This window comes from Bubalus bubalis, chromosome 1 (assembly GCF_019923935.1).
Source record: "Bubalus bubalis isolate 160015118507 breed Murrah chromosome 1, NDDB_SH_1, whole genome shotgun sequence".
NCBI lineage: Eukaryota > Metazoa > Chordata > Mammalia > Artiodactyla > Bovidae > Bubalus > Bubalus bubalis.
The window spans coordinates 21,472,125-21,616,303 of record NC_059157.1 but is presented as its reverse complement, the minus strand read 5'-3'; the positions used below and the strand labels follow the sequence as shown (position 1 = coordinate 21,616,303).

The window sequence follows — 144,179 nt, the reverse complement described above, 5'->3', positions numbered from 1 at the left end:
GTCCATGGAATTCAGGCAAGAATACTGAAGTGGGTTACCATTTCCTTCTCCAGGGGATCTTCCTTACCCAGGGATCAAACCCAGGTCTCCCACACTGCAGGCAGACTCTTTACCATCTGAGCCACCAGCGGTTCCTGGTGTTTTCCATGTATGTATGTGTGTATATATATTCTTTTTTAGGTTCTTTTCCATTATAGGTTATTATAAGATATTGAATGAAGTTTCCTGTACTTTATAATATGTATCAGTGCATGCGTGCTCAGTCATGCAGTTATGTCTGAATCTTTGCAACACCATGCACTGCAGCCCGCCAGGCTCTGCTGTCCATGGGATTTTCCAGGCAAGGAAAATGGGTTGCCATTTCCCACTCCAGGGTATCTTTCTGACTTAAGGATCAAACCCACGTCTCCTGTGTTGGCAGATTCTTTACCACTGTGCCACCTGGGAAGCCCATTATGTCGTAGTGTGTATCTGTTAATCCCAAACTCATAATTTATCCCTCCTCTGTCACTTTTCCCTTTGGTTACCATAAGTTTTGTTTTTGTTTTTTTTTCCAAAATCTTTGAGTTGGCTTCTATTTTGTAAATAAACTCATTTGTATCTTTTTTTTTTAGATTCTAAATGTAAATCATGTGATATTTGTCTCTATCTCCCTGGCTTCACTTCAGGGGATAATCTCTAGGTCCATCCATGTTGCTGCCAATGGCATTATTTTATTCCTTTGTATGGCTGAATATCATTCAGGTGTATGTATGCACCACTTCTTTATCCCTTCGTCTGTCCATGGACATTTAGGTTACTTCCATGTCTTGGCTGTTGTGAATAGTGCTGCTTTGAACATTGGGGTGCATGTAACTTTTCTAGTTAATTTTCATCTTTTCCAGATATATGCCTAGTAGCAGAATTGCTGGATCATATGGTAACTATATTTTTAGTTTCTAATATTGATTTTAAGCAAGACCGTGTTTTTTCTTCCTTTCATATTTGTGTGTTTATTTGGCTGTGTCGGGTCCTAGTTGCGGCACACAAGGGCTTAATTGTCCAACAGCATGTGGTTTCGCATCTACCCAACCAGGGACCGAATCCTCGTCGCCAGTTTGGAAGGCAGACTCCCAACCACTGAACCACCAGAGAAATCCCAAGAGTGTGTTTTTGATCAGATCTTTGAGTGCAGGCTCTCCCAGGCTTACCACTGACCACTGGTTCAGCCAGGGGTGATGGAGCCAGTGGTTTCTTGGGATTCTCAAGGACTATAAGGAGACACTCAAAGTGAGGGATTGAGCAGACTCAATGGGACAGGAAGCAGGCTCCACTTCAAGAAGCTAAGAGGCAAAACAGATGTTTGCAGAACCCAAAGAGCTGGAGGTATGGATTGAAGGTGGATATAAAGCTAAGAATCTGGGATGAAGTGGGATAAAGTGGCCAACTAGGATGTACCCCCATCTCCCTAGGTTCCCTTTTCAGGGTGTGAATTTGCTATAAAGTATAGGGTTTTCAGAAGAATGGATGAAGGAAAAGCAGCTCTTCCGGAACTTTGCTTGTTTTCTTTGATTTCCTGCTGGCTTCCCTGACTTTAGGCCACCACCCACACCGTCATGGCTTCCGCCTACCCCCTTCCTAATCCAGTCAATCGGCAGGCAAAGCTGATGACTCATGTTATTACTTAGAGTTCTATCTGGTGGAATAGAACAAGGTTCTGCAGCTGTGAAAACCTACTGGCTCCCTTGTGATACCGACTTGCCTTAACCTTATTAAAACGTGCTGTTTCCCTGCCGTGTTCCCCAGGGCCCCTGTGAAAGCTCTCGGTGATTCATGGGATTTGGAAATGTGAAAAATGTCCCTGCAATAGACATGTGGGACTAACTTGTTAGTGTTTCTACAGCAGTTTGTTTTGGGGAAATAAAATGTAGCCAAGACACATGTCAGAGGTCAGAAAGGAAACGGGAGAGAAGTGATGAAGTTGTGATGATTCAAGCAAAAGGATGTTGAAAGTGAGAAATATTAGATGAAGCCTTTCATGTATCTGATTCTTACCATGCTGGTGATGAGGTCCTGGAGGGCTGCTGAAGTCACTTCAGTTTAGTTGCTCAGTTGTGTCCAACTCTTTGTGACTCATGGACTGCAGCACACCAGGCCTCCCTGTCCATCACCAACTTCCGGAGCTTGCTCATGCTCATGTCCATCGAGTTGGTGATGCCATCCAACCATCTCATCCTCTGTCATCCCCTTTTCCTCCTGCCTTCAATCTTTCTCAGCATCAGGGTCTTTTCCAGTGAGTCAGCTCTTCACATCAGGTGGCCAAAGTATTGGAGCTTCAGCTTTAGCATCAGTCCTTCCAATGAATATTCAGGACTGATTTCCTTTAGGATTGACTGGTTTGATCTCCTTGAAGCCCAAGGAATTCTCAAGAGTCTTCTCCAGCACCATAATTCAAAAGCAGCAATTCTCCACTGCTCAGCTTTCTTTATGATCCAAGTCTCACATCCATACATGACTACTAGAAAAACCATAGCTTTGACTATAAGGACCTTGGTTGGCAAAGTAATGTCTCTGCTTTTTAATATGCTGTCTAGGTTGGTCATAGCTTTTCTTCCAAGGAGTAAGCGTCTTTTAATTTCATGGCTGCAGTCACCATCTGCAGTGATTTTGGAGCCCCAAGAAATAAAGTCTGTCACTGTTCCCATTGTTTCCCCATCTACTTGCCATGAAGTGATGGGACCGGATGCCTTGATCTTCATTTTTTGAATGTTGAGTTTTAAGTCAGTTTTTTCACTCTCCTCTTTCACTTTGATCAAGAGGCTCTTTAGTTCCTCTTTACTTTCTGCCATAAGGGTGGTGTCATCTGCATATCTGAGGTTATTGATATTTCTCCCAGCAATCTTGATTCCAGCTTGTGCTTCATCCAATTTGTCATTTTGCATGATGTACTCTGCATATAAGTTAAATAAGCAGGGTGACAACATATAGCCTTGATGTACCCCTTTCCCAATTTGGAACCAGTCTGTTGTTCCATGTCCAGTTTTAACTGTTGCTTCTTGACCCACATACAGGTTTCTCAGGAGGCAAGTAAGGTGTTCTGGTATTCTCATCTCTTTAAGAATTTTCCACAGTTTTTTTGTGATCCACACAGTCAAAGGCTTTAGCATAGTCAATGAAGTAGATGTTTTTCTGGAATTCTCTTGCTTTTTCTATGATCCAACAGATGTTGGCAATTTGATCTCTGGTTCCTCTACCTTTTTGAAATCCACCTTGAACATCTGAAAGTTCTCAGTTCACATACTGTTGAAGCCTGGATTGGAGAATTTTGAGCATTATTTTGCTAGCATGTAAGATGAGTGCAATTGTGTGGTAGTTTGAGCATTCTTTGGCATTGCCTTTCCTTGGCATTGGGATGAAACTGACCTTTTCTAGTCCTGTGGCCACTACTGAGTTTTCCAGATTTGCTGGCCTATTGAGTGCAGCACTTTCACAGCATCATCTTTCAGGATTTGAAATAGCTCAACTGGAATTCCATCACCTCCACTAGCTTTGTTTGTGGTGATGCTTCCTAAGGCCCACTTGACTTCACATTCCAGGATGTCTGGCTCTGGGTGAATGATCACACCATTGTGGTTATCTGGGTCATGAAGATCTTTTTTGTATAGTTCTTCTGTGTATTCTTGCCACCTTTTCTTAATATCTTCTGCTTCTGTTAGGTCCCTATCGTTTCTGTCCTTTATTGTGCCCATCTTTGCATAAAATGCTTCCCTTGTGGCTCAGCTGGTAAAGAATCTGCCTGCAATGCAGGAGACCTGGGTTTGATCCCTGGGTTGGGAAGATTCCCTGGAGAAGGGAAAGGCTACCCACTCCAGTATTCTGGCCTGGAGAATTCCGTGGACTGTATAGTCCATGGGGTTGCAAAGAGTCAGACATGACTGAGTGACTTTCACTTTCACTTTCTGTTAGGTCCATACCATTTCTGTCCTTTATTGTGCCCATCTTTGCATGAAATGTTCCCTTGGTATCTCTAGTTTTCCTGAAGAGATCTCTAGTCTTTCTCATTCTCTTGTTTTCCTCTATTTCTTTGTATTGATTACTTAGGAAGGCTTTCTTATCTCTCCTTGTTATTGTTCTGAACTCTGCATTCAGATGGATATATCTTTGTTTTTCTCCTTTGCCTTTCACTTCTCTTCTTTTCTCAGCTATTTGTAAGGCCTCCTCAGACGACCATTGCCTTTTTGCAGTTCTTCTTTTTGGGGATGATTTTGATTACCGCCTCCTGTACAGTGTTACAAACCTCCATCCATAGTTCTTCAGGCACTCTGTGTACCAAATCTAATCCCTTGAATCTATTTGTCACTTCCACTGTATAATCTTAAGGGATGTGATTTAGGTCATACCTGAATGGTTTAGTGGTTTTCCATACTTTGTTCAATTTGAGTCCGAATAAGTCTGAATTACAAACTCATTTTGCAATAAGGAGTTCATGATCTGAGCCACAGTCAGCTCCCTGTCTTGTTTTTGCTGACTATCAAGTTGGTGTATAAATAGACTTTAAACATTTTAGAGCCAGCCCAGAAGGGGACTGTATGATAAGTGACACCATTGGGGAAGGGGTGGTTACGGCAGAAGTCCTCTTTGGGGAACAGAGCTAAGACAAAGACCGCCCTCCTATTTATCACCACCCCTCCCCCACCAGCCACCTCTGGGAACAGCAGGCAGAACCCTGGGTGGCTGAGTAGGGCACATTTTCTGACATCCTTTCCATAAAAGCATCAGCAATCTGCAAAGACTGGGACTACAGGGAAAGGTCCCTGCTCTACAGAATTTTATGATTTCGTAAGGAGAGAGAGCTCAGCTGGTAAAGAATCTGCCTGCAAGGCAGGAGACCCCGGTTAGATTCCTGGGTCAGAAGATTCCCTGGAGAAGGGATAGGCTACCCACTCCAGTATTTTTGGGTTTCCCTGGTGGCTCAGATGGTAAAGAATCCACCTGCAATGTGGGACACCTGCGTCTCATTCCTGAGTTGGGTAGATCCTCTGGAGGAGGGCATGGCAACCCACTCCAGTATTCTTGCCTGGAGAATCCTATGGACAGAGGAGTCTGGTGGGCTACGGTTCAGGTCAGGTCACAAAGAGTCAGATACGACTGAGTGACTTTCACAAGTAGAGGGAGTTGTTCATGATTTAATGGGTGGAGGGGGTTGCGTGGATGCCCTCGAACAAGCGTTTCTAGCTCAGGGAGGTTTTGCGCGTTTCAAGTCCCATAGACACCATCTGTGTCCAGTGCCGCATCCCGCGAAGAGACCCTAGGCCTCGCCAGCGTATGCCTTCTGAAAGACAGGAAGTGGCTACAGAGGAATGACCAGGGAAAGAGAAAGTACACCTTTGTTGGGGTTACAGTAACTCATGGGAAAAGTGGGAGACTTGTGAAACACGACAATGGCTCGTGGAGGAAGGAGCACTCAGTCAGAGGAGGTGGATCGTAGGGGAAGGAGGTGCAAAAAGCTGAGCCACAGGCAAGAAGGGATGCCTCCCAGGACTAAGCAGAAGGGTTCAGTGAAAGAAAACCCCAGAAACTTCCTGAGAGACGCAGCCCGCCTTCAGAGGACACGTTCCTTCAGCATGAACCACAGTGTCGTCCTGTTGGGATAAAGCGCAGGGGAGAGCCAGCCAAGAAGTAATTCTGGAGAAGCATTCTCAAGGGTGTGACGTGATTTCCTCCATGCAGTGGAACCTCCAAGCCATTCTTGCCAGTTACGTGTGATTTCTTTTTTTATTTTTGTTTATTCCTGTCTTAGTTTAGGTGCGTACTGGTTTGGTTGGAAAATGTTAGTGAACTCTTGAAGTGGCTCTGTAATAACTTGGGAGCAGAAGTGACAGGTTGCGGATGTCACTGTGAGCTGGGTCTGGCAGCCAGGGTATTGGAAGCATCATATTACAAATAATGCCGGTCCCCTCCTTGTCCCCTCCTCCCACCAGCCTCCAGGCAGGCCAGGTGGCGCCTGGTCCTTCAGCAGCCCCATCAGCAGTTGGTGGAGCAGCAGAAAGAGTGGCTTCTTGTCTAAGTCCCAGCCACCCTTCTTAGGTCACTTCTCCCCAGTACCTTGCTTTCCCCCTGGAGGACTGAGAGCTGCCCAGTCCTTACCACCTCCCAGCTGGTAAATACCTTTCAAATACCAAGCACCCCTCCTCTTCCCAGTTTTCCAGGAGGTATTCCAGTGCTGCCCCAGCCAGTCTTCTGGGAATGTCCTCTATTCCCATTTCTACCCGGGAATTACCATGAATCAGACTGGGTGCAAAAACGTAACACCTCTCCTTTGAGCATCTCTTACCACCTCACCTGTCTCTCTCCCTTACATCAATTTCTCTCTCTCTCTCTTTTTTTTTTTTCCTCATGAGTCTTGGAGACTATCTTGTATGGTATTTGCAAGTTTATTGTCTTGTCTTCTCCCTTTAAAGTACAAGGATGATGAGATCAAGGACTTTGCTAATCTTCTTGATGACTGCGTTTTTAGTGCTGAGAACAGTGTTTGGCATGTAATAAGTATGGAATCATTTTTGTTGTTGTTTTTGAAGAAAGAGGATGTTGTTGTTGAGTCGTTCAGTCATGTCCAACTCTATTTGACCCCATGGACTGCAGCATACCAGGCTCCCCTGTTCTTTACCATCTCCCAGAGTTTGCTCAAGCTCGTGTCCATTGAGTTAGTGATGCCATCCAACCATCTCGTCCTCTGTCATCCCCTTCTCCTCCTGCCCTCAATCTTTCCCAGCCTCAGGGTCTTTTCCAGTGAGTCAGCTCTTCGCATCAGGTGGCCAAAGTATTGAAGCTTCAGCTTCAACATCAGTCCTTTCAATGAATATTCAGGATTGATTTCCTTTAGGATTGACTGGTTTGACCTCTTTGCAGTCCAAGAGACTCTCAAGAATCTTCTCCAACACCACAGTTCAAAAGCATCAGTTCTTCGGCACTCAGCTTTCTTTATGGTCCAGCTCTCACATCCATACGTGATTACTGGAGAAACCATAGCTTTGACTAGACAGACCTTTCTTGGGAAAGTAATGTCTCTGCTTTTTAATATGCTGTCTAGGTTGGTCATAGCTTTTCTTCCAAGGAGCAAGTGTCTTTTAATTTCATGGCTGCAGTCACCATCTGCAGTGATTTTGGAGCCCCCCAAAATAAAGTCTCTCACTCTTTCCATTGTTCCCCATCTATTTGCCATTAAGTGATGGGACCGGATGCCATGATCTTCATTTTTTGAATGTTGAGTTTCAAGTCAGCTTTTTTCACTCTCCTCTTTCACTTTCATCAAGAGGCTCTATAGTTCCTCTTCACTTTCTGACTTAAGGGTGGTGTCATCTGCATTTCTGAGGTTGTTGATACTTCTCCAGGCAATATTGAATCCAGCTTGTGCTTCATCCAGTCCGGCATTTCGCATGATGTACTCTGCATATAAGTAAGCAAGGTGACAATATACAGAGAGGATATAGTCAGCCCTAAACCAGAGAACTTGGGGAAATAGGACATTTCGCTGAGTGCAGCCAGAGGGGGACTTAGAGCAGCCAGAGGTCACTGGTGGGGGGAGGAGGGGGATGGAGAGCCAAGGAAAGAGGAGTGTCAGGGTGAGGGGAGGGAGCTAGAGCAGAGGTTATCACAGTGTGGTCCACAGAGCCCAGAGGGCATTGATCTCTGAGACACTTTCAGGGAATCTGTAAGGTCAAAACTATTTTCAAAACAGTGTTGCGATGTTGACTCTTTCACTGTGGTGACATTTCCACTGATGTTGCTGAAGCGGGAGAAGGTCCAGCATGAATCAGGGCAGAGGCACCAAACTAGGACCATATGCAGCAAAACAGGTTCCAGCTTCACTGAAGAATGTCCTCAATCTATCAGTGAAAGCTGTTCAGTTTATGAAATCTCAACCTGGAGTACGTGTCTGTTTCATGTCTGCCTGATCAAATGGGAAATACACATAACATTTCTGAAAAGTGAAATATGTTGGTTTTCTTGGGGAAATTTTTTTTAAATTTATTTTATTAATAAGTTAAAATTTATTTTAATTTTTAAAAGTTAAAATTAAAAAATTTACTTGGCAGTTGAATTCTGAGCTAAATAAATTGGCTCTTCTTTGTTAAGGAGCATCATTTTTGCTTTAGAGAATGAAAGACAAACAATAGTTGTTTAGACTGGGGCATTTCACAGGGATTCTGCTGAAAATGAATAAAGTGAGCTTGTCAAGTGAAACGATGAATGACATTGTCATTTGCCAGGGATAAAATTTTAATTTTGAAGAGAAAATTAGAATTATGGAAAACTTGAGTCCATCATAGGCAGCTCAACAGCTTCCTTATAGAGACTTTTCTGATGAGATTGTGAGAAGAAAGTCGCTCAGTCATGTCGGACTGTTTGCGACCCTTTGTGACCTATTCAGTCCATGGAATTCTCCAGGCCAGAATACTGGAGTGGATAGCCTATCCCTTCTCCAGCAGCTCTTCCCAACCCAGGAATCGAACCGGAGTCTCCTGCATTGCAGGCTTATTCTTTACCAACTGAGCTGTCACGGAAGCCTTCTGATGAGATTGGTGGTGATATATTAATAATGGGATTTTTGATGTTGTGTAATAAAATAGATCAGCATTTGGAGTGATCTGTATAGCTCAGTGAGTCAGTATTTTCCAAATGTTAACAAAAATCACACGTGAGAACACATGAGAAAACCAACTGTTCAAAGAGCGAAACAGATCAATGACTTTCATAGAAGAGAGCTTTAGAAGTTCATCAACAAGGTTGCAGATTCCACACTGAATATTAACTGGAAAGAAATGAGCACTTTAGTGTTTTTAGTTGTATCAAAGAATATATACAATTATTTTTCTTTAAAAAGCATATTAAACTCCTCTTGCACTTGGGGACTGATTTTTCTTCATAAACTTCAACTAGGATATTACAGCAGGCTAAATGTAGAAGCAGAGAAGCTATGAGAACCCAGCTGTTTTCTATTAAGCAAGACATTAAAGAGATTTGTAAATGACATCACCCTTCTCACTAAACGTTTTTTTGTTTGGGAAAACCATCATAATTTATGTTAGCGTGTAATGCATGATTATCTTTTTGATAAATAAATATTTTTTAAATGTCTCAGTATTAATGTCTAACATGGTAAATACTGATAACCCGTGTTTTTTTTTTTTTTTTTAAAAAAAAAGCTCCTCAGAATCCTCTTTTGTGAGTGTAAGTGGTTAAAAAAAAAAAAAAAAAAGTGTTAAGGGGATTCTGAGACCAAAATGTTTGGAGAACCCCTGGCCTAGATTAGGCTTAAAAGAACTCAACAGTGGCTGCAAAGAAAATGAAGCATTTTCTTCTCACTTTTTTCTTTATACCTGCTATGTACCTCCTATCTATTAGTCGCTCAGCTGTGTCCAACTCTTTGTGAGCCCACTGACTGCGGCTCACCAGGCTCCTGTGTCCCTGGGATTCTCCAGGCAAGAATACTGGAGTGCGTTGCCATTCCCTTCTCCAGGAGATCTTTCCAACCCAGGGGTCGAACCCAGGGATTGAACCCGGGTCTCCCACATTGTGGGCAGATTCTTTACCATCTAAGCCACCAAGGAAGTCTCTTTTCTTTTTAGTTGAGGCCAACGCCACACCAATGGTGTGGATTAGAAAACAGCACTCAAGGAAGGAGGCTCGTGTTTACGGATGCTCCTTTGTGTTGTGTGATGGCTGTTCTCACTTCTTTTCAGACCTATCCTGTGAGGTCATAGTTATTCAGTCCCATTTTAATAGAAGAAAGAGGCTCAGAGGAGTTAAGTGTCTTTCCCAATATCACACAGCCCTAAAGTGGGCGGCAGAATCACAGGTCTGCCCAGCATTTCCCACCAAACCACAGTACATCTGATAATTATCAGAAGTGTTTAGGTCCAAAATAACTGTCAGGAAATGGCAACCCACTCAGCATTCTCGCTGGAAAAATCCCACGGGCAGAGGAGCCTGAGGGGCTATAGTCCATGGAGTCACAAAAAGTAGGACATGAACGTGCAGCTGAGCACACACGCACACACTGTCACTTGAAATATAAGTGTGATTGAGGTAAAATATGGTTCTGATGTATTTGAATGATCCCAGTGACTGCCTGGTCATACCATCACCCTGGGCTGGTAAAGGCAGTAGTATCACAGAATACCAAATTTGCTGTGAAAGTATAAACTAGCTGGATCTTTAAACTTCTTGGAATGATTCTTCTTCATAAGGAAAAAGGGTTTGTGTGTGTGCGTGGTTTTTCTTTCCCTTCTGTTTCTGCTCCGGCATTCTTTTGTGAGCATGTAACTGATTATTAAATAGGGTCAAACAACTCCAGTTGGGTTTCCTGTGTGAACGCACAGCACGGATTTCAGCCTTTCATGTCATACATTGTCTGCAGCAGCTGTGCCCGCGGTTGAAGATTCAGATCACTTCCTTCAATTTCCCGTATTGTTGGAACAGTGGATGTGTGTGCATACTGCCCATGGAGACAGAAGGAAGGGTGTCTCTGCATGGCTTTCCTTGGATTTTGTGAAACATTTTCATTCAGACATGCGGAGTGCCACATGTTTTCCTGGAAAGAGCACTGGTGTAGCACAAATACAGGTCCAGTGCTTGTCTGCTATGGATTATCTGTGTAGTTTGGGGGAAATTTTTTCGTTCCCAGGACCAATTCTGCTTCCTTATAAGGTTCCTTCCCTGTCTGAAATTTTGCAACTCTGAGTCCTTGTAGAAACCTCATTTTCCAGCTCACCACACTCTGTTGTTCTGAAACATTCATTTTTCTTCTTTCTGATTTTACTCTCCACCTACTGTTCATCCTCTTTCCTTTGCCTTTATTAGCCCAACATTAAGCGCAAGAGTATTTCATTTCTTCCAGAATGGCTGTCTTTCACTGGCTCTATCATTCAGCTCTCATTGTCTCTAGAATGATATTATGGACGGTCTCCTTCTCTGAGAAAGAAAACCCCGCAGTGTGTTCACTTAGGGTTCAGCTGGCGGTGGATCTGGAGCTTGGATTGTGTCGGGATCCTCCCGCCCCGCCGCAGTAGAGCCCAGAGGTGCTGGGCCGGCAGCCACTTCTCCAGCTTTGCTCTATTTTTGTTCAGTGTAATTAGATGTAAGCACGAAGGATGATCATGGCAAATCGAACTCATTCTGCTTTCGCGGCCCAGTATGAACATTTGAACTAGAACCAGGATACGATAGGTCTCTGTACTCCTCAACCTGGGCTGTCTGTCCCTTCCTGGCTTCCCCAGATGCGTCGGGAGTGGGTGGAGCGCCATCTAGTGATGGGCTGGGCTGATGCTTTGCTGCCCGATTCCTGCTACGCCTGCCCAAGAAAACCCGTGGGCTGTGAAACACAGGCAAACAGGACCTTAAAATACTGGGGACATTTTGCAGCAGGTCACTTAGTATACAGGAGGTTCCAGTGTGTTATTAACCATGCAAATGTGTGTAAGTACGGAATCCCTGGGGCTGTGACAAGTGAAGATTTATGGGTATCTTCACTTTCCTGGTGGCTCAGACCGTAAAGGATCTGCCTGCCATGCAGGAGACCCGGGTTCAATCCCTGGTTCGGGAAGATCCCCTGGAGAAGGGCATGGCAACCCGCTCCAGTATTCTTGCCTGGAGAATCCCATGGACAGAGGAGCCTGGCGGGGCTGTGGTCCATGGGGTAGCAAAAGAGTCAGACACGGCAGAGCGACTAATGCATTCACTTGAGACGAGTCTTGTTCAGTTTTAAACTTTTCGGTGAGGTTTTGTGTTTTTAGTTTGAAGTCCAAGTGTTGGGGTTTGGGAATTTACACTCCTGTGAAAAACATGGGTAACTGGCTTGATTTTTCTCAGCCTCAGTGTCCCTGTTTCTCACCTGTAAGTAAAAGATCATTTCTAAAATCCTTCCAGCCCTTTAAGAAATGTCATCTAACCACAGGTACTGCAATTTTTGTGATTTGCTCTGGTGATTGTACACGCTTCGGATCCATTGTTCTTTCCATCTTCCAAGAAGAAGTGTAGAAAGAATACTAATGGTTATCATTGATTGGGTTCCGCTGCATCTCTGATACTGTTTGAACTTCACACACATTTGCCTTTTTAATATTTAAAAAGTTCTCACTGACAGATTCTGTAACATGAACATTATTATGCTCGTTCCACAGTCAAGGAATCTAAGGCTCCCGCTGCCTGTTCTCTGTGCTAACAAACGGGTAAAGAAGATAAAGAGAAACAAGTGAGAAAACATGTTGTTGTCATTATAATTCATCATAACACCACTCACAGGGTTCCTGCAACACCAAGTGTATTCAGGCCTCATCGGAAGAGGAGATATTTATCTTTCACATACTCATAAAGCTCTGTCACAAAGTGATTGTTGGAGAAATAGTAAAAAAAAAAAAAAAAAAATTTTTTTCCAAGGATTCAGGGGGAAGGTCGCCTTTTTAAGTGCTAACATGGTACTCAGACATCTTCCCTGGGAGCTGAGCAGTAGGAGAGACGGAGGGCCAGGCCCCAGGGGTAGCTGCTGTGTCCTGGCTGCTGGCGCGGTGATGGCACGTGGCAGAGGTCCGTCAGCACCATCGCAGAGACAGCTCTGGGTGCCCCGGGCATGGCCCCGTAGCAGCCTCCTGTGTGTTTCTGTTGATTGGTTTGCTTGGGTCTTCTTTTTTGAAAGCTGAGCAGCCTTCCCCAAAGAGTGCTTTCTAGGGTGTTAATACATTTTATGAGGCAGACAAAGCTTTCAGATCAAACAGCATGAGAACTGCTGGGCTGAATAAAGTTAATGGGTTTCTTGGCTCTGGTGTAAGACTGCTTGAAATGTTTTGCAGTCAGCGTGTGTTGTTCAGTCACTAAGTCGCGTCTGACTCTTTGCAACCTCGTGGACTGCAGCATGCCCAGACTTCCCTGTCCCTCACCAACTCCCGGAGTTTGCCAAAGTTCATGTCCATTGCATCAGTGATGCCATCCACCCATCTCATCCTCTGTCACCCTCTTCTCCTTCTGCCTTCTATCTTTCCCAGCATCAAGGTCTTTTCCAATGAATTGGCTATTCGCGTCAGGTGGCCAAAGTATTGGAGCTTCAGCATGGGTCCTTCCAGTGAGTATTCAGAGTTGATTTCCTTTAGAGTTGACTGGTTTGATCTCCTTGCTTTCCAAGGGACTGTCAAGAATCTTCTCCAATACCACAGTTCCAAAGCATCAGTTCTTCAGCACTCAGCCTTCTTTATGGTCTAGCTCTCACATCCGTACATGACTACTGGAAGAACCATAGCTTTGACTATATGGACCTTTGTCAGCAAAGTGATGTCTTTGGTATTTAACACGCTGTCATAGCTCTTCTTCCAGGGAGCAATAGTCTTCTAATTTCTTGGCTGCAGTCACTATCCACAGTGATTTTAGTGCCCAAGAAGAGGATATCTGTCACTGCTTCCACTTTTTCCCCTTGTATTTGTGATGAAGTGATGGGAAGTCAGTGTGTAGTTTAAAAAAAATTGTTTTAATTACCTGTATGTTTGTTGTGGTGTGTGGGCTTCTCAGTGTGGTGGCTTCTCAGTGTGGTGGCTTCTCTGGTGCGGCGCAGGGTCTAGGGTGGTCCGGCTTCAGGAGTTGCAGCTTGTGGCCTTAGTAGTTGTGGGTTTTGGGCTTAGTTGCTCTGAGGCATGTGGGATCTTCCCGGACCTGGGATCAAACCCATGTCCTCTGCATTGGCAGGTGGATTCTTATCCACTGCACCACCCGGGAAGTCCTACATTAACTGTATTTTAATATATAAATCAAGTAACCCTCAACAACTGGGGACAAGCGGGAAAGTGTAACTGTTCTCCCTGTGCTAGGAACCCTGGTAGCTAAACACTGGTTAGTTCATGTGCGTGGAGGTTTCCAAAAATGTCCTCGTGGCATCACTTTGCTTTGTGGATAGCACATCCACTCTGATGAAAGATGGAAATGTTCCCTAGCAGTCACCTGGCAACCCGGTGGACACTCCTGCAGAGCGGTGAGCCCAGTAGCTGCTGTCCCCTGGAGGTGGGGTTGCAGGCTTCATGCTCCTCGCAGCATCCTGTTGCTGGGATGCTTAAGTTGCTCTCCTGGTCCATGTTGGCATTGCCTTGTGTGTACATGCTCAGTTGTGTTTGACTCTTTGTGACCCCGTGCACTGTCGCCTGCCAGGTTCCTCTGTCCGTGGGATTCTTCAAGCAAGAGTAGTGGAGTGGGTTGTCACTTTCTGTTCTAGGGGATCTTCCCCACCCAGGGATCAAACTCATGTCTCCTATGTCTCCTGCATTGGCAGGGGATTCCTTACCACTGTGCCACCTGGGAAGCTCTATTGACATTGGTATTTGTTATCAATGATTTTGATTAATGATAAGTCCCACACTGACCTCATGTCCAGATGGACTGTCCTATATTATGCAATAGAAATTAGTCATCAATTAGTTTATTTTAGGGCACAAACTGTATGCTTAAGAGGTCTCTTAAGAATGGCTACTAAACATTTTGGGGTAAATCCTAGATCCTGATTCGTGGAATCTTAGTAATTTTAGTAATAACATCTTGCCCATATGCTGGGCACTTGACACATTTTAATTTGACTAACCCTTCTACCAGCAACCCTATAAAGGTAGGTGCATGTAGCATCTATGATTTATAGAAGAGGAATTGGATCAGAGATTGGTTAGGTAATTAACTTCCCCGTTAGACCACAACTTCCAGAATCTCTCAGCACCTCCTGCTGTTTTGCCTTAGCGGCCTTTTATAACTTCCAGGACTTCTCTTCCTCGGAACCTCAGCTGATCCTAACACAGCCTTCTTGAGCACTGACTGATCCGGGATGCCTCTCCTCCTCCCCCCACCCCCAACTCTCACCTCCCACTTCCACCCTCAGCTGACTGCCCTAAGTATGACACATCTTGAACCGCTTCTGTATAAAACTCTGTATGAAGTTTCAGGATTAAGACATAGAGTGAAAGAAACAAAAAGCAAACTTTTATGTACATTCTTGACTCCAGATATGGGAAAACTGCATAGAAAAAGAGGCTGGTAGGAAAGATGGTGATGAGATTGGGTTAGAGTTGCAGGGTAATGGATTTTTTTTTTTTTCTGAAATGTAGTTATATGAGGGAGAGATTTATATGTGGTTATAAAATGGGAGAGATTTATTTTTTATGAATCTATAAATTTCTTTCCAAAAACTGAAAGACATCTATCAACTCAGATGGTTCCACTACACTATCATGAATTATGAAGTAATCTTTACAATAGTTATTTTTATCAATTGATTAATAATTGCTACTTGCCTTACACATCCAATTTTGAAATCTCCATAAAATTTAATCAAAGAACCTCTTACGGTATTCTTTTTGGAGCTGAGTAAATAAACCAAGGAAGAAAGCAAGCCAGTGTTGTTATTTTTTTTTTCAAGACCACAATTGCCAGCTCCACGTGACTTCAAAGTGCCCTCTGCTGATAAACGTGTGTCGGCGATGCCTGAATGTCTGTGGGCTCTTTTCACACAAATCCTCTTGGTCAGTCATCATCATTCAGTCATCATTCATTTGGTAGAAACAGTTATTATATGAGACCCCCAGTTTCATGGTGCCCAGAAATTTTGCTGCTGCTTCCCGGGTGGCTCACTGGTAAAGAATCTGCCTGCCAATGCAGGAAACATGGGTTCGATCACGAAGATCACCTGGAAAAGAAAAGAAAATAGCAACCCACTGCAGTATTCTTGCTTGGGAAATGCCATGGACAGGGGACCCTGGTGGACTACAGTTCATAGGGTCACAAAGAGTTGGATACAACTGAGTGACTAAACAACAGAAGAAAATCATATGAAAAGTGGCAGAAACATCACAAGATGCTGTCACAGGGGCCTCAGACAGTGCCCCTGAGCTCAGATTCTAAGTTAACTCATCAGGCTGTGTGCTGGCCTGTCTCCAGGATGGCCCCCGTGGAGCCCTGCCTCCTGCATTCATGCTCTCGTGTAGCTGCTTCCGTATCATTTCAGGGTTGTTCCACGTGACCAGGGGACCTGGCAAAAATGATGCTTTGTCAGCTCTGAGACTAGGTCATAGAAGACTTCGTGGCTTCCCTCTTGCTTGCTTGCTCCTGGATCACTGACTCTGGGCAGAGCTAGCTGTCATGTCATGAGGACATCTAAGCACGCACAGATCCACATGGTGAGAAACTGAGGCCTCCAGCCACCAGCCATGTCAGAGAGGGATCTCAGAAGCACGTCCTCCGGCCTCATCACATCTCCAGGTGATAGCCCCAGGTGATACCTTGATCGAAGCCTCCTGAGAGACCTGGGGTCAGACCCGCCAGCAAAACCTCCGAATTCCTGAGCTGCAGAAACTGAGCGGATAAAGGGGCATTGCCCCGGGAGTGGGGTGAGAGCGACCATACTGATCAATAACTGCTGTCTTCTGTGATTGGTGTGTTGCCTGTCGACTATCTAATAAGCCACCAGACAAACTTGTTGATTCAAGAAAGAGTGTTCTCATTAGTTATGGGCTCATAGTTGCTGTGATCATGCATGGGCCGAAGGGAAGCCTCCTAAATCTTTCTCTTGCTCTTCTTAACAGAGTTGCTACGTTCACCAACTAGTCTTAAACATTAAGGTGCATTCTTTAATAAGAGACATCTTTCAGAGACAGTATGCACTGTTCTCATCAAAAAAATGTTAGTGACTTGTCTTCTCTTGTCTCCTGGATAATTAATTATGAGGGAGAAAAGCCCAGATTAGGAAGTGGGTGTTACTTCCAGGACCTAGAGTAGAATCAATGGGCATTAACGAGTATCTACTGAAAATATTCAGAAAATTACTTCAGACTCTCTCCAGTCATAGTAATAAGAGTGACGTTAAGATTGACTATATAAACTTAGATGATTTCCTCTTATTTCACTTCTTATTTGCTATTTTTTCATTAAAAAAGCATTTTTGAGTTTTTTGTTTGTTTGTAAAGCTAAGTTTATTAGTTCTGTCGCCATGAGGGAGACCGTAACCTAGATTGTCTTTGTAGTGTCTCAGAAAAGGAGACTAGGGCAGGGTATTTGTATAGTTTCGGGGCCTCAGCTGGGTGAATTTCGGGTGCATCTTGCACTGTGGGGTCGGGTTTGGGCCGAGTTCCGCCTTCCCAGCTTTCTCTGGACCGGTGGGCGTGGTGAGGTGGGGGCCTGGGGCCTCTCTCCACGCACCAGCTGTGAGTCTTGGTGAGTCAGCGGTCTGGTTGGGTCAGGGTTTTCTTCTAGGAACACGTGTTTCCTGAAGCGAATAGCTTGGTTATTTTGTTTGGTCCTAGCATCGTTTAACAAAGGTACAGGGAAGTATGTTGGCTTCACTGCTTGGGTGTTACAGATGTGGAATCATGAAGCAGGAGGGTTAGTTGCTTGGAGAAGGGGGTGAGGACGGAAGAGGATGAGGTGAGAGGAGCTTCCCAGAAGAGTTACTCAGGTGAGAGAGAGAAGTGTGATGTGAATTCTGCAGAGATGCGAGCTGGGAAAGAATTTAGATTGTCTCTCAAACTTGAATGTTGCTACAGATCAGCAGGAAATGGCAACCCACACCAGTATTCTTGCCTGGAAAATCCCATGGACAGAGGAGCCTGGCAGGCTACAGTCCATGGGGTTGCAAGAGTCGGACACAACTTAGCGACTAAACTACCACCACCACCGATCAGCAGGGGATATCTCCACAATGCAGATTCTTTATCCTGCAGTTCTCGGTTCCCAGGTGACACTGATGCTGGCCTGGGGACCACACTTTTGCCTCGTGAGGTCCTCGACCCCATAGCTGCTGCTGCTAAGTCACTTCAGTCGTATCCGACTCTGTGTGACCCCACAGACGGCAGCCCACCAGGCCCCGCCATCCCTGGGATTCTCCAGGCAAGAACACTGGAGTGGGTTGCCATTTCCTTCTCCAATGCATGAAAGTGAAAAGTGAAAGAGAAGTCGCTCAGTCATCTCCGACTCTTAGCAACCCCATGGACTGCAGCCTACCAGGCTCCTCCGTCCATGGGATTTTCCAGGCAAGAGTACTGGAGTGGGGTGCCATTGCCTTCTCCATAGAGGGGCATGCAAAACCTCCCCGGCATAAAGTGGTCGGGTGTATTCGGGGAGCATCCCCTAGGCGTTTGTGTGAACGGCGGTGAGCGAGGCGGTGAGAGAGAGAGGCCCTGGCTTAGGAGGGCTTGTGGCCAGGAGAGGCTCTGGGACTCCAGGGGCCAGCTGCCCAACCGTGACTGCACATCCAAGGTGAATTAGAAGCACGAGGTCTGAATTGGTGGCTTCAGAGTGGATGGTGTTCACTGGGATGCTTTTCACCGTGGCTGGGCTGCCAACCACTTCTGTAAGTGAAGGGGGCTGGGGGAGGTTTAGGCGACTTTGATGGTGGCGGCGAGCCGAAGTGGATGGGGCCACACAGGAGGAGGCCTGAGTTCCCCTGGAGCTTTGGGAATTTCCTTTATCTGTTGAGTTAACATGGGTTAGAAAACTAGGCCCAAGGGAACGCGAGTGCCCAGCTGGAGAAGGGACAGCCAGGTTCAGGAAATTTCCTACTCTGGGCTTGGGATGTTCTCCAGGGATGGATGCCCTGCAGGACACCTCGCGTCCCCGGGCTCCTGGCCGTGGAATGGGACCACCAAGGCCAGCCGGGGACATGGAGGGACCAGAGCGGGCACAGAGCGAGGCGGGGACAGTGAAAATCAATGGGTATGCGGCCTGGCTTTCCTAAGCCTGGCCCTGATGCCTGACACCATTGGACTGTTCCTAGTTGGATATGTTCCTGGGAAAAATGCCTTTGTATAAATCAGAAATTCAGAAGTTGATCTGTTTATGTTTCAAATGCTTGCTTCCTCTATTTCTTTCAGTTTCATTTGTATCCTTCTAACCAATACTGAGGAGAAGGCAATGGCACCCCACTCCAGTACTCTTGCCTGGAAAATCCCATGGACGGAGGAGCCTGGTGGGCTGCAGTCCGTGGGGTCGCTAAGTCGGACAAGACTGAGTGACTTCACTTTCACTTTTCACTTTCATACATTAGAGAAGGAAATGGCAACCCACTCCAGTGTTCTTGCCTGGAGAATCCCAGGGATGGTGGAGCCTGATGGGCTGCCGTCTATGGGGTCGCACATGACTGAAGCAACTTAGCAGCAGCAGCAGCAACCAATACTGAACTCTTAATGTTTTTTCTTTTACAAGTAGAATGGGACAAGTGTCTCAGCTTCGTTACTTACTGTTGTTCTTGTCCTGTTTGTCCTTTTAAACGATGTCTGGGCCACCTGTTTGGAGAGGATGTTCGGTTTGACCCTGTGCCGGGGGCCCTCCTCGACAGCCCTTGCTTTTCCTGATGCTCTGAGACTCAAACACAGGTTGTGTCTTACTCAGTTTGCCTGGAACTGGTAGCATGAACCTCAGTTTACCGGTGAGGAAATTGTACAGATGAGAAAGCTGAGGCTCAGGATGGGTCAAGCCGATTGGTTAAGGCCAATTTCTGTGGACAGAAAATACAACCACAAAATCGAATGCAGGTCCTCTTAGAGCCCTGCATCCTGGGGGGTGGAGAGGAGATAACGTACACAGAGAAAATGTAGTATGTAGAGATGGTGAGGGCTGTGGGCCAACACGAAGCTTGGAGGGGAACATGTGTGTTTGTGGGGTGTCTGTGGGGGGTGTGTTGTAAGAGTGTGTGTGTGTGATATGTGTAAGGAGTGTGTGGTGTGTGTGTGTGGAGTGTATGTGGTGTGTGTGTGTGTGTGTGCTGTGTGTATGTGGTATGTATCTAGTGTGTGTGTGTATGTGTGGTGTGTGTGTATGTGGCGTGTGTGTGGTGTGTAAGTGTGTGGGGTGTGTGTGTGCGGGGTATGTGTGTGTGTGGTATGTATGTGTGGTGTGTGTGTGTGTGTGGTGTGTGAGGGCATCTGTGGTATGTATGTGTGTGCTGTGTTTGTGTGGTGTGTGTGTGGTGTGTGAGTGTGTGTGGTGTGTGAGTGTATGTGTGGTATGTAGGTGTGTGGTATGTGTGTGTGTTGTGTGGTGTGGTGTGAGTGTGTGTGGTATGTGTGTGTGGTGTGGTGTGTGTGTGTGTAGTGTGTGACCGTGTGTGAGTGCATGTGTGTGTGTGTGGTGTGGTGTGAGGGCATCTGTGGTATGTATGTGTGTGCTGTGTTTGGTGTGTGTGTGCTGGGTGAGTGTGTGTGGTATGTGAGTGTATGTGCGGTATGTAGGTGTGTGGTATGTGTGTGTGTTGTGTGGTGTGGTGTGAGTGTGTGTGGTGTGTGTGTGTGTGGTGTGTGAGTGTGTGTGAGTGCACTGTGGTATGTATGTGTGGTGTGTGTGTGGTGTGTGATGTGCGGTATGTGTGTGTGATGTGTGTGTGTGGTGTGTGAGTGTGTGTGGTATGTATGTGTGATGTGTGTGTGTGGTGTGTGAGTGTGTGTGGTATGTATGTGTGATGTGTGTGTGTGGTGTGTGAGTGTGGTGTGAGTGCGTGTGTGGTGTGTATGTGTGTGCTGTGTTTGTGTGGTGTATGTGTGGTGTGTGTATGTGTGGTGTGTGTATGTGTACAATTGAGTGATCAAGGAGACGACTTTGAGGATGTGATGTCTGAGCCAAGGTTGGGAGAAAGTGAGGGGGATATTGCTTATACTTCAGGGAAAAGCATTCCCAGTAGAGGGAACAGCAAGTGCGGAGCCCCTGCGTCCTGAAATGTGTGAGGAATAGCCAGGAGGCAGTAAGGCCAGAGCTGGGGGCACAGGGAGCCGAGTGAGAGGTGAGACTGGAGGGCGCTGGGGTCGTGCAGTGGGTGCTGGAAGGCTGCTGACAGTTCTCTTCTCATGACTCTCTGCTCGAGCAGCCCTTTCTCTTTGTACAGGACATGTGTGCATCACAGGCTGGGTGTGGAAATCAGGGAGTTGGTGCGGGGGTAAAAGCCTAGCAGGGTGCTGGGGGGTGTCTCGTGCGGAAGCCCCAGAGGCCTCTCACGGAGTCACTTCACACCCATGCAGCCCAGTTTCCTTCTGCTGTTTTCTTTGCCAGGTTGCATGTGCAGTATTCTTAAGTTGGTCAGACCGTCCACATTTCAACGCTCAATAGCCTGAAGTATTCCAGTGTTGCCTTAGCAGTTAAAGATCACCATTTCAGCCCTTTATCACATTTAACATTCCCCAAAAGACCTCCCTTGATTTTTCTCTCACAGATTATATTCTCTTCTGCCTTCTGTCGAGTGTGATTCTTTGTTATCACTAAACACATCTGAGTATGAGGCAGTATGCTTTAGAAGATGCAGCAGCTGGCCTGGACAGCCTCTTGTTTGCACAGATCTGTTTGAATTACTACTGAGTTACCAGTTTGTTAGTTATGGAGCCTGGTAGGCTGCAGTCCATGGGGTCGCTAAGAGTCGGACACGACTGAGCGACTTCACTTTCACTTTTCACTTTCATGCGTTGGAGAAGGAAATGGCAACCCACTCCAGTGTTCTTGCCTGGAGAATCCCAGGGACGGGGGAGCCTGGTGGGCTGCCGTCTATGGGGTCACACTGAGTTGGACACGACTGAAGCCACCTAGCAGCAGCAGCAGGTGTTTGAAAGTTAGTGTTGACTCAGCATCAGCTAGTTCTGGAAAGACCTTTAGGTGGTGCTGGCGTGTGCTGACGGCGTGGTTCACAGCAGGCTTTTACGTCCAGAAGAGGGCGCCCTAGTTCCACCGTCGCTGCAGGGTCCTCTAGTCTCAGCTCCCCCGCTGGGCTGTGTTAGCCTCCCTGGCAGCCAGGTTGGATGTAGGAGCTATTTCCTCCTTTTCTTCTCTCTGATTCTCTGATCAGATTCTAGCTCGTTCTCTCTGAACTCTGCACTGTCTTATTTTCATTTCCATCTGCTCCATCGTCAGAATCGGAACACGTGTTTGCTCAGTCCTGTCCGACTCTTGGGACCCCATGGACAGTAGCCCGCCAGGCTTCTCTGTCCATGGGATTCTCCAGGCAAGAAAACTGGAGTGGGTTGCCATTTCCTCCTCCAGGGGATTGAACCTGTGTCTCCTGCATCTCCTGCATTGGCAGGCGGATGCTTTACCACTGGTGCCACCTGGGAAGTTCAGTCCCTCCCACCACACCTTCGGTCTTCCAGAGGAATCTTCCCAAGCAGCTAGTCAAAACCCCTCCCATGCTTCCTGACATTATAGGTTGAAGTCTGAATTTCCAGGGAGGCATTCGAGGCCCATGAGAATACTCTGTGACGTGTGCAACAGTATTACATCTAAAAAATTGTACAGAACTTAAATACCTTATTTAAAATACCTTCTTTCTGAAAAATTGCTAACCATCCTCTGAGCCTTCAGTGATTCATAATCTTTTTGCAATAGTAACATCAAAGATAACTGATCACAGATATCATAGAAGACACAGGAATAATGAAGAAGTTTGAAATATTGCAAGAAGTACCAAAATGTGACACAGACACAAAGTGAGCAGATGCAGCTGACAGAATGGCTTGGAGAGACTTGCTCCACACAGGGTTGCCACTGACTTTCTGTTTGTGAAAAAAGGCAGCATCTGTGACATGCAGGCACATGAGGTCTGCCGGTACCAACGTATCTCGGTAGTGACAGTAATGCAGGTTCTCCATGGACACCCCCTTCTGAGGGCGGAGGCCTCACTAGATGGAACGGGTGTGGTTCTTCCAACTGCTGTGCTGAGCCTCCCCCTGGACCGAGGAGCTCTGCCTGTAGGAGGTGCACAGGTCACTTCAGCCCACACACTGAGGCCCCCCAATTGATAAAACAGAGGGGTGTGGGATTGGATGATGACAGTCTAACGATCAACGTCCATGCAGTCATCTTGTGTCATGGAACTTTGGGGGTTCAACTGCATTTCTTTTGATGAGAAAACTTTGGATGCCTTTGATGTGGGCTCACGCAAGCAGATCACTGCCTTGTCTGGGCAGGGACGGTGGTCTCTTGTTACAGCCCAGGAACAGGACCCGTGGAAATGGCTCCACCAAGTCACTGGGAAGTGGCAGCTCCACCCACTCTATGCCAAGCCCAAAGCGTGGGCCCAGGAATCTTTGCCAAGTTTCCCAGACGTGGGGCCAGCGCTCAGGCTCGTGGTACATGTGGGGCTACCCCCAGGCAGGTTCCTTGCCTCCATGGGGCAGTGTTGGGGGCCCAAACTGGCTTCTTGCTAGTGGGACTGCTCTGGCCTGCATATCATGTGGCATCTCCATCAACCAACTCCTGAGTCCTGGCTGCTCAAAGGCATGGATCGGGTTAAGTTCATGGTCAAAAAGAGTTCTGTACACTGAGGCCTGGCTGCCCGGATTTTTCAGGAGTGACTTGTGAGAAGGAAGGGATTTACTTTTGTATCAGTATCTCCAACTCTCATGCTCTTCACTGTTTGCGGGGATGCTAAGTTGCTTCAGTCGTGTCCAACTCTTTGCAACCCCATGGACTGTAGCCCACCAGGCTCCTCTGTCCTTGGGGTTCTTCAGGCATGAGTACTGGAGTGGGTTTCCATGCCCTCTTCCAGGGGATCTTCCTGACCCAGGGATCGAACTCACTGTCTTCTGCATTAGCAGGCGGGTTCTTTACCGCTAGCACCACCTGGGAAGCCCCCTTCATTGTATGCACTTAGCCAAATACGGTGGCCTTTTTCAAGAGAAAGGAAAAGCTAGTAATTGATGGTTTAAATATTGGTGACTGTCATTTTAACCCTTGATCAGTGAACTCCAAGGACCAAGCCCACATTATCAGTTGTCATCAGGCCTCAAAGAAAAATCTCACAAATAAGTGAACACTTAACTCTTCCCACCTGGGGAGTCTTAGAGGACTTAGAACCATGGGACCTACTAGAAGTTATCTTGGGAGGAGACTCAAAATTCAGGGAGTCAGTGAAGTTGAGACATGGCCTCCCCGGCCAGCTGAGCCCACAGTGAGCAGAATTCCAGTGGCCAGAGCCAGACTCTACCTTCCCCAAGTTGAGAAGCCAGCCTGGGAGTCGCCAGTGGGTGGGGTAGTTCCTTTATGTCCCTTTACGGCTGTTTTTTAAAATGGCAAATGAGAGTCGGTTTCTGGAGCTCAGTTTCTGGAGCTCACAGCACAGAGGGGAAAGGCCCTAGGCAGAAAAGTGAGTGGAGTTGGGAAGGTGTTGGTCAACTCGCTTTTTTTTTTTTTACTGGAGAGACAGGAGAAGACCAAATTGTAGCTGGTTCAGGAAGGTTGCAGGAAGATTCATGGCTGAAAGTGAATGCAGCAAATACTGCTGTCAGTTACTGCAGGATGGTGAGGAAGAAATCAACGTGGAGCAGCAGGTTGGGGTGATTTCCCTGGAGATGGGACTTGGGCTGGGGGCTGCCGTGTGACAAAGTCCTGGATAGATGCAGAGGCCTGGAACTCCGCGAAGGAGTACGGGGTGTGTGGTGGGAAGCGCATGTGTGGTTCTTGGCTTGGATGAGTCCCTCCTGCTCAGGCTCAGTGCCAGCCAGGGGCTCTGGCAGCTCCAGCATCTGACGGTCCCCCACCCTGCGGCTGTTCACAGGTGCAGCGTCATCCTGGGAACTGTCTTCTGTGTCCTCCCTCGGGGACTGGGCCGGGGGTGATGAGCACAGTAAAAAGGTACTGCAACTAGCTATTTCCTTCTGATTCCGACCATCAAGAAAATGCTAGAAACTGCTAACAAACCCATGATGCATACGGCTTTTAAAGCTGAATTTACGCTTTGATATTTCAAAAATTCCAAGATGAGCACAAAGATGAAAGAAGTGATGGTTTCTAGAGACAAGAACTAGTGATGATTTTTAAGTTGAGAGATTTCCATCAAAGAGTATACTCAGCTTCATTGATTCTTGCCAAAAGGTGGGCGCAGAGTGTATTTCATTTGTTGTACTTTTCATTTTTGTCTCCCAAGCAGCCGGGCTGGGGCTCGAAACTGATGGCTAGATAATTGGCTTTCTTTTTAACCCTTGACCGATGACCTCCAGGGACCAAGCCCACATCATCAGTTACCACCAGCGCACGGATGCTCGGAGATTTGCCATAGCTTCCTCCATCACAGGAAAGGGATGGGAGGTGCTCAGCGCTGCCCAAGCCAGGGTGCCATCTGCTGCTAGAATGTGGCCCCGCAGAGCTGCATTGGAGCCACAGCAGGGCTGGCCTCAGGCCCCTCTTACTTCATTCACCCCATGCCCACCACCTACCCCCACCCCAGCTCTGCCAATGAGCTGACTGGCTGCAGATGGAGCAGGTCAGGAAAAAGAATAAAAGTGCTTGCATTCCTAGAATGTAAAACATGATGCTCTTTCAATATTAATACTGTTTTTTCACAGATGCCCACTTTCAGATATGCCGGGAGCCGGTGAGGCATTCCACTCATGACAAAGGTCATGAGGAAGGAGGCTCGGCATACGCAAAGGTGGGATTGAGCCTCAGGAGTCCCTCTGGATATTCTCGAGCATCTACCCCCCAAAAAACAGAGTCTGCCTACTTTATTGCTTTGTGCTCTCACCTCTGACTTTACTGGGGGCTGTCCCCCACCACCATCTTGCTCTTTCTGTCAAAGAGTTAACTTACAGCTCCAATTAATAAAGTTCCTGGGCAATTAGGAGTGTTTAAATCCAAACCCCTCAGATAGCTCTCTAACTTGCCTGACAAGTTTACCCGGACTCCTATAGCTATGCATACGATTGTTTACAGTCTCCCAGCCTCGAGAGGCATGGGAAGCTTAAGATATTCAAATAGCTTAGAGCCTCTCAAAGAGTTAGAAACTGTCAGAATAAACTAGTAAAAGATTTCATTGATGAGCCAATGCTTGCTGCCAAGTTTCCACATCCCCTGTATTGTATCCTTGAATGTGTATTAACTAATATAGCTGGTATGTAGAAAAAATAAGTAGTGGCCTTGGTGTTAGCAACTTTAGACCCTTAAGGTAATGAATTCTTTCCTTTGTTGTAAACCCATTGCACCTCTGCCCTATAGGAATACAATTTTATCTAACACCTTCGGAAGATGGCGCCAAACCTTAAAATAATTACTCTTAGAGAAAATAAGCCTTACAGTTGACAAACCTTTATCAAGAGTCATAAAATGTTAATAGGCCTTCTGGCCAGAAGATGATGTAAATCACCTAAACCATTTGTATATGATAAATTTGCAGGAAAGAAACCCTGGTTTTTGATAAGGATCAAAGACTGCTGACTTTGCATCCCCTATTATCCTTTATGTGTAACTTAGGGTATAAAAGCCCCTGTTGAAAATAAAGCTACGGGCCTTGCTCACCAAAGCTTGGTCTCCCCATGTCATTTTTCTCCTTAACTTCCAGCTGAGTCTCCATCTGGAGCACGGAAATCCTCTGCAACCATTTATTTGCCTGGGCTTCTAAGACCCACTCGAGAAGGTGTCTAAGGTGGGGCACCTTCCGCTATCCGAGAGGGCACCTGCGGCCTCCGTGGTCAGAGCTAACCTGGTGTCACAGGTTATATTGATTTCCGCGTAAACCAAGCTACTCAGCCTCTTTTCTCCACTGAATTTTCCTACTGAGCTATCCTCATTCTATTACTCCTTATATCTTTGATAAATATGTAAATAGTTGCCGACGCCATCTCCCCTTTGAATACCCTGGATCAGCCGGGGCTGGACCTCGGCACAGATAGTCTAATAGTTTTATTCCATCTTAAAGATGTCTTTTGTTTTAGTCAATAACAGCCTTTTATTAACCCATTAATGATACTCTGTTATTCAATTCCTAGCTTGGTTTCTTCTAGACAAAGATAACAGAATCCAAATACGAATTTGCCCACTTCTGTATGTCCAAGGAGAGGCGGCTGTCTGAACAGAGAGAGGGTGGCACCTGCCGTGTCACACTCAGAGTGGAAATGAAGGGTGATTTTGTTCATCTTAGTAACATTTTTTTAAAGCACATTTAGACATAACTGAAACTATCATACATTTCATAAGCATATGAATCACATTATTTTTAATAATACTTATTGCAAAAGATCCTAAACATTTGTTGGTTAATGCAAATAAAATATGTTCAGGTTTGTATAACAGTCACGATATTTTACATCAGCTTGTGCTTTTAAAGGTTTCCCAGGTGGCTCAGTAGTAAAGAATCTGTCTGCCAATGCAGGAGCTATAGGAGACACAGGTTCGATCCCTGGGTTGGGAAGATCCTTTGGAGAAAGAAACGGCAACCCACCCCAGTATTCTTGCCTGGGAAATCCCATGGACAGAGGAGCCTGGTAGGCTACAGGCCATGGGGTTGCAAAGAGTCAGATATGGCTGAGCATGCACACAGGTGCTTTTAAAATTGTTGCTAGTTTCTTCTAGGAAAAGCTAAAGTAACTGACTGTATAATGTACAAGAATAGGATTTTTGCACTTTTGATACAAATACACATCAACATCAGAGGAGGCACAATAATAAAAGACAATTCTCTTCATAGTTCCCCAAACAAAAAAATCTATTCAATGAAATACGTTTCTATTGTAATTGCTAATTTAATATTTCACATATACATAAAAAGGTCACTAGTGATAGCAAATGCTAGACATCTAGGAATATATATATATATATATATATGCACACACACATATATATTTACATAATACATGTTTAAGAGAACATCTAAAGAAAATGGGACAGCTTTTACATACAAATCTAAAGCATCTCAGAAATTTCACTGGGGTGCACATTAGTGTGCCGTAAGTATTGCTAGTTTCTGTGTAAATGAGCAGGAAAGCAAACCTTTACTAATGGTGTCCATCTACATGCATTAATAGAAACTCTCAAGGAAAGTGGTATGATTAGCTCATTAAAGAAATGCTCGTTATTTAGCCAAATCCTGTGGTGGGTGTAAAAATAGGTGATAATTTCTTCATGCATTTCAATATTCAGTGACTCCGGCTGCAGACTCACGACAGTGACCCTGTGTCTTTTCTGTGCAGGGGTACTATCTAAAGAAAAATAAATGTTTTGTGTGGAGGAAATGCAGTTACATGTATGTTAATTAATAACCAATTGGGTTGGAGTGAATTATATTTTTCCCAGCTCTAGTTGATGAAGAGACAAAATAAGTACTGATTTGCCCCATGAGAGATCCAGTTCGACAGTTAGCTCTCACGAACGGTCCATCGGATTGGCCATACAGATTGCATTACAGCTCTGCTCCCACCCAAATTGGAGAGGGAAATGGCAGCCCACTCCAGTATTCTTGCCTGGAGAATTTCATGGATGGAGGAGCCTGGCAAGCCACATGGGACCACAAAGAGTCGGACACGACTGAGTCACTAACATACACCCACCCAGATAGAATGATGACAAGTGCATAATCAACTGGGAAAGACCTGCATCTGGAGGGAGACAGAATGTGGGTTATAACTGAAATGATTCACATTCCTACTGTGGGACCCGTGGTGAATAAAAAATAGGGCAGTTCACAGTGAGTGTTTTCTCTTTGATTGACTCTCAGGCTTCTGTGTTGATGTTCCCCCTGCCATGCCAAATGCTTTCTATTTGCAGTATCATTTCAATCCTTGGTTGATGAGAGTCCTTTTTAAATATCCCCACTCCAATTTTGTAGACAATTGTGGCTGCAAATATGGAGTCTATAATATCAAATCAATAATCATGCATTTGAGTTAAGACTGTGATGAGAGGAGTTGAGCATCCTGGTTTGGGGTCTGCTGATGCTTCTGTAATTTCACTCCCGTGGTGTGTCCATCTGCTGGATGGATGTGTGATAACACGTATCTCAGATGCCCTTTGAATCAACAGAATGAAGCCAGTTCCATGCATTTTTCTTTGGAGAAGGATTACTATTGGCATTTGAAATCCAAGTTTTTATCCAGGGGAAGTGATAATTACTTGTCATTATGTAAACCCTAATGAAAGTATTGTTTAAAACAGCAGATTGCAGAACAGAAAAAAATTTTTTTTGCAATAGCAGGAGATGAGACTGAAAAATACTTAAGAGAATTTATGCAGGGGGACATGTACAGGTCATCCTGAGAAGTTTTAATTTTACTCTATTGAATGAGTTGCTTCTTTTAAATTATAGTACAGTTGATTTACAGTGTTGTGCCAATCTCTGCTGTACAGCAGAGTGACTCAGTCTCAGTTATACCCATAGATACATACTTTTTAAATATTCGTTTTCGTGATGGTTTGTCCCAGGATATTGAGGTAGCTCTCTATGCTTTACAGTGGGACCTTGCTGTTTATCCATTCTATATGTGATGGTTTGCATCTACCATCCTCTGACTCCCAGTGCTTCTTTTCCCCTCCCCCCTCGCAACCACAAGTCTGTTCTCTGCATCTGTGAGTTCTGTTTCGGATGAGTTATTTCATGAAATGTGTTCCACAGAATGCTTGTGCTGGAGTATGTTAACATGTCAAAGGCAAGCTCAGGTAAATCCCAGCTTACTTTAGGGGAAGCCTTAAATACGCTCATATGCATTGTGATTCTCTAAGAGGGGTTTTTGTAGATTGCTTTTCTCAAACAAAACAATATGATGCGGTAGTAGGTGCACAATGAATATGAAAACTGCTCCAGTCTGGCACTTTCAGTTTAGTTAATTCTGATATTCTCTGTATACTTGTGTGCATGCGTGCTAAGTCACCTCAGTCATGTCCAATTCTTTGTGACCCTATGGACTGTAGCCCGCCAGGCCCCTTCTGTCCATGGGATTCTCAAGGCAAGAATACTGGAATGGGTTGCCATGCCTACCTCTGGGGAATCTTCCCAACCCAGGGATCGAACCCATATCTCTTATGTCTCCTGCATTGGCAGGCGGGTTCTTGACCACTAGCACCACCTGGGAAGCCCCTGATATTCATTTCCTTGTATCCTATGTGTCTGGCACATAGCAGGGTTCAGTCAACAGAAGAAATGAAATATCTGCATAGCCCTCTATTTTCTCACCTATAAAATGAGAAAATAGTAACAACAATTTTTAGAGGATCAAAGAGTTGGATAAAAGTGGTCACAGAGCATTTTGTGACTATTTTTTAAAAAACTTGAATGAGATTTACAAATGAACAAAGTTAATGTAAAAGATACAGGGAAATATGTAAGGGATTCCTGTCCAATTACTGTCTAACTATGGAATCTTGGTTTAGCCTTACCAAAGCTTACTTGTAAAGGGGATAATCACACTTCGCTCGAAAGGCTCTCATAGTCTGCCTGGTGCCGTGACTGGTGCTGAACGGTGCTGCAGGTAAGTGCAGAGGCTGGGAGGCAGATGGCCTGGGTTTGAATCTCGGCCCTGCCCCTTACTAGCTGTGTGATTCTTACTATGCATGTGGCATTGGACAATTTAACTGAACTCTTTCTGACTCAGTTTTCCTAATCTGCAGAATGGGAACAATAAGTATACTTAGTGATGGTCAGGATTACAGATAAAATAATACATGTTAGAGATTTAAGAAGCTAGCTTCTCTTTATTATTTCCTACTTCCTTCACAACAGGAGAGAAGTGCTCAGGCTTGCCCTCATTTATTCTTCCTAGACTGTAGCTGCCTGGCCAATGGTTATACCCCACTTACCCCTCTGTCCCCTGAACTGATGCTCACAGCTCTTTTTTTTTTTATTTTAATTTAAGGTGGTTTATTAAATGTTGAAGTATAGATTAGGTGTACTCTTTATTTTCTCATTATGCTTATTTGTGTGTTTGTTTTCTAAGTAGCTAGTCATCCCCTTTCCCCCAAAGAAAAGCCCTTTGTATCTTTTTATTCTGAAAAGTGTTGAAGATTGGACATTTAAAAAATTATTTTTATTTTTAAATTTATTTTAATTGGAGGCTAATTACTCTACAATATTGTGCTGGTTTTTGCCATACGTTGACATGAATCTGCCATGGGTATACATGTGTTCCCCATCCTGAACCCCCCTCCCACCTCCCTCCCCATCCCACCCCTCAGGGTCATCCCAGTGCACCAGCCCTGAGCACCCCGTCTCATGCATTGAACCTGGACTGGCGTTCTGTTTCACATATGGTAATATACATGTTTCAATGCTGTTCTCTCAAATCATCCCATCCTCGCCTTCTCCCACAGAATCCAAAAGTCTGTTCTTTACATCTGTGTCTCCTTTGCTGTCTTGCATGTAGGGTCATCATTACCATCTTTCTAAATTCCATATATATGCATTAATATACTGTATTGGTGTTTTTCTTTCTGACTTACTTCGCTCTGTATAATAGGCTCCAGTTTCATCCACCTCATTAGAACTGATTCAAATGTATTCTTTTTAATAGCTGAGTAATATTCCATTGTACATATGCACCACAGCTTTCTTATCCATTCATCTGCCAATGGACATCTAGGTTGCTTCCATGTCCTAGCTATTGTAAAAAGTGCTGCAATGAACATTGGGGTACATGTGTCTCTTTTAATTCTGGTTTCCTTGGTGTGTGTGCTCAGCAGTGGGATTGCTGGGTCATATGGCAGTTCTATTTCCAGTTTTTTAAGGAATCTCCACACTGTTCTCCATAGTGACTGTACTAGTTTTCATTCCCACTAACAGTGTAAGAGGGTTCCCTTTTTTCCACACCCTCTTCAGCATTTTTTGTTTGTAGTCTTTTTGATAGCAGCCATTCTGACTGGCGTGAGATGGTACCTCATTGTGGTTTTGATTTGCATTTCTCTGATAATGAGTGTTGTTGAGCATCTTTTCATGTGTTTGTTAGCCATCTGTATGTCTTCTTTGGAGAAATGTCTGTTTAGTTCTTTGTCCCATTTTTTGATTGAGTCACTTATTTTTATGTATTTGATCTGCAGGAGTTGCTTGTATAGTTTTGAGATTAATTCTTTGTCAGTTGCTTCATTTGCTATTATCTTCTCCCATTCTGACTCCATGGTGGCTCAGATGGTAAAGCGTCTGTCTAGAATGTGGTAGACCTGGGTTCGATCCCTGGGTTGGAAATATCTCCTGGAGAAGGAAATAGCAATCCACTCCAGTACTATTGCCTAGAAAATCCCATGGACATAAGAGCCTGGTAGGCTACAGTCCATGGGGTCGCAAAGAGTTGGACACGACTGAGCGACTTCACTTTCACTTTCACTTCTCCCATTCTGAAGGCTGTCTTTTCACCTTGCTTATAGTTTCCTTCATTGTGCAAAAGCTTGTAAGTTTAATTAGGTCCCATTTGTTTATTTTTGCTTTTATTTCCAGTATTCTGGGAGGTGGGTCATAGAGGATCCTGCTGTGGTTTATGTTGGAGAGTGTTTTGCCTGTGTTTTCTTCTAGGAGTTTAATAGTTTCTGGTCTTATGTTTAGATCTTTAATCCATTTTGAGTTTATTTTTGTGTATGGTGTTAGAAAGTGTTCTAGTTTCATTCTTTTTCAAGTGGTTGACCAGTTTTCCCAGCACCACTTGTTAAAGAGATTGTCTTTTCTTCATTGTATATTCTTGCCTCCTTTGTCAAAGATAAGGTGTCCATATGTGCGTGGATTTATCTCTGGGCTTTCTATTTTGTTCCACTGATCTATATTTCTGTCTTTGTGCCAGTACCATACTGTCTTGATGATTGTTGCTTTGTGGCATAGCCTGAAATCAGGCAGGTTGATTCCTCCAGTTCCATTCTTCTTTCTCAAGATTACTTTGGCTGTTCAAGGTTTTTTGTATTTCCATACAAATTGTGAAATTATTTGTTCTAGTTCTCTGAAAAATACTGTTGGTAGCTTGATAGGGATTGCATTGAATCTATAGATTGCTCTGGGTAGTATACTCATTTTCACTATATTGATTCTTCTGATCTATGAATATGGTATATTTCTCCATCTATTTGTGTCATCTTTGATTTCTTTCATCAGTGTTTTATAGTTTTCTATAAACTATCAGATCAGATCAGTCGCTCAGTTGTGTCCGACTCTTTGCGACCCCATGAATCGCAGCACGCCAGGCCTCCCTGTCCATCACCAACTCCCGGAGTTCACTGAGACTCACGTCCATCGAGTCAGTGATGCCATCCAGCCATCTCATCCTCTGTTGTCCCCTTCTCATCCTGCCCCCAATCCCTCCCAGCATCAGAGTCTTTTCCAATGAGTCAACTCTTCGCATGAGGTGGCCAAAGTACTGGAGTTTCAGCTTTAGCATCATTCCTTCCAAAGAACACCCAGGACTGATCTCCTTCAGAATGGACTGGTTGGATCTCCTCACAGTCCAAGGGACTCTAAAGAATCTTCTCCAACACCACAGTTTAAAAGCATCAATTCTTCGGCGCTCAGCCTTCTTCACAGTCCAACTCTCACATCCATACATGACCACAGGAAAAACCATAGCCTTGACTAGACGAACCTTTGTTGGCAAAGTAATGTCTCTGCTTTTGAATATGCTATCTAGGTTGGTCATAACTTTCCTTCCAAGGAGTAAGTGTCTTTTCATTTCATGGCTGCAGTCACCATCTGTAGTGATTTTGGAGCCCAGAAAAATAAAATCTGACACTGTTTCCACTATTTCCCCATCTGTTTCCCATGAAGTGATGGGACCAGATGCCATGATCTTCGTTTTCTGAATGTTGAGCTTTAAGCCAACTTTTTCACTCTCCACTTTCACTTTCATCAAGAGGCTTTTGAGTTCCTCTTCACTTTCTGCCATAAGGGTGGTGTCATCTGCATATCTGAGGTGATTGATATTTCTCCTGGCAATCTTGATTCCAGCTTGTGTTTCTTCCAGTCCAGCGTTTCTCACGATGTACTCTGCATATAAGTTAAATAAACAGGGTGACAGTATACAGCCTTGACGAACTCCTTTTCCTATTTGGAACCAGTCTGTTGTTCCATGTCCAGTTCTAACTGTTGCTTCCTGACTTGCATACAAATTTCTCAAGAGGCAGATCAGGTGGTCTGGTATTCCCATCTCTTGAAGAATTTTTCCACAGTTTATTGTGATCCACACAGTCAAAGGCATTGGCATAGTCAATAAAGCAGAAATAGATGTTTTTCTGGAACTCTCTTGCTTTTTCTACAGTCCAGCAGATGTTGGCAATTTGATCTCTGGTTCCTCTGCCTTTTTTAAAACCAGCTTGAACATCAGGAAGTTCACAGTTCACATATTGCTGAAGCCTGGCTTGGAGAATTTTGAGCATTACTTTACTAGCGTGTGAGATGAGTGCAATTGTGCGGTAGTTTGAGCATTCTTTGGCATTGACTTTCTTTGGGATTGAAATGAAAACTGACCTTTTCCAGTCCTGTGGCCACTGCTGAGTTTTCCAAATTTGCTGGCCTATTGAGTGCAGCACTTTCACAGCATCATCTTTCAGGATTTGGAATAGCTCAACTGGAATTCCATCATTATAGAAACATATTAAATACATATAGAAACATGTAAAAGTTCTATAAACTTTTCTATAGGTCTTTATTTCTTTAGGTAGATTTATTCATAAGTATTTTATTCTTTTCATTGCAATGGTGAATGGAATTGTTTCCTTAATTTCTCTGTTTTCTCATTGTTAGTGTATAGGAATGCAAGGGATTTCTGTGTGTTAATTTTATATCCTGCAGCTTTACTATATTCATTGATTAGCTCTAGTAATTTTCTGTTGGAGTCCTTAGGGTTTTCTATGTAGAGGATCATGTCATCTGCAAACAGTGAGAGTTTTACTTCTTCTTTTGCAATCTGGATTCCTTTTATTTCTTTTTCTTCTCTGATTGCTGTGGCTAAAACTTCCAAAACTATGTTGAATAGTAGTGGTGAGAGTGGGCATCCTTATCTTGTTCCTGATTTTAGGAGAAATGCTTTCAATTTTTCACCACTGAGGATAATGTTTGCTCTGGGTTTGTCATATATGGCTTTTATTATGTTGAGGTATGTTCCTTCTATGCCTGCTTTCTGGAGGGTTTTTTTTTTTTATCATAAATGGATGTTGAATTTTGTCAAATGCTTTCTCTGCGTTGTTGAGATAATTACATGGTTTTTATCTTTCAATTTGTTAATGTGGTATATCACATTGATTGATTTGCAAATATTGAAGATTCCTTGCATGCCTGGGATAAAGCCCACTTGATCATGATGTATGATCTTTTTAATATGTAGTTGAATTCTGTTTGCTAGAATTTTGTTAAGGATTTTTGCATCTATGTTCATCAGTGATATTGGCCTGTTTAGTTCAGTTCAGTTGCTCAGTCGTGTCCGACTCTTTGCAACCCCATGAATCGCAGCACGCCAGGCCTCCCTGTCCATCACCAACTCCCGGAGTTCACCCAAACTCATGTCCATCGAGTTGGTGATGCTATGCAGCCATCTCATCCTCTGTCATCCCCTTCTCCTCCTGCCCCCAATCCCTCCCAGCATCAGAGTCTTTTCCAATGAGTCAGCTCTTTGCATGAGGTGGCCAAAGTACTGGAGTTTCAGCTTTAGCATCATTCCTTCCAAAGAACACCCAGGACTGATCTCCTTCAGAATGGACTGGTTGGATCTCCTCACAGTCCAAGGGACTCTCAAGAGTCTTCTCCAACATCACAGTTCAAAAGCATCAATTCTTTGGTGCTCAGCTTTCTTCACAGTCCAACTCTCACATCCATGCATGACTACTGGAAAAGCCATAGCCTTGACTAGACGGACCTTTGTTGGCAAAGTAATGTCTCTGCTTTTGAATATGCTATCTAGGTTGGTTATAACTTTCCTTCCAAGGAGTAAGCGTCTTTTAATTTCATGGCTGCAATCACCATCTGCAGTGATTTTGCAGCGCCACCCCCCCCAAAAAAAGTCTGACACTGTTTCCACTGTTTCCCCGTCTGTTTCCCATGAAGTGATGGGACCAGATGCCATGATCTTTGTTTTCTGAATGTTGAGCTTTAAGCCAACTTTTTCACTCTCCTCTTTCACTTTCCTCAAGAGGCTTTTGAGTTCCTCTTCCCTTTCTGCCATAAGGGTGGTGTCATCTGCATATCTGAGGTTATTGATATTTCTCCCGGAAATCTTGATTCCACCTTGTGCTTCTTCCAGCCCAACGTTTCTCATGATGTACTCTGCATAGAAGTTAAATAAGCAGGGTGACAATATACAGCCTTGACGTACTCCTTTTCCTATTTGGAACCAGTCTGTTGTTCCATGTCCAGTTCTAACTGTTGCTTCCTGAACTGCATACAGGTTTCTCAAGAGGCAGGTCCGGTCGTCTGGTAGTCCCATCTCTTTCAGACAAAGATGGAGAAGCTCTATACAGTCAGCAAAAACAAGACTGGGAGCTGACTGTGGCTCAGATCATGAACTTCTTATTGCCAAATTCAGACTTAAATTGAAGAAAGTAGAGAAAACCACTAGACCATTCAGGTATGACCTAAATCAAATCCCTTATGATTATACAGTGAAAGTGAGAAATAGGTTTAAGGGACTAGATCTGATAGATAGAGTGCCTGATGAACTATGGACGGAGGTTCATGACATTGTACAGGAGACAGGGATCGAGACCATCCCCATGGAAAAGAAATGCAAAAAAGCAAAATGGCTGTCTGGAGAGGCCTTACAAATAGCTGTTTAAAGAAGAGAAGCAAAAAGCAAAGGAGAAAAGGAAAGATATAAGCATCTGAATGCAGAGTTCCAAAGAATAGCAAGGAGAGATAAGAAAGCCTTCCTCAGTGATCAATGCAAAGAAATAGAGGAAAACGAAAGAATGGGAAAGACTAGAGATATTGGCCTGTAGTTTTCTTTTTTTGTGGCATCTTTGATTTTGGTATTAGGGTGATGGTGGCCTCATAGAATGAGTTTGGAAGTTTACCTTCCTCTGCAATTTTCTGGAAGAGTTTGAGTAGGATAGGTGTTAGCTCTTCTCTAAATTTTTGGTAGAATTCAGCTCACAGCTCATTTTTAAGGAGTACCCTCGCATCGCTTATATGTGGAATCTAGAAAAAGGATACAGATGCAGTGGCACCCCACTCCAGTACTCTTGCCTGGAAAATCCCATGGATGGAGGAGCCTGGTAGGCTGCAGTCCATGGGGTCGCTGGGGGTCGGACATGACTGAGCGACTTTGCTTTCACTTTTCACTTTCATGCATTGGAGAAGGAGATGGCAACCCACTCCAGTGTTCTTGCCTGGAGAATCCCAGGGACGGGGGAGCCTGGTGGGCTGCCGTCTATGGGGTCCCACAGAGTCGGACACGACTGAAGTGACTTAGCAGCAGCAGCATTTATTTGCAAAGCAGAAATAGAGACTCAGGATGGTACTGGGGGGATGAATTGAGAGATTGGTATTGACATATATTTGACCATATGTAAAACAGATAATTAATGAGGACCTACTATATAGCACAGGGAACTCTCCTCAATGCTCTGTGATGACCTAGATGGTAAGGAAATCCAAAAGAGGGGATGTATGTATATGTATAGCTGATTCACTTTGCTGTGCAGCAGAAACTAACATAATATTATAAAGCAACTATCAGTTCATTTCAGATCAGTCGCTCATTCGTGTCCAACTCTTTGCGACCCCATGAATCGCAGCACGCCAGGCCTCCCTGTCCATCACCAACTCCCGGAGTTCACTCAACTCACGTCCATCGAGTCAGTGATGCCATCCGGCCATCTCATCCTCTGTCGTCCCCTTCTCCTCCTGCTCCCAATCCCTCCCAGCATCAGAGTCTTTTCCAATGAGTCAACTCTTCGCATGAAGTGGCCAAAGTACTGGAGTTTCAGCTTTAGCATCATTCCTTCCAAAGAAATCCCAGGGCTGATCTCCTTCAGAATGGACTGGCTGGATCTCCTTGCAGTCCAAGGGACTCTCAAGAGCCTTCTCCAACACCAGAGTTGAAAAGCATCAATTCTTCGGTGCTCAGCTTTCTTCACAGTCCAACTCTCACATCCATACATGACCACAGGAAAAACCATAGCCTTGACTAGACGGACCTTTGTTGGCAAAGTAATGTCTCTGCTTTTCGATATGCATTGTATAGTGTAATACACATTAATCTTAAACAAGTAAGTGAAGAAAAAGAAAAAGAGCCACATAGTCTATGATACCTTTTAAGTGAAAGGTCCAGAATTGGCAAATCTATAGAAACAGAAAGCATATTAGTGGTTACCTTAAGCTGGGGGGACTGGGTGGGTCATAGCAGGGTTTCCTCCATCTGCAGATGATGAAAATGTTCTAAATTTTATTACAATGATAGTTGCACAACTCTATGAATGTACTATAAACCTCTGAATTATATACTTTAAGTGGGTGAATGGTGTGGTATATGAATTACATCTCAATAAAACTGCTACCAAAAAAGAGTACCCTCCCCCACCAAGATCAACAACTATTAGAGGGTAGATCCTCTGTCCTCCTCCAAAACTATTTATTAAAAAAAAAAAATCTGACAGGGCTTATTCTTTTGTGGCCATGAATATACAAGCACATTAACATTCCTGGCTGATTTACATTGGGATTATTTTTTCTCTGGTTTACTGCCAGTTTTTGCCCGTCCAACTGATGGTCAGTTAAAACCCAGAGGAAGTCCGGACATCTAGAATTTGGAAGGACACAGAAAAGCAAACAAAAACGGGAATCACACACCATCCTGTGTATAGGAATGTGTGGTGAAAGGGAGGACTGAACCAAATTGATACTCCAGGACATGTTAGATGGGTTGTTAGTGACATGCTGGTGTCATTTGGTCATGTTGCTGCTGCTGCTGCTAAGTCGCTTCAGTCATGTCCGACTCTGTGCGATCCCATAGATGGTGGCCCACCAGGCTCCCCTGTCCCTGGGATTCTCCAGGCAAGAACACTGGAGTGGGTTGCCATTTCCTTCTCCAATGCATGAAAGGGAAAAGTGAAAGTGAAGTCGCTCAGTCGTGTCCAACTCTTTGCGACCCCATGGTCTGCAGCCTACCAGGCTCCTCCATCCATGGGATTTTCCAGGCAAGAGTACTGGAGTGGGGTGCCATTGCCTTCTCCATTGGTCATGTTAGGGACAGTTTTAAAAGTAAAAATTTAAATGGGCCACCTGCTCATTTCTTACTCTAATGTTATTTTGCATCCTTTGTCTGTGATAATGCACTTTCCCCCAGATCATTTCGTTATATGGAATTCCTTAAGTAGGCCAGCAAGGAATTGATAAGCCCATGGAGGTTTCTAAGGACCTTCCGACATGCCTCCTTCCACGTCAGATAGTGGCATCTGCAATGATGCCAGCAAGTAAAGGAGAAGCAGGAAAGACACTCCAGTGTTACTAATCGAATCTAAGTTTTCAAAGTACATACTTTGAATTGAAAAGTAAAATCTATAATAGAGGAAGTTAAGGCCAACTAAACACTCACAAATGCTGTGTGTGTGTTTAAACTCACTTAGATTTGTATTTCCTTTTGGGTATAGTCCTAAGATGAACAAAATTTTAAATCATCAAGATATTTACATGTATGTATCATGTATATATGAAGTATAAGGATATATTATATCCATATGTGTGAAAGCGAAATTGTTAGTCGCTCAGTTGTATCCGACTCTTTGTGACCCCATGGACTACAGCCAGCCAGGCTTCTCTGTCCATGGAATGCTCCAGGCAAGAATACTGAGGTGGGTTGCTGTGCCCTTCTCCAGGGGATCTTCCCAACCCAGGGATCAAACCCACATCTCTTATGTATCCTGCGTTGGCAGTGGAGTTCATCACTAGCACCACCTGGGAAGCCCCAAGAATACTAGTTCAGCTCAGTTCCGTTGCTCAGTCGTGTCCGACTCTGTGACCCTATGAACTGCAGCACGCCAGGCCTCCCTGTCCATCACAAACTCCCGGAGTCCACCCAAACCCATGTCCATTGAGTCGGTGATGCCATCCAACCATCTTATCCTCTGTCGTCCCCTTCTCCTCCTGTCCTCAATCTTTCCCAGCATCAGTCTTTTCAAATGAGTCAGCTTTTCGCATCAGGTGGCCAAAGTATTGGAGTTTCAGCTTCAACATCAGTCCTTCCAATGAACACCCAGGACTGATCTCCTTTAGGATGGACTGGTTGGATCTCCTTGCAGTCCAAGGGACTCTCAAGAGTCTTCTCCAACACCACAGTTCAAAAGCATCAATTCTTGGGCACTCAGCTTTCTTTATAGTCCAACTCTTTATAGTTGGACTATAAAGAATAGTAGAGTGGGTTGCTATTCCCTTCTCCAGGGAATCTTCCCAACCCCAGATATCAAACCCAGGTCTCCTGCATTGTAGGTGGATTCTTTACTGTCTGAGCCACCAGCGAAGCCCACATATATACAAAGTAAAGAATCTGCCTGCAATATAGGAGCCACAGGAGCTATGGGTTAGATCCCTGGGTCGAGAAGATCCACTGGAGGAGGACATGGCAACCCACTCCATTGTTCTTGCCTGGAGAATCCCATGGACAGAGGAGCCTAGCTGACTATAGTCCACTGAATGACAAAGAAGACTGAAGTGACTTAGCACACACGTATGCGAGTGTGTGTGTGTGTGTGTGTGTGTGTGTGTGTATATACACATATATATATATATATACCTCTCCAAAGAGAGAAGTAAGATTTAAGAGTATTTTTCACATGAATATACCAAAGAGAGATTATCAACTGGAACGTCAGTTGTTTGCATACAAAATAATCTGAGTGAATAGAATCCTTGTGCTCAGCAGTTGAAGACTGAAAGATTGGTAGTATTAGTGTTTTTTAATTTATAGCCTTGTCAAATCAAAATTATGTGAAAATATTCTTCTCTCAAAAACCATTCTAGAGAGTTAGCTTATATAAAGTGGTGTGTGTGTGTGTGTGTGTGTGTGTGTGTGTGTGTGTGTGTAGGAGGTTGCACATAAAGGTTTGCTCAAAGCTTTTCTGGCGCCATCTAATGAACTGAGTTCCACGTAAGTGGTGGAACTTACATGGTGGCTTCCCTCCCAGAAAGCCATGACTTTAAAAACAGATTTCAAGCAACAAGGCTGGTAATGAAGATGTATGTGACAACGGATTTCAAGGAGAGGAAAAATCCATTCATAATAGAAGGGTCATCAAGCCTTAATTATAAGAATGTCTCTGACTCTGAGAACATTTCTTTCCAACAAAAACCCCACTTATACTCATGGCTTAATATCCTCATTTAAGAAATGGAAGACATTAAATTAAATTTTAATTTATATTCCACTTTTATGTCTGTTTTTATCATCCCTCTAATGCAGACTGTGTGCAGAACAATACAAATCATAGATCTCATTTCCACCCAACAGCCTCATCAACCGAAAAGGTGATGACACCATCTTATTTTGAGGCCAAGAGAGTAATAAACTTCAGTACTTTCAGATGCACATTAAAAATAATCCTTTAAACTTCTTTGAAAGTATCATCAGCATTTTTAGTTAGAGCACAATCACTGAAGAGAAAAAGTTATACAATTTTAGTAATTTCAGTGGAAAGCAAAACAAGAATTGGGTATCTTCCAGGTTTACAGTACCCATACAGTAAAAAGGCTTTTGTCAAGTGTTGATTCTCTCCTCATTAAGGAACTGTCTGAGACTGTATTCCTGGGTCAACTCATGCCTGCTTTTCCTAATCATAGCTATGTCTCAGTGTCCATGACATGGATATAAACAGATCCATGGTTAAAAGTAAACAGATGTGGTGATCAGGCAATGCCCACCTATCCATTTGTCTATAAAGTGGCAGAAATTGAACCTTTAGTTAGTAAGATTTGATTGTCTAAATTCTTACTACAACCATTAAAATGTAGTCCCTTTCAAGAGGATAAATGCCCAGATATTATTGTTTAAAATCCAATAGTTAGCCCTCCACCAAGTCCAAATATCTTGCACTTTAATGATCTACTTGTATCGAGAACCAAAATAAAATGCTGCTTCAACCAGATTTTTATTTTCTAAATATCCCTTCAGTGCATAAGAAAAGCATCATTCCCAGATGAAAATTCATTAGTCAGTCTTGGACCTTCCGTGACTGGATACTCCTGCTTCTAATAAGGTTCGAAAAATACCTCCTGGATGACTTGCAACATCTTCTAGTGCCCACATATCTACTCTGCAGGCTGACAGTGCCTTTAAAAGCCCTCTGGGCAACATCAAAAACCTTGTTATTTACTTACCTTGAAGCAAGCTCGCTTATCATTTAGAAAAGTTCTCAGAACCCTGCTTGTCTCTCTCCACTGTCTCTCACCTTTCTAAAGACTTTAAGCATAAGCAAGGCCTTGGCCATGAAATAATTGATCATATTTGTGAAGTGGTAAATTATAACTAGAGATAGGAATTACCCCCTTACTGCATACAAATGATGTTTTTACAAGGTATACTTAAAAGCAGAATCTTTTGAAATCACAATATAATACTGAAAAACATGTACACATGTATTGTTAGGGCAATTCGCCCATATTGGAGTTCATGTTCTATTGCTTCTTCAGATCTCTTCTATTAACCTTTAACCACAAAGACTTTGTCAGATGCTTTAGATAGCCAAGCACTGCGCTTGACTGAAAAGATGCTGAATTCATAGTCTGTAGAGAATCTAAATAGATTAAACACAGACCAAATAACAACATTGGATGTCAGTTCCAGGAACCACATCACAAACTCAGTGAGAAGAACGTGGTTCCTCTTTTGAAGGGCGTGTCTGAGATGATCCCATCAGTCACAGCTCTCCCTCTTCTCTGCAATGACACACCAGTTGCCGTGGTCGTTCCCAGAGCTCAGAATATGGAGCTCCGACACACTCTCCTTCAGCAGGCCACAGAGCTCACCTTCTCGAAACACGTGGTAATAACGCATAAAGGCTCTGGAATCCAAAACGTCAGGCTGTTGTTCTTCGACAGAAATGGCGTCCCCTGGGTTGGAGTCTGTGGAATCTGCTGCAGAAATCCTCCTCCATAATTTACTACCAGAAGTGGTGCCCTCTTCTAAGTTATCTTCATCCACGCAGCTCTCCTTAGCATTGGTGCCACTCAGAAAATTCCCATCTCCGTTTCTCCTTATGACTCCGGGATGGTCTCTGTTTAGGTGTTTGCATGTGGTGGGTGCCCTCAGCCACTCCCGAGGTCCTTGAGACGGCTCCACAAACACTTCCTCATCTAAATTTTGCTCTCCTGCTGACAAAGTCTCTGGATGACCTAAGTCGAAACTTGAGTGTCTTGAAGGCTGGATGGATATTGCGTTATTGACCCAACTTTCTGTGCTTTTCAGGGGTCTCACTTTTTCAATTTGCTTCCTCAGAGTGGATTCATCCAAAGATCTAGAGGAAAACCAGGAGCGAAACGATTTCCCCAGTGTGTTATAGAATCCGTTTTCTTCCTCGCCTTCCTTGGAAATATTTGCACAGCAGGTGCCAGCCAGAACAGAGTCACAGTCCACACTGTGGGACCGCTTCGAGTTGCAGCGCCCCTCAAAACACACGGAACAGTGACAGGCGGAGCAGGCCGGGTGGTAGGGATGGCCTCTTTCTGGGTGCCCACACTCCTGCTTTCTCCCCTGCTGGCCAGATTCCGAGAGGCGTTGGGAGCACAAGGCTTTGTTCCAGGGAACAAGCACGTCTTGCTTCTCAAAGTGCCGGTTCTTCTGTTCCATGGCCCAAACATAAATCATCAGCTGGCCCCCAGGAACTAGGACCCTGGCCATTTCTTTTATGGCTCTGATTCTTCTTTGTTTTGTAGAAAAATGATGTATGACTGAAAAAGAAGAAACTGGATCTCAATGTGTATACACATTTATAGACTAGTATTTTCTATATAAATACTAGTCGACACATTTATAGACTAGTGTTTTCCATATAACAGTGATGCAATTTTGATGAATACTGGAGTAGGTTACCATTTCTTCCTCCAGGGGATCTTCCCAACCTAGGGATTGAACCTGCATATCTTGCATCTCCTGCATTGGCAGGTGGATTCTTTTCCCATTGTGTCACCTGAGAAGCCCTTGACATGTTGTAAGTACTCCTTATTTCCTGCAGCTTGGGCAGATGGTAGAAATAGCACAGACCTGGTTTCATGAGAAGCATAATTTTTAACTTTGTTTCCTATATCGGCAGACCCTGGAGATGCTGTGGGTTTTCTTCCAGACCACTGGAATGAATAAAGTCACACAAATTCTTGGTTTCCCAGTGCATGTAAAAGTGATACTTACACTATACTGTAATCAGTTAAGTGTGCACTAGCATTATGCATTAAAAAACAATGTATGTACCTTAATTTAAAAATATTGCTAAAAACTGCTGACCATCACCTGAGCCTTCCGTAAGTCATAATTTTTTGCAGCACTACACCCAAGATCACAGGTCACCACGCAAAGATAATGATAATGAGAAAATTGAAAAGGTTACTAAAATGTGACACAGGGGCACAAAGTGAGCAAACGCTGTTGGCAGGACGGCGCCAGTAGACAACAGGCTCAGTGCAAGGTTGCCCCAACCTTCCATTTGTAAAAACGCAGTGTCCGCAAAGTGCAACAAAATGAGATATGCCTCTGCTTATTAGACAGCTGCTGCTGCTGCTGCTGCTGCTGCTAAGTCACTGCAGTCATGTCCGACTCTGTGCGACCCCACAGACGGCAGCCCACCAGGCTCCACCATCCTGGGATTCTCCAAGCAAGAACACTGGAGTGGGTTGCCATCTCCTTCTCCAATGCATGAAAGTGAAAAGTGAAAGTGAAGTCGCTCAGTCATGTCTGACTCTTAGTGACCCCATGGACCGCAGCCTACCAGGCTCCACTGTCCATGAGATTTTCCAGGCAAGAGTATTGGAGTGGGGTGCCATTGGCAACTAATCTTGGACAATTATGTAACTTCTCTGGACTCTGTCTCTTCATGTATAAGAAGACACCTAGAATAAACAATCTGTAAGGCCTCTTCCAGTTCTAAAATCCTGTGAATTTCGTTAGCCAGAAGAATGACCAGTGTGAATTAATACAATTTGAAAGGGAGAGCTAACCCTAAGTTAGGTAAATGTTCCCTAGCAGAATTCTATGAAATAACTTGTTTTAATGAATGATCTGTACTTCTGAAGCATCACAAGATTGACACCACTGGTTGATTAATACAGTTGGTTAATAATCAAGCAAGTGTAAGTAGAGAAAATGTTAAAAAAAAAATTTCTGTTTAGAAAATGCAAAGGTAAGCCATCCAACCTCCAAACCAAATGATTCCTTATAATTTTTAATAATGTTAATATAATATGAAATTGTATTTACTTAAGAAAAAGCAACTTACTGGTCACTGTTTTACTTGCAGTTCTTTGCAAGTTAAAATGAGAGTCAAGTGGGATTGCCTGTATCTAGTCTTAGGGGGGTTATTAGATGCATTTTTATCAAACAGGATTTAGAAAGTACTAGTCTGTTGTCTATGGGGTCGCACAGAGTCAGACACGACTGAAGTGACTTAGCAGCAGCAGCAGCAGCAGTCTGTGAGCTCCTAGAGTTTAATCACACTGTGTCAAGAAAAAACATCACATTATTTTTCCTCACACAAGCTTATCACTTATTTCAGGTAGGAAATTGGCTCTAAAGAGAGTCTGGACATTGCTGCTCAGATGTGAGTAGAGGGGCTGAAACAGTGCCTGTAACCTTAGCATAATGCAGAGGTACAAATAAATCTCTTTAGTTTCCACAGCACAGAGAGCTAGTAAATGTCTAAAATGAGATTATTATATAGATAAAGCTGTCAAAGCGAGGTTATCCAAGAGGCACACTTTGTGTTGTTCCCAATCAGGTTTGCTTTCCCATCAGCAGAGCACAAACCCTGGTTTCTCTTACTATACCATGCAGGAACCTAGAGGCCTGAGGTTCAAATGCATTTAAGTTAGTTATTTACAGCTGTGCTGGGTCTGCGTTGCTGCATGGGTTTTTCTCTAGCTGTGGCCACTCTCTGGTCGCAGTGCGCAAGCTGCTTATTGCGGTGGTCTTGTCGCAGAGCACAGGCTCCAGGCCTTGAGGCTTCAGCAGTTGCGACACAGGGGCTCAGTAGTCGCAGCTCCCGGGCTCTAGAGCACAGACTCAGTAGTTGGGGTACACGGCTTAGTTGCTCCCTGGCATGTCGGATCCTCCCAGATCAGGGATCAAACCTGTGTCTCCTGCACTGACAGGCGATTCTTTACACTGAGCCACCAGGGAAACCCTCAGATGCATTTAGAGAACAAGACACCAGTGTATTTTGTCCTGGATCTAGCAGTGACCAGCTTTGTGATTGTTGACTGATCACTTCACTTCACTAGGTGTCAGGCTAGTGACACTGAAGAATGAGCCCTTTGCAAAGATCAGTTTGAAAACTTACACTCTTTTTTTTTTTTTTTTTTAATTTTTTGATGTCTTTTTAAATTTTTGTTATTTTTTGGCCACACCATGCAGCAAGCAGGGCCTATGGGATCTTAGTTCCCCACCCAGGTCTCCAACCCAGGCCTCCTGCATTGGGAGTGCAGAATCTTAACCACTGGGCCACCAGGAAAGTCCCCCCCAGAGCTTACACTTCTTGAGTAGTGTCTTGGTCAATGAGCCAAAAGGGGGCAGAGAAGTCAGGACTGAATCAGATTTAGGAGAGCACTAACATTCAGATCTATGACTACTCCTGGTCGTTAATATCTCCCATAGCTTGCACCTAATTCACCCTGAAACTTCCATGGGTGTGTTTTCTAAACGTTGTTGATCCTTGTCACCTGTGGATTCTGTATCCACAAGTTCGCTCACTCGCTAAAATTTTTTTATAACTTCAGAACTCTGTACGCTCAGCATTTTTGTGGTCATTCCTTGACGTGCATAGAACAAACCAAAAGTTGAGCTTCCCAAGGCACGTGTTCCCAGCTGGGGTCTGAGGAGGAGCTGATCCGTTCCCGTCTCAGCTCTCGTAGTGTCAACAAGTGTCCTTTTCACAGTCTATTTAGTGCCGCATGTTTTGCATTTTTGTGTTTTTGTTCATGATTTCTCTGTTGATTAATTGACAAAAATATTGTGACCAGAGGCTCACAAGAACCTAATCCTGTATTTCCCCTGGGAGCAACGGTTTGGTATTTGTTAACTCAGTGTTCACAGGACATTATAGAACATAACTTCCGTGACTAATTAGAATTGACTGTATTCTTGTGTTTTGACTGTGAGAGGGGGAAAAACACCATTAAAATAGGATGATTTTAATACAGTAATGTCTTTTTAGCAGACTTTATAGGCCTTCAACATTTTAGGATTCTTGGCTTCAGAAGTTTTGTTTTTAAGGAAGAATATCTTTATACTTTTCATTCCTTAATATTGCTTATGTGATAATCCGTTTTAATACCATAATTTCACCCGGGAAATATCTGAATCTTTTATATATTTAACATATAATACTAAGTAACTTTTAAGCCAGATGTTTTAGAAAAAGAAAAACGTATAATACATATAAAATGTATTATACATGCCTATACACACATTTTCTATTAAGAAACATTGTAAATAAGTGGGACTTAAAGATGTATTTATATGAATTAGCAATGTCAGGAAACTGTGTTGAATTTTAAAGAATAGAGAAGTCCCTTGTTGTTTAAAAATCATAATTTAAAGGCAAAAGTAGCACTTGGTGTATGTTTCCTGTAGGATAGGGTGTTAATTGAACACATGGGTAGGTCGAATTCAGCGACTGGATTCCAGAATCATATGAGGTTACACATAGTCATCTTAAAAGTCCTGTTATATCTTGGTATTTTATGATGTATTGTTATTTAATTTTTCAGGTGTGTCTCATTTGACTATAAGTATTTGGAATCCATGGGTTTAGTAGGGTTTGGTCATGCCACCTGAAGAACTAGAAACTGCAGAGAGGTCAGAGAAGTGCTTGCTCTTCTTTTGTTTACTTTAGTTGTAGAATTTCTACGGCCAGCTACCTACAAACAGGCTGTGCTGCTGAACCTATAAAGTCTATAAAGGCCTATAAAGTCTGCTAAAAAGACATTACTGTATTAAAATCATCCTATTTTAATGGTGTTTTTTTCTCCTCTCACAGTCAAAACATGAGAATACAATCAGTTCTAATTATTCACAGAAGTTATGTTCTGTAATGTCCTGTGAACACTGAATTAACAAATACCGAACCATTACTCCCAGGGGAAATACAGTAGAAGCAGAATTTTACAACCTCAGCACTATTGGCATTTTTAAACAAGCTGGATAATTCTTTATTGCAAGGCAGTGGGGACCAAGTAGACAACAGTTGAACATAACAATGCTCAGTTGTGACAACCAAAAATGCCTCCAAACGTTGACAAATATCCCCTGAGAGTGGGGTACAATATAATCTCAAGTTGAGACCCACTGGCATGAAAAGTTGGTTTACACCATTTCAATATATGGACAAATTTTTATAAAAATTTTATCATCCTATTCTTAAAGTAAGTAGAAAGACTGTTTCTTTTTGTTATCTGTCAGTAAAACATAAGGAATGTATAATTGGGTTTGATGCTTACCCTCTCATATTATTATTAAGAGACATGGAAAATATATATTTATATATTTAAAAATAGTAAAAATATATTTCTTCATGTTAAGCAAGAAATACCAACATACAGCATTCCAAATAGGGAAGTAAATCTATATGGACATAGGAGAGACAGTTTAGTGAAATTTCTCCTAGTTCTAAATGTAAAAACTAACTGGAAAATGACCACAGTTCATAAAAACACATGCTGGGTTTCCACTGAAGGAAACGTTTTTCACTGAAGATGGCAGTCAGCTGTTCTCATTTCCTCCTTGGGCAGGAGACTTCAGCTGAATGAAAAGAAGGACTCAACATTGTACAACATGGAGCATTTTCTGAAAGAGCAAAGTTGGTCAGTAGTCCCACACCCCAGCAGTGGTTCAGCAGCACAGCCTGTAGGGTAGCTGGCCGTAGAAATTCTACAACTAAAGTAAACAAAAGAAGAGCAAGCACTTCTCTGACCTCTCTGCAGTTTCTAGTTCTTCAGGTGGCATGACCAAACCAAAAACTTTCTTCCTACTGAAGATTCAGAGGACAGTGTAGTGTTTCTTGGTTCAACAAGAATCCCTTCTCTTGATTCTTACAACCAAATGAAGTTAACAGTTTCAAAAGCAGAGAAGCAGGGCTGTCAAAGAGCAGGTTTCCATGACAACCATCTCTTGCCAGTCCTAACTGGTTCCAAGGTCATGACATCCAGGTCTGCATCCCCTCACTTTGCAAATATACAGTCCCCAATTAGTGTGAATAAATTGATTTCTTGTTTATTTCAGGAGAGAGCAAATAGTCTGTATGTTTATTAATATCTAGCAGTTTTGTATAGATTCACCTTGCTTTGATAAAGCTTGTTATATTCAAATATGTTAATTATTTTAAAAGTGTGTTGGAGGAAATAATTTGCCTTGCACGAGATTTCTCACTTTGAAAAAGAATTTGCCATGATATTCCCTTACATAGCATGATTCTCTAGCATATTTAAATATGACTAACATACTAGGTTTCAGGAATACATGTATTGGGTAAAATGAGCCTTGTGCTCAGTCACTCAGTTGTGTCCGACTCTTTGCGACCCCATGGACTGTCAGGCTCCTCTGTCCATGGGATTTTCCAGGCAAGAATCCTGAAGTGGGTTGCCATTTCCTCCTCTAGGAAAATGAGCCTTATCTGTACATATTGCAGGCGTGGATTTTTGCGGTTTCTTTTCATTTTTGGCATGTGTATTTTATGGGCACACTTGTTGGGAGAATATGACAGGTGTATTCCCTAGATTTTTGAATGATCTCTGACAGTGAGAGAACGGGGGGGCAATGTAAAACCAGTGCAGTCTGGGACCAGGCGGGGCTGTCTTCCCCAGAGACTTCTGTACCATGAGTGGCAGGTTGGTGACATCCTTCCAGTGACAGTCAGTGTGTTACTCTTAGAATATTCTGCTAGTAAAGGCCACACTTGTGAGCTGAAAAAAGTAGTATGACTTGTAGACATCTGCTTCACATTGTAAGAAGCTGGCTTCATTTCAGTAGAGCAAAGTACTGTTTTCAGTGAGTACAACCCTAATAGTTTGTTGTTCATAAGTGGAAGAAACTGGAGTGAGTCATCCAAAAGAGGAAAGCAACAGTTTGAGGGTCAAACTAGATAAAAGAATCTCATGTACCACTGTAAGGACACTTGAAATTAAATAATTCAGTTGAAATGCTTTTTTAAAAATTAGATAAAATGAATTACATGGATCTTTCTACAAAGAATGGAGGTTGAGTTGTGAGAGTGTCCTCAACCAGGTAGCGTTATTCTCACGGTGAAGAGCGACCCTGTGGTGGGGTTGCCTTACCGCCTATGGAGATGATGGCATCGAAGCCCTGATCCCTGAAGGGGAGGTTCAGGTTGTCACACACCGTGACTTCACAGCCTCTGCTCCGGGCAATCTCGACCAGTGGTGCACAGTAGTCACAGCCCAGGGTGTGCACCTGGCTGTTCACTTTCAGATACTTTCCAGTCCCACAACCTGTAAGAGAAAAATCTGTGTTACACGCTATCCTTAGTGGAAAATGCAATACTGTCGGTTACTTTGTCTTGCTGCTGCTGCTGCTAAGTCGCTTCAGTCGTGTCCGGCTCTGTGCGACCCTCTGGACTGCGGTCCACCAGGCTCCTCCATCCGTGGGATTTTCCAGGCAAGGGTGCTGGAGTGGGGTGCCATTGCCTTCTCCGTACTTTGTCTTAGGGAATAGCAATAACTTGATACAGGCCAACCTTGGAGATATTGCTGGTTCCATTCCCGACCATGGCATTAAAGCAAGTGTTGCAATAAAGTGAGTCACGCGACATTTTTTTGGCCTCTTGGTGCATTTAGAAATGGTGTTTACACTGTAGTCTTTTCAGCGTGCAGCAGCATTAAGTCTACAAAAACCATGTACATACCCCATTTTTAAAATAGTATATGGCTGAAAAATGTTCACCATCATCTGAGCCTTCAGCAAGTCATAAATGTTTCTTCTGGTGGAGGCTTTGAAATACAGGGAGAATCACCACAATGTGACAGAGAGACACAAAGTGAGCAAATGCTCTTGGAAAAATGGCACCAGTAGACTAGCTCAGGCCAGGTTGCCACAAACCTTCAGTTGGTGCCAAACACAATACAGTATCTGGGAAGTGCAATAAAACGAGGTCTGCCTCGCTGGCCAAGACAGAACCCAGCATGGACTGAAGGTGCACACAAGCGAAAAGCCTCAGAGAGCAGGGCATGTTTGTACATAGAGAAGAGGAAATGGAAGTGGGAAAAGGAAACATTATTTATTGACTGTTTAATAAGGTCATGTCTATAGGGGTTTCTTAACATGACAGCAAGAAACGTCAGCTGGCCCCCAGCAGATAGTAATAGTTCCTAGTATTATTATTTAAATATAATTAAATATTAATATATAATATTAATAGTATTATTAATAATAGTAGTGCTATTATTATTCATCCTATTATTAATAATAATAGTTCCCTAGTATTCTAGTGATAGGATCCAGTCTCTTTATAAGTTACTTTCACATACATATTTCTCTAGATTTATGTGTTCTGGGCATTTAGTCTTGTGTTATCAAAACTTCTTACCACTTGCTGCTATGCAACTTGCAACTTGCTGCTTGCAACTTTTCAACTTCTATAACCACTTATAAAATAAGTTATACAATGGAACGGGCGTTTCAGAAATTTAAAATTTGAATGAAGAAAGGGTTTCAGTATCTTTTTATCCAATCTGTTGTCAGTGCTAGCTCTTGTAAGTTTATTTTTAAAAGAACTTCTTTATTTGTCCACTTATGGCTGTGCTGGGTCTTCGTCACTGTGCGCGGGCTTTCTCCAGTTGCGGAGAGTGGGGGCCAGTCTTCGTTGCCGTGCGCTGGCCTCTCGCTTGCTGGCTTCTCTCGTTGCAGCTCCCGGGCTCTAGAGCACCAGCTCAGCGCTGATGGCTTGCCCTGTGGCATGTCGGGTCCTCCTGGACCAAGGATCAAACCTGCGTCCCCTGCGCTGGCAGGCAGATTCTCAACCACTGGACCACCAGGGAAGTCCTCTAACAAAGAACCATTTTTTTCTTAAATAGACCAGTTTTGACATTCACTTTCCGGTGGCAGAGACCCAGATAATTCAAGGTTCACACAGCACATAGATTTAGATCAGTCAGATTTCCCTGATATTATCCTGAAGAAGCTAGTGACATAAAGAAATGGTCATCTTGAAACAAAACCTTCCGTGGTCTAGTGCCTAGTATTCTGTTCTAGTGCAGACATATCATCTGTTTCTTTTTTCACAAATATTTAAAGATCTCATAAGCTCATTAGAGCTTATATCCCTGCCTACTGGCATTGGCTGTAGATTTTTTTGCCTGAAAGATAGCTACCACTATTCAAAGATGATTCCGTTGCTGCTTTTGAAATACATCACAACACTCTTTGATGATAACTCCTAAATAGGAGCTATTCAAAATTATATGAGACACTAAAAACATAATTAAGATTCACCAATGCCACCTGAGACAGTGGAGAGCTTGTGAATAAAAAATAAGATTTCCAACTTTATTATTTCAGTGTAAATGATTGAGGTCTTAGAAATATTTTAGATCTCATAGCCATACTCCCTAAGAATGCTTTTGAGAAAAAGGATCCAATATGTGAGAGCAATCATGGGGAAAATATAACCCATAAAGTATTTTAAGATTGAAATCCAAAGCATTTCAAAGATAATGCTCGTATTTTAAGAAAAATAACCTTGTAAATTTTTCTCTGTTTTGGACTGGCTCAGGGGATACATTTAGAAAAATAAAAGGGGAAATTACTTCCAAAATACTAATAAAAACAGCTTCATGGAATGTTAGAGCTAGAGGGATGTGTTCAGAGTGCATCTGGTAGCAATGAGGAAACTGAGGTCTTCTTAAATCTTATCATCTCCTGAAGTGTTTCCAGTGCCCCTGATGCCCTTGATCTATCCCATATTCATTTCTTGGTGTGTGTGGGGGGATGCTGTGCTCTTCTGCTTGCAGGGATCTTAGTTCCTTGACCAGAATTGAACCCTGAGCACTGAGTCCAAACCATTGGACCACCAGGGAATTCCCTCATGTTCATTTCTAACAGCATTCTTCTTTTTTGTTGTTGTTATGAATACCTTTTCTCTTTTAAATTGAATTGCTTTACAATGTTGTGTTAGTTTCTGCTGTACAACGCAGTGACTCAGCTATAAGTATACACATATCCCCTCCTTCTTGGACCTCCCTCCAACCCCAAGCCTCTAGGTCATCATAGGGCAGTGAGCTGAGCTCCCTGGGATATCCAGAAGCTTCCCACTAGCTCTCTGTTTTACACATCATAGTGTATGTAGGTCTGTGCTGCCCTCCCAATTCGTCCAACACGGCATTCATTTTTAAGGATAGTAATGGGACTCCTGAATACAGTGCAGTTATCTGTTTCCTAAGTGCAGACATGGAAGTGCTAGAGAGGGGAGATTTTATCCTAATGAGGAAATGAAGAATACTGCCAAGCCTAGTCACCCCATTATCTTAAACAAACAAGAAGTAAATCAGAACACTTTTGATTCGGCAGCTCCTGTACACAGCAGTCATGCTCCTATACAAAATCTCATTAAATGATAACCTCCTGCAGAGCGACAATAGCAGGTGTCTGCGTGCTTCCGTCCCCCTCTATTCCGTATTCTGCACCACAGTAGAGCTAAGGAAGAAAACAGATAATTGCCTCAGTTCAGCAAGATGTTTTGGCCCATGGTGAGTAAGTACTTGCTAGAAATAATTAATCTGAATGTTCCCTCCGAAGTTTGCAGAAAGAGCTACATTTTTTAAATTGAAGTGTTTTTTGTTTTGTTTTGTTTTGTTTTTTTTCATTTTGGCTAAGACCTTATCTGAAAGAGAATTCTCTTTTCCTCTGGGAAAAGGAAGAATACAGCCTATTTATTTCTCCTAAACCTTTTGAAGTCAGAGATGAGGGAATATGTTTTGTTCTGTAGGCATGGTGCCTGCCCCTTAGTAGGAGCTCTAAATTTTTATTGACTCAGAGAAGAAATGGTAATTAGAGAATGACTTAGCAAAATAAGTCTGACCACAGAATATGGGAAAAATAATTGAGAGTTAAAAGGCAAAGAGGAACTTTGATTATTGAAAATTAGTTTTAGTTTATGTACACATAAGTGTACAAAAATAAAAATTTCAATCCTGTTAGGATAGTTGTCTCTGATGTCAGGTAAAAAGGTCACCTTGCTCAGAAAGGAATATAGCTCTAGTCTTTATTTTGCTTCTAAACTAATAAAAGTAAAGATTTTAACCCAAAGAACACCCACCATGTATCATGTTCTTTTTAAATATTATAGTCTATTCATAATTTATCAGTTTAAGACTTTGTTGAGTTGAGAGAAATACGAGTTTTATATATAAGGATAATGTGTTGGAGAAGACTCTTGAGAGTCCCTTGGACTGCAAGGAGATCCAACCAGTCCATCCATTCTGAAGGAGATCAGCTCTGGGTGTTCTTTGGAAGGAATGATGCTAAAGCTGAAACTCCAGTACTTTGGCCACCTCATGCGAAGAGTTGACTCATTGGAAAAGACTCTGATGCTGGGAGGGATTGGGGGCAGGAGGAGAAGGGGACGACAGAGGATGAGATGGCTGGATGGCATCACCGACTCAATGGACATGAGTTTGAGTGAACTCCGGGAGTTGGTGATGGACAGGGAGGCCTGGCGTGCTGTGATTCATGGTGTTGCAAAGAGTCGGACATGACTGAGTGACTGAACTGAACTGAACTGAACTGAAGGTTATACTAAAAGGGATTGGTTAGCCAAATATGGTTCTGTTTTATTTATTTTATTTTTTATTGGAAAACATGATTTACAATGTTGTGTTAGTTTTAGGTGTACAGCAAAATGAATCAGTTATACATATACATATATCCCCTCTTCTTTTTAGATTCTTTTCCCATATCAATTATTAGAGAGCTTCCTGTGCTCTACTCAGCAGATTCTTATTAGTTCTCTATTTTGTATATAGTAGTGTGCATATGTCAGTCCCAGTCCCCCAGTTTATCCCTGGCATGTGCCCTCTTCTAAAGGCCTTAAGTTAGTAGCCCATTTCAGGAAAAGGTTGCCTTCATTGTACAAGCTACAGTATTTCCTGAGGGTACTTTCATTTCTGCTGTCTTTGAATCTTCAGCACTCTTTATATTTAGACACAGTTGCTCTCCATTCATTCCTGATCCCTCCCTGAAGACATAGTTCCCATCAGGAATCATCATCACACACCTCAGCAGATCAGCTTCTCTGGGGAACAGGGTGATGTGCTTAATAAAATTTAGCCAATAAACAGTTGCACCACTAAAATAGCATAGCAGGTAGAGAATCCCCGTGTGGGCAACTGGAGCCCAGTTACCTGGCATGTTTGTTACCTATGCAAAGTTTTATTAATCATCAATACTGGAGTGGGTAGCCTATCCCTTCTCCAGCAGATCTTCCCAATCCAGGAATGGAACCAGAGTCTCCTGTATTGCAGGTGGATTCTTTACCAACTGAGCTGTGAGGGAAGCCCAAATCATTAATTACAAATTGCTAATCTAAATACCAGTCAAACTAGCCAACATAGACTTGATTTTTTTAACTAAGTGGAAAACCTAGAAAGAGAAAGTATTTCCTTTGGAGGATAGTTCTGTTGTTCTATGGGCTTCCCTGGTGGCTCAGTGGTAAAGAATCTGCCTGCAATGTGAGAGACACAAGTTCAGTCCCTGGGTTGGGAAGATCCCCTGGAGTAGGACATGGCAACCCATTCCAGTATTCTTGATTGGAAAATCCCATGGACAGAGGACCCTGGAGGGCAACAATCCATTGGGTCACAAAGAGCCGGACACAACTGAGTGACTAACGCTATTGTTCTCCTTCCTTTTCTCTACTAATCCCTTTGGATTCTTTCCTTTTTATTGATTTTTCTTAATTTCAATTTTATTTTTAAACTTATCTTTTGTTGTGTAATTAAAATAATCCTACTATTGAGTAGTAAAAAACTATAAATAACATAAAAGTCAAAAGATACAGATGAGTAAAATAACATTTGGATTTCCAAGCGCAGTGGTAAAGAATCTGCCAGTCAGTGCAGGAGACATAAGAGACACAGTTTCGATCCCTGGGCTGGGAAGACACCCTGGAGGAGGAAATGGCAACCTGCTCCAGTATTCTTGCCTGGAAAATTCCATGGACAGAGGAGTCTGGTGGGCTGCTGTCCATGGGGTCACAAAGAATCAGACAGGACTGAGCTACTGAGCACACAAAATAACATTTACGAAATTGATTTGCACAGGGATCCTTAAAGAATATTATTTGTGCTGTAATTTGTAGTAGCAAAATGTAGCAAACAGCATACCTATCTGTTCGTGTGGTGTTATTAGCATAGAAAGCTATGCAGCTTTTCATGCTCAATAGCTATATAAGAACAAACGCTATGCTGTGCTGTGCTCAGTCGCGTCCGACTCTTTGCAACCCTTTGGACAGTACTCTGCTAGGCTCCTCTGTCCGTGGGATTCTCCAGGCAAGAATATTGGAGTGGATTGCCATTCCCTTTTCCTGGGGACCTTCCTGACTCGGGGATCAAACCCACATCTCCTATGTCTCCTGCATTCCAGGGGGATTCTTTTCATCTCAATATACAAAAAGAGACAAAAGCTAGCTGTATAGCAGTCTGTATAACATACTAATTTGTATAATTGAAAAAGGTAGGTCTACCCAGACACACACTTACATGCACAAATATGCTTATATTTATGTGAAGTATCTCAAGATTAAACAAGAAGAAGCTAAGAGCATAGTGCCTCTGATGTGGGTTACTTGGTGCTGGGAGCTGCGATGGGAAGATAATTCTCACTATACATTTTTATGTACCTTTGTTACTCAGCCATTTAAGTGGATTACCTATCAAAAAAATGTAAGCAATTTGTATTCCCCTAATATTCAAACTGTTTACTCATAGGGTTTCATCATTGGGAGTTATTGATCTTTTTCATATTGACTCTGAAGAAGGTTCTGTTGGTTAAGAAAATTACTTTTTTTTCTATCAGATATGTTGCACTTAGCTTTACCTAGTTTGGTTTTGGTTTTTTACTTCCCTTATATTTATGTCTAGATTTTTGCCTTGTAGAACCTTTTACATGTTATGCAGTCAAAAATACCAAATGCAGCCAATCTTCCTTACTCACAGACTCAGTATGTGCATGCCCATCTATTTGCCCACGTTTATTTGGAATGCCAGAGCCTGTACTGACAGTGCACGAGTGTCTTTAAACAGAAACACACGAGAAACAAGATTAGGTGTTGATCAGTCGACAAAAATATTGTGACCACAGGCTCATAGGAACCTAATCCGGTATTTCCCCTTGGGGTGCCAATTCAGTGTTCACTAATTCTGGGTTCACAGGAGCTTTATAGAATCTGACTTCTGTAGACAACAACAATCAATTGTATTTTCTTTTATGGTTTCTGACTTGTTTTGTGTCATGCATGGAGAGGCCTTTTGCTTTTGAGAATATTTTAAAAAATAACATAGTCATCCTCTAGCCCTTTAATCACTTTATTTTCTTATATTTAAATCTTTGCTCCATTTGGAATTTTTGATGTAAGATATAACCAGGCTTCCCTGGTAGCTCAGACAGTAAAGAATCTGCTAGCAATGTAGGAGATCCAGGTTCAATCCCTGCATTGGGAAGATCCCCCAATTATTATCCCCCCAATTATTGGAAAATCCCCCATGGAATTTGTCCAGTTTCATGGACAAAAGGGCCTGGTGGGCTGTGGTCCATGGGATCGCAAAAAGTCAGACACGACTGAACAACTAACACGCACTTTTTTTCATGAGAAAGTAGCATATACATTCTGTTGTCTCCAAACCTTTTCATCCCAATTGATTTAAGATCCTGGTACTTTGCTTATATTATGAGTGATAAGAGTTCCAAACCCACCGCATCTTCTGAAACCAGTTTTGTTTTGTTTTTAACACGATAGAGATATTTTTAACGATTCTCCACTTCTACATGACATGTGCCCCTTCTTCGAATTCTGCCCTGCTCACACCATCTTTAACAAGCTGAAAGCCCCGGGCACATCTATTTCTCTTACCAGCATTTTGATTGAATGTCAAATTAAACAGAACTTGTGACTCCAGACTTAGGATTCATACAGGTCCTGTGTGCGTGCAGTTGCTAGAGAGCAGATTTAGGTGGGAATGCTTCCAGTGGAATCATACCTTGTCTTAAAACTTAATCTGAGCTCTCCTGAGCTGTGGCTACCACTTCTAGATTCCAAAACATACTGAGCTGAAAACTTACCAGCAAATCAGGGATTATGAAGATATGACCCAATTTATGTTCTAATAATAAAACGCCTACAGAATAGTTAAGGGAAAGAATTCCTGAGATTCGTAAGAGGTGATAGGGCTTCTTGTGAGTGTATGTTAGTCACTCAGTCATGTCCAACTCTTTGTGACCCTGTGGACTGTAGCCCTCCAGGCTCCTCTGTCCATGGGATTTCCCAGGCAAGGATACTGGAGTGGATAGCCAGTCTCTTCTCCAGGGGATCTGCCTGACCCAGGGATCGAACCCAGGTCTTCTGCTTTGCAGGCAGATTCTTAACTGTCTGAGCCACCAGGGATGCCAGATAGAACCTCTTCTATATACACAATTCTGGCTCTTCTGTAGAAGGCATGGGAGCCCCTCAAGGTGAGCCACCAAAACACTATACTCACAAATGTGAAGGAATCTACATTTAAAATGGTCAGATTCACAAGCAGCCATTTCAGTCCAGGCAGATTCAGCCAAGGTCAGGTTGATTTTGTGAAAGGATACGCACAAAGGCTCTGAGAAGACCACTTCTGTCTAAGTGTAGATTTGGGGAACTTTTCTACTTTCTCGTGCGACCTCATGAATTTCTGCTATAAAGTGAATTTTCTAGGTGCTGACATGCCAAGGGCACGGTTTCAGACTTCCAGTTAGAACAGAGATGAAAAATGAATCTGAAAAGGAAAGGCACGATGGAGTATATATACATCAGACTGTGTGGCCCCACCCGGGTTACCTATGTCAGCGATGAGACTGCCTGGCTTCTGCTCCTGGAGGAACTGGCGGACGCGGGGCCAGGCTTTGCTCTGCAGGTCACTGAAGTAGGGCGCGGTGCTCTCGTACACATCATGCACGTGCTGCTTCTCCAGCTGGGCGGCTGCATGGTCCATCCTGGGGAGAGCAGGGCCATGCCAGGGGATGCGGTTCAGAGTGGGCACCGGAAACGGCTGATGGAGATGCAGGTTTCCTAAAATGGGAACTTAACGACTGCCAGGGTTACGCTGTTTTTATCCTTTCTTTCTTTCTCTCTCTCTTCTCTCTCTTTTTTTTTTTTAAATATTTACTTTTTAATTTAAGGGTAACTGCTTGACAGAATTGTGTTGGTTTCTGCCAAACATCAACATGAATCAATCAGAGGTATACATATGTCCCCTCCCTCTCTTACAAACTGCAAAGAACACAGCCTTCACCGGAACCTCACCAGCGTTGTTGAAAGACTAGCAGATGCATCGCTCTTAGCTGTACAACTTCAGAAAACAGTTATTTGGGAATGAGCTAACTGTAATGTGTTTCTGTGCAAGATGAGTCCTTAATTTTGGAAACATATACAAAGGTCTTAGCAGTGGTTCACTTTGGATAAAGCTCTTCTCTTGGATGCTAAAGAGATAAAAATTTTATAGCATGCATTTTGAAACTCCAGGCCAATCACAAAGCCCGATTGATTCTACCTTTTGAATGTCTTTGGATTCCAACCATTTTCTTTACATCCTACTGATTCTTAGAAAAGACCTCATTTCTTGTTTCGGTTACTTCAACCACCTGTAAATGGGTTTTTTTGTTTTTTTTTAAATTTTTTTGTCCCTTCAGTCTCTTTCCTTCAGTTATGCCACAACTGTTTTTCTAAAAACATAAAACTGTGCTGCTCCCTATCTTGCTGCTGCTGCTGCTAATTGCTTCAGTTGTGTCCGACTCTGTGTGACCCCATAGACGGCAGCCCACCAGGCTCCCCTGTCTCTGGGATTCTCCAGGCAAGAACACTGGAGTGGGTTGCCATTTCCCTCTCCAATGCATGAAAGTGAAGTCGCTCAGTCGTGTCCAACTCTTTGCGACCCCATGGATTGTAGCCTACCAGGCTCCTCCCATGGGATTTTCCAGGCAAGAGTACTGGAGTGGGTTGCCATTGCTCCCTATCTTAGACTTCTTCAAAGGCATATTATCGCTTGTCTGCTCAAGGCCGGGTGTCTCAGGAGGGTATCCATGGCTCTTTCTGATCTGGCCTTCACTTACCTCTTGCAGCAATTTCTCACTTTCCTTCCCCAGCGTCGGGGCACCTGTCATACTTAGTGACCCGAGGTTTCTCAGACTTGATGCACCCTCTCTCATCCAGGGGCTGCTACAGATTCTGTGCCTTTCCTGGCTAACTTCTATTCATTCTTGGCCCAACCGTCACCTCTTCCAGAAGGACTTCTCTGACCTCCCATGCAGGATAAGGGCAATCAGAGAGCAGTGGGGAGGACTTTCCTGATGGCACAGTGGATAAGAACCCACCTGCCAGAGCAGCGGACACAGGCTTGGTCCCTGGTCCAGGAAGATCCCACATGTGGTGGAGAAACTAAGCCCGTGTGCCACAACTCCTAAAGCCCGTGCGCCCTGGAGCCCAGACTCTGCAGCAGCGAGAAGCCCTTGCACCACAGCTAGAAAGCAGCCCCCACTCACCGAAACTAGAGAACGCCCACAGGCAGCAGCGAAGAGCCAGCGCAGCCAAAAATTTAGCAGAAAAAAATTTTAAATAAAAAGGAGTGGGGAAAGTAGAAGAGCAGGTCTTCGAGGCTTCTGTTTGTTTAGGGTTTGGTCTCTTAATTATTCTCCTGTGGCACGTGAGTGAGGATATCCCAGGGCAGCGGCCAGGTCTCAGGCCGTGGCTTTGTACCAATTAGTATTAAAGTGTTTTTAATCACTGAGTAACCCACTTGGCCCTACCGCTGCTCACCAGCTGGCTGAGTCCCACCCCTTGTCCTCTTGCGTCCCATGCGTCCTCTGTGGTTACTGAGGGCTATAAGTCTATTAGGTGTTTTTTCTCTAGCCCTGACTGGAAGAGCCTAAGTAACAAGGGCTTATGTTATTTAATGCCGAGTCCCCAGTAGTTGGCACACAGCAGACCTTCAATAAATGAACAAAGAAAGAAAGAACCAGAGCGGACTCTGAGTACAGAGGGTAAGAGAATATCCTGAGGAGTGTGGGAAGAGGGGACCCTGGACACCCACAAGCTTGCAGATGGGAATGTGGTAAGAGAAGGTGCTGTCCTTGGCCAGCCTCTGTATTCCCTCCACCCCCACCCCCTGGTCTCTGTCACTCTGGGGAGTAGAAGGCACTTGGCTCAGATGGCATCTGAGGAGTTACCCCACTGCAAAGTGCCCACCTTCCACCTTGTATTTAAGAAATATCTTTATGAGAGATACTTAAAGACCATGTAAATATTGTTTCCATAATCTCAGCCACCAATTTTTTTTATTTTAATTTTTCTGGCCACTGTACGTGACAGGTAGGATCTTAGTTCCCCAACCAGGGATCGAACCCATTCCCCCTGCAGCAGGAGCTTGGAGTCTTCACCACTGGACCACCAGGGAAGTCCCTGCTCACCACCTTCAGCGTCCAATCCATTGATGACTCTTTCTAACTGAAGTATAGTTGATGTACAATAGTATGTTAGTTTCAGGTTTATAACATAGTGATTCAGTATTTTGTTGATTATACTTTTAAAGTTATTATGAAATAATGACTATTTCCCAGTGCTATAGTGTAACCTTGTTGCTTATCTGTTTTATACCTAGTTTGTATCTCTTAATTCCATAACCCTACCTTGCCCTCCCCTTGCCGTCCTGTTAACCACTGTGTTGTCTAGTCGCTTCAGTCGTGTCTGACTCTTCTGTGACCCCAAGCACTGCAGCCGCCAGGCCCCCCTGTCCATCGGATTCTCCAGGCAAGAATACTGGAGTGGGTTAACCACTAGTTTGGTCTTTCTATCTGTGAGTCTGTTTTTGTGTGTGTGTTTTGTTGTGTACATTTGTATGTTTAATTTTTTAGATCCCACATGAAATCTTATGGTATTTATCTTTCTTTGTCTGACTTATTTCACTAAGCATAATACTCTCCTTGAGTATTATAAGCATAATATCCCCGTCGTTGCAAATGGCAGACTTTCACTCTATTTTATGAATGATGATAAGATGATATTTTCAAATGATGAGAATGATGATATTCTCATTCCATCATTCCTTTCACTGCGAGGAAGAGCTTTTCAGGATTTACTCTTAAATTAGCAGTAGGTTATCCTTAATTGGGCTTCCCTGATAACTCAGTTGGTAAAGAATCTGCCTGCAGTGCAGGAGACCTTGGTTTAATTCCCAGGTTGGGAAGATCCCCACTCCAATATTCTTGGGCTTTCCTGGTAACTCAACTGGTAAAGAATCTGCTTGCATTGCGGGAGACCTGGGTTCGATCCCTGGTTTGGGAAGATTCCCTGGAGAAGGGAACGGCTACCCACTCCAGTATTCTGGCCTGGAGAATTCCATGGACTGCATACTCCATGGGGTTGCAAAGAGTCAGACACGACTTTGTGACTTTTACTTTTCACTTTATCCTTAACTATTATGGGCCTGCCCACAGTCCCTGCAAAAAATCTGGCAACTCTGAGTACAAATCTCATTTGTGATGTCTGACAAAACTTCCACCCAAACTGAAGCAGCTTATATTACACCCTCAACTAGAATACAAAGTAAACATATGGCTGCCTATAACTGCCTACACATGAGGAAAAACCCAAACACTGAATGCTTGTCTCTGTAATCAAAATCTCAGTCGACTTAGGTCTGTTTAAAATTGTCCCCCCTTAAGGAATCAATTAGGCAGTACAGTCTCGAGAACTGTAGAACAAATACATTTTGCTTTATTGCACTTGCCAGTGTTAAGGGCTTCCCAGGGGGCTCAGTGGTAGAGAATCAGCCTGCAAATGTAGGAGACCCAGGTTCAATCCCTGGGTCAGGAAGATTCCCCTGGAGAAGGAAGTGGCAACCCACTCCAGTATTCTTGCCTGGAGAATTCCATGGACAGAGGAGCCTGGTGGGCTACAGTCCAGGAAGTCACAAAGAGTCAGACACAACTTAGCGACTGAGCGCACACACACACTGATTAAGTGACAATCAACACGAGCTTGATTCCCTTCAAGCTGGCTCCATCTGCAAGCTCAGAATATGTAGTATTTGAAGAGCACCACATGGAGACCTTTCTGTTACTCTTCCCCAACGTTTCCCAGCTTCTACCATAAACAAATAACTTCAAAGAACTGTTTGAAAGCTTGTGAACAATATAAATCCATTTTGTTGTATTTTTCACTTAAGATTATATTCTGCAGAATATGTAGCTAACTGTGAAATTGATTTGAAGAGCTGGGGCCATCCAATTTGACTTTCTTGACACTCTGTGGATTTATATTTCGTCCTCTGAGTGCGTGTGTGCATGCTAAGTTGCTTCAGTCATGTCTGACTCTTTGTGACCCTATGGCCTGAAGCCCGCCAGGCTCTTCTACCCATAGGATATCCCAGGCAAGAATACCAGAGGGGTTGCCATGCCCTTCTCCAGGGATCTTCCTGACCCAGGGATGGAACCTGCATCTCTTAAGTCTCCTGCATTGGCAGGCGGGTTCTTTACCATTAATGCAAATGGGAAGCCCTTCCTGCTCTATACATATATGCAGATTCCTTGTGAATTTGGTCCTATGACTAAGCTAGTAAGACTGGTACTATAGCACTAGCTGAAGCTAGGGATGTGGGGTTTGCTTTAGCCAGGCTCCTAATCTGCATGCTGACAAACGTGAAAGGGAGAATAAGTCACAGAAAGTGATGCCCTGCGCATCTGAGAACTAGTTTGGATTTCAAGTGCAGTGGAAAGTGGTTCCCTGGAGAGCAGAAGAGGGGAGAGAAAGTGCTAGGAAGCTGGTAGGAGGGGTCAGCGGCTTGGTGTGTTTCCCGTGGAGAGAGGACCAAACAGAGAAACATCAGTGCTTCTTGCTTCTAGCCACAGGGTGGTCAATAATAGGTCACAGATATTTGGTTTTCCTGTTCTGGGCGTGTAACTAGGGTAACGCTTCTCCACCCAGCTTGATTCAGGCAAAGTCACGAGATGTGCTTCGACCATTACACATGATCAGAAAAGATCTGGGTAGAGGAAAACTTCTGGGCAGAAGTTTTATCAGCCAGAGTGTGTGTCTGCGATCCTGGAAGCACCGACCCAGGTCTCCAAGTGACTGCTCTTGATGAGTGGACAGTGTGCATGTTTTTAGCCAAAAATAGGGCAATATACAGCTCATCATAGGAGATGTGGATTATCTACCTAGATAATGGAAAAGTAAACTCTATCAGCCATGTTCTATTAGAAGATCACTTGTTACTATGTGAGTTTGTCCTGTTTTTTCCTTCATAAACATTAACATTTTTCTCATTACTGTAGATAGAACTAAATTGGGAGAAAACTGAATGTAATTCTGTCTCCCAGTTTTTAAAATTAATACTGTGACCCAAGGAAGGAAAGGAGGGAGGCAGGGAGAAAGGATGCTAATGTCTGGGGGCCTGAGAGCATGAAGGCGTCAAGGTGTTGCTGAAAGCACTTTCTGTCAACATGTGTGTGTGTGCGTGTGAGTGTGTGTGTGTGTGTTTGCGTGTACTTAACAATAACATGTAGTTTGAAAAGTAAGAGGATCTGTCACAGGTAGTAGTGGAAACACATTTGGAGATATAAGGTTCTAGGGAACATGTAATCTGTCCCCATCCTGAGCCCATGCATTTATGACCATTATTTACAGGCCTAGACATTTTAGAAATTAAATACTTTTAAAAACCTGTGCCATTTGCTCTTCCTTTGAGGAACTGTACCTCCCTTTGGACTCCAAGTGATGTTGGAGCCTGTCAGTCATGTAGGACGGGGTGGACACTTGACCTCATCTAAGAAAATCATTCTCTCTCCCCTGGGAAACTGACAAGAGATAGTTGAAGCCAGATCACTAGAGGAAATATCCTCCAGTTTCTCCTGAGTCTTACCTTTCCTGAGGTTTTTTTTCCTATTCTATCAGCTACTTGGTATACCCCCAACAGATCCCTTCTTGCTTGGGGAAGAGTTTGTTTTGCGGGCAGAGGACTTTAGTTATTTCAGACTTGAATGCGTCTTCATGATCATAGCATGGACCTTAGGGGGTGCCACGGTGGAATACAGGTGCTGCGGCCTCCAGAGTCCCGGCAGGACTTGGCTCCCACAGACGGAAGGACTCTGGCTGGAGCCCTGGAAACGGAACACTGGGGTGCAGTGTCCTGTTGGAACCAGTGCCAGCCCGAGAGATGAGCAGATGGTTGTACTGCCGCCATCTTTGCTACTCCTACTTTTTTTTTTTTTTTTTTTATGGCCACAGCCTAGTATCTGAGCTGTTATTACAGCTTCCTAGTCAGTCTCTCTGTCCCCCTTGTCACCTCTAATACAGCCATAACGCGGGGAGGTCGCAGCACTCTTTTCAGTGAACATTCACTGGCTGGAGACATATCCTATAGTAAAAGGCGACTGCAGAGACCACACTGCATGATGCTCTTCTTGGCTTGATGGAAGTAGCTTGTAATCTCCCTCCAAGAACTCAAGAAAAGCAGTTTAGAATCTCTATTTTCATACTGGTACTGGATAATTTCCCTCTAATATCCATTTGATCATCTCCTCTCCCTGTTGAAAACCCTTCAAGAGACCTCTCTGGGACAAAGCTTACACTCTTCCATCCAGCATTCAGAAGCTTCCGGGACCTGGTCTCAGTCTGGCTTTCCAGCTATATCCTCTTACTGCGACAACTTAAATTCTCAGCTCCACCCGAAGAACTCTACTCATGTTTCCCTGAGTGGGCCTTGTTTATAGCTCCTCATTCAGGTCTTTGCTAAAGTCAGCAGGCTCTTGTTTCTCATCTGTAGTGCTTCCCTTCTGAAATCTTACCTGCTCTTCAAAGTCTAACTCAGCCTCCCCCTTCTCTGTAAAGACTTTATGGATAGCAAGGAGATCCAAGCAGTCCATTCTAAAGGAGATCAGTCCTGGGTGTTCTTTGGAAGGAATGATGCTAAAGCTGAAACTCCAGTGCTCTGGCCACCTCATGCGAAGAGTTGACTCATTGGAAAAGACTCTGATGCTGGGAGGGATTGGGGGCAGGAGGAGAAGGGGATGACAGAGGATGAGATGGCTGGATGGCATCACCAACTCGATGGACATCAGTTTGGGTAAACTTCAGGAGTTGGTGATGGACAGGGAGGCCTGGCGTGCTGTAATTCATGGAGTTGCAAAGAGTCGGACACTACTGAGCGACTGAACTGAACTTAACTGAACTGATCAATAAAAATAATCATTTCCCCTAGTATTTTTATATATTGCATATTTATTATTGCTGTGATTCTTAGAGCATTTCTCCTGATTGTGTCTTGAACTCTCAACTCTGTATGTTCCCAGCTCGATTAGAAGCTCCTGGAGGGCAGAACTGAAATTGGACCTCTCTTTTATAAGTATCATAGTGCTTTCACTTAGTTAACTGTAGAACCAATGAATCAATGAGCTGTTTATTTAGCTCCCTATGAAAGACAACAATGCTTTACTCCAGATAAACTGGTCCTCCAATATTTGGTCATAAATCACTAATCCCCTGATAAGAGCCAAGAGGCTCTCAGAGGCTCCCAAGGCTAAAACTAAGCTTTTCCAGTCATGTTTTGTGTTTCATAATTTCCTTCCTTTGCAGAGGCCTGTTCAGAGATATACCCTAGACACAAAATAGTCCCAGTTTTACAACTGAAAAAAAATATAAATACTGTAAATTGTTCTCTTATTATAAATGCCACAGAAGATACATATTTTTAAAAGACCATAGGGCTGCTTTAAATTTCAAAGATATATTCAAACTGTGATTCTAAAGTTTAAATACAAAATGGTCAAGTCAGGTCAAAGACTTTACTTACATTATAAAAAGACTTCATCATGATATAATTAAGTTTATTTAATCATTTACAAAAATATTTAATGCATGGTACTTATACCTACATATTATTTTCAAATACAAATTATACTGCAACCTTTTGTATGATAAAAAACTATCATTTCACAATATGCTGACATCCTAGAAACACATTTGTTCTCTAATAAAACATTAAATACATTCTTGTTATTTTAAAACTAGTTTCAAATTCTTTTATCCACCTAGTGCAAAAATAAACTCCAGCTTACTTTATATCACAATGTCATAACTTTTAAATGATAGGAATTGGGCCTAATTAGGTTTACTGCATATGCTTATATTATGTGAATTGCTGTAATAACTGAAAGCTACTAACCTGAGTCATCTTGTGATTACAGAAAATTACTTCTTGTCTTTTTGATTCATGGCAGTTTCCGCCCTCGGAGAGTGACAGTTGTTGCTGGTAATTTCCTCTGTGTGTGCTGTAAACGCGTGTAGCGGGAGGAGAATCTAACAGCGAGGCCCTTTCACGCGCTGAGCCACTCGGCGTGCGTCTTCGCAGGGAATGCAGGCTCTGTTAGGAAAAAAACAAGTACTGAAGTTCATTTTACATAATACAACTATTGAACTGGCTACAGCCCACGCTGACCTCTTGACATGCCTGAATTACCCAGAGAAGAAGGGATGAGAACAAACTATTAATATATGGAATGTGCCAGAACTATAAGAGCAGTTTCTGAATCAATCCCTCAGCTTTCTGTAAAACACCCAGTACTTTCTCCCCAAATTAAATAGGATGATTTCATCTTGTTCCTCAAAAAATTACAAGTACGGAGAGTCGACTTCGAATCCAGTGGTTTAATTACTGTAACTTTTTAAGACATATGACTAAATGTTATTAAGTCATCCCAGTACAATTTATCTGTTCAGTAATTGTTGTTAGCAGCTATTTCCATGTCACTTTGACAAGTACCCCTAGTTATTCTTCACTGTTCACATTGATTTTTTTTCTTTTTACATAATAGAACAGGTTTGTCATGAAATTCATCAAAAGACTCTGAGTTGCATTAAAAAGAGGACATATGCAGAAAAACACTCTGTAATGGGGAGGTCTTGGGGTGTAAAATGAGGTCTGGAGAGATGCCCGGTACAGTAGGAAAAGCCCGTCGTGTAACATTTGGGGGCCTGATTCATCTGTAAATGAGGCAAATGGACTTGCATCTTGATCACAGTTCTCAGTCACTTTCCTCGGTCTTCACGTCCTTTGTGTATGCACCTCAGTACCACAAACTGTGCCCGTTTATTACACATAGTGATTCTCAGGATGGTGGGGTGGGATGTACGTGGCTTCCCTGAACTTGCTGGGGCTCTCCACCCACCCCAGTCTTGATCCCTGTTTAAGAAGCACTGGCCTGCGTGTGCTTTGCAAAGCTTCTCGCTGGTCTTCAGAGTGTGCATATAACCCATCGTCTTTCAGTCACGTGCAGGCATACAATCTGTACCACTGAAAGCTACGAAGACTGGCATTTTAGGAAGAACACTTAGAAAGAGTCTTGAAAGAGTTACTAGTCAAAAGATTTCATCTTTCCTTTGGCAGTTTTGAGCCTGCCTTTATCATAAAGGAGAGGATGTTTTGTGTGTATGTGTGTTGTGTCTGTCACATGTTCTTTCTTTAATTAATTTATTTTTAATTAGAGGATAACTGCTTTAAATACTGTGTTAGTTTCTGCTGTACATCAACATGAATCAGCCATATGTATACATACATATGTCCTGTCCTTCTTGAACCTCCCTCCCACCTCCCACCCCATCCCACTCCTCTAGGTTGTCACAGAGGAGCAGGTTTGAGCTCCCTGCATCATAGAGCGGATTCCCACTGGCTATCTGTTTTACATATGGTAATGTATATGCTTCTATGCTATTCTATCAATTCGTCCCACCCTTTTCTTCCCCCACTGTATCCGCAAGTCTGTTCTCTATGTCTGTATCTCCACTGCTGCTCTGCAAATATGTTCATCAGTACCACCTTTTTAGATTCCACATATATGCGTTAATATATGATATTTGTTTCTCTCTTTCTAACTTACTTCACTTTGTATAACAGGCTCTAGGTTCGTCCACCTCATTAGAACTGACTCAAACACATTCCTTTGTATGGCCGAGTAACATTCCATAGTATGCATGTACCACAGTGTGCATTCCATTCATCTGTCAGTGGACACCTAGGTTGCTTCCATGTCCTAGCTACGGTAAATAGTGCTGTAAGGAACATTGGGGTACATGTGTCTCTTTCAATTACGATTTTCTCAGGGTATATGCCTAGTAGTGAGATTGTTGGGTCATATGGCAGTTTTATTCCTAGTTTTTTAAGGAATAGGAGAGGACGTTGTCTGAAACTCCATGCTAGTGGCAAAGCCTACAGCGCGTCACCTCGGGTTCACCCTTCCGGCCCTGACCTGGGGGCTGCTCTGCCCCCAGCCAGCCTGACTGTCTAAGCCCCTTGCCTTCAGGCATTGGTGTCCAGATGCATTCACCCTCTCAGACAGGCTCTGAGGACAGGGTGTTCTGAGACTTAGTCAGAAAGTGTAGCGAAGGAAAAGAATTTCAGATAGTGTAGCGGGCATGTGTGAGCTGCTGGGGTGAAAAAGAACACATGGGTGGGGAACTTCTCTATTCACCCAAATCATAGTCCTCAAACACCTGTAAAGATAATTGACTTTCCATAAGTTTACTGAATTATGATCCAAACTTACCTCTGTTAAAAATGAATCATTTTATCTTTTCCAAGAAGTTTCTGGGCAAAGACAAAATAGGGTAGGTAGTATGTTTCTTTTAATAAGTTGAATTGGATCAGTCCTTTCATTTTATCAGCCACACATCTTTGGAGTATCTAGTATTAAAAATGCATTTCTTCTTTTCTCCTTGAATAAATCGGAAACCATCTTTGAGAACAAAGGTGACTCAAACCTTATGAAATTTTGAGGTTAACCAAGTGTGTGTATTTTCCTGGGAAGAGACTTAGCACCTCAAACTATGTCTCAGGGGAAAAATTAGTTTTTGGAAAAAAAGTAATTTCTGTATTAAATTAAAGAGATACATTCATTCATTCAACAAATACTAACTGAACTTCTGTTATATAATAAGGTGCTAGGGATAAAGATTTTTTAAGTTTCCCAATTTAGGAATCCAAAGTTTAATATAGGAAACATACAAAGAAATAGAAAATTAAAATATGGTACTACTTTCATTTTCGGTATGGATACATCCTGAGAGCTTTTGAGCTTCTGAATCTCTAAACTAATTACGTCTTGGCTGTTAAACCTATCGATCGACAGGTCAATCAGTTGATTGATAAATTAATAGATAAAACAGACCTATTACAGATTATGACATCATAGATCTTTGGGCCATCATCAAGTATTTAAAACCACAGATGCCCAGAGCCCATACCAGGTGTGAGGAATGTTATGATCCAGGTGTGCACAGGTTCTATAGGAACTGTAGGTGAGGCAACTCATCCAGCCTGTACAGGGGGAGGGGAGTGAAGGCTCCCTTGAGAGGCTGACAGCTCAGAAGATGGTAGGGGTGAGTCAAGAAAAATGGGAGTGGGAGATTCTAGCTATCAGACATCATATACAGAAAAGAAATGAGACTCTTCGATGAACTTCAAGTAACTTAATGATAATAGCAAGACATGCACACACACAATGTGTACTAATTATTTACTGTTATTGAGGCCCTGTTATAAGCATTTAACATATATTAACTCATTGAATCTACACAGTAACTACACGAAACAGGAACCACCACGTCCCCATTTTACAGATAAGGAAGCAGAGGCACAGAGAACACAAGTGACTTTCCAAAGTTACGTAGCTAGTAAGTGGCAGAGCCAGGATTTCAGACCAGAAAGTTAGATTCCTGACTTCACACTCTTAACTATACAGTCAGTGGGGAGGCAGGAAGGGAGAACCGGTGATACTATAAGAACCTTGAAGAGTCAGACCATGTAGGACCTAGTTGAACTTTCTAAGGAGTTTAGATCTTTATCCTGAATATAATGGTGAACAACAATTATGTCAGTGAGAGAAAAGACAAATTTGGATTTGGTTTCCAGAAATCCACAGCTAGAGTGTAGACTAGTATTTCCTGGACAGGTTCACAGAGACAGAACCTAGTAAAATCCTTTAGACAGATAATGATATTAAGGATGCTTAGGAGGGGGTGAGATACAGGAGATATTAAAGAGAGAGCATCACATTAGTAGGACTTGCTAACTGATGAACCGTCTAGTCAAAGCTATGGTTTTTCCAGTAGTCATGTATGGATGTGAGAGTTGGACCATAAAGAAGGCTGAGCATCAAAGAATTGATGCTTCCAAACTGTGGTGTTGGAGAAGACTCTTGAGAGTCCCTTGGACAGCAAGGAGATCAAACCAGTCAATCCGGAAGGAAACCAACCCTGAACATTCATTGGAAGGACTAATGTTAAAGCTGAAACTCTAATACTTTGGCCACCTTATGTGAAGAGCTGACTCATTGGAAAAGATGCTGGGAAAGATTGAAGGCAGGAGAGGAGGGGAGAACAGAGGATGAGATGGTTGGATGGCATCATCGACTCAATGGATATGAGTTTGCGAAAACTCCAATAGATAGTGAAGGACAGGGAAGCCTGGTGTGCTGCAGTCCATGGGGTTGCAAAGAGTCGGACATGACTGAGTGACTGAACAACAACAAAAATTGATGAAGAGTTAAGTGTGTTCTTTCACACACTGAAGAGGAAGCAGTGCTACTGATAAGGCTGACCCTGTAAGAGGTACCACCAGCATCCTAAAATAGAGGGAAAGAGAGTAAGAATGAAAGACAAACAAAAGGAAACTTTGGTAATGACCATATATAAACTCTGAAAGACTCTTCCCTTGGAATACCTGTGAATATGTCCAGAGAAATTTACTTAAGATACTTGCATCTGCAGGAAAAAGGCTGTAAGAAGGACTGGGTGTTGGTAATGGAAATGCCATAGTGATCAGTAACACATTGTATTTCGCATTACTGCCTCGGCTGTTTGTATATATCCGTTATGTCTGTAATTGACGGCAGCATTTTCTAGATATGGACAGTGGAGCTCATGATCGCTGATGTCTTGTTGGGTATTGCAGTTTACACAGCATTCAGTCAGTGTTTATGATAAAAATACATGAAGAAAGGCAGAGAAGAATAAAAAAGAGGGTACTTTAGATGGTGCTGTAGTTCACCATCAGAGGGAATACATCTGAGCGAGGGTTTAGGTTTGGACATAACTGTTTCTGTTTATCTGAAGGAGAACCAAGTAAGATGGACATGAAGCTCAGAGCAAGCTGTTCTAGAGATCATTTAAAAATCATTGTTCTAAAACTTGGCAGTGATGTTTCTTACCATTTACTCCCAAAGAGAGAAGGCATATAGTGTTCAGCCACGACCAAATACAGTTTAGTCCTATTCAGAGAGCTTAAAAAACAGATTTCTCCTGAGCACCAGCCTAGTCCAGTGGACTGACCCAAGAGGCAAACTTGAGGAGCCAGTTAATGACCATCTCTATTTACATGGACAGTCACTGCACAATTGACAAGTTAAAGTTGTTGGGCCGGTCCAGTGAAGAGGTAATAAGGTGTTTATTAGAAACTCTCTTTCACCCAGAAACAGTTAATATTTATAATTTAAAACCCAGCCCACTACAAAAAAGGAAGTGAATTAAATCAAGAGACTGTGCAGAACAAGAAAGAAATGAGGTTAGGAGACCGTGGATCACTAGTAGTAATCAATGTGTTAGTGGGCTCCTCTGGTGGCTCATCGGTAAAGAACCCACCTGTGAATGCGTTAGACACGGGTTTGCTCCCTGGGTGGGGAAGATCCCCTGGAGAAGGAAATGGCAACCCACTCCAGTATTCTTGCCTGGAGAATCCCATGGACAGAGGAGCCTGGCGGGCTACAGTCCCATGTGGAGGCAAGAGTTGGAAATGACTTAGCAACTAAAGAGAGAGAGAGAGATGCTACACAGAACCTCTTAACAATACACCAGAGGTTATAGCAGAAATGGTGGGGACAAAGGTAACTGGCATTTCTGGTTGAAATCCTATGAGCAGAACAAATGAAGGGCTTTAAAACAATAACATATGTAACCCTGAGAGAATAGGACCCTCTCTGCAATCCCAACAGGGACTGAAAGGTTACCCTGGAGGAAATACATGTGAAAAGAACGTGGATAAAATGAGGGAAAGATCAAATAGTCCCAAAGAATATTTGGTTTTCTTGAAAAAAACCAACAACTTTTCTTCAAAAACTTGTGCGTCTACATTGACTTCGTGTTGGAGCAGAATGGTATCTCCAGAATCTAAAAATAAAGGAAATGAAGGTGGTCATATCTGAGTGAGGAATGTGTGTCCCTGTGAGGGGTGGGGGTGGCTCCAGGAGGAGAATACAAGGAAGTAGGAAATAAGAAAGCCCAGTATTGATTATGAGATCTGTTATCAAAGGCCACTCCCCCATGGGCACCAACTACGCAGTATTTATTATAACTGGATCACAACTCATTTTGATGGTGTAGATTAGAGAATGCCAGAAAAGAACAAGAAAATCAAAGATGAGATTTAAGAAAAAATGAAAATATAACACCTGACTTGCCCCAGGCATTTGCTACTGGTGTCAACTTGACAAAACCTGTCCTCAGTCTGTGTTAAAATCGAGGGGTGGTTGTGGTTCCCCGAATAGCAGCTTAGAAGAAGATAGGTGTGATGTCATAAAAGTCAAGACTGGAAAAAACACAACACATTTCCCATCCCCTTTCCTCCTAGGAAGGGAGGTCCCAGCAGGTTGGGTGACAAGGAATTTCACTGTCGTTTTGGTGTGAAATGATTGTTCATGGAGCCTTTACAGGAAGCTGTGTAGTCAGCCATAACACTATAAATCATCTGATGATTATTCTAAGAATGAAATTAAGGGGAGCAATGTGAGGATGAATTATACATTCTTGTATTTCATGAAAACATGTTTATAATGCAATTGACCCCAAAGAGGGGCCCTCATGGGGTTATTACTGAAAAAAAAAATCCATGTCTTTGAGGTGCAGGAAAAGAGAGTGTGTGCATAGCACAGTAAAACCTGGACTGTCAGGCGTCTTCTCCTGTAGACTCCACCTCTGTCTCATACCCCCGCTGTGTCTCCCAGTGGCCCCCCATCCCTCTGCTGCCTCAGCCTGAGCTTAAGCCTTCCATGTTAATCCAGGAGTTCCTGCAGACCTGGGAAACCTTGCCAGCTGCTTTACCTGAAGGTGAGCACACACCTATATGTTTTTTAGAATCTATTCTTTACTGACACCATTACTGCAGTGGATGATTTACCCTCCATAAAAACTGCTGCTGCTGCTAAGTCACTTCGGTCCTGTCCGACTCTGTGCGACCCCATAGACGGCAGCCCACCAGGCTCCCCCTGTCCCTGAGATTCTCCAGGCAAGAACACTGGAGTGGGTTGCCATTTCCTTCTCCAGTGCATAAAAGTGAAAGTGAAGTCGCTCAGTCGTGTCTGACTCTTAGTGACCCTATGGACTGCAGCCCACCAGGCTCCTCTGTCCATGGGATTTTCCAGGTAAGAGTACTGGAGTGGGGTGCCATTGCCCTTTCTGCCATAAAAGCTGGGAGGTCATAAATAATGAATTGAAAAAATATTTTAAAATTAAATAAAATTTAGTTTTATGAAAAATTTACCTTTTAAAAATGTCTCATTTTACTAGAGATTGATGAAAACACTGTTACACACCAACGTGGTAGAAAGAACTGGGTCTGGAGGACCAGCTTAATAGCATAGCACTGAGATTCATTCTCTACAGCATCGCCACACTGATGAACGGTCCCCCCTCTTCAGACTTAAAGCAGAAGTCCAAATACCTTAGCATTTCACAGAGCCCGCCAGCATCTGACCCCAGCCCACCCTCCAGCATCTAATCCCAGCCCGCCCTCCAGCATCGCCCCACACCCCACCTCCATGCCTTGTGCCCCACCAGCGCTACTCAACGTAGCCAGCCCCCTTGCCCCCCAACAGGAAAACCTGTCGGCTTAATGACTCAGCAGATTTCCACTCAGGCACAAGCTCCTTATCTAGGCTCACTGCTTGATGTTTGTGACTTGCCGTTCTCTCAGCGCGTTAGACATTTGAGGTCTTCATGCTTTTTGCTCACCCGTTCCCTCTGCCTGGTATCACCTGTCTTCTCCAGCCCACCTGCCAGACACTTCTCTTCGAAGGTTCAGCTTAGGTCGTTTTCTCTACGAAGCCTTTCCTCCCCGGCTAGATTCACTGCCTTCTGCCCGCTGTGTGTCTACCCTGTATTATACAGAAGCTTGCAGCACTAGCGTTTTGGTGGCCATTGTCTCCTTGCTCTGGGCTGCCTCACACCCAGCTGTGTTTGTGATTAGGGCCGACCGCTAGCGTGTGGTTCTGGTGAACGAGGGCCTTGCCCTTCTGCACAGACGCTGAAGCGGGCAGAGTTTCCTGCCACCGACTCCTGGTGGGATGGTGTGTTACTGTGTTAGGGCCACCATAACAGAGTACCAGAGCCTCTGTCATACCGAGTGAAGTAAGGCAGGAAAACAAATGTTGTATATTAATGCATGTGTGTGGAATCCAGAAAAACAATGCAGATGAATCTGTTTCTAGGGCAGGAACAGAGACACAGTCATCCAGAACAGACCTGTGGACACAGCAGGGGAAGGAGAGGTGGGATGAATCGGGAGATTAGGACTGACGTATATACACGACCGTGGTAAAACAGATGGCTAGTGGGAAGCTGCTGGATAACACAGGGAGCTCAGCTCAGTGCCCGGTGATGACCTAGAGGGCTGCGATGGGGCAGGTTGGAGGGAGGTCCTCGCACGATTCACTTTCTTGTACAGCAGAAACTAACACAACATTGTAAAGCAATTATACTCCAATTTAAAAAATAAAGTACCACAGACAGGTGGTAAACAACAGGAATCTATTTTCTCACCGTTCTGTAGGCTAGAAGTTCAAAGTCAAAGCATCAGCAGGGTTGGCTCATTCTGAGGGCTGTAAAAGAAGACTGTCCAGGCCTTTCTGCTTGACTTGGAGATGGTTGTCTTCTCCCTATGTCTTTATATCATCTTCCTCTATACTTCGATATGTTAATTTTCTCTTCTTACAAGGACATCAGCCCTACTGGATTACTGTGTGTGTGCTCAGTCGCTTCAGGCGTGTCCAAGTCTTGGCGACCCTATGGACTGTGCCCGCCAGGCTCCTCTGTCCGTGGAATTCTCCAAGCAAGAATACTGGAGTGGGTTGCAGTGGCCTCCAGGGGCTCTTCCCAATCCAGAGATCAAATCTGCATCTCTTAAGTCTCCTGCATTGGCAGGCAGGTTCTTTACCACTCGTGTCACCTGGGAAGCCCATTGGGTTAGAGCTCACCCTAATAAATTCATTTTAACTTAACTACATCTTTAAAGACTGCATCCAAAACACAGTCACATTCTGAAGTCCTGAGGGTTAGGACTTCAACATATGAATCTGGGAAAACACAGATCAGTTCCTAACAGATAGCATAGAGGGTGGAACGGTGCTCCCCATCGCCCACCAAAAGAAATCAGTTCAGTTACTCAGTCATGTCTGACTCTTGGCGACCTCATGGACTGCAGCACGCCAGGCTTCCCTTTCTTTCACCAACTCCCAGAGCTTATTCAAACTCATGTCCATTGAGTTGGTGATGCCATCCAGCCATCTCACCATCTGTCTTCCCTTCTCCTCCTGCCTTCAATCTTTGCCAGCATCAGAGTCTTTTCCAATGAGTCAGTTCTTCTCATCAGGTGGCCAGAGTATTGGAGTTTTAGCTTCAGCATCAGTCCTTCCAATGAATATTCAGGACTGATTTCCTTTAGGATGGACTGGTTGGATCTCCTTGCAGTCCAAAGGACTCTCAAGAGTCTTTTCCATCACCATAGTTCAGAAGTATCAGTTCTTTGGCGCTCAGCTTTCTTTATAGTCCAGTTCTCACATCCATACATTACTACTGGAAAAAACCATACCTTTGACTAGATGGACCTTTGTCAGCAAAGTAGTGTCTCTGCTTTTTAATATACTGTCTAGGTTGGTCATAGCTTTTCTTCCAAGGAACAAGATATTTGCTCCTTGGAAGTCACCATCTGCAGTGATTTTAGAGCCCAAGAAAATAAGTCTGTCACTGTTTCCATTGTTTCCCCATCTATTTACCATGAAGTGATGGGACTGGATGCCATGATCTTAGTTTTTTGAATGTTGAGTTTTAAGCCAACTTTTTCACTCTCCTCTTTCACTTTCATCAAGAGACTCTTTTGTTCTTCTTCACTTTCTGCCATAAGGGTGGTGTCATCTGCAGGTTATTGGTATTTCTCCCAGCAATCTTGATTCCAGCTTGTGCTTCATCCAGTTGGGCATTTTACATGATGTTCTCTGCATATAAGTTAAATAAACAGGGTGACAATATGTCCATATTGCTAACCTCTTGAATTTGTAAATGTGACCTCTTTTAGAGAAAGCCTTTTGCAGATGTGATTAAGTCGCAAAGATCTTGAGATGAGATCCTCCTGGATCCAGGTGGGCCTTAAACCTAATAACAAGCATTCTTATGGGAGATGGAAGAGGAGAAGGCCACTAAAGACAGAGACAGAGGCTGGAGCTATGCTTCTAAGCAGAGGAGCCCCTGGAGCCACCAGCAGCTGGAGGAGACAAAGGCAGACCATCCTTGGAGCCTCCAGTGGGAGCTTGGCCCTGTCTTTCTCAGACAGTCTTGGTTTGTGCCCATATTCCAACCTAGACTCTCTTGATTCTGTGCAGTCCCTAGTGTATTCCAGAAATTTTTCTTTCTTACTGAAGATATCTAGACTTAACTTCCGTTGCTTGCAATCAAAAACTTTGACGAATTTTTAAAGTATCAGTAGTTGTTACAGTCCAGTCTATTCAGAGAAATATGACAATTCTGAAAAGCATTATTAATGTTTTCAAAAGGAATCTGGCAGCTAATGGCTTACAGTAGCAAAAGGCTAAACCTATCAACCCCCACGTGGTCATAGGAATTAGGTGTCGAGAGAGGCAAGGCTGTAGTGACCCAACAGTGCCATTCCCAAGAACAATACAGCAGGCCATGAGGAATTCTGGAAGGGCTGTAAGATGTTTGCAGAGCTTCCGAAGGAGTAAAACAAATGGAGATCGCATTATTCTTAACCCAAGCCTGATTCTCTTATGTCTTGAAGCTGTAGCTGAAAATTAAACTCCAAGTTAGAGTCTGTGGGTTACCAAATTAGATGAATTTGCTGAGTCACTGAGTATTTTATGAGAAAGTTAGGACATTTCTTGGGAGGAGAGATTGGGACCCTGAGAACAGGACTGAGAATTAATGGGTGCATCACCTCCTTACTTCCTTGTAGACCCTACAGTTCCCCACCCCCACAGTGGGTTTCTTGTAAAAGGGACTCAGTTCACCCCCTCCACACCTACAAAATACCTCCACCTCTCACTGTCCCCAGCTCTGTACCAGTCACTTTCCTGCATGGTCCAGGGAGACAAAGGCAAGCCCCGAAGGCTTGCACCCCGGGAGAATTACAGACAGCTGAAGCTAGAAAGCAGAGAACTCTGGGGTAAATGTCCACACACATGGATTCAGAGGGGGACCAGCAAAAGGAGAAATATAATTTTAGATTGCCCCAGGTTTATCTATGACATGTGCCCTTACCAGATGTTCTGCCAACCTGACCAAAGCAAGGGGCTCCTAGGAGCCTGCCCATCAGGTACCATCAGAGTCTGGACTCAGTAGTGGCCCAGACAGAATGGAGGTGCCACACATTGCTTGGCCAGAGGTCAGCTAAGGTCTGGTGAGATGGCTGCTGCGTGCATGGAGTGGTTGCTGGATTGCTGACAGAGAAACACAGTTCAGGGAAGAATCCTATGGATAGGCTTCTCAGAAGGGCTCACTATATGAGGATATATTTTTTTTATTATTATTATTTATTTTGGCTACATCAGGTCTTAGTTGGGGCATGCAGGATCTTTGTTGTGGTAGGTGGGCTTCTCTCTAGTTGTGGCTCTCTGACTTAGTTGCCCCATGGCATGTGGGCTCTTAGTTCCCTGACCAGGGATCGAACCCACGTCCCCTGGGTTGCAGGGCAGGTTTTTTAACCACTGGACCACCAGGGAAGTCCCGCCGTGGCTGAATATTTTTGACTGAAGAATATAAGATGGCCAGGCTACCTCCTCCTTCATGACTCTAGAGCCTTGACTCCTTGGGAGCATGAACCTCTTGGGCTGCCATGTTGGCAAGGATGGAGGCTATATATATGTGTGTTTGTGCACACGCACTCAATAATATGGTACTTCTTCCAGGCTGACCCTGTTACCCCCACAACCAAGTGCTCGGTCAATCAGCAGAGGTCCTAAACCCTCAGCCCAGGATGGGGTACAAAGCACCAAGGGAACCAGCCATTTGCCTGATGGTAGGTTGATTGTCTGGGGCCACTTTTCATCATGGAGGGGGCAGCAAATGGAGGCAAAATGGAAGGGGGACCAACCAGGGCTTCCCTGGTGTCTCAGATGGTAAAGAATCTGCCTGCAATGCAAGAGAGCCTGGTTCGATCCCTGGATCAGGAGGATCTCCTGGAGAAGGGAATGGCCGCCCACTCCAGTATTCTTGCCTAAAGAATTCTGTGGACAGAGGAGCCTGGCAGTCTACAGTCCATTACACGACTGAGGGAGTAACACTTTCACATTTTTTTTCTTTGCCTTCCACACTTCTGTTAGCAGCACCATCTCCTAGCACCACCTCCAGGGGGCTCTTCTTTGCCCTTAAGCTTCCCACTGGGTTTGGTCAGTGAAGGGCAGAAGCAGGATTGGGAGGAGACAGAGGTGGAGTTATTTATTACATCATGTCAACTGCCTCCCACAAGGGCCTGGGTTTTAACAATGGCTTTGTTTCTCTCCTGAAGCCCACAACTTCCATGGGCTGCTCTCTCCTGAGATTAAAGTTCTCATTAAGTAACTAGTCTTTTTAAAATTTTTTCTTTTTAAAATTTTTATTGGAATATAGTTGATTTACAATGTTGTGTTAGTTTCAGATGTACAGCGAAGTGAATCAGTTATGCATACACATATATCCACTCTTTTTCAGATTCTTTTCCCATGGCATTATAGAGTATTGAGTAGAGTTCCCTGTGCTGTACAGTAGGTTCTTATAAGATATCTATTTTATATATAGTAGTGTGTATATTGGAGAAGGCAATGACACCCCACTCCAGTACTCCTGCCTGGAAAATCCCATGGATGGAGGAGCCTGGTAGGCTGCAGTCCATGGGGTCGCTAAGAGTCGGACTTGACTGAGCGACTTCATTTTCACTTTTCACTTCCATGCCTTGGAGAAGGAAATGGCAACCCACTCCAGTGTTCTTGCCTGGAGAATCCCAGGGATGGGGGAGCCTGGTGGACTGCTGTCTATGGGGTCACACAGAGTTGGACACGACTGAAGCGACTTAGCAGCAGCAGCAGCAGTGTGTATATGTCAATCCTAATCTCCCAATTTATCCTTCCCTGCCTTTCCCCCTGGGTAACCATAAGTTTATTTCCTACCTCTGTTACTATTTCCATTTTGTAAATAAATTCATTTATACCATTTTTTTTTTTAGATTCCACATCTAAGAGTTATCATATATTTGTCTTTCCCTGTCTGGCTTACTTCACTCAATATGACAATCTCTAGGTCCAGCCCTGTTGCTGAAATGGCATTATTTTGTTCTACTAGTGTTTATCCCTTTCCCTTTCAAGCCCAGGATGATAAATGTGCCCAACTGCTACCCCAGAACGCTTCACCATCCCTGGTCGGTTTCTCTAGGGACCCTGCTGCTTGGGGATGAGACAGACATTTCCCTCTCTTCCTCAGGATGCTGTGGGGTGTGTGTGTGTGTGTGTGTGTGTGTGTGTGTGAAAGAGAGAGAGAGAGAGCACGGAAGTGGGTATAAAAAACAATATCTCTAAATCAGTCATCTCCCCAGTGTCCAGGTCCTTCAGCATGGATGTTGCCCTAAGGGTCATAAAACTAAATTTCATATTGTGCTAAATCGCTTCAATCATGTCCAGCTGTTTGCAACCCTTTGGACTGTAACCTTCCAGGCTCCTCTGTCCATGGGATTCTCCAGGCATGAATACTGGAGTGGGTTACCATGGCCTTCTCCAGGGGATCTTCCCGACCCAGGGATCAAACCTGCATCTCTTGCATCTCCTGCATTGGCAGGTGGGTTCTTTACTGCTAGTACCACCTGGGAAGCACAAATTTCATAGTATTCAGCCTTAAAAAGGAATGGAAATTCTGACATGTGCTGCAACATGAATGAAGCTTGAAAACATTATGTCAAGTGATATAAGCCAGACACAGAAGGACAAATACTGGATGATCCACTTCTGTGAGCTTTCTAGAGTAGTCAGATTCATAGAGACAGAGACTGGAGTCGGGGTCGAGATGGGGCCTGGGGGATTTGGGAGAGCGAGAGGGGGAGTTACAGTTTCATGGAGAGGGAGTTTCAGCTTAGGAAGAGGAAAATCTTCTCGAAGTTGGTTGCACAAGAATGTGAAGGCACTTAGGCCATTGTCTGTACACTTAAAAATGGTTAAAATGGGAAGTTTTAATGGACTTCTGCCCGTCCTCCTGCATGACCTGCTTGGGTATTGTAGCAAGTAGCTTCAGCCCATGAGGCTAACTGCCCCCTCAGGTCTTTGGGACCATGCCTGTTGTGAAGTTGTGAGCCCTGCACCCCCTTCTCCACAAGCTGTGTTGTGGGCGTGAAGGCTCTGCAGATAATACTTCTTCCTTGCCAAGTGGCTTTGCACCCAGGACACACTGCACCAAAGCGAGTCCTGGAGGTGAGAGGAAGGAGGGGGACCAGCCCCTTTCGGGTTGCTTCCTGTTCCTGTGAGTGTCACCTGGCAACAGCCCTGTGCCCTGGCAGACCATTTGTTTCTGGGAGCAGTCAGTCCCCCGCTCTTTTGCGCTCTCCAAACCTCAGCCCTTTGCCTAGCCCTGAGAGACCCCCTCCATGCCAGGCAGCGCCCAGGCCAGGAGATCTGCTCCAGACCCTCAGGGCCCCGTGTCTGGGCTCTTGAGGAAACAGCACTAGCTGGCCAGTGCTGGCTTCCCAGACTCTGGGTCCTACCTCCATAGACCTCTCTAGTCCCCGGGGTCTGGTTGCTGCTCTAGGGGCCCCTCCTCTAACCCTCCAGGTTCTGAAAAGCCCACTCTCTTTTCTTGATTCCGCCAATGCAGGGTGGCAATTCGGTTGCTTTTACTGTCCTGCCCCTATGACTTTTGATCCTCTAATATCTGTTTAACCATCTCCTTACATTAAATTCTCTCTGTTAACGTAACTGGTGAGGTTTCTGTTTTCCTGACAGCATATTGACCCGTATTACTGTATTCCTGCACTTCTGTGCAAGAAATGAAAACAAGAGAGTGTGTTCCATTTCAACAACCTGCTACAGTTGCGTATTGCCTATCTGCTTTAACTAGTTTGTAAGCACCATGAAATCAGTTGTTTTTGGTTCACTGAGCTGTACACCCTGTGAATGCAAGGTGAACTGCAGTTTGGCACAGAGCAGGCACCCATATCATCTTCGTTGAATAAATGAACAGGAAATATTTAATTTGAATATAAAAAACCAGAATAATTCTAGTCATGAACATGTGCTTGTAATATATAAATATACATGCAGATATCTCCAGGGGGAAAATAAGTAGCTGGAATTTGCAAACCTCTTTCTGAAATTGTAGCAGTATCCATTTTATGCCCCCCCCCCCATTCTCTTGTTTAATGATTTTACTCAGTGGGGGTTTCTCCATATTTTTCTTGTGCTTTTAGGGCATGTTATCCATAAGTAGTCAGTCGATGTGATATTGTGATTTATACTAAGAAATATGTATTCGCCACTGTTCCTGGCCCAGAGCTTCTAAACCCTTATAATTTCCTATATGAAAGCCTTAGAGGCATCTTTTGTTATGTGTTTTTTTGTCAGTTCCTGAAACAGTTCCAGAGCATAAAGGTGAAATGGGTGTCTTTTGTTATTAATAAATAACAAGCCCCTTTCAACCACACCAGAGTTTCCGTTAATGAGGTGACCTTTGGAAAGTCCCTAAGGATGAGGCTGGTTGCCTGGGGGACCATGTGATTAGAGAGTTGGACCTAGAGGGCCACACCTCAGACCTCCAGAGAGTTCAGACACCAAGGGCCAAGGATTTAATCAATCACTCCTCCGTAAGAACTCCAAAGGATAGGATTTGGAGAGCTTCCGTGTTGGTGGACAGAAACCCGTCCACGTGTCAGGAGGGTGTCACGCTCTAAGCTCCAAGGGCAGAAGCTTGGGGCCTTGAAAGGTCCAGATCCTGCCCTGTGCATGCCGTCCATCTGGCTGTTCCTGAGTTATGCCTTTTGAGAGACAAGCTGGTCACCCAGTAAGTAAAATGTTGTCCTGAGTTCTGTGAGCCACTCCAACAAATTAATCTGAGTAGGGGGTCATGAGAACCACCAATTGATAACCAGTCGGTCAGAGCACAGATGACAACCTGGACTTGCCAGTGGCATCTGAAGTGTGTGTGGTGGGAAGGAGGGTGGCCGTCTTGTGGGACTGAGCCCTTACCTTGTGTGTCTGAGTCTGGCTCAGGTGGGTGGTGTCAGGATTGAGTTAAATTGTAGGATGCCCATCTGGTGTAGCAGAGGTGCCTGATGTGTGGGAAGGCTCCACGTCTGGGGACCCACAGTGAAGCGGTGTGAGAGCAGAGGAGACGCACGAGGGTGCTCTTCCTTTACATTCATCCAGTCGATAAAATACAGTTTGAAAACCGAAACACCGGTAGTTACACTTCACAAATAAAAGACTTCAAGAGGAGAACTCGGGGAATTTTGACATGATGAAAAAATAACTGTATTGGTGACATGTCATCACTGCTGTGACGAGTCACTTAGCACGTCACTTAGCCCCTCTGGGTATCTGTGACTTCATCTTTGATATAAAAACGTATAGATCATTTGTAAAGTGCCTTCCTTCATTTAAGACTATGATTCTTCAGATAGAAGAGTGCTTTATCATCCCAAGAGCACAAGAGAACTTTCAAGCCTTGAGACTCTATCCCAGACTTGAATTTCTTCTCATCACTGTCCTCAGGCATATCCTTTCCATAGATGGAGCCTGGCAAAGTGTGAAGTGACTGACAGTCGAATAAAAAGCTTTGGTGCCAATTCCTATTTCCAGGTCCAGATGAAATTCTAATTTTCTGTAGCTCATACGTTTTAAACTTGTCTGGATATCTTTAAGACCCTAATCTGCGGAGCAGTGTTAATATTGAAAGCTGCATGAAACATCTGACACTCGGAATACTTTGTAAAAGCTCAACAGAGACCAGGTCAGAGCAGCCAGCTCTTCTTTTTCCCTGACATTTAAATGGATCAGACAGCCCAGAATGCACCAACCTGACTCTGAGCAAGGACACAGGCTCACGGGAGGGAACCCTGCATCCATGGAGCCATGAGAATCAACCAGAATAATGATCCACAGAAGGAACTGGAAAATGGTCCACAGAATGAACCGGGATAATGGTCCATGAATGGAACTGGAAAACAGTCCACAGAATGAACTGGGATAGTGGCCCATGAATGGAACTGGAAAATAGTCCATGCAATGGACTGGAATAATGGCCCATGGAAGGAACTGGAATAATGGTACAATACAAAGTAGTGTGCAACTGCCATAAGCATTCTCTCTTTACTGTTCTGTGTGACGGAGAACAGTGTAACATAAAAGTCGGTCTAATGCTACTTTAGAAACAGAACAGAGGAAAAACAGGCTTATGTATGTGACGGAGAACAGTGCAACATAAAAGTCGGTCTAATGCTACTTTAGAAACAGAACAGAGGAAAAACAGGCTTATGTAAAAGAGATCACAGAGTCAAAAGTTCAAGGACAGGGAAAGAACAGACTGGTCTGTTTAAGGACAGCTGCTGCTGCTGCTGCTGCTGCTGCTGCTAAGTCACTTCAGTTGTGTCCTACTCTGCACGACCCCATAGACGGCAGCCCACCAGGCTCCCCCGTCCCTGGGATTCTCCAGGCAAGAACACTGGAGTGGGTTGCCATTTCCTTCTCCAATGCATGAAAGTGAAAAATGAAAGTGAAGTTGCTCAGTTGTGTCTTGACTCTTTAGCGACCCCATGGACTGCAGCCTACCAGGCTCCTCCGTCCATGGGATTTTCCAGGCAAGAGTACTGGAGTGGGGTGCCATTGCCTTCTCCGTTAACGACAGCACATGTCTACAAAAGTGAACAGAGTAAATTTGCCTGTTGTTGTTGTTTTATATCTAAGATGAAGTCACAGATACCCAGAGAAGATTGTTTCTACATTTTTGTTCACAGAGGTGAAATACAATGTGTGTGTGTACAAAATGTATATGAGTAAGAAAACATAGTTTTCATTCCTGGAAGAAAACCGAGTAGTGTTGTAGTGATCATCAGGGAGGCTCACTATCAGTGAGGAAGCCTGGGATCTCAAATAATTCTCTCTCTCTTTCCCCCGCAACCAAACATATATACATACACACGTGCATATACATATTGTATATATGCACACATATGTATACATATGTGTATATGTGTATGTGTTTATATAACACAAAACAGGACAGTGGATTCACAAGCCATGTGAACACAGAAGCAGGCAGCTCTGTCCCATCCCAGGGTGGAAGCATGGGTGTAACCATGAGGGGAGGGACTCCGGCTCTCGCAGGTGTCTCAGGAGGAGATGCCTCTGCGACAGCTTCTGAAGGACAGCGGTCGGTTGCATATCTCTGTGACGCTGCTCAGGCCAGGCCAGAGTAGTTAATACAGGGCATGTCGTCTGTTCATCACAGCTCGGCTCTTCTCGTAATTAGCTGACATTGTTGGATTGGAAAATACCTGTGGAGAGGTGGGGTTGTCTTGCTGGTGCCTCCTGTGAGTGACTCAGAGCTGAACCCTCTGGGCTGCCTCGGCTCCTCACTTTGAGGGTTGATCCCTCTCAGAGGGGGCAATGGAACATCCCGGCAATAGGGACTCCAGGTCTCACATTAGAACATCACCAGGGTTCCTGGTGACTGATTCCCTGACAGGATTCCTCTCACTCTGACTGCATGCCATAAACACCCAGATCTCAGAGAACATAAAGAGATTCTAGTAATTAAGAGCACTGCAGTAGCTCTTTATGACAAATATATCAGAAATTACTAAAGGGTCAGCGTTTGTTCAAGAAGGAAAATTCTTCTTTTCTGGCAATTCCAAAGAAGCAGCCCGTGGCTTTCTAGATGAAAGGAATAGAAATCAGGAATCTCTGCCCACTTTGTTCCCCTTCTGACCTCATCTTTATAAAACAGGCCACATCCCAGGAAAGGCACATAATTCTGCAGACCTGTATAGTCCCTTAGCATGAGTGTCTTTATGATCTGGGTAGCATCTCATTTAAAACGGAAATTCATCTATGGTGGTAACTCTTTTTAGAAACTGGATCACAAGGTCATTCAGCCTGACAACGTTAGTGACAAGGGTAAAACTTGCAACAGTGCTTTAATAGAAACTCATTATTTGCTGATAGCGTACTCCCAGTTACTGCATTCATATGGACATTCACTACTTTCTATTTTAGAAAGACAGTGTTCTAAAAATGTGTTCAGCATTGGTCTGGCTTTCTAAGTTGATTAGTGATTGTAATTCTACTGTGGGAGGGACAGCTTTCATTCTTAACAAGAAACATGGAAAATTCAGGAGAATTTGCCTTCCCTAGAAATTATGAGTATTAAAGAGCTGCTTTAATTAGAAAGGTTTAGCTCAGGAGGGGCAAAATGTTCAAAATAATCTAAAGGGAGAGAGCTTGAATTGGTCACATGCCAACAGAAGAAGTCATTTTCATGTCAACTCCACAGGAAGAGACCCTGGGGTAAGCAAATGTTTGCCATTGTCCCTCTGACTTCCTGCGGTCTGCGGAGGGTCTGTCTGTGTGTGGAAGTGCTAAGATGGAGCAGGAGTTAACAACATGGTTTTGAAGCCCCAAATCCCTAAGTTTTCGCTCTGCTGCTGTCTGTGCCATCATGGAACATGTTTTCCTAAAGTCTCGGATGGCGTTTTGCGCCACCCTTGTTGGCTTTTGCCTAACACATTAAAGATTTTGGGGCCCTGGGCATACTTTAGATGTTTATTTCAGAGAGAAAACAAATATAGGAAGTGATTTACCTTGTGCCCTAGAGTTAAACAAAATTTGCACACGAAATCCATAGAACATTTCTGCTTATCAACCCAATTCTTCTGCGTACTGTGAAAAAATTAATTTTCATGCTACCTAGAATCTTGTCACTTATACTTCCCATAACTCAGAAGAATTAGCCAGTGGTGTTATGCTACCTGATCCTAAAATACCTTTGAATTATAATCACATAATGTAAAACTTGAAAGGGACACTGAAAAAGGTGAACAAGTAATATCGTAACCTCTATTTTTTGCTCCTCTGAGCTGGGGAAGTGAAGTGGTCAGCTTCCCCTCCCCTGCCATGCACCTCCCCTTGGGCCAACTCCAGGGCACACAGTCTCTGCCTACCTCCAACGGGACCTGTTTCTAGAAGCCTAGCCTCTCTGATCTCCTGCATCTGTCTTGCTTCTCCTCAGGGAGGGTGGTGGTATGAGCATGTGCCAGCCAGCTCCTGTACTGGTCTGCGAAGTCCTGTGCTAAATAGACAGGTACTGAACTCCAAACAGAAGCAGAAGATATTAAGAGAAGGTGGTAAGAATACACAGAAGAAGTATACAAAAAAGATCTTAATGACCCAGATAACCACAATGCTGTGATCACTCACCTAGAGCCAGACATCCTGGAGTCTGAAGTTAAGTGGGCCTTAGGAAGCATCACTACAAACAATGCTAGTGGAGGTGATGGAATTCCAGCTGAGCTATTTCAAGTCCTAAAACATGATGCTGTGAAAGTGCTGCACTCAATATGCCAGAAAATTTGGAAAACTCAGCAGTGGCCCCAGGACTGGAAAAGGTCCATTTTCATTCCAATCCCAAAGAAACGCAATGCCAAAGAATGTTCAAACTACTGCGCAATTACACTCATCTCACACACTAGCCAAGTAATGCTCAAAATTCTCTGAGTGAGGCTTCAACAGTATGTGAACCGAGAACTTCCAGATGTTCAAGCTGGATTAAGAAAGGCAGAGGAACCAGAGATCAAATTGTCAAGGGTCATCGAAAAAGCAAGAGAGTTCCAGAAAAACATCTACTTCTGCTTTATTGACTACGTCAAAGCCTTTGACTGTGTGGATCACAACAAACTGTGGAAAATTCTCAAAGAGATGAGAATACCAGACCACCTTACCTGCCTCCTGAGAAATCTGTATGCAGGTCAAGAAGCAACAGTTAGAACTGGACATGGAACAACAGATTGGTTCCAAATTGGGAAAGGTGTACTTCAAGGCTGTATATTGTCACCCTACTTTTTTAACTTATATGCAGAATACATCATGTAAAATGCCTGACTGGATGAAGCACAAGCTGGAATCAAGATTGCCAGGAGGAATATCAATGACCTCAGATATGCAGATGACACCACTCTTACGGCCAAAAGTAAAGAGGAATTAGAGTCTCTTGATGAAAGTGAAACAGAAGAGTGAAAAAAACTGGCTTAAAACTCAACATTCAAAAAACTAAGACCATGATATCTGGTCCCATCACTTCATGGCAAATAGATGGGGAAACAATGGAAACAGTGACAGACTTTATTTTCTTGGGCTCCAAAATCACTGCAGATGGTGACCGAGCCATGAAAATAAACAATGCTTTCTCCTTGAAAGAATAGCTATGACCAACTGAGACAGTGTATTAAAAAGCAGAGACGTTACTTTGCCAACAAAGGTCTATCTAGTCAAAGGTATGGTTTTTCCAGTAGTCATGTATGGATGTGAGCCTGGGATTATAAAGAAAGCTGAGTGCTGAAGAACTGATACTTTTGAACTGGGGTGATGGAAAAGACTCTTGAGAGTCCCTTGGACTGCAAGGAGATCCAACCAGTCCATCCTAAAGGAAATCAGTCCTGAATATTCATTGGAAGGACTGATGTTGAAGCTGAAACTCCAATACTTTGGTTACCTGATGCAAAGAACTGACTCATTGGAAAAGACCCTAATGCTGGGAAAGATTGAAGGTAGGAGGAGAAGGGGACGACAGAGGATGAGATGGTTGGATAGCATCACCGACTTGATGGACATGAGTTTGAGTAAGCTCTGGGAGTTGGTGATGGACAGGGAAGCCTGGCGTGCTGCAGTCCATGAGGTCTCAAAGGGTCAGACACAACTGAGAAACTGAACTGAACTGAACTCAAAATTTAGACCAATTTTAATTAAAAAAAAAAATCCTGGGTCATATAGTTGAACATTAGAAGTAGCTGAGGTTGATCCTTTTTGTTACCAAGGTATTGTTTATTTAATCACTTCTGGGGAAATATTTCTAATATGCCACATACTTTTTATGTTTTTTTTCTTTTTGGCCATTCCCCACAGCTTCCCCACAATTTAGTTCCCTGACCAGGGATTGAACCCATGCCCTCAGCAGTGAAAGCATGGAGTCCTAGCCACTGGACCACCAGGGAATTCCATTATGTCTTTCTAAAGAGACTACATAATGCATTTGTAAAGAATCCACCTGCAGTGCAGGAGACCTCAGTTTGATTCCTGGGTCAGGAAGATCCTCTGGAGAAGGGATAGGCTACCCACTCCAGTATTCTCGGGCTTCCCTTGTGGCTTAGCTGGTAAAGAATCCGCCTGCAATGCGGGAGATCTGGGTTCGATCCCTGGGTTGGGAAGATTCCCCTGGGGAAGAGAAAGGCTACCCACTCCAGTATTCTGGCCTGGAGAATTCCATGGACTATACAGTCCATGGGGTCGCAGAGAGCCGGAGATGACTGATCGACTTTCCCTTTCACGTTCATAGTAGAGCAGCAGTGCCCTCCAGCATCCAGCGATGCTAACAGAGCCTCTGCATTTACACTGAGTGGCATCTTGACTGTTTCTCTGCCCTGCACTGCTGTGGGCACTTTTCACTCTCTCTCTTCTCCTTTCTAATTTGCTGCTCTCCATTGGCTTGGAGTTTAAGAGAGATCAAACAACTAAACCTGTTGGAAGCCTACCTAAAATAGGAAGAAAAAAACATTTGGGTCATTAGAGGCGTGCGTTTTAGATGAACCAGTTTGATGACATCTGTACTGTGTTGGTTCTGTGTTATGATCTGGGGGCTAAGAAAGGCTTACTGCCTCCTGCTCAGTCCTTGGGCGCTGGTCCTCTCATTGTCAAACTTCGTTTTTTTTACCCAGAGTTCGCTGACCTCAGCTCCTGGCTGTGTGTTCATGTCAGTGCTAGTTCTGTCTCATTTCTACTGAGCTCCTTCTTAATAGCTCAGACCTTGCAGTGCCCTCTGTTGTGTGCAGCAGCCCTCACCTCTGAAAACCAGCCAGCGCGTGACGGGGTTTGAATGTTTACATCACACGCTGAAGCATTCAATTCAAAGCGAGGGCCACAGATATAAAAGCTGCACAGAAGGAGGAAATATGCCAGTTGAAAAAAAAAACAGAGGTCTAATTTGCAGGCAGCTTGCATTGTATTTTATAACAATATGTTTGACATTTTCAGCTTTCCTATGGCAGTAAATTGTACTTCTCCTAGCAGCAAGAGTTATTAAGTCTGTGCCCAGAATAAACCAGACTGTTTTGGAAAGTTTAATTTTTTCAGTTTTCATATTCCATTTTATGACAATGTTGGTTTCTTCAGCAGTAAGCCTATAGGAAGCTCTGTTTATTATTTCTAATTGAAAACTATATATACCATTTGTACCCTTCACAGTTTCATCATAATTTACTTTAAAAAAAAACAAATACAGTTTGATTCTAAATTAAAAATTAAGTAAGACAGAAGATTTAACATAAAGTACTGATGGCAAGATGGCAATGTATCTTGGTGATGGTGGTAAGCACTTAATGGAATCCAGGGTGCCATCTTCATGGACGGAATGTCCACGTCTCCTGCAGGATTCACATGTTAAAGCTCTGACTCTCCATGTGGCTGTATTTGGAGGGGGCCTATGCTATACTATGCTATGCTAAGTCGCTTCAGTCGTGTCCGACTCTGTGCAACCCCATAGACGGCAGCCCACCAGGCTCCCCCGTCCCTGGGATTCTCCAGGCAAGAATACTGGAGTGGGTTGCCATTTCCTTCTCCAGTGCATGAAAAGAGACAAGTGAAAGTGAAGTCGCTCAGTCGTGTCCGACCCTCAGCGACCCCGTGGACTGCAGCCTACCAGGCTCCTCCGTCCATGGGATTTTCCAGGCAAGAGTACTGGAGTGGGGTGCCATTGCCTTCTCCTTGGAGGGGGCCTATCAGGGGGTAATTAAGATGAAATTAAGTCATAAGAGTTTGGTCCTGATCCAGCAGGGTAAGAGACACCAGAGAGGTCTCTCTCCACGTGCACACAGAAGGAAGGTCATGTAATGACGCGGGGAGAAGGAGGCTGTCTGCAAGCCAGCAAGAAGGGAGCTCTCACCAGAAACCAGACCAGCTGGAACCTTGTGGGAAAACATATTTCTATTGTTTAAGCCACCCTGTCTGTGGTACTTGGTCATGCCAGCCCATGCTAAGACACTATTTTGTGACATGCACATTTATTTTACCAGGAAAGGCGATGATGTGTCTGTCATGAACGGGAACTCACTCACTCATACTCAGTGGTGTCCAACTCTGCGACCCCATGGACTGTAGCCTGCCAGGCTCCTCTGTCCATGGGATTCTCCAGGCACGAATACTGGAATGGGTGGTCATTTCCTCCTCCAGGGCATCTTCCCGGCCCAGGGATCAAACCTGCGTCTCCTGTGGCTCCTGCTTTGCAGTGGATTCTTTACCACTGAGGCACCTGGGAAGCCCCTCAAGATGTACAATTCCAATGACGTGGATATGTGAAATATTGAAAAATAAAGATGGAATACAATGTTTTTGATAAATAGTTTTTAAATAACAGTCCAAAAAGGACAATAATGACTTGAGTTTTTAAAAGTAGCCTTTTCCTTAGAAGGGCCAAGCACTAGTGTACTTTCCTCACCAGATCTTTGTTTGATGGCCTCCTAAACTGTTAGAAAATGAGACGTTGCACAGCTCATGCACAAAAAAACTAGGGTCAGATGGGGGCAAATGGATATGAAACCAAAGCTTTCACTTTGATTGTTTACATCAGGATCTTAATTCCCTGGGCAATCAGGGATATTGACAAAACAGTGCCTTTTCAGGCTAACTCTGCTCCGACTTCACTAAGAAAATGCAAACCTCTTCCATTTCCCTCTTTGTGCTCCACAGTCTCATGCATCCCTTTTGTTTCAGAATCCTCCAACTCCTCACCAAGGCTGGCCTCTCTCCTCCATGGATCCCATCTTTACGGGGACATCAGCCTCATTACCACTCTTTCTGTCCCGGCCTTTGGCTTTCGCCCATGGCCTCCTCTCCTTGGCCAGCAGACACACGGAGCCCCCTCTGCTTAAACAGAAACACAAAGCCCCACAGAAGGCAAGCCCTGCCAGACCCTGCCTCTGCTCTCAAGCTTTACCCTCGTCTTCCTCCTTCCTTTTCAAGAGGGGTCCATGAATCCCACCTGTCTGCTTGTCCTCCAGTCTCCTCTCAACCCATCGCAGCCTGGCTGCCGTGTGACACACTCCATCACCAAGTTCTCTCGGGTCATCCTGCCACCTGTTTCCATCGCTCAGTTTCAGAGAAACACCATCCTGGAGAGAAACTATGGTTGAGTTCCATAGGATGGTCATTTTTCTGGGACTTGGGGAACTCACTGTTAGTATGTGGACTAGAATATATTCTTTCTGAAGCCACTGGTCATCTGTCCAGCATGAAGCCTCAGTTCAGTGCTGCTCAAGCGAAGGGTTCAGGATGCTAAGGAAGACTTGAAAGGAAATGGCTGCAGGATGTAAGGATGGTGAGGGAAGACCATGATGCTGGCATGGTCAGGCGAGGGAAATGTCAGCTGTAGAGTGAAGTTTATTTAAGCTCTGGGTCACAGTAAGAATGCACGCCATTATAAATACTTGAGAGCCAATGCGTAAGTAAAAGAAAACTATATAATTATGTTTCTGAATGACTAAAACCTTCCTGTACTAATTCTGCAAGTGCAGGGGTCTACCCTGCCACACTGTGGTCTAGTTTAAATAAACAAATCCAAGATCTAACTAGAGTAGTCACAGCTTTAACTAAAGTAATTGATGCACAAAGTATTCAATGACCTGAATAAATGTTTTAATGATTACTGTTACCTGTAAGAAAATTTTCTGTGTCGAAATACATAGTTTTCCTTCATTTTAAAAATTATTCCATTATCCTTCAATTTCCTTTTTTTGAATGGACAAATCATAATACACAAAACCCTGGGAATCATTCAGAGCACCAAACTATGTGGTTAAAAGTTTGTAACTTGACAGTTGAGTCCACAGGGCATACCTTGCCTATGATACAGTTTTCTGTTTTTAACAGCACTTGTAGTGGGATTCCTAGTACCTTCTGCTTTCTGAACATTCGCTGTCATCCTAAAGTGGTATGTTATGCATAAAACCATCAACATATCTAAAATATAATCATCTTAATGAGAATAAACATCTCCTGTACGCACATACTTCCACTGCATCTCAGAAGGCCTAAAGTTTAACAAGTAAAATAGACAGATTATCTAACATAAATGACTTTAAAAATATCTGGCTGAAAAAAAAAAATATCTGGCTGAACATTCCACTTGGACGTTTAAACATCTCCTGCATACATATGGGTGTGCACGTGTGTCTGTGTAGCTTTTTTAAGGGAATGGCGGATCGTCTGGCCCAATTTTTCATGGTCATGTGGGAAATATAACATTCTTGGCTTGCGAAACAAGAGAAGGTAGGTCTGCATTTCTGCCAACTAGATGCAAAGCCTCAAGAGCTTCCTGCAGAGGAAAGCCAGCCTGGAGAATCCAGGCAGTGTCTGCAGGAGGAAAAATTAATGGTAGAAGGTTAGAGGGCCTTGATGATGAATGGCCTTAACAGCTTCAAAAGCGACCTTTTCTCTGGTTTCAGGCCTGCCTGTCAGTAGATTCTCTGGGCTCTGGTCCTAGTCTTTAACCCATATTCAACTGATGGCAAGAAGTAGTTTGCTCAGAAGTCTTACTGAGTACATCTTCCTCATCTCCTAAGAGCTTGGCTGAAATGTCAGTGCCTAGGGTAAATGCCGCTTGTAAAATGTTTCACCTGGGACTGGAATGACAGAAATGCTCTCATTTATTAATTTCCCTCAATTGAGCCATGCTCCCTGACATGCCATTACCTGGCCTACTGAAGATAACATTGTCTACATTTTCTTCTCTAGCACATGAAGTACCTATTAATATATTTTTTTAATATTTAGGTAATTTAAAAATTAACATCTTGCATTGGTGTGGAACTTTGGTTACAGCTGATGAGCAAATCGTGATGCATTATTATTAATAAGTGTCCATAGTAGGTAGTAGACTTCACAGTTTGTATTATTGTGTACTGTGGGTTTTGCCACATGCAACATGTCATGTATCCACAATTACCCACACACCATGCAGAATAGTTTCACTGCCATAAAACCCTCTGTGTCCACTTAATTCACCTCTTTTTCCCCACCAAAAACCCCTGATCTTTTTACTGTCTTTGTAGTTGTTCCCAGATGTCAAAAAATTGGGATTATATATAGAATTTAGCCTTTTCAGCCTGGTTTATTGACTTAGCAATTATGCATTTAAAGTTCCTTCTCCATGTCTTTCTGTAGCTCCATAGATATTTTCATCACGGAATAATATTCCAGGACTTCCCTGGTGGCCCAGTGGTTAAGACTCCATACCACCAATGGAAGGGGCATGGGTTTGATCCCTGGTTAGGGAAGTTGTGCATGCTGCAGCCAAAAAAAGAACACAACAGCAACAACTATAGACTAGTATAGCACTGTATGAACAGTTTATCCATCCACCTATTGGAGGACATCTTGATTATTTGTGAATTTGGGATGTTTGCGTTAGAAACGTGTGTGCAGGTTTTTGTGTGGATTTGCCTGATAATTTTTTGGTATTCAGCAATACAAGTGTGGTCTAATGCAAGCAGACTTGTGGATGCTATTCATTTTTGGCACCCATGAGATATTCACTTTGGGTCTTCTTTTCTCAATGCTCCTTAACACCTGTTGGGCTCTCAGCTATCATCTCTGGCTGGCATGTAACTTCTGTAGATGTATTTTCTGAAGCTCAGTTACTACTGATCACCAAAAGTTTATTAAGTTTCTTCAAGTCTGCTATTACAGATGAATGAGATTTCTTGGTTGACTCCACAGAAGGCTGGTATCTGCCAATGAGACTTCAAGAGAGGGAGCAATTCCCACCCAGCAAATGTGGCAATTCCTTGTTTGTTCCAGACATGTCAGTATTACTGTCCAGATCTATAAACCCCCAATGGACACCAAGTTAAAAAATTTCAAGTGAAGGGTCATATTTTAATGCTTCTATTTCCATAAAGGTCTTCCCTGGTGGCTCAGATGGTAAAGAATCTCCCTGCCTATGCAGGAGAGGCAGGTTTGATCCCTGGGTCGGGAAGATCCCCTGGAGGAGGAAATGGCAACCTACTCCAGGATTCTTATATGAAGAACCCCCAAGACAAAGGAGCCTGGCGGGCTACAGTCCATGGGGTTGCAAAAGAGTCAGGACATGACTGAGCAACTAAATAACAACAACAATTTCCGTAAAGGGACTAATAAGTTGAGATCAGATGCATCGTTTTTTTTTTTTTAACTTTTTTATTTTGTATTGGGGTATAGGTGATGAATCAGGGCTTCCCTGGGAGCTCAGCTGGTAAAGAATCCGCCTGCAATGCAGGAGACCCCGGTTCCATTCCTGGGTTGGGAAGATCCCCTGGAGTAGAGATAGGTTACCCACTCGGCTAGTATTCTTGGCTGGAGAATCCCCATGGGTAGAGGAGCCTGGTGGGCTACAGTCCATGGGGTCGCAAAGAGTTGGACACGACTGAGCGACTAAGCACAGCACATGGCTGATTAATAATGTGATGGTTTCAGGTGAACAGCGAAGGAATGCAGCCTTACATTTACATGTGTCCCTTGACCCCCAAACGCCCCTCCCATCCAGGCTGCCACATAACATTGAGCAGAATTCCATGTGCTATACAGTGGGACCTTGTTGGTTATACATTTTAAATAAAGCAGTGTGTACATGTCCACCCCAAGCCCCCTAACTTGACATTATCAATTACTTCCATGGCCAAAGGATGCATATTTTTCTCTTTATGTAGAAGGACCACATTCTGCTGTCTCCTTTCATCTCACCTTTCAAGCCAACAGGTGGCTGTTGGTTTGTTGCCTGTTTCCAGGAAGTTCATGTCCCCTGTGTTATGTTTTTGGTCACGTGGACTAGTTCTGTTTGATCTCATGCTGTTGATTCCCTGGTTCTTTGTGCTGCTGGAGGCTATTCCCTGACTCCATTCTAGATGCCACGCCTTTTCTCTTAAAAACATCTGTGGTCAGCGCGATACGAAAGTTGTAACAGAAGAGCTAGCTTCCTTGTGTGAGGATGGAATTCGAGACCCTGGGTGCTTTTATCAGCAGGCAGCTTGTTTAGATGATCCCAGATTCCTTTCTCTGATGAATTCTGCAGAGACAGTGCTGGACTTCCGCCCAACAAAGTGTGATGCTGGAGAAGTATAATGAAAAAGATCCTGACAGGAAATAATGTTCTTTTCCCCTTCCATTTTTAACTTCATTTAAAAATCGATATGGTGGATATATATCCCAAAGAATTGGAAGCAAGGACTTGTGGAGAGAGTTCCACACCCATGTCCATAGCAGCATTATTCACAGCTGCCAAAGGTGGAAGCGACTCAAGGATCCACTTAGAGATGAATGAATTAACATAATGTGTACATACATACAGAAGAATACTTGTGTTGTTTAGTCGCTCAGCCGTGTCCAACTCTATTGCAACCCCATGAACCTCCAGACTCCTGTCTGTGGGATTCTCCAGGTAAGAATACTGAAGTGGGTTGCCATTTCCTCCTCCAGGGGATCTTCCAGCCCAGGAATGGAACACACGTCTCCTGCATTGGCAGGCAGATTCTTTACCACCCAGCCACAGGGAAACCCACAGAAAAATACTATTCAGCCTTAAAAAGAAGTACAACTCTGATATATGCTACAGCATCAATGTATATTTTGCTAAGTGAAATAAGGCGGTTACACAAGGACAAATACTGTGTGATCCCACTAATATAAGGTACCTAGAGTAGTCAATGGCACCCCACTCAAGCACTCTTGCCTGGAAAATCCCATGGACGGAAGAGCCTGGTGGGCTGCTGTCCATGGGGTCGCTAAGAGTTGGACACGACTCAGCGACTTCACTTTCACCTTTCCCTTTCCTGCATTGGAGAAGGAAATGGCAACCCACTCCAGTGTTCTTGCCTGGAGAATCCCAGGGACGGGGGAGCCTGGTGGGCTGCCGTCTATGGGGTCGCACAGAGTCGGACACGACTGAAGCAACTTAGCAGCAGCAGCAGCAGAGTAGTCAAACTCATAGAAACAGGAAGTAGAAACAGTGGTTGCCAGGAGCTGGGAGGAGAGGTAAATGGGGAGTTGCTGTTTAACAGGTGTAGTTTCAGCTTTGTAAGATGATAAACATTCTGGAGATGAATGATGATGATTGCACAGCAGTATGAACGTACTTAATGCCACTGAATTACAGACTTAAAAATGGTTAAAACGGTAAGTTTTATGAAAGTCACTATTACAATTAATGCAATAATGCTACACAACACTTTAATCTTGGGTGAGATCTTAAGTCCAAGCTTGCTGGGGCAGTCCCCACCCATGCTTCTTTTCCCCAGGGCACTCATTAATACAGGCAGACCTTGAAAATACTGTGGGTTCGGTTCCAGACCACTGCAATAAAGCAAATATTGCAATAAAGTGAAGAACGTGAAATTTTGGTTCCCATTACAATAAAAGTTATGTTTGTAATATACTGTAGTCTATAAGTGTGCGACAGCATTATGTATAAAAAAATGTATGTACCCTAATTAAAAAATACTTTATTGCTAAAAATGCCAACTGTCATCTCAGCGTTCAGTGAGTCTTAATCTTTTTGCAGTAGTTAACATCAAAGATCACTGATCACAGATCAACATAGCAAGTATAATAACAATGAAAAAGTGTGAAATATTGTGAGAATTACCAAAAAGTGACACAAAGGCACAAAGTGAACACATGCTATTGGAGAAATGGCACTGATAGACTTGCTCGATGCAGGGCTGCCTCCAACCTTCAATTTGTAGGCAAGACAAAATCCACAAAGTGCAATAAAATGAAGCACAATATAACAAGGTCTGCCTGCAGTGCCCCCGCTCTTTGCTCTCAAAAGTGTCCCAGGTTGAACAGTAAGTCACATGATCACCCTGGTTCTATTTTGTGATCGCATAAATCATTGTATTGCCATCTTCATTTTAAAACGTCTTAACATTTAGAACGTGCCTGCATTTTCTAGAATCACTCTAATTATAAACACGGTGTCCTGGAGAACGCTACAGTCTCCAGTATTTTTATTTTTTAATTTAAAACAACACTTACTTATTTGCTCATAACTCTGTTGGTTAGATGTTCGGCACAACATGGCTGAGTTTTCCGCTCCGACTATGGTTAAGACTGAGACCAAGATAATCAGCCAGGGTGAGCTGTCAGCTAGAGGTTCTGGGGTAAAAATCTGCTTCCAGGCCAATTCTTGGAATTGAATTCAATTTTGTGTGGTCATAGGACTGAAATCCTTGATCAGAATGAGGTTCCCCTTTCCTTAATGGCCCTCTTCACATTTTAAGAAAATTACTGATTACTTGCTGAACAATGACTGAAGTACCAAAAGCAGCCCTCCATTCTTACGAACTCTTTACTTCTTTAAACACTAAAACCCTCTTTTTTTTTTTTAAGTGAGGTAATACTGGTTTGTAACATTATATACATTGCACGTGTGCAGCATTATATTTTGACTTCTGTATACACTGCAGTGTGCTCACCGCTAAAAGTTTAGTTTCCCATCACTGTACCCTTTGACCCATTTTGCCCACCTCCCGCTTCGTAACCACTTCTCTGTTCTCTGTACCTGTATGTCTGTTTGTGGTTTTTAAATTTTGGTTTGTTCGTTTATTTTGTTTTGTTCTATATTCCACGTAAGAGTGAAAATACATGGTATTTGTCTTTCTCCATCTGACTTACTCCACTTACCATAATATGTTCAAGGTCAATGTTATAGTAAATGGAAGAGTGCATCTTTTTATGGCTAAGCGATATTCTGTTGTGTACATAACCCACATCTTCTTTGTCCATCTATCCATCAGTGGGCCTTTGTTTCCATATATTGGCTGTTGTAAGTAGTACAATGAACGTGATGGTGTATATATCTTTTAGAATTAGTGTTTTTGGTTCTTTAAATAAATATCCAGGAGCGGAATTGCTGGGTCATATGGTAGTACTATTCTTAATTTTTTGAAAAATCTTCATATTGTTTTCCATAAGTGATTGTACTGGTTTACATTCCCACCAACAGTATATGTGGGCTTCCTTTTCTCCACAGCCTTTCCAACACTTGCTATTTCTTGTGGTTTTGATAATAGCCATTCTAATGGCCCGGAGAAGGCAATGGCACCCTACTCCAGTACTCTTGCCTGGAAAATCCCATGGACGGAGGAGCCTGGTAGGCTGCAGTCCATGGGGTCGCGAAGAGTTGGACAAGCAACTCAGCAGCAGCATTCTAATGACCATGAGGTGATACCTCATTGGTGGCTTTGATTAGCATTTCCCTGATAATTTGTGATATTGGACATATTGTCATGTGCCTGTTGGCCATCTGCATGTCTTCTCTGGGAAAATGTCTATTCAGCTCCTCTGCCTGTGTTTTAATTGGGTTGTCTGGCTTTTTATTGTTGAGTTGTAGAAGTTCTTGGTATTTTGTTTAGATATTAACCCCTTGCTGGATACACGATTTGCAAATATCTTCTCCCACTTGTTAGGCTGTCTTTTCATTTTGTTACTGGTTCCTTCTGCTGGGAAGAGGCTTCTTAGTTTGATGTCGTCCCATTTGTTTCTTGGTTGATCTTGTTCCCCTTGCCTGAGGAGACATGTCCAGAAAGACATTACTATGACCAACTGCAAAGAGAATACTGCCTATGTTTTCTTCTAGTAGGTATATGGTTTCAGGTCTTACATCAAGTCTTTAATCCAATTTGAGTTTCTATTTGTGTATGGTTTAAGACTAATATGATTTCATTCTTTTGCATGTGGCTGTCCGGTTTTTCCAAGAACATTTATTGAAGAGACTATCCTTTCTCCTTGTATGTTCTTTGCTCTTTTGCCATAAATTAATTGTCGATATGTGTGTAGGTTTCTTTCTGGGCTCTCAATTCTGTTACATTGATCCGTGTGTCTATTTTTCTGCCAATACCATGCTGTTTTTACTACTATGTTTTTATAGTATAATTTAAAATCAGGCAGTATAATTTTATAGTATAATTTAAAATCAAATCCAGCTTTACTCTTTTTTTTCTCAGGATTGCTTATTTGGGATCTTTTGTGGTTCTAAATACATTTCAGGGGTTTTGGTTCTATTTCTGTGAAAAATGTTGAAATTTTGATAGGTGTTGCACTTAACTTGTAGATTGTTTGAGATAATATGTAAATTTTAACAATGTTAATTCTTCCAATCCATGAGCATGTAATATCTTTCAGTTTCTTTTGTCTTCTTTTGATTTCTTTCAGTAATGTCTTATAGTTTTCAGGGTGCAAGTCTTTCACTTCCTTGATTAAATTTATTCCTAGATGATATTCTTTTTGTTGTGGCTATAAATGGGATTGTTTTCTCAATTTCTCTTTCTGCTAGTGTGTTGTTAGAGCACACTTTGGCAGCATGTAATACTAATATTAGTTTGTTACTAGTGTATAGAAATGCAAAATACAATTTTATATATTGACTTTGCACCCTGAGGCTTTACTTCTAATAGTTTATTATTTCTAATAGTTTGTGGTGGGGTTATTAGGATTTTCTATATATAAAATCATGTCATCTTCCAATAGTGACCGTTCTTCCTTTTCCGTTTGGATGCTTTTCATTTATTTTTCTTGCCTAATTCTCTTCAATACCATGTTGAATAAGTGTGGTGAGAGTGGGCATCCTTGTTCCTGATCTCAGAGGGACAGCTTTCCCTTTTCAATGTTTAGTATGATGTTAGCTGTGGGTGTGTCATATAAATTTTGCCTTAAAAAATATATCACAATGCCATGGTCTGTCTTCCCACATCCCTGATTCAATTTGGCACATCAGTGATCTAACCAGTGATTTAAGATTTGGATGTTCTTCTGCTCTGTAATGCACTTGGCAAATCAAAAGAACATTTTGATTTTCAATCTTAAAAAAAAAAACAACAACAGAGTTGTATCCTACAACTTAATCTTTAAGCTCCATATAGCTGAAGACAAGAACTCATCATGCTTATAGCCCAGAGGGAGGAAAAAGCCAGATTTTTCTGTTGAATGTTTACTCAAATAAGAATGAGAGAGAAAAAGAGGATGGTGGGGAAAAGCTGGAATTAGGTCATTTGTGTGTTACTGTAACACACAAAGGTGCATACCACTTACTGTTCCTCACAGTGAATCCGACTAAGGTTAGATTCAACCAGCTCCTCCCTGAGAATATACTGTAAATGGGCTTAGTTGGGGGCTCACTGTGGAAGAGAATGCATTTGTCCTGAAGCTGCATTTACAGAGAAAAGAGTACTGTTTTTATTTTTATGTGTTTATTTATGGTGACATGGGGCCAAGCGGCTAAACTCTTGTTGTCACCACTGGACATATAATATGATAGTGTGGTTTATCCCAGGCAGCATTTATAATTCTGCATTTAAATTCTTTCATTACCTACCAGAGCAGATCTCTGAATGAACTCTCACCTTTTGAGACATGAAAATCAATTAGAAATTATATATGTATTAGACTAACAAATTCACTAAGTAACTCCATCTCCCTCAGCTACTCTTCTCTAATTTTAAGGTTCAAATATCAGAAGCAAATATAAAATGATTTTATTCAGTAATCAAGACTTAATTCCTAGATGTGATAATATAATTTCTGAGTACAAATAAATGATAATATGTTACTTAGGAATTGTAAAGATCGAATCATATTTGATCTTCAAATCAGGGTTTCCCTGATAGCTCAGTTGATAAAGAATCTGCCTGCAATGCAGGAGGCCCCAGTTCAATTCCTGGGTTGGGAAGTGTTAGAGAAGGGATAGGCTACCCACTCCAGTATTCTTGGGCTTCCCTTGTGGCTCAGCTGGTAAAGAATCTTCCAGCAATGTGGGAGACCTGGGTTTGATCCCTGGGTTGGGAAGATTCCCTGAAGAAGGGAAAGGCTACCCACTTCACCATTCTTGCCTGGAGAATTCCATGGACTGTATAGAGTTCATGGGGTCACAAAGAGTTGGACATGACTGAGTGACTTTCACTTTCAATCATATTTACTTTAATAACTCAAAAAAAAATCTGACAAGCCTTAGAGTATGAAATAAGTAATTAGAGTGAATTCAAGCATACTCTTATTTTAATCTCCAATTAACAGGACATTTCTCTATTTAATCCTCTAAGGAAAAAAAAAAAAATTAAAAGTTCCAGAGCAAAGAAAGATTCAGTAGAAACACAGCCACACAGATAATTCATTTAATGAAAGAACCAGTCTTCCAGAAGCTATTATATCCCTGATCAGACCCTAGTTCCTCCTTTGTATTGCTATTCATTAAGTAGATAGGCTTTCTGGAACTTGGGTGGGGAGGAGCTTTTAAAAATCATTTTCTTGATATTTTACCTCAATTACAAAATAGAAACAAAAGAAGATTATTTCATATTCAAATAGAACCACCACAGGAAGGGGTAGGTGCTTAGGAATTTTAGTGATTTATTTGCTTGATGCTTTTTCTAGCAATTTCATCTGTAATGACTGTAACATCCATCTGCTTGAAATGCAAATTGGTTAGCAACTGGATCCTTTTTTGATTCTTACAATATATCATCTCTCTGCTTTGAATAAAATATTCTAGCTAAGTCTCTGATGAAATCTGTTTCCAGTAAGCTTTGGAAATGGAGTGTCGTACAGCATCCATTCTAGTCTCCTCCAGGTGTGCCTTCCTCTGTCTTTATGCTGGAGAACCATCAGCTACATTTCCCAGAGTCCCTTGCAGCTAGGGTTCTGCAGCTTAGGTTCTGCCAAGTGAGAGGACCTGGATGAGAAGCGAGGTAGAGGGTGTCTAAGGAAGATGTTCGCTGGCTTGTTTCTGTCCTTGGTAACCAGGTTCTGTTACTAGCTTCCTGCATGGAGTGGCGCTTTGTAGCAGCTTCTCTGATCACTGAACACAGCTCAGAGAGTGAGCTCTGATGTCAGCAGCTCAGGCAGCAGCTCCAATTCCCAGCCTCCGGACTTGGGCGATGACGGCAGCAACCCTAGGACGCCAGTTCCGTGGAGCTATCTGGGGCTCACCCCTCCAGCCCAGCCTGCAGCCTCTGCTGTCTAAGCAGCAGCAGCCTTTCCTTCCAGCCTTCCTGTGAGCACCTACTTCCCATATGAAACCCCTTTCTGCTTAAAATAGCTGGGATAGTTTCTCTTATCTGCACCATGACATTAAAACAAGAGAAAGGAAAGATGACAGCCTTCAGTGCCCAGGACAGCAGGTAAAGCCTGGAGAGAACCACGAAAGGGTTTTGTGACCTCCTCAGTGACTCCTTAAGGACCAGGGAGAAGTCACAGGCCCTGCCACCAAGAACTCCCCAAATCTGGGCACCACTCTTAGGGCCCAAGGATGAGGCCACAGCATAAAGGCTTAGAAATAGTCATGAGACATTTTGGAGAAAAAGAAAAAAAGAAAAACATGAAAGGAAAAATAAAAGGGGAGAGAGGAAGGAAAAAGAAGGGAAGAGAGAAGAGAAGAGGAAATAAAAAACCAAATAAAACCAGGCACTGGTGATAGCGATTCTCTGCCAGCTCCCTCACGTGACCTGGCCTGGGTGGCACTGCCCTGTCCGACCTGTTAGTGTCTCAGGGCTCAGGGGGTCTCAGATGCAGATGCAGGGGCACTTTCCACAGGAGACATCAAGTGAATCCATCAGCTCTTGAATAGATAGACTCAAACTGGATAAATACATATATTTTGTTTATTTCCAGCTATCCTATACATGTGTGCGTGCTAAGTCACTTCAGTCGTGTCCAACTCTTTGTGACACCATGGACTGAAGCCCGCTGGGCTCCTCTGTCCATATATTCTCCAGGCAGGAATATTGGAGTGGGTTACCGTGCCCTCTTCCAGGGGATCTTCCAGACCCAGGGATAGAAACCGTGTCTCAAATCTCCTGCACTGGCAGGCAGCTTCTTTACCACTAGCGCCACCTGGCAAGTCCATCTAGACATAGTGTGTTTTCTCTTAACAGATAGATAAAAAGAAATCTAGTAGCTGGAAATTAGAGTCCATGGAATTGCAAGGAGTTGGACATGACTGAGCCTGCACGCACGCAGCTGGAAATACACAAAATATGTATTCTAAACAAAAATCTATTAGATTTTTAAAAAGGAAATGAATCCAGATGGCTTTAAAGTCAGACAGTTAATAATGCAAAGAGTTGACAAACTAGTCAATTATGGTAAATATTGGCTTAGGCTCTGAGCAGCTTTAAAAAAAAAGATTGTCAGTATGATTTTTATAATTCAGTATAGTAATCTGTAAGAAAAACAAATCCTAAGCTGTTTACACAAAACAATTAAGATTCTATGGAGATGTAATTCTTAATGTAAAAGAAAAGCAAGCGTGTCTCCCAGCCCAGCTTGCTGTTCAAGCCCAGCTCCCACACCACTGCCTGCCTCGGCAAAGATATCTGTTCTCTCTGCTGCTCGCTCTCTCCTCATCAGGAAACCTGCACACAGGAAGCGCACAGAGTCTCTGCAGGTGTTGTTCACTGGGCTTTAACCCTTCCCAACCCCAATATCACTTCCTAAAGCACACATACCTGACCTCCTCCCTCCACAGGGCAAATTCCCTGTCTCCTCCCTTGACGTGTTACCTGCATAGCACTCAGCACAGGTATAATAGGTTTACCTGTGTAGTACCAGCAGCCATGCTTCCAGGAGGGGTTGCATCTGCTTTTCTTGCATCCTGAAGGCTTTAGCATGGTGTCTCAGGTGACTTAGGGATGCTCAACGAATAAAACCCTGCATGAGTCATATTGCTGCTTCAGCCCCAACTACTGCATTTCTAAATATGTACCTGCCCAGGGGAAAACTATGGACTCTTATCATTTTATGAGAACCACACTTTAATGGCATTAACAGAAGCTAGTTTATAAAAGATTTAAATTTGATTTTAGAATTTCATCTCCTTCCTCCCCCTGCTATCTCATCATTACCTCTCAGAACCACCACACATAACTTCGTTCAGCTAGATAAGCTGGTGGTCTGTCCATGGGGGAGGAGATACAGGCTTGACAGTATAAGCCTCTAATTCCCCCCCCAAACACTTATTACTAAGAGTCTATTGTACCCTGTAGTGTATTGTACAAAAGTATAATAAGTTAACCAGGACAGAATGAGTCACCCAAATACTGAGTTCTACCATCAATTACACAGCAACCCCTCTGCAGCCCTAGGAGATGAGATTTAACCCATTTCTCTTTCTTGTAAGACAGCTCACAATGTGCATTTTACACCAGTTATTCCATTTGCTCCCAACTACCACCTTAGTTGGGCTTCCCAGGTAGCGCTAGTGGTAAAGAACCCACCTGCCATTGCAGGAGACATAAGAGATGTGGGTTTGATCCCTGGGTCGGGAAGATCCCCAGGAGAGGGCATGGCGACCCACTCCAGTATTCTTGCCTGGAGAATCCCACAGACAGAGGAGCTTGACGGGCTACAGTCCATAGGGTTTCAAAGAGGTAGACACCACTGAAGCGACTTAGCATGCATGCACGCACCACCTTAGTTACGAAATATTATTCTCATTTCACAGATGAGGAAATGTGGCAATTCAGTCCAGGTGATGGAGCTCAAACTCCAAGTGTTTCTCTGTTTGGAAAGTGTGTACCCAAAGTGAATGGTGCAACTCCTCTAGGACACCTTTTAGCTGGAGGTTCAGGCTGTCTGATGACATCAAGAAAGGAGAATCACACAGGCGAAGGGACGTTCGGTGGGTCGATTAGCACACCCACACTTCCAGCCTGACCACCAACCAAGCTGCGCCAGAATCAGCCTCCATATTTAGTTCCTTCTGTCTGTCTTTAAGTAAATCACCACACAGTCTTCATCCCTTCCTGCCACTCTCCTCAGAACGCGTCCTAATTTATCTATGCTTAAAAGCATAAGACTGCACAGGCAAGTGCTGACAGCTTAATCGCAACGATACTTCATAGAAGAGCTAAATAACAGTGAGAGCTGATTCAGTTCCCATTTAAAATACAAATCGGAACATCAACATGCAGTAAACACAGGATTTAGTTGCATTTCTTCCTCAGCACGGAGGTCCTGTTTATTGCCAAGCTTGTCTGGCCCTCTGCCTTCCTTGAGGTAGTGCTGATATTTAATTGTCCATCATAATGTGTCTCAGATTCCGGACACACGTTCTCTAAAGGCGCATATGAATTCTTTACAAGTGGAATGCATATAAATATCTCCGTATCCACCTATCAGAAATACTGAAAGTATTAATACCTTCTTTACAGTCCTGTTAATCCCCCTTAGGATTTGGCTTTAGAAGATATACATACACAGAGGGTTAAGATGTATTGGGAAAGCACCCCTCCCCCCACCACTGCCCCTCTGCTTTAAGGCAGAGTTAACCATGAGAACATAGCATTTTTCATTTCCCATCCCTCTAGTAAGTAAAATCTTATTAAAACCTTGATGCTTGTGCTATACGAAGACAGACACACAAAAGGACAAAGTATTTCCAAAGAACATCATTTCATTAATTGGATCTTCCTAGAAAAAGGATTTCTTTTGAACTAAGAGAAGGGTCTATAGAGAGCCCGCCTCTCAAACCTGACCGAATGCATTAAGAAAGCAGTTCTCTGGAGCAGTTTCCTTGGTGAGGAGATCCTTTCCAACCTGTCAAGGTCCACTTTAAAAGAAGTTATGGGCAATCAGGGGCCACCAGGGAGTCGCTTTCATTCTCTTCAAATGATCTTTCCCTCTGAGCTACTCTAGAGCAGCCCTCACCGTCCCTGGAGACTCCTTCATACTGCGTTTCCAGCTGGGCATCAGGACAGAAAAACCTACAATTGTTCCTTCCTAAACTTCAAGACAGATTAACCGGTCATCAGTCAGAAATGTCAAGGATTCGCTGTGCTAATGAGTCACATGAATAATAGTACTTCAGCTCCTTAAACAAGGAGTTAAAAGCCAACTGTTAACCTGTATTATTGCCAGTAAACTTAAACTCAAATGACATAGCTGCGTTCTAGCTTTTCGCCCACAGGAAATACTCCGTGTACATTTAAATGCATGCAGACATGCCAATATAAAGCTTTATCTGTGCAGTACTTGTTTACAACCGTACCCTGTTTCTATGCATCGCAGGCTTAGAACGTTTATCAGGAAGAACTCAAATAATATGTAAGGACACTTAGAGCAAATACTACACAAATTCTGCCAATCCCGTTTTGATATTCTTTCTTAAACTGTATTTTTGACATCAGCTTGGACTATTTCAATAAGTTTTTCCAGATCAACTAAAAAATATTCCCTGACAAACTTTCTGGCCTCAAGTTATGTTCGTTTATTGCCTCCAGCTACTTAAAAATCAATTCCCAAGTGATAGCTTCCAAAGGGAAAGATACAATGTACTCCAGGAAAACACAAATTAATTTTCACCTTTAGATACGAAACAGGGCTCCTGCAGCTCCGGGTTCAGATTTATCCGCTGTCACATCCGAAGCCCATCCCCGCAGTCCCTTCCTGCACGCCAGGTTCCGCTGTTCGGATCACGTCTAAGTTTTCAAGGTAAGCAGGTCACCCTCGGCGACTGGAATGACAGCGGAAGAGCAGGCACTCACCCCAGGCGGTCAGACCCGGGACGCGGGCGCCCTAGAGCGCGGGAGGCGACCTGTCGCGCCCCCTCCTCCGGATCCAGGCGGGGAGGGCAGGCGCGGGGCCGGCCCAACTAGGGTGGAAGGGAGGCTCCCCGCCTCCCACCTCTGCGGACCACGGTCAACGCCACGGTCGCTGGTCCTGGCCGCGAGGTATGGGGGCGGGCAACACTAGGAAACCGAATAGTTCCAATGCATTCCCGCACCCCCCGCCCCTCCCCGGAGCCGAGGCGGAAAAGCTGCCTTTGCATCAAAGCCAGGGGCTGCGCCGGGTGTAACTTCCACCCGGTGACCTACTTTAGAGTGTGAGAATGAACGCGATGGGGGGGGAAACAAAACAGACGGAGGGCGCGCGGGAGCCGGGCTCCGGGGACGCGCGTGGCCGAGTGGGATCGCGCGCCCGCGCGCGCCCGGGGCTTCCAAAGAGAAGTTGTGGCGCGGCCCCCGGAGGCCTGGGGCAGAGCCCGGGGGCCGTCGCCCGGCCAACGCCTCCCCCAGCCGCGGCCCGGGTGCGGGCTTCCCGGGGCTTGCGGGCCTCCGGACGATCAACGCGGCTCCCCGCCCCCACCTCTGTCCCCGCTTCGCCGACCCGCCCTCACCTCTCCGGGCGGCGCGCGAGCTCCGGCGGCCTGGGGACCCGGGTCAGCGGCGCCTCCGGGCCGGGAGGGCGGCGGCGGGGAGTGCGGAGTCCGGGGAGTGCCGCCTCTCGGCCCGGTCCCCTGGGAATGCCCCGCCCGAACGCGCCCGGGAAGTGAGGCTCTGCCGCGCCGCCTGGCCGGGAGATCGGGGTGACCTTCCTGCCTCTTCTCGTCGGTGTCTCCCGGCGCGGCCCGTCCTCCGTGGGGAGACCAGGCCGAGGCGAGCACACCTGGAGCGCAGCAACGCCGTACCTGGGTGACAGCAGCGTGACGTTTCAGCGCGTCTTTTCTCATTTGATCCTGGCAACCACCTTCTGCCACCGAAAGGTCCCCATTGGGTATCTGGCAAAACCGGAGATCAGAGGGATTCAGTCCCAGGTGCCGCTGCTAGCTCTCTCCACATCTTTTCACTCACATGGCCTTCGGACTAGACCCATCCAAGTAGCGTCTGTCAGAAGAAGGGATGGAACTTAGGTTGAAAGTTTCTGCGGCAAGTTGGACACAGATTCCTCCCTCCCCAGTCCCCCGCTTCTCTAACAATAGGGCTAGCTACTTTCTATCAGGTCCTTCGCCTGGTCCAACAACTTAATCTTCAGAGGCCTATGACTTAAAAATGCGGCTACCCGATATTGGAAAAATAACATGTTGAGTAACTGTTCTGCCCCTCCTTGTGTTTGAGTATGACACTCCTGACCCCATGGGACGGAGATGAGTTGAGTTGTATTTCCAGGCACGGTTTTCTGTGGGGACCCAACTACACCTCTCATATAACACCTCGATGATATTATTTAAGGCAGTACCAAGAGGAGCTCAGCAGATACAGTTTGTGATTCTGGAATAGTTTTATAGTGACTTGCTATATTGGGAAACTTTGCTTGGGCATCTCTGTCTCAATGCCCAAGGGTAATCAAATGGACATTTCTTTTTTATATAAACTCCGTTTGGCATTTAAAAGGGGAAGAATCATGAGTCTGATGGTACATGTTCTTCTTGCGCAGAATGCCAGCCCACAGAAGTGCCACTGCTCATTTTTGTTTCCATTCAGTGGAGTTAGAGCTGCATTGTGTCCTTGGACGAGGGCTCCATACTGGATACTGGGGTGTTCCTTGCTGCTGCTACTGCTGCTAAGTTGCTTCAGTCCTGTCTGACTCTGTGCGACCCCATAGACAGCAGCCCACCAGGCTCCACCATCCCTGGGATTCTCCAGGCAAGAACACTGGAGTGGGTTGCCATTTCCTTCTCCAATGCAGGAAAGGGAAACATGCAAGTGAAGTCGCTCAGTCGTGTCCAACTCTTCTGGACCCGGTGGACTGCAGCCGACCAGGCTCCTCCGCCCATGTTCCTTGCTGCTGCTGATGCTGCTAAGTTGCTTCAGTCGTGTCCGACTCTGTGCGACCCCATAGACGGCAGCCCACCAGGCTTCACCGTCCCTAGGATTCTCCAGGCAAGAACATTGGAGTGGGTTGCCATTTCCTTCTCCAATGCATAAAAGTGAAAAGTGAAAGTGAAGTTGCTCAGTCGTGTCTGACTCTCCGTGGACTGCAGCCTACCAGGCTCCTCCGCCCATGTTCCTTGCTGCTGCTACTGCTGCTAAGTCGATTCAGTTGTGTCTAAAAGGGCAGCGGGAGACAAAACTGCATATATATATATATATATATATATATATATATATGGGTTTTATGGGCCTCTCCCTTTTCCTGAACTATGTAAAAAATAACACTACCAAAAATCTCAATCTTTCTTAAGCACCTGTCCTGGTTCTCTGCTTTTCTCTGTCTTCTTTCCCTGGACAGCCTCATCTATTTTGATGACTGCAAGCAGAATCTCTGTGAAAGTATCTCAAGAGCTGGTCTTTGCATAAACCTCCCAACCCATATTGCCAGCAGCTTGCTTGACATCCCCTGCAGAGTGACCGCAGTACATTTGAATCTGAGGTCCTGTGCCCTCCATGACCTCATCCAGCTTCTCTTTGCATTTCTCTATCAATCCCATCCTCCCACTCCCCTGGTTTCACAAACTCTTTGCTTCTCCTGGCCCTCCGTATCCCACTGGCAGCCACCATCTACCATCAATCTTTGCAATACTTGTATTTACCTACTTCCCTCCCTTCTAACTGTTTCTACTTTACTTGTTTATGTCCTATTCCTTCTCACCTATGTGATTATATTGTTTAATTCCATGTCCTGACTTTCAAAACCATCTCTTCTTTGAAAACTTTTAGCTTTTATCTGGAACTAATCACCCTGTCCTGAGACTTTAGTGGTCTTTATCTATGTACCTCCTATAACACTTATCACTAACTTTTGAAAGTATTTGTTCATTTTTTTTCAACAAATATTCATTGAACATCTATTGTGTGCCAGTCACTATGCTAGGGAAACAGTGGTGAGCAAAACAGATAAAATTCCTACCCTCGTAGTACTTATGGTCTAGTGAGATGACAGACAGTAATCAAATAATCACAGATACCAAAAATGAAATATGTCATCCAAACTGAAACCGGTACCAGGGAGGATAGGTACAGACTGTCATGAGAGTTCACATGTCTAATCTCTCTCCTTGTGGGAACTTGGCAGTGGGACTCAGCCTCAATATATAGCCCAGAGCTGTACGTGGGGAGGTGTTCAGAGTTTTTGTTGAATGAACATATGCATCCATTTCTTACATATAAGTGACTTGATATGTTTCTATATTGCAAAGTATTGAATAAAATAACGACAAACACTGATCACAACCCACTGTCGCTTAAGCTATTGGCTATTGTTCCATTACGGCAAATCCATGGATCATCTCTCTCTAAATGCATCCTGTTTTCTTTGTCAGCATGGTGACAGGTGAATTTTTTGTAATCCCAGTAGCATTATCAAGAACATTCTTTATGCAGAAGTTCTTCTATGTACAAATAGTTTGCTGTTCTCACCAGCATCAGCCCCTTCACCTTCCATATAGTTCAAAACATTTGCTGAGGATGTAAAATAGCCTTGTGTTTTCTGCCCTGCTGGAAACTGTGTCATCCTCCACCCTCTGGGTCATTTCCCTGCTTCCTCTCCATCTCTGTAATTGTGTGAGCATTGTTTCTGCATCCCTTTTCTCTTCATTTCTGCTGTGTTGCTCTTTATCACCTTTTACTTGTGATCCTGTCGTTTTTGGGAATCAGTCTTTCACTGGAACAGTAAGTGACACGTCTCCTAATTTATTTTATCTTTTTTTTTTTTTGTAGTGCTACTATATAATTCTTTTTCAATAAGCACTTTTGAAAAAAAGACACAGAATCTCAAGTCTGATTTTTTTTATCTATTGTTTGTTTTCAGCATCAAATAGATATGGAGTGGGAAAGTGACCTTATTTTCATGGTAGGAAAATAAAGAGTAAAAACGAAGTGCCAACAACAGAAAATGTGTCATATAAAAAGTAGACCATTTAGCATGTAGAAAAATACAGAGACATGATTTTGAAGATAAACTTAATGACCTGGAAATACAATAAAATGTTAAGTTAAAAAACATTTTGAATAGATTTTAGGTTAGGTAAATCATATGTTCACATATGTGTACAGGAAAAATACTGTATAAGTATACCAAAATGGTAATAGTGCTTTTCTCTGAGTGATGCAATTTTCACTGTTACATTCTTCTATATATATTTTTTAAGAGAAGGGGACGATATGCAGTTTCAGAGCAAAGCATATTTCTATTTGTAGCCACAGTCTGTCCTCATGGATTTTATGGATTGTGCCTCCCTGCTGTTATTAACACTAATCAAGTATGTGAGAAGTAGTATTAACATATGAAAGGCCCTCTTGTTCCTTTCCTTTAATATTATTTTAAATACTCGAGTGCCACAGTTTAAGTCCAGTTGTTTTAAATATAGAAGTCACAATTACCACACTGTTTCCATACCGGAAAGCTGCTCATGGCTATGTTAAAGATGCAGCCATATGTGCCCCATCTTGTACTGTGCTTATATTACTTGTTGTATTTATGTTCTGCTTTGTTGCTGCTGCTGCCGCTAAGTCACTTCAGTCATGTCTGACTCTGTGCGACCCCATAGACGGCAGCCCACCAGGCTCCAGCGTCCCTGGGATTCTCCAGGCAAGAACACTGGAGTGGGTTGCCATTTCCTTCTCCAATGCGTGAAAGTGAAAAGTGACAGTCAAATGTCAACCCCCTGGGTAAGCATCTTGATTACATCTACCTATTGTTAATGGTGATCTTGAGTTTATCTGACTGTCAATTCTAGGAAAAATGGAGATGTAGATTCATTGTGTGTGTGTGCTTGCACACGTGTGCACATGTGCTTATGTGTACACTTGTGTGTGTATGTGCAGTTCCCAAAGATTAGATATTCTGGGGAAGATGGAAGGTGAATTTTAAAGTGGTTTTTATTTTTCCTTGATGATAATTTTGGAACTCTCATGTGGGGTTAAAACTTTTTTTAAAATTTAGACTAAGTTAGTAATTAAGATTAGGTCCTAATACATGGCTTCCCCGGTGGCTCAGTGATAAAGAATTCGCCTGCAGTGCAGGAAAAGCAGGAGACCCAGGTTCAATCCCTGGGTCAGGAAGAACCCCTGGAGGAGGGCATGGCAACCCACTCCAGTATTCTTGCCTGGGAAATCCCATGGACAGAGGAGCCTGGCAGACCATGGTCTGTGGGGTCACAGAGGCTCAGACTAAAGTGACTGAGCACCCACCCACCCACATTACTAGAAGTCAACTTGATATAAAATAGTTGCAGAAAACTGTACAATAACAAAAGTTGTTGGAAAATCACTTGTAATTGTCACATCACAGTGTTTTATCTTCTGAGAACAAGCAAGACAATACTGCTGTCCCACAGTCCTACCACCAGAATTACAATGACCAGAGTTCTTTGACCCCAATCTCAACCAAGATCTCTGGGTCTTAGATGATTCACCTGAAAATTTAGGGAACCAAGTTATACCTCCATGGGGTCGTAAAGAGTTGGACAGGAGTGAGGGACTCACACTTTCACACTTGGTACCTTGTTTATCTTACCCATTTATGATCTTAAGGCTGAGTAAGAGCTTCCTATTTTCCAATCTGAATTTAAAAGGATCGGATGCGGAGCTCATAGGTGGTACTAGCTTCTATTTAATTCACAGGAAGAATTTAGGAAGAACTTGCAAGATGAAAGAGGAAGGAGATTTATTTCAAGGGGCTCCAGAGGGCAGACTTGGGCCAGCAAAGGCAAGTTACAGGCCAGCACATTTAGACTCAACAAGAGCAAGATATTTCTGGAGTTTGAGCTGCCTGGAACCCAGCTCCTTTTAACAGGTACAGTTCTTTGTATCTGGATAGACGGACAAAGAGGCCCTCTGATTTATTGCCGACTTTTTCAGAAGGAATCCACACATAGGATGGGAGATCATGCTTCCCAGGCGCCCACAGTCCCTTCCCAAGAACCATGGGATTATTTGATGTGTTGTTGACAAAGGGTGTTGAGAAACGGTAGAACACCAAGTCTCTTCAGGCGTTTGGACAAAGAATGAGGCTGATATTTTTACAACACAGCCTTTGCCATGCTGGTTTCTCCTTCCTTCTCCAGTTGGTTTCATCTTTTGTATTATGGAAAAACAACTGATTGTTTTTGGAAATAGCAGTCAAGCAAAGATATACACTAACATGAGGAAGAGCTGCAAAGATTGGTTTCACCCCCTTACTCAAGGCAGTTGGCTGAGACCAGAGCAGGGTATTGGTTCAGTGGTTTAGTTGCTAAGTTGTGTCCAGGTCTTGCAAAACTATGGACGGTAGCCCGTCAGGCCTCTCAGACCTAGGATTTCCCAGGCGAGAATACTGGAATGAGTTGCCATTTCCTTCCCCAGGGCATCTTCCCAACCCTGGGATTGAACCTGAGTCTCCTGCACTGCAGATGGTCTCCTGCAATGCAGGCAGATTCTTTACTGCTGAGCCACCATGAGAAAGGGCTGCAAAAATCGGTTTCACCTTGTTATTCAAAGCAGTTGGCTGAGCAAGGAGTATAACCTAAAGACTATGAGGAATCTGTGTGCAAATCATCAAGAAAACAGCATCTGTGGCTTGAGTAAGACTGGGCTCATACCTGCTCACTTGGAATTTGTTCTTCCTTTTCCTCTTTAACATGCGAAACAAAAAGGAAATAAGATAATGAGTCAGGAGGTAACTAAAAGCATTAAAAAATTCAACTGAGCAATCAGAAAAGCCACAGAAGGCCAGAAAAAGGGTATGTTGGGTTTTGCAAAATATTTTTTCTTTTTTTAAGGATTTTTTTTTAACTTTTGTGGAAAACTTTTAATGTCTTTATTGCATTTGTTACACCATTGTTTCTTTTGTGTTTTGATTTTTTGGCCACGAGGCATGTGGGAACTTGACTCCCTGACTAGGAATCAAACCTGCACTCCTGCATTGGAAGGCACAGTTTTAGCCACTGGACCACCAGGGAATTCCCTGTTTTGTTTTCTTATCTAAAAGTAAAATGAACAATCATCACCTAACAAGAATAACAAAACAGAAAAAAATGCCTTCCTACGGGGAAGATTGCAAGTGAACTGGTCCAGAGGTTGAAGTCATTGCCAGGGGTTAGACAGGTGGGAAAGCCATTGGCCCAAACATTCTCTGTTATTGCAGGAGCAAACTCGTCCATCGTTTTGGACAGTGGCTCTTCCATTCCCGAAGGCCAAAGTTCTTTTGCACTTACTGTTCTGGCCAGATGCAGGCATGGTAATGTAATATACATAGCCATCCCTCGTGAGCTCAGTTCTATCTGATAGGAAATCAAATCAGTCTAATGTGAAAAGAATAATTTAAGAGAAGTGCCAAGCACAATTTTCCTATATCCAAACTGAGTCCACGTTAAAATAATTTTCTTTACCCATGGGCTAACTTGACTGAAGAAATGTTCATGCAAGAGAGAAAGGCGTCTTACGTGGGAATAAAAATGAACTCTTTTCCAAAAATTCTATTTACATCTAAATTCATAAACTACAGCATATTGAACATTCAGTATATTTTAGTTCCAGCTTTAAAGAAAGTCTGAAATGGCTTGGAGTTCTAGAGTTCTGTGTGTCTGATTGTCACGTTCAACCATTCAGTGAAATTTTATCTTAGAAATCATTTGAAATTAGTCCAAATGATTTGGTATCCAGGTACATGTTAGAGAAAGAAGGAGAAAAACAAGGATTTGAAAAGATATCTTTGCTCTTTACTATTGACTGAGAGAGAAAAAAATCTAAGAGCAGAGACTATTTGCTTCTCAGCAGGTTAAACTTTAATGTTACTGGCCGATTATTCTAACATAAGAGTTAAGCAAAGAATTTCCTCTGGGAATTTTTCTTGATTTCATGAGAAAATAACATAAAAGAATCACATCATGTTAATAAAGCAGTTGTGTGTACATATAAAGAGATGGAAGGAATTTTTGAGGTATTAGAGTATGTATGAAATAAATGTTTACTCTAAAAACATCTGAAAATTCGGAATTATGTGAAAAAGATGCATAACTGTACCACTTCTGGACACTATCCTTAACATTGTAGTGCATTTCCTCCCTGTCTGCCTGTGTGAGTCCATTTAATATTTTTAAAATCAAAATTGGGTATTGTATTCATTTTTATTTTAAATTGTATCTTTGTGCAACATATCATGTTGTTAAGTAACCTCCTAAAACCCTGATGTTAACATCATTGTAAAAATTCATTTAAAAAATATTTAGCACGTGCCAGGTATTGGAGAAGGAAATGGCAACCCACTCCAGTGTTCTTGCCTGGAGAATCCCAGGGACAGAGGGGCCTGGTGGGCTGCCATCTATGGGGTCGCACAGAGTTGGACACGACTGAAGGGACTTAGCAGCAGCAGCAGCAGCAGGTATTGGACAAAGTACAGCAATGCATTAACTATGTAACCTTCAGGAGAGCCCAAGGCAACAGTATCATTACTATTATCTTTGTTTTTTAACAAATGGGGAAACTGAGCTCAAGAGAAGTTAAATAACTTGCTCAAAGCTAATAAATGATGGGCTGGGACTTAAAATGATTTGGTTCTAACCTCAACGCTAGTATTCTTAATTATTATGATCGACCACCTCTACATGATGAATGTAAATGATCCCAATAAAAATGTCAAAAGTTTTATTTACTTCTTTATTTTTACTTGTCAGAAAATCAATTAACTTCCTTCAGAAGCCTTCCTGAATAAATCACTGTGACAGCTGTAGGAATTGCATCTCCCCTCAGAGAGCAAATATTGCTCTCTACACAAGGTTTTCAGTTTTCCTTTTTGAAGCTCTGAATTTTAAAAGGCAGTACTGTGCATTTGTCTCTGTGTTTGGAGAACACTATAAGCCTACGTTAGAGCTGTATGAAAATCTGGAGAACATTATATCTGCTTCTCTTTTTGTAGTAATGTTGTATGAGTCATAAAGTAAAGCCGTAATTACTGTGGCTCTGTCTCTTGGCACTTACTGTAGGTTATTCTGTGTTACTTCTCTCATTATGTGCAAGTCCTGATGCCTTTCTTGTTTGTAAGCTCCTTCAGTATATTGTCACTTCTTGCATGTTCAGACTCTAGCACATCACCTTGCAAAACAATTTCTCAACACTTGTTTGCAATATACAGGATGGTGATTATGGTCTATGAATTAATACTTAAATACTAAATGTGTGCATACTCAGTCACTCAGTCATTTCCAACTTTTTGTGACCACATGGACTGTAACCTGCCAGGCTTTTCTGTCCATGGAATTTTCCAGGCAAAAATACTGGAGTGGGTTGCCATCTCCTACTCCATGGGCCCTTCCAGACCCAGAGATGGAACACGAGTCTCCTGAGTCTTCTGGATTGGCAGGTAGATGCATTGCCACTGTTCCACCTTGTTGTCATTGTTGTTCAGTCACTCGGTCATGGCCGACTCTTTGCGACCCCGTGGACTGCAGCACGCCAGGCTCCCCTGTCCTTCCCTGTCTCCCAGAGTTTGCTCAAATTCATGTCCATTGAGTCAGTAATGCCATGAAGCTATCTCATCCTCTGTCGCCCTCTTCTCCTCCTGCCCTCTTTCCCAGCATCAGGAAATGAATTCCAATGAGTTGGGTCTTGGCATCAGGTAGCCAAAGTATTGGAGCATCAGTCCTTCTGATTACTATTCCAGGTTGATTTCCTTTAGGATTGGCTGGTTTGATATCCTTGCAGTCCAAGGAACTCAAGAGTCTTCTCCAGCACCATAATTTGAAAGCATCAATTCTTTAGTGCTCAGCCTTCTTTATGGAGCAATTCTCACATCATACGTGACAACTGGAGAAACCATAGCTTTGACTAGATGAACCTTTGTTGGCAAAGTAATGTCTCTGATTTTTAATATGCTGTCTAGGTTTGTCATAGCTTTTCTTTCAAGGAGCAAGTGTCTTAATTTCATGGCTACAGTTACTGTCCTAGTGATTTTGGAGCCTAAGAAAATAAAATATGCCATTTTTTTTTTTCATTTTTTCCCTATTTGCCATGAAGTGATGGGACCAGATGCCATGATCTTTGTTTTTTGAATGATGAGTTTTAAGCCAGCTTTTTCACTCTTCTCTTTCACCTTCATCAAGAGGCTCATTAGTTCCTCTTCACTTTCTGCCATAGGTGTGGTATCATCTGCATATCTGAGGTTATTGATATTTCTCCTGGCAATCTTAATTCCAGCTTGGAATTCATACAGCCCAGCATTTTGCATGATGTACTCTGCATAGAAATTAATTAAGCAGGGTGGCAATATACAGCCTTGTCACACTCCTTTCCTAGTTTTGCCAGATGATTGTTCCATGTTAGGCTCTAACTGTTGCTTCTTGACATGGATATAGGTTTTTCAGGAGGCAGGTGAGGTGGTCTGGTGTTTCCACCTCTTTAAAAATTTTCCAGTTTGTTATGATCCACACAGTTAAAGGCTCTAGTGTAGTCAATGAAGCAAAAGTAGATGTTATTCTGAAATTTGCTTGCTTTTTCTATGATCCAGTGTATGTTTGCAATTTGATCTTTGGTTCCTCTGCCTTTTCTAAATCCAGCCTGTATATCTGAAAGTTCTGGGTTCATATACCGTGGAAGCCTAGCTTGAAGGATTTTGAGCATAACCTTGCTAGCATGTGAAATGAGCACAATTGTACAGTAGTTTGAACGTTCTTTGGCATTGCCTTTCTTTGGGCGCCTGAGAAGCACTAAATACTTAAATGCTTCAATGAATTACCTTCATAGATGATTTTATTTCTGTGGCACAGACAGTGCTAAGTGGTGACAAACTGGTGTACTTACATCCTCAGCACATGGAGAAATGACCTGCTCACGTCTCCTTTCCAGTTTAGTGGGACCATGTCTGTGGGCAGAAGTCATGTATGCCCTTCCAGGCATGGTCCCCACTGCCTGCAGCCTCCTCTGTGGCTTGATCTCTCTTCCTGTCTCTGTTTCTGCCTCTGTGTCTCCCTCTGTCGCTCTTTGTCTGTGTGTCTGTCTCTCTCTCTCTCAAATCCATGCACACACAGCTTCATGGAAGACAGAACTTGTGGATGCATAGGGATGTGGATCTCCGTATGGAAGGCTGCCGACTGAATACCAAATCTGGCTGTGATGGGATGTGAGTTGCTGAGAGTCAGGGGTTGTTTCCAGCACTTCATATCCAACAGTGTTTGTCACATACTGTTTCATATGCACTTTGGGCACCAGGCCCTTCTGTCCTCTACAATCATGGTTCTCTTCCATTTAGTCCCACTATTTCTTCAACCTGAAATTCCCTCCTCCCATATCTGTGCCTTTTAAAACCCTACCTATGACTCAGCTCTAATGTCCTTTGTGTGAAGCTTTATTTCCTATCACAGGCGATCTAATTTTGCTCTGCTCTAAACTGTTACTGAACTTCATTTTCTTATTATATTTTCATCATCGAGTGTGGTGGCCATTGTGTCTCTGGTATTGGCCCAGTGTTGGTGTTTGTGAGCACTCAGTCATGCTTGTCAACCAGTGACTGAGTGATTCTTTACAGATTTGATAAGCTCTTTTGATAAGTTCTTTGCTTGTAGGATCACATATAATTTATTTCTGTATTTCCCACCAGCAAACACAGAGTGTGGCACCTAGGAGGCAATTAAAATATACGGCATGCTCACAAAACATGCTGAACTTTTTTTTCTTTTTAAAATTTTAAATTGGAGTGTAGTTGATTTACATGGCGTATGGCAGGGTCTCTTTGCTGTACACCCGAAACTAGCAAAGCATGCTGAATTTAAAAGGGTCTCAAGCTTACCAAGTTCTGCCCAGGGTAGCCTGATTTATCAGTATTTCATGAGAAAACACAACTCAGACCTTTTAAGGTGCCAAAAAAAAAGAAGAGGCTGTGGAATGGCTAAAGTGCTATCAGTGACGGTGGAGAGAAGTGCATTTTTTTTTCCTTAGAATAGGTGTTCATCAGGGTTTTATAATTCTTTGAATATTTAATAACACTCCCAGATGGGAAATTCATCATTAAACTTGACCTAAATTCCTTTTGTTGCAATTTCAAGTCTTCCATGATTCTTAGTTACCCTATAGTCAGCGCGCTTTGAAACAGGAAGAGGTTCCGTTCTCATAAGCTATTTCTGTCTGGTTGATGTATTTACAGAAGAGATGGTAATGATTCAACTGCTCTGGATCAATACTGCTGTATTGTTTCAGGAAAGACAGAGTTTTGAGAGTCCTCTACCATGTATTACGTTTCGCTTGTGGTTTCTGTAATTTGTCACAAATTCATGCTTACATGGAGGTGGAAAATTAGACCCTCATAATCTGGGGAGAAAGTAATGGGGTAGCAACCTGTGGCTGACTCCATTGCTGAAGGCTCAGGAATTAGTACTATCCCAGTGATACAATCAGAGAGTGTGTCACACGTGAATAAGTAAAGTGGTGAAAATTGCATGGAATTAATTATTAAGAATATGGCCATTATCCAAAATATAAACACAATCTGATTTCAGAAAATATAGCTAACCACTGAAAATGCCTACCATAATCGTTATTGTACTAAACAGCCCCAAGTTATGCCCTGAAGTATAATAAAATATATTTATTGCCAAATATCAAAAGGGCAGTAAAATACACGTTTACATTTTAATTGTAAGATCCAACTATGTTTTGGTAAAAAATTAAACAATAAGTAAGATGTACAGATTTTTTAATATTGGCTCTTTTCACGGCCTCTTTCCCACCCCAGAGGCACTGTCCTTCCCAGAAATCACTTTTATTAAGGGTGTGTGTAATGTCTCTAGAAAAGTGAAAGTTGTGTCTGACTCTTTGCAACCCCATGTAGTATAGCCCACCAGGCCCCTCTGTCCATGGAATTCTCCAGGCAAGAACACTGGAGTGGGTTGCTAATTCCTTCTCTAGGGGAATCTTCCTAACCCAGGAATTGAACCTGAATCTCCTAAATTTCAGGCAGATTTTTACTATCTGAGCCAATGTCTCTAGACTTCTATGCAATTGCCAACAAGTTTTTGCCTGTACAAATATGATGGAGAGCAGTTTTTACATAGATGTTATCTTACTGCATATTTTATTCTACAACTTGCTTTATTATTCAGCTATTATATTTTGAAAACACATGTCCATACAGATAGATTTGCCTCATTCGTTTTTAACTGCTGTTGCAATATCCATCATGTGGATTTACTACATTTTATTTAACCATGTCTCCAAGGATAGAGATTTAAATTTACTCAATATTTATTATTATGGATTGCTATAAAGAAAATCACTGCCTATGTCCTTATAGGCACAAATATGAGTATTCTTACAGATTGGAAAGTGTCAGGTAAATACAATATCTGTATCAAAGGATATTTATCAGTTCAGTTCAGTTCAGTCACTCAGTCATGTCTGACTCTTTATGACCCCATGGATTGTAGCATGCTAGGCTTCCCTGACCATCACCAGTTCCTGGAGCTTCCTCAAACTCATGTCCATTGAGTAGGCAATGCCATCCAACTATCTCATCCTCTGCATCCCCTTCTGCCTTCAATCTTTCCCGGCATCAGGGTCTTTTCCAATGAATCAGTTCTTTGCATCAGGTGGCCAAAGTATTGGAGTTTATTTATATTTATATATAAATATTTATATTATTTTATATAAATATTTTATATATTATATAATTATAAATTAATTTTATGTAAATATTTATATTATTTTATTATCTTATTATATATAAATATATATTTATATTAATTCAGTTCAGTCACTCAGTCGTGTCTGACTCTTTGTGACCCTGTGGACCGCAGCATGCTAGGCTTCCCTGTCCATCACCAACTCCTGGAGCTTACTCAAACTCATGCCCATCGAGTCAGTGATGCCATCCAGCCATCTCATCCTCAGTCATCCCCTTCTTCTCCTGCCTTCAATCTTTCCCAGCATCAGGGTCTTTTCCAATGAGTCAGTTCTTCACATAAGGTGGCCAAAGTATTGGAGCTTCAGCTTCAACATCAGTCCTTCCAATGAATATTCAGGACTAATCTCCTTTAGGATGGAGTGGTTTGATCTCCTTGCAGTCCAAGGGACTCTCAAGAGTCTTCTCCAATATCACAGTTCAAAAGCATTATATTTATATTATATAAGGATATTTATAGTGCATTTAAAAATTCCATGGCTGTTCCTCAATAACCTTCCACAAGAACTACACTTCTTTATTGTCCCATTAACAGAATGAGCATATCAATTCTGGATGTGAAAGGTCATTTTGTTGAGAATACCTCAGTTTAAAAGAAATCCAGATCTCGATATAAGTGTGATTCCCCCTCGTGGCTTCTGGCGTGGAAGAAGAGTGGGAGAGTGTGGTGGAGGCTGGGACTTGTGCAGTAGGCAGCAGAGATGGTGATGATGCTGGGGCTGTGATTAAGACGGCAGTGGTGGGAGACGTTTAGGAGGGAGCAGGGGCAGAACCCGTGACTGAGGAGGAGACTAGAGGTGACGGGAAGGGAGCGTTCTAACGACACTCAGGTTTCTGGTCTGCGTGAGTGGGTGGAGAGCAAAGCCATTGGCTGAGATGGGAACCTGGGAGCCAGAGCAGGTTTGGGATCTAGTGATGAATTTGGCTTTGGACATGTCTGCAGGGTCTCACAAGTGTCTAGGTCATGCTCCTCATTTTCTAGCTGAAACAGGGGCAATCTTGAGGAACCTTGTGACCCACTGCACACAGTAAGGCACTGGTAGCCCCAGAGAGACTTTCTTCCCTGCTTCCTCAAGGTCTAATGTACGACAAATATTTTCTACCAGTCAGGGCGAGTCTTTTTAATTTTGTTTGTGTCTCTGTTTTTCATGTAACAGCTTTAAAATTTTAGGTAGTCAAACCTATCAATTTATCATACAGGGGCCTCTGGAGTTTGTATTTTGCTTATGAAATCTTTCCTCTTCTCACAATTATAAAAATACTGGCCTGTGTTTTCTTTTTAAAAATATTTATTTATTTATTTGACTGCCCCAGGTCATAGTCATGGCATGTGGGACCTAGTTCCCTGACCAGGGATTAAACCGGGGCCCTGGCACTGGGAGCACAGAGTCTTAGCCACTGGACCGCCAGGGAACTTTCTAGCCTATATTTTCTTATAACACCTTTGTAATTTGTTATTGTTATGGTGCAAGAAAAGGATCATGGGTAATAATAGAATACCTCACTCAAAGATCGTTCCACTCTCTTCCAGATTTCAGTTTCACTAGGACTTTTAGATGAGAGTCTGGTTCCCTCAGTAGGATATACTTACGAGACTTGTATTTGAACTGAGCTGTTTAGAGAGAAAAGAAGGATGTGGGGTATTCATCCGGCAGACTTGGATCTTGGCAGCACCAGCAAGTTCTAGAATCAATGTCTATGGTGGCTGCTTCTCATTAGGCAGATGGGTTCCTATGTTGGCTGCTTCCTGAGATAGCAGAGGGTTGTTCTGAGGCAGCTCCCAATTCTGCAGCTGCCTCTTGTGCGTGCATCAGGTGCCTTAACTGTTCAATTCTGGGGGTTGGTTTTGATAATCATTCCTGGAAATTCAGCCAGGAATCTTTTTCTTCATTTATTTACTAAAACAATGTTGTGAACTCCACATACCCCTTAATAAATTCCTTTTATCTTAAGCTAGTTTGAGTGGATTTTATTACCTACAACTAAGGACCTTAACGAAAACAGAATCCAACATTGTTTTTCATCTAAATCTGTCCATAATTATATTTTGAGTCAGTTTCTTCATTTTTTCCCATTATCTCCTTATTTACTTCTATACCCAGTACAATTATAATTACTGTAGTTTTCTGTTATGTTTTAATATAAGTGGGGATGTCCCTTTTCATTGATTAGTTTGTTGAAATTTCCTTGATTATTAATGCACATTTTCTTTTTCAAAGGAACTTTAGAAGTAATTGGTTGAGTTGAGTAAAAATAGGCTTCCCAGGTGCCTCAGTGGTAAAGAATCCACCTTAATGCAGGAGCTGCAAGAGACACGGGTTCGGTCCCTGGTCTTGAAGATCCCCTGGAGGAGGGCATAGCAACCTACTCCAGTGTTCTTGCCTGGAAAATCCTAGGGACAGAGGAGCTTGGTGGGCTATAGTCCATGGGACTGCAAAGAGTTGGACACGACTGAAGCAGCCTGGGATGCATGAGCACATAAAAATATATCATTAGTGTATGGTTTCATCTGAATTTAACTTGCATATTAATTTGAGAATATACTTTAAAACAGCAGTTTTCAAATTTTTGGTTTCTAGATCCCTTCATACTCTTAAAAAATTATAGGACTTCAGGGAGCTTTGTCATATGGAATATATCTATCAATATTTTCCATATTAGAAATGGAGACTCGTAGTTTAGAAATATTTATTAATTCATTAAAAATAACCTTAACAATGCACATTGTATTTAAATCTCTGTACCATCCGTGCGTGCATGCTAAGTTGCCTCAGTTATGTCCAACTCTTTGCAACCCTATGGACTGTAGCCCACCAGGCTCCTCTATCCATGGGATTATCCAGGCAAGAGTACTGGAGTGGGTTGCCATACCCTCCTCCAGGGGATTTTCCCAACTCAGGGATCGAACCCATGTCTCCTACAGCTCCTGCATTGCAGGTGGATTCTTTTACCGCTGAGCCACTGGGGAAATCCATATATACCATATTCATTATGAAAAATAACTTTGTTTTCTAAAACAAAAGAATAGTGAAAGGGGAGCCCTTACAGTTTTGCAAATCTCTGTAATGTTTGGCTTAATAAAAGAGAACTAGATCCTAATCTGCTTCTGTATTCCGTCAGCTGTGATATGCTCTTTTGATTGAAGTATATGAAAACAAATTTAGCCTTACACATGTATGTAGTTAGAAAAGGAAAAGGTATTTTAATAACTTGCTCAGATAAGTGTGGATGTTTTTGTTTGATACTACATCACAACCTGATAATTAGTGACTTCATAGAGGTTAGTAAAACTGTGGAATCTGAAATCTTATCAATGAAATTTTTGTACTCTAGTTTATTAAAATCTCTTGATCATCTTGAAGCTTAAATAGATCTTTTACCCATTCATTTTGTAATATGATGCATAGGCTATTTGGCAAATACTTGTTTAAGGAGTTACGCTGATTTTGCAAATATTCGCACATTTCATTATACAAAATTGTAAAGTTCTTTTCATTAATATAACCACTGAGCTCATCAAAAATGTTGTCAACTGTTGGAAAGCTGACAAGCTTACTATGGTGAATACAAGTTTTCAGAATTATAATTTTCATTTAAAAGCTTAAATTTTAAGCTTAATAATAAACATTGTCAATTGTTTTCTTTAAACCTACATGCCCACTTCACTTTAAAAATATGTTTGTCATAGTTTTCCTGTCATTTGTTCTTTCAAGTAAAAATGGTGTTCCATGAAAAAAGTAGATTGAGTTTTATTTTTTTTAAATTGCCAAACTTCGAGTTAATAGTTTTTGGTTCTTAGAGTTGAGGATAAGGAATGTGGACCCGAACTACATTTCTTTCATTACTGATACCTACATTTCTTAGTTCACACTTTGGAGATTGTTTTGATGGACTGAATAATCGATTTATTTTACAAATATATATTTACTGACCTCTGCTGTGGACCAGACGTTATTGTTCCTGGCCCCAAGTATAACGCAGCCAAACTGTGAATCTTATATGTTCATGAGGTGAGACAGATTATAGTTGACCCTTGAAGTCGGAGTTGGAGGTGCTAACCATCCAAATATTGGAAAATCCTTGTCAGACTTTACTGTCTGCCCTCCATATCCATGGTTCTGTATCAGGGGATTCAACCAGGGATGGTATCATAGTGTAGTATGGATTTAGTGAAAAAAAAAATCTGAGTCTCAGCAGACCCTCATAGTTCAAACCCATGTTGTTTAAAGGACAACTGTATAAACATTTAAACAGATAAATAGAATCCCCAGTAGTGTAAAAGTTAGCAGGAGGGGAAACTTCCCCGGTGGTCTAGTGGTTAAGAATCTGCCCACCAGTGCAGAGGACACAGGTTCGATCCCTGGTCTGGGGTGATCCCACGTGGCTCAGAGTAACTAAGCCCATGCACCACTACTACTGAGCACGCACTCCAGAGCCTGCACTCCAGAACAAGAGGAGCCACCCCAAGGAGAAGCCCACGCACTGCAACGAAGAGTAGCCCCCATTCACTGCAACTAGAGAAAGCCTGCCCTTAACCAGCAACAGCCAAAAGACCCAGCACAGCCAAACATTAAAAACAAATAAAATAATTAAGCAATAAAAGCTATCAGGTGAAATAAAGCAGGATACAGACATAGAAAATGACACAGGTGTGATCAGGGGGCAGGGGTGAAGTGGGAGAGGAGCTGTGGAGGGTGAGCAGCAGAGCTGATGGAGCAGGGTGGTCAGGGGAGGGCAGCTTGGCCTTTTGACCAGAGTGCTGTGTGAAGTAGGGCAACAGACAATGTGAGTATCTGAGGGAAAACCTTTCTGGACAGAGTGAGAAGCAAGCAGTCTGGGAATAGGAATATTTCAGCATGGTGGGGGGTGGGGCATAAGAAGCCAGAGCGGCCCCAGCAGAAATAGCAAGGAAGAGAGTGGAAAGAGAGTCTGCAGCCAGATGCCATCCCATAAGGACTTGGAATCTTATTCCCAGCGGATGGCGCACCTTCTATGAGGGTGCTGACCAAGGAGGGGTGGGATCACGAGGCTTAAACTTGACCGAGTTGAAATGGACCAGTATAATAGGTCCTAGAGTCTGATGATCAGTATCTACTCCAGCCTCTTTCTAGAGCACCTCTTCGTCCTGGAGACACCAGAAAGATAAAACCCACATTCCTGGGTTCCTGTTTAGCAGGAGCTCTGGAGGTGATGTAGGTTCCACCGAACAAATGCAGTCCCATGAGATTTAATAGGGTTGAGGCCGTGAGATGGCTGGTTCCCCTGTTTTCTGCTGGCTGGTCTCATTGCCAGGAGAAGCAGCTTCTGATCACGCTGGCTTCCTGTTTGTGGCGAGGCTGTACGGTTTGGGGTGTGTCGCCTCACCAGTCGAGTGATTATACGTGGCGGTAGCTCTCTTGGTGGCCTGGTTCTACCGTATGGATCATCAAAGTTTTGTTTGTGACTCAAGCTGGTGTTTGTTTCTGTAGCCTTTTTACTGCTTCTCTTGAAACAGCTTCTAGTCAATTCCTTTCTGCATTATTAGCAAGATGAGATTCTAGTCTATGCCTCAGGAGAGGGAGCCATGGTGGAGTCTGGGAGGCTAATTAGGGGGCTTCTGCGGAACCAGGGTTGGGGATGCTCGGTATTCTGTGGTTTGGACCATGTTCACACACAGGGCTGTGTGAAAACAGTATTAGGAAGCAGTCTTGTCTCTTGTTTTGATGCCTGGTGGTTGCAGCGTGGCCTTGTTTAAGGTGGATTTTCTGTGAAATTGTTTATGTTTAAGGGGAGTCCAGCAGTGCATGCAGGCCAGATACGGGCAACACCAAGTTCTGACTGTTAGCATCAGGCTAGCTCCAGGCTCTTGGCTGCCATTCTCCTTCTCAGAAGAAACCAGAAGAGTGTGGTGTTATCAAAGCCAGGATATCAAGATGACTCAAGAAGGGAAAAATGATCAGTTGTTTAAAACCCTGCCACAAAGTCTGGTGAGATGGAACTGAGACCATCCTATTGGACTTTATAATATGGAGTTTTTGGAGACCGTAACAAAAATGTGGAAAGTTAATTGGATTAAAACTTTCTAGAAAAAAATTTGAGTTCTAGTTTTAGCTATTTAAAAAAAAAAAAAAGCAAAACTGAGGAATTCTCTGGAGGTCCAGTGGTTAGAGGGCTTCCCAGATGGCGCTAGTGGTAAAGAACCTGCCTGCCAATGCAGAAGACACCACAGACTTGGATACGATCCCTGGATTGAGAAGATCCCCTGGAGGAGGGAATGGCAGCCCGCTCCAGTATTCTTGCCTGGAGATTCCCATGGATTGAGGAGTCTGGTAGGCTGTGGTCCATAGGGTTGCAAAGAGTCAGACACGACTGAAGTGACTTGGCTTGCATGCACGCCGGTGGTTAGGATTCAGATTCAATCTCTGGTTAGGGAACTAAGATCAGATCCCACAAACCATGGTGTGGTGGGGAGAACCTACCAATTTGACCTTGGGAAAGTCAGTTCGCTTTTCTGAATATAAGCTTTCTATTTGTAGTAGATGAGGTTGACCTTGATGCTTCCTAAACTTTTGGGGGAGACAGCATGGGATAGACTTTATTTTCTTGGGTTACAAAATCACTGCAGACGGTGACTGCAGCCATGAAATTAAAAGACCCTTGCTCTTTGGAAGAAAAACTATGACCAACCTAGACAGCATATTAAAAAGCAGAGACATTACTTTACCAACAAAGGTCCGTCTAGTCAAAGCTATGGTTTTTCCAGTAGTCATGTATGGATTTGAGAGTTGGACTATAAAGAAAGCTGAGTACCGAAGAATTGATGCTTTTGAACTGCATTGTTGGAGAAGACTCTTGAGAGTCCGTTGGTCTGCAAGGAGATCCAACCAGTCAATCCTGAAGGAAATCAGTCCTGAATATTCACTGGAAGGACTGATGTTGAAGCTGAAGCTCCAATACTTTGGCCACCTGATGGGAAGAGCTGACTCATTTGAAAAGACCCTGATGCTGGGAAAGATTGAAGGCAGGAGGAGAAGGGGATGACAGGGGATGAGATGGTTGGATGGCATCAGCAACTCGATGGACATGAGTTTGAGCAAGCTCTGGGTGTTGGTGATGGACAGGGAAGTCTGTAGTGCTGCAGTCCATGGGGTCGCAAAGAGTCAGACACGACTGAGTGACTGAACTGAATGAACTGAAGTCATGTCTGACTCTTTGTGACCACATGGAGTGTAACTTACCTGGCTCATCTGTGCATGGGATTTCCCAGGCAAGAATGCTGCAATAGGTTGCTATTTCCTCTCCAGGAGATCTTCTGGACCCAGGGATTGACACTGAGTCTCCTGCATTTGCAGGCAGGTTCTTTACCACTGATTCACCAGGGAAGCCAGACACAGTACCAAATCCTGGTTCCACTTCCTAGCTAGTGTATTTTAAGGCTGCCATTCAAACTCTTGGAGTCTCAATTGCCCCAACTCTGTGTATTTGACAAGCTGCTGCTTCCCACACCTCTGGCCCTGGCAAACTCTGTTCTCAGTCCATGCCGTTTTTGAAGTAAGACTTAATGTTCCTCCACTGTTGATTTTATTAAAATATGGGGGATTTTTTGGAAGGTAGAGTGGAAATGGTTTATAGTGCAAATATTTAGCAAGAAAAAAATTTTAATTCTTTAAAACACTTTTTTCCCTCCTGACGTCCCTCCTTCCTGGCCTCCTCTTGGCTTCCTTCTCTTCATCCTTGGATGCTGTCTTATGCAGCCTCTTCTTTCTCTTCTTCTATTTATCTTCTCTATTTTTCTCTGCTTTTCTTAAGCAGAGGCATTTGATACCAAAATCTCCAAGTTATACAATACTTCTACTCTCTCAAGATCAGCACACATTGGGCTTTTAGGTGATCAGAGCTTACATGAAGTAACCCTTAACAGATTTGAAAAATCAAAAGCATTTAGCTTGTATCAAGTAACAAGTTAGTAAGACTGTTTCTACCTTTATGGGTGTTTGGAGGATTAAATGAGATCTAAAATGTGATGTGTCTAGCTTAGTGTTTGACCCATAATATGTGATCAGTAAAAACAAGTTCTTAGGCTTCCCTACTTCCAGATCTCAATTATTGTGATCTACGATTTTATCTCTTTTATGTTTTAAGAATAATCATGGAAAATACCGCACGCGCAATTGGAGAGCATTCCCAGATACAGAGTCCTGCTCATCCCAGTGTTCCTTGCCCTTTCAGCACAGTTGATAAGGACTCACCAGTGGGTTGTTCTGATCCCTTATAATGGTTGCCTTGGGAGTCAGACATAAGGGAATATGCCAGTGGATCAAAGTAAGATAAAGACAATGTAAAAGACTTTTGGGGTATATTTTCATTTCCATCTCCCAGTTCTTATCTGTCAGTTCCTACCCGGTAGCTAAAAGATTGGAAAGCTTAAACTTAATGTTCTAGCTTAAATTCAATGTTCCCCAAACCTTCCAATCTGACAGCAGTAAAATATTTAAGTCTGTTAGTCGTATGGTTCCAGGAATTTCACTGAGATGCTTTTGTCAGATGATTTCCAGCAAGGACATATTAAGATGCATTTATCTCATCTGTCTGTGAAGACCTTGAGCTGAAAACAGACCGTTGGAGGGATTTTGCCATAGGATCAGGTCCTTCTTTCAAGTCCTCATCACCTGGCTCTTAGTTTATGACATCTGAAGCACTAACTCGCCAACAGAGATGAAAGGTAACTATTGATCCAAGATATTGACAGTGCGTGGTTGGACTCCTACGTATAACCCAGACACTGGAATGGATTTTTAAATTAACCTCGCTACCCAGTCTTCTCTTCAGCCCCCAGATCTGGAAAAACACTCCATTAACCATCAAATGCTGAGATAATATTTAAAAGCTGCATCTCTCTGTTACCCAGTAACCTCGGATATCATTCCTTTCCTTGCGCCTCAGATCTGCCTCCCACCTTGGAGATGCAGGCATCTTCCATATGCATTTTTCTCCCCCCAGGATGCAGTGTAATGCCTTATACATGGTAGAAGGAAATCAACAATTATTGAAGCCTGCAGAAAAAACTGAGTACTTATAAGATCCACAATTCAGAGTCCTGAAGTGGTTTATGATTTCTGAATAAGATCCTTGCATTTAGGTCTTATCATCTCAGGAAGCAAGCTGAAGCTCTTTATATAAGAATGCTCGGACCACCCCCACCCCCCCCCCAAAAAAAAACCTCTGTTTTCTCACAGGGAAGCAGTGTGTCCTCAGAGACTGCTTCACTAAATTAAAAACATGGTCCTACCTTCAGAGCCATGTAGCCCAGTTCCTAAATATCACCTTTCCAAATGTAAAATGCTCCTGTCTGAGTCCAGGGTCCACAGGTTTGGGACCAAGGGACATGGTCTACTGACGTTTTCTCAGTAAGGAAATTGTCACCAGACTTTTTGGACCATCGTTCAAACTCCACGTTTATGAAGAGGCCCACCAGGAAGCATCTATGTGCAGGCCATAGAATCAGGATAGTAAAGGGACGTAAAATTTATAGGATTTTACATTGCAAACCACTTTCATTAAAGGTCTGGATTAAGGGAGGGATAATTTTAGCTACTGGCTTCCCTGATAGCTCAGTTGGTAAAGAATTTGCCTGCAATGAAGGAGACACCAGTCTGATTCTTGGGCCGGGAATATCTGCTGGAGAAGGGATAGGCTACCCACTCCAGTATTCCTGGGCTTCCTTTGTGGCTCAGCTGGTAAAGAATCTGCCTGCAATGTGGGAGACCTGGGTTTGATCCCTGGGTTGGGAAGATCCCCTGGAGAAGGGAAAGGCTACCCACTCCAGTATTCTGGCTTGGAGAATCCCAGGGACGGGGAAGCCTGGTGGGCTGCCGTCTATGGGGTCACACAGAGTCGGACACAACTGAAGTGACTTAGCAATAGCAATACAGTCCATGGCGTCGCAGAGTCGAACATGACTGAGTGACTTTCACTAATTTTAGCTTTACATAAACCAATAGTTAAGATGGCTAGGAAATCCTCCAATTGAGCTGAGCTTTTTCTTTGTTTTCTTTCTCCTTTCATCTTCTCCTTCCTCCCTCTCTTCTTTCCTTGTCTGTAGAAAGGAGTAAACAAAACCATATTGCTATTTTGTGTTGGGAGCAGTATACATTCAGCTGGGTCGTAACCTTTTTGTTATTTTGATGCAATTATTTCATTAGCAAATGACATATTATTCTTGGTTGATTCCTCTGATCAAGATTTGTATTAAATCAATAGACGAGATTAAATCAAGGTAAACTGAATAGATTTGTAATTCTTTAAATGCAGTCATTCATTTCTAAATCGAATTCCAGTGACAAGCCTAGGCTTGAGTCATCTTCCTTCTCTGATAGGGAAATTTTGTACTAGGCAGGACCCACCTCTGGACAAAGAGGACATAGTAATGCTTTCAGGCTTTGGCTTCAGGAGAACAGACTCAGTGAATGCAGAATAGCTCTCTACAGAGTGCATAAGCAGTGAGAATTAAAGAGATGGTGGAGGACATTTGGAAGAGTCTTTCCTTCCTTTTCCCACACACTCTATACATGGATAGGCACATATACCTTGGTAGAGTCCCCAGCTGGTAAATGAAAAAACTGCACACAAATGTCCAGCCCCTCCAGGCTAGAAGGAACAGCTCAAAACGGGTGACCTTAAAGGAAATCAGTCCTTAATGTTCATTGGAAGGACTGATGCTGAAGCTGAAGCTGCAGTACTTTGGCCACCTGATGCGAAGAACTGAGTCACTGGAAAAAACCTTGATGCTGGAAAAGATTGAAGGCAGGAGGAGAAGGGGATGACAGAGGATTAGATGGTTGGATGGCATCATCAACTTGATGGACATGAGTTTGAGCAAGCTCTGGGAGTTGGTGATGGACAGGGAAGACTGTAGTGCAGTCCATGGGGTTGCAAAGAGTCAGACACGACTGAGCGACTGAACTGAACTGTGCTTGAGAGGCATGAGGTGGGTCGGGCCAGAGAGGCCCACCTCCCAGCCCTAAGATGGAAGGTGTAACTCCACTGTATTAACACGATCATTTAAAAATTCTAAAAATAATAAAAATTTTAGAATAACATCTAGTTGAGATCCTTTGTAGGAGGATATTCTGGTTTGCATGCAGGCAAGTCACGTAGTGAAACAAGGTGGTAAGTGACTCTGGAGCATGGCAACAGTAGGTTGGGGAGCAGCAGCGGGTGGAGGATACTGTTTGCACTCTGAGAGGAGGGCCATTCAAACCTGATGGGAGCCCTGCTGCTCAGGAGCTTACCAAAGAGAACTGAATGGTTTCATCTGGAAATCATACTACACGCCTTGTGACTACATTTTTTAAAAAGTAAATTCTAACTTCCAGCAATAATCTTTATTTAGTCAAAGTATTGGCTAATTATTTGTGGTTTTGTTTCCAGATTCCTGCCAACAATTTAATGTTGATTTTTGCCATCTGTCACTTAGCTGTGTGTCTCTCAGATTTGTTTCAACTACATGATTGCTTACTATGTACATATCCAAATCACAAAAATGTTAAACAGGACATCAAAGATGAGACCTGCATGGTGCTTTGCAATTACTTCTGTAGTTTATAAGCCTTAGAATTTTGGAGATAAATGGATTTTTCAGAATATCTCATGAAGCAGTCATATTGATGAGAAACAGAGACCTGGAAAGTGGGTTGAATGGTTCAAGGACATACAACTGGCTTTTCATTTTTTCAAGAATTGTGTGAGTGTGGTTGTTGTTTAATCCATTATTATATGAACTCACTTTTAGTGGAAGAGTCCAGATTCTCCCCTGACTCCAAGACCACTACTCTTTTCCACTAATTCTTTTGACAAAGACTCATGAATCATCACTGCTGAATACAAATATTTATTATGTAACTCTCATCTATCTGCAGGGATCTCATGGGGTCGTCTATTAAATACTCTGCTAATATTAATGTAAATTTGACTGAGCCTTCTCCTGCCCTAATAAGTAAATGGTTTTGTGGATTTAACTTGGCGTTGCTTGTATGAAAATTAATAAAGAAAAACTTCACCACAACGGCGTCTGGAGGGCAGAAGAGGGAGCGCTCACATATGTAGATATGCACAAGGCCAGTATGTATTCCAGCAGGAAGTGGTGCACCTTGCCTTTCTAGAAGGAAGTGAACACTACGTTACTACCACCCACAGGAGCAAGAAAGATTTTGCTCCCAGTCTAGCACCAGCTCAGCCACTGAACTTCACACTTCCACTTTCATCCAATGAACTTTTTGTTTAGACATCCCTTCCCAATTTCCCCTTCTCCTCTATAAAATAGAGTTTCCTTCCTTTTGCTTTACTGATTTGTATATGGTTCTCCATAGTAGCACATTGCGGTTCCTTGCTGCTCTCAAGTAAACCTGTTTTGCAGGTAAAATAACTGGCTCTTTTATTGTTTTTAGATTGACTCTTGTGTTTTAGTGAACATGTTTATTCACTCCATCCCCCTTCCTCTTCCATGCTCTTCTATTCACCCAACTTAGGAAATCTTACTCATTGTGATGACTCCCACATACGTATCATCAATTCCTGTCTTTCCTTAAACTTTCAAACTTTTCTCTTCCCATGTATAGCAGACCTCAAACTCAACATATTCAAAACCAAACTCATTGTCTCTTCTTTGTCAGTTCCATTTCTTGTCCTGAACTTAATAGTAGACATTTCTTGTCTACTATTTCCTACTCTGTTCCTCCTCAAGTTATCTTTATTCTGCCTCCAAATTCCTTCGGTTTAGATGCTCATTTTATCTTGTTTTGATAGCCACGATAGCATCTTAACCAGTTTCCAAGATTCCACACTTCTGATACTCTCTCTGGAGTATTCTTTCTACAACATCTGTCCAGTTTTTTACCAAACTGGGCAGCTGTGAAATATTATTTTGCAATATCCTAAAATATTTTCCATGGAAAAAAGTTGCTTATTGTGGTAGGCAGAATTTTAAAATGGATCTTCAAGATTCTGGGTTCCTCAATCAAATAGTCATTACTGCTGTGAAGAGATTTTGCAGATGTAATTAAAGGCCCAAATTGATTGACTTTAAAATGGAAATTTTATCCTGGTGGGCCTAAGCTAACCTATGAGCCCTCTGGTCGGAGACAGGAAAACAGAAATGTGCCCTGGCTTGCTTCAATTCAGTTCAGTCACTCAGTCGTGTGTCGGACTCTTTGCGCTCTTTGCGACCCCATGGACTGCAGCACACCAGGCTTCCCTGGCTGACTTAGAAGCAAGCAAGCTCCCCTCCCCTGCATGCTGTGAACTATGAGTGAGGCAGCAGGATCCACAGCCAGCAAGGAAATGGCATCAGTTCTGCAACAGCAAAGAGGCAAAGAACTGAATTCTGCCAACAATATTAAAGTTTGGTGGTGGATTCCCTTCTCCTCCCCCACCCAGGCCCCACAAAGCCTCCAGATGAGAATTTAACTTGGGCAACACATTGATATTAACCTTGTTAAACTTCAGCAGGGAACCTAGCTGTGCCATGTCAGACTTCTGATGCACAGACTGTGAGCTAATAAATAGACTTTCATTTTTTAAAACTGAGATATTTTGTTACACAGCAATAGAAAAATAATACACATACTTAATTGTATTTTGGAAATACTGTGCTAAACCAAGTTAAGCTTCTTTATTTTAAGAATTCTCAAGTGTGGGGAGTACAAATGAGCAGTATGAGATTAACATATACAAACTACCAGACATAAAATAGATAAGCAACAAAGATTTAGTGTGTAGCACAGGGAATTATACCCAATATCTTGTAATAACTTATGAGGGAATATGATCTGCAATAAAGATGAGAATTACTATTCGATACACCTAAAATTTATGCACTACTGTTAGTCAACTATACTTCAATTAAAAAGTTAAAGAAAAAAGTACAGGGTACAAATATTCTTGCACATCCTCCTTCGAATGCCGAAAAAAAGAATTATCAAGCGTATAGTATGTTCATTAGAGTTTTTGTGACTCTCTAGGAAAGAGATACGTTGTGATATATTTCCCAAACCATGTTGACTGCAGGCATTGGTGAAAGCCATTGTTATACAAACAGCAGTTTGGGGAGCTTCTCACATAATCATTCTATTTCCTATAAAATCTGTGATAGCTTGCTGTCATTTGCCCCCAGATGTTCAAATATCCTAATCTGGTTTTGGGGGACTTGCATGCTGTGATGCTAACCTCTATTTCCAGTATCATTCCCATCATTTTCCCACATCCAGCGTGGCTCACTCTTGCATACCAAGTCATGATAGTTCAGGGCTTTGACTTTTCCTGTGTCTCATTCTTTTGAGACACACACATCCCTTTTGTGACAGGTCCCTGCCCACCTTCCTCACGGGCAGGCGTGCTTGCTGGGCATTGTAAACTGCCCTTGTAACTTTGTGCATGGAGCGCTCAGGTCCCAGGTCATATTACATGACAGTAACAGTTCACCTCCTCTTCCCTGATTGTGAACTACTTGAGAAAAGGGACTGCATTTCATTCATCTCAATCTTCTTCATGATAGAAGTGGACCTTAGGCTTCATCTTCTGAAGTCTCTTGATAGCTTATTCTTTCCTTATAAAAACTGGGGTGATGTTAGCTTGTCTCTAATCTTCAACCTTTTTTTCATGAATTAAATTTTCGATTTTTTTTGCATGTGACCAATTATGAGAAATAGAGTAGAGAAATGGAAAGAGGAATATTGATGCAATCCTAGGGAATAAGAATGACCAAAGGTTCAGTATGTGAAGAAGAGTTCCTGAAACTGAAAATCTAGCTATTCCTTGACCTTCCAGAAATACCTTGAAAATTGAATATCATTCTCTTTTTCAGACCCCAACCCTGTTTTCTCTCGTCTCTCCCTTCCCAGGGGCCACACATAACTTTCACTTCATTCTAAACTGAAACCAACCTCACTGCCTGTCCACACTTTTCACCCAATTATGAGTGTTCCACTTGTTCCCAGTAAGAATCAGTACCTTCTGTATCTATGCTTAGAAAATTCCAACATGCAGTGTTAAAGCAACGGCAAGCAAGCAGTAAAGGTACAATGTTAAAACAGTTTTCTTCCGCTCTGTTTTTCTACCTTGGGGAGTTATTTTAAACACTTATCTAATGTAGACACTGATGGTACCTAACAAATATCCCTCCCCTGTCTGTCTTCCATCCCTTCCCCCTTCTTTTGGATGAACAAATACCCATCCAACATGTCACAGTTCCCTTGCTGTTGAGCTCAGAGTCTGCCCATTAGACTCTGGAGAAAAGTAAAGCAAATCACATTAAGTCCTGGTACATAAAAGACCCCATACATTCTTTTTACCCTCTCTTCCCCTGTCACAGTGCCTTGGAGCCCTCCATGCGCCAGATGATATCATTCCAAAATGGAAGACAGACAACTGGTCTACCTCACTTTGTGTAAAGCTGTTATTACATTAAACCTCTGAAGTTTCAGTGTTTAGTCATTCACGTGGCAGAGTGGAGCCTTCCCTTAGTTTAGTCTGTTAAACATTTAAAACTTGAAAATAGTCCATAAAAATGTACTGGCTATAAATATGTAAATGAAAATAAAAGGTGAATTTGAGAGAAGTCAGCCAGGAATCTCCACAGTTGTTTTTTTTCCAAGTGAAGCTTTGTTGTTAAGATTTAAATGCTAAACAAATGCTATAAGTGCTTAAGTTATAATTAAAGTAATCGGAAGGAAATAAATTTCCCATGCACAGATATAATTTTATCCAAGAACTAGGCTGTACCCCTTCCAGTTTTCTTTCGGAATTCTTAATTATAGAGATTACTAGCTCAAGGAACAGGAGGTTAAACATCTGCTTCCTAAAATGAAGCCAAAGGCATGAGACAAATAGTGTGAATCATATACTAAAAGGAAAGAATGAGAAGCTAAAATTAAACATCACCACCAGCAGCTGATACCATTTCTAATGAAAGAGTCTTACATCAAGAGCTTGATGGAAGGAATAGGGTTAGATATTGAGGAAACTTAGAAGAGAGGCCTTCTCAAGCCTTCTCAGCCACTCACGTTTATAATTGCCCCCCTGCACGTGCAGATGGGAGTGCAGTTTGTCCTCAGATCCTCCTGTCCCTGTGTGTTAAGGCACTTCAATTGTGTCCGACTCTTTGCAACTCCATTGATTGTAGCCCACCAGGCTCTTCTGTCCATGCCATTCTCTAGGCACGAATACTTGAGTAGGTTTCCATGCCCTCTTTCAGGGCATCTTCCCTACCGAGGGATTGAACCTGAGTCTCTTGTGTCTCCTGCATTGGCTCAGACAGTAAAGAATCTGCCTTCAATGTGTGAGACCTGGGTTTGATCCCTGGGTTGGGAAGACCCCCTGGAGAAGGGAATGGCAACCCAGTCCAGTATTCCTGCTTGGAGAATTCCTTGAGCGGAGGAGCCTAGCAGGCTACAGTCCACGGGGTTGCAAAGAGTTGGACATGACTGAGTGACTAAGCACAATTATTTTTACTGTTCGCGCCACCTGAGAAGCCCTTGCACCTACCTGAAATGTCTGTTTATCCCTTTGGTAATAAAATTGATGAAAGTTAAAGTTCTTTTGATTTAATTGTCTGTTAAGTTTTTATATTAGATTTTTGTTGAAGAGTTTATTTTATTTAAATATTAGATTTGTTTTACTATGAGTAAAATAAGCTATAAGGATATATTATACAGCATAGGAAATATAGCCAATATTTTACAATCACTTGATTTTTTTATTTTTTCAAGATTTTTTTTTTATGTGGACCACTTTTAAAGTCTTTGTTAAATTTGTTATAATATTGCTTCTGTTTAATGTTTTGGTTTTTTGGCTGTGAGACATGTGAGATCTTAGCTCCCCAACCAGGCATCAAACCCACACCCCTGTATTGGAAGGAGAAGTCTTAACTGCTGGACCACCAGGGAAGTCCTACAATAACTTTAAATGGAATATAGTCTACAGAAATATAGAATCACTGTGCTGTACACTATTATACTAATATAATAGTATAAGTATATACCAATTAAATATAAATAAATTTAATGATAGAGTTAAATATAAATAAATTTATACCAATTAAATATAAATCAATATGTTAATTTACCAATTAAATATAAATAAATATACTAATTATAAGTTTATTATAATATAAATAAATTTAATGATGGAGTTTCCCTGGTGGCTCAGTTGTACAGAATCTGCCTGCCATTGCAGGAGACACAGGTTTGATCCCTGTGTTGGGAAGATGCCCTGGAGAAGGAAATGGCAACCCACTCCAGTATTCTTGCCTGAGGAATCCCAAGGACAGGGGAGCCTGGAGGGCTACAGTCTACAGGATTGCAAAGAGTTGGACACGAGTTAGTGACGAAACAACAGCAACAGATTTAGTGATAAATAAATACCAGATGGTTTTAAATGCCAGAATATTTACAGGGTTGTATAACATGTCTCACTCCAGTACTCGTGCCTGGAAAATCCCATGGATGGAGGAGCCTGGTAGGCTGCAGTCCATGGGGTCGCTAGAGTCGGACGCGACTGAGCGACTTCACTTTGACTTTTCACTTTCATGCATTGGAGAAGGAAATGGCAACCCACTCCAGTGTTCTTGCCTGGAGAATCCCAGGGACGGGGAAGCCTGGTGGGCTGCCGTCTATGGGGTCATACAGAGTCGGACACGACTGAAGCAACTTAGCAGCAGCATAACACGTCTGTTCTGTGTCTTTGGGATGACAGTCATGTGCAGCCGCAAGAGGGGACACACGAGAGGCTCAGGGAGTCGGACCTGCGTGGTTCTCATGGGTCCTCGATATAGGAAGCTCAGCAGGTGGAGCAGGGCCAGGTGGGGAAGCCTAAGGATTGTCAGGAGACAGCAAGAGCAAAGGGAAAACCAAGACCAGAGCCTGTCTGGGTGCGCCCAAGAAAGGCAGGACAGGGGAAACAGTTTGCAATTGGCTGCTGCTGCTTAGTCACTTCAGTCATGTCCGACTCTGTGTGACCCCGTGGACTGTAGCCTGCCAGGCTCCTCTGTCCATGGGATTCTCCAGGCAAGAATACTGGAGTGGGTTGCCAGGCCCTTCTCCAGGGGATCTTCCTAACCCAGGTATCAAACTCTGGTCTCCTACATTGCAGGCACATTCTTTACTGCAGAGCCACCAGGGAACCTCTTGTAATTGGCTAGTTGGAATAATTTGTTCAGGCTCTAAACTACACGGGTGGTCCCAGATGCCAGGTACGTGGCCTTGGGGTGATTGAGGCAGAGGAATGTTACCTCCTGGGGTGCACAGGCCAGAGAATGGAAGTGTGACTCTGGATCAGTTAGTTTGCATGTCAGAGACTCCCTGAGCTGAGCCCTGTCCTGTCTCAGAGGAGTGGCCAGATCAGGGAAAGGGCAGTCTCTCCCCAGCCAGAAAGGTTTTTTAAGATCTCAAAACAATGTACAGAATATTTAGACACATGTACCCCAGTGTTCATTGCGGCACTATTTACGATAGCTAGGAAGCAACCTAGATGTCCATTGACAGATGAATGGATAAGGAAGTTGTTTTACATATACATCATGGAATATTCCTCAGCTATAGAAAGAAACTAGTGGATGAACTTAGAGCCTATTATACACAGAGAAGTAAGTCAGAAAGAGAAAGACAAATATCATATATTAATGCATATGTATGGAATCTAGCAAGATAGTACTGATGATCCTACATGCGGGGCAGCAAAGGAGACGTGGACATAAAGAACAGATTTTGGACACAGTGATGCAGGGAGAAGGTGGAATGATCTGAGAGAATAGCACTGAAACATATACATTACCATATGTAAAATAGATGGCCAATGGGAGTTTGCTGTATGAAGCAGAGAACCCAAAGCCAGAGCTCTGTGATAGTCTAGAGTGTGGGAAAGGGAGGGAGTAGGGAGAGGGGTTCAAGAAGGACAGGACATATGTATATCTAATGCTGACTCATGTTGATGTATGGCAAAAACTATCACACTATTGTAAAGTAATTATCCTCTACTTTAAAATAAATATAAGCAATACAAAGTCAAACAATACAGAAGCACAAAAATGAAACATTAACAAAGAGCCATCCCCTTCCTCACCCCCGTCTGCAATTCCATCTCACTGGCAGTGGAGTTAGCACTCTGTGTGTGTTCTTCCAGGCCTTTCTCTGTGCAAACATATGCAAACAAACATGTTGATGCCAATGTAGGAATTTTTTATAAATATAAATTCACACTCTATACATCTCTCTGCTGCTTATGCTGTCACTGACTATATTTCATGAACAGCCCTCCAAATTAATACTTGTAATACACTTCATTACTGTTAGTAGATGCTTAGTATTTTATAGAATATATTCTGGCTTATTCAGCCACTCTTTTTATAAACATGTTGGTTATTTTCAGGTGGGTTTTTTTTTTTTTTAATAACTGCATGTATGCTTTAATACGAGACCTCCCTGGTGGCTCATACAGTAAAGAATCTGCCTACAATGCAGGAGATCTGGGTTCAATCCCTGGGTTGAGAAGATCTTCTGCAGAAGAGAGTAGTAACCCACTCCAATATTATTGCCTGGAGAATCTCAGGGACAGAGGAGCCTGGCGGGCTACAGTCCATGGGGTCACAAAGGGTCGGACATGACTGAGTGACTAACACTCTGCTACATGTATGCTTTAATGCATATCCTGGAGCATAAATCGCCATGTGCCAATGCTTTTATTTCCCAGTGAGGTTGTTGGGTCAAGGAATGCATTGTAAACATGAATAAAGATAATTGATAGCACCAGATTTTTTTTCCAGATTGTTGTAGTAGTTGAAACCAGTGTCAGCAGCATGGGAAGTTTTAACCACATTTTGAGCAGCCCTGGATGTTATAAATGTTTTAATTTTTATAAATCTGTTAGGTGATAATGGTTTCATTATTTTTCTAATTTATTTTTCTCTTGGCTATTAATAACACTGAATGTCTCAGAGCTTTCTTATTGAATTTTATAAGAACGCTGAGAACCATATTTTTCTCCTGGTCTCTTGTGAAGATGTGTTCCCAGTGAGGAAGCTGGTTGAGTTACCGCATACCGCACAGCAATGCTGAACTTGCTTTTTCCTCTGCAGGTCTGCGTTATATGTCTTCAGTCTCCCAGAGTGAGACGAAATAAAACTTAGCCATTTCCAAACTCATTTGATTCAGGCTGTGTATAGGATTTTTTTTTTTTAATGCTGTTTATTATCTCATCTTGGAAAATAGGACAAGAGAATGGCTGTCAGCTACTTGCTTCTGAGTGTTATTGTAATTTATTTCCTCTGAGGAAGTAACACTGAATACGTTTAGCTATTGAATATACTTGGTTTAAAACGTACCATCATTTTGTGCTGACATTGAGGCATGATGACACCATGTTCTGTAGTTTCCGTATAAGCCTTGTCTTGCTAAGCAAGGTTAATCTAGGAGCAAAAAATAATTAAGCCCTGGTTTCTTTGGAGTGAGTCTAAGGTAAATAAACCTGTGAGGGTTCAGTGATTACTTCTGATGTAGCGGCCTTGGGAGGAGGGAGATTGGCAAGGTGGCAGTGGCCTTATATTAATAGCCAACACTCATCAAGGTGAGAGGGTGATGGTGAAGTGATGGTATTAGTCAGAGTTCTCCAGAGAAACAGGATCCAAAGGATCTTTCTCTCTCACTCTCTCAGTGTCTCTCTCTGTTGATAGATAAGGAATTGGTTTACGCAGTTGAGAAGCTGATAAGTCTCAAATTTGGACCGCAAGCCAGCAGACTAGAAATTCAGGTAAGAGTGGATTTACAGTTTGGGGCCCAAAGGCTGGAAACCCACGCAGAATTTCTGGCTTATAAAAGTCTGGAGGCAGAATTCCTTCTCCAGGAAACCTCAGTCTTAGCTTTTAAGGCCATCAACAGATTGGAGGAGGCTCCTTGTATAGAGTGTAATCTGCTTTACTTGGAGTCAACTGATTGTAAATGTTAATCACATCAAATAAAAAATACTTTTACAGTAATGGACACATTATTCTTGCCAAGTTGGCACTCAAAATTAACCATCACTGTTGAGTATGTTTGGTTCAAAGGAGTTCAAATGACACAAGTAGTATTCATTTCTCTATGAAGCAAGTAATTTAAAGTGAAGCCTGGCTATAGTCAAACTGTGGTCAGGAGAGATCTCTAATGTCCCATTCGTTTCCAGCATTTCTATCCCCATGAACAACAAATGCAGAGACCATGAACATACTCTAATTTAGGGAAAAGTAGGAAAGTCAGTGGACAGAGGAGCCTGGCGGGCTGTAGTCCGCAGGGTGTCTAAGAGTCAAACACAACTTAGCGACAGACTTTCATGAGAATGCATGATGCTCTTATTCCACAACTTTCCTTCTTTTCCTCCTTTGTCAGCATAACCCAATAAATTGACCTATTTTTCTTGTTTAAAATAGCTGGTGTGAAGAGTGCTCCATTGAAATGGAACAAACCATTTATTTTCTTGGCAGAATTTTTCTGCCTAATGGGGAAAAAACATTCTGTACCATATGGTGAACTTTAAAATTTGCACCTAAATCATTGGTCTTACCATCCATATCGATGAAATACACTGGAGAATTTTTAAATTATCCACTTTTACTTCACTTGTGTAATTAAAATAATTGAGGTGAAATTCACGTAACATAAATCATTTAAAAGTGAACAATTCATTAGCATTTAATACTTTCACAGTGTTGTGCAAACACCACCTCTCTCTAGTTCCAAAGCATTTCCATCTTTCCAAAGTGAAATTTTTATCCATTAAGCCATTTCTCCCCATTCCTCCCAGCTTTTGGCACCCACTAATCTATGTTCTGTGGTTATGGATTTATTCATTCTGGATATTTCTTATAAGTGGAATGATACAATATATGATATTTTATATCTGGCTTCTTTAACTTAGCATAATGCTTTGGAAGAATAGCATACATTGGTCCTTCATTCCTTTCCATAGCTGAATAATACCCACTTAATGTATATACCTCGGCTTCCCAGGTGGTGCAGTTGGTAAAGAATCCTCCAGCCAATGCAGGAGACGAAAGAGACACAGGTTCAGTCCCTGGGCTGGGAAGATCCCCTGGAGGAGGAAAGGGCAACCCACTCCAGTATTCTTGCCTAGAAAGTTCCATGGACAGAGGAGCCTTGTGGGCTATAGTCCATGGGGTCACAAAAA

General features: G+C 43.0%; 1 protein-coding gene across 1 annotated transcript; it reads right to left on the bottom strand.

The window, feature by feature from the left end:
- Nucleotides 1–41,012: 41,012 nt before the first annotated feature.
- On the bottom strand, nucleotides 41,013–109,414 carry TRMT9B (tRNA methyltransferase 9B (putative)). Its single transcript, XM_025279151.3, has 6 exons — nucleotides 108,805–109,414; nucleotides 107,991–108,141; nucleotides 67,286–67,483; nucleotides 58,909–59,063; nucleotides 50,150–50,323; nucleotides 41,013–43,561 (listed from the first exon to the last, which is right to left on the bottom strand). The coding sequence occupies exons 4-6, from the start codon at nucleotides 59,060–59,062 to the stop codon at nucleotides 42,528–42,530; spliced, it is 1,362 nt and encodes a 453-aa protein (XP_025134936.2). The 5' UTR covers nucleotide 59,063; nucleotides 67,286–67,483; nucleotides 107,991–108,141; nucleotides 108,805–109,414; the 3' UTR covers nucleotides 41,013–42,527.
- Nucleotides 109,415–144,179: the final 34,765 nt, after the last annotated feature.

What these genes read in the sequence shown, in the direction of transcription:
- TRMT9B (XM_025279151.3), bottom strand. Translation starts at nt 59,062, where the DNA reads ATGGACCATGCAGCCGCCCAGCTGGAGAAGCAGCACGTGCATGATGTG. An exon ending in CAGTCTCATCGCTGACATAG is followed by an intron (nt 50,324 to 58,908) that starts GTAACCCGGGTG and finishes TTTCTCTTACAG; the next exon opens with GTTGTGGGACTGGAAAGTAT. An exon ending in TGCCATCATCTCCATAGGCG is followed by an intron (nt 43,562 to 50,149) that starts GTAAGGCAACCC and finishes CTTCTTTTTCAG; the next exon opens with TCATACATCATTTTTCTACA.